At 37.1% G+C, this 144,179-nt stretch overlaps 1 protein-coding gene across 3 annotated transcripts; it reads left to right on the top strand.

The window, feature by feature from the left end:
- The first annotated feature begins 45,671 nt into the window (after positions 1-45,671).
- INTU (inturned planar cell polarity protein) lies at positions 45,672-140,072 on the top strand. 3 transcript variants are annotated; one of them, XR_007151854.1, is made up of 17 exons: positions 45,672-45,885; positions 59,414-59,952; positions 69,611-69,696; positions 79,944-80,147; positions 84,213-84,331; positions 90,420-90,509; positions 104,013-104,090; positions 111,394-111,583; positions 113,297-113,350; positions 114,011-114,073; positions 114,881-115,102; positions 115,704-116,186; positions 118,020-118,117; positions 122,178-122,367; positions 128,802-128,959; positions 138,498-139,927; positions 140,022-140,052. XR_007151854.1 is itself a non-coding variant. In XM_047857525.1 (16 exons), the coding sequence occupies exons 1-16, from the start codon at positions 45,740-45,742 to the stop codon at positions 138,607-138,609; spliced, it is 2,829 nt and encodes a 942-aa protein (XP_047713481.1). In that variant the 5' UTR covers positions 45,672-45,739; the 3' UTR covers positions 138,610-140,072. The 3 variants fall into 3 exon arrangements, 2 of the variants coding, with proteins under 2 accessions (XP_047713481.1, XP_047713480.1); XM_047857525.1 differs by having other exon boundaries at positions 84,216-84,331; positions 138,498-140,072; XM_047857524.1 differs by having other exon boundaries at positions 138,498-140,072.
- The last annotated feature ends 4,107 nt before the right edge of the window (positions 140,073-144,179 follow it).

The raw sequence follows: 144,179 nt of genomic DNA, 5'->3' as shown, positions 1-144,179 counted from the left end.
CAATGTGTTGACTTGATACACATATATTGGAAAATGATTACCATTGTAGTGTTAGCTAACACTTTCATCACCTCTCACATAATTGCCATTTCTTTTTTGTGGTGAGAACACTTCAGATCTACTCTCTTAGCAATTTTTAAGTATATAATACAGTATTATTAACTATAATCGCCATATTGTACATCAGATCCCCAAACTTACTCTTAACTTAAAGTTTGTGTACTTTGACCAACATTTCCCCATTACCCCCACCCCGCAGACCCTGGTAACAACCATTCTACGCTCTGTTTCTATGAATTCAGCTATTTTAGATTCCACATATAAATGATAATATACTATATTTTCATACTGGCTTATTTCACTTAGGGTACCTTCAGGGTCCATCCATGTTGTTGCAAATGGCAGGATTTCTTTCCCATGCTGAATAATATTCAATTATATCATATATATATATATATATATATATATATATATATATTCCTGATTATATGATATTCAATAATATTCAATCCTGATTATATATGTGAATATTTATATCACATATATATATAATCCTGATATATATTATACATACGTATATAATCATACACTTCTATTCATTCATCTATTGACAGACATTTAAATTATTTCCATATCTTGTCTATTTATAAGTACTGCTGCAGTGAACATGGAGGTACAGGTATCTCTTCAAGATCCTGATTTCAATTCCTTTGGATATATACACAGAAGTGAAAATACTGGCTCATATGGTGGTTCTGTTTTGTTTTTGTTTTTGTTTTGTTTTAGGTGCCTTCATATTATTTTCCACAGTGGCTGTTCCAATTTAAATTCCCACATATAGTGCATAAGGGTTACCTTTTTTCTTCATCACCACCACATTTGTAATCTCACCTTTTTGATGATAGTCATTGTATCACGTGTGAGGGATATCTCAATGTGACTTTTATTTGCATCTCCCTAATGACAAATGACATTGAGCATCTTTTCATGTACGTTTTGGCTTTCTCTGTATATTCTTTGGGAAAATGTCTATATATAAAGATCCTCTGTCCATTTTTAAATGAGATTGTTGGGTTTTTTTGCTTTTGAGTTGTATGAGTTCTTTATATCTTTTAGATGTTAGCTCCTTATTAGATATATGACTGGCAAATATTTTCTATTTGGCAAGTTGCTTTCTCATTTTGTTGATAGTTTCCTTTGCTGTGCAGTAGCTTTTTTGTTTAATGTAGTACCACTTACTAATTTTTGCTTTTGTTATTTGTGCTTTTAGTGTCATATCCAAAACAACACTGTCAAGACCAATGTCACGGAGCTTTTCCCCTGTGGGTTTTTTCTAGGAGTTTTATGGTTTCAGGGTTCATGTTTAAGACTTTAATCCAATTTGGGTTGATTTTTGTGAGTGTTATAAGATAACAATCCTTTTTCATGCCTCTGCATGTGGTTTTCCAGTTTTCCCAATATCATTTATTGAAGGGACTATCCTTTTTCCATTAAGTATTCTGGCTTCCTTGTCAAATATTAGTTATCCATATAGGTTAGGGTTTATTTCTGTTATGTTCAATTATGTTCCATTGGTCTATGTGTCTGTTTTATGCTAGTACCATATTGATTTGATTACTATAGCTTTGTAGCATAGTTTGAAATCACAAAGTGTGATGCCTCCAGCTTTGTTCTTCTTTCTTGGGATTACTTACTCAGGATCTTTTGTGGCTCCATACAAATTTTAGGATTGTTTCATCTGTTTCTGTGGAAAATGCCACTGGAATTTTAATAGAGATTGTATTGAGTATACAAATGGCTTTGGGTAGTATGGACCTTTTAACAATATTAATTCTCCCAATTCAAGAACACAGAATATATAAACAGAACAAACTATTGTTTGTGTCTTCTTCAATTTCTTTCATCAACATCTTAAAGTTTTTCAATGTACGTATCTTTCACTTCCTTATTTAAATTTATTCCTAAGTATTTTATTGGTTTTGATGCTATTATGAATGGGACTGTTTTCTTTATTTTTCTGATAGTTTATTGTTAGTGTCTAGAAATGAAACTAATTTCTGTGATTTTGTATTCTGCAACTTTACTGAATTAGTTGATTAGTTCTAACATTTTTTTGGTAGAGTCTTTAGGATTTTCTATATATAAGATCATATCATCTGCAAACAAATACAATTTTACTTCTTCCTTTCTATTCATTTTACTCCTTCCTTTTTTTCCTGATTAATTGCTCTGGCTAAAACTTCCAATGCTATATTAATAGGGGTAGTGAGAGTGAGCACCCTTTTCTTGTTCCTGATCTTAAAGGAAAAGCTTTCAATCTCTCACTACACAGCATGATGTTTGCTATGGGTTTGTCACATATGGGCTTTATTATGTTGAGGGTTGTTTCTTCTATATCTAACTTGCTGAGAGTTTTTGTCATGAAAGTATGTTATATTCTGTCAAATGTTTTTTTTTCTGTATCTATTGAGATGATTATGTGATTTTGATCTCTCATTCTATAATTGCAGTGTGTCACATTTATTTTTTTTATTTTATTTTTTATTTTTTAAAATTTACATTCAAATTAGCATATAGTGCAACAATGATTTCAGGAGTAGATTCCTTAGTTCCCCTTACCCATTTAACCCATCCTCCCTCCCACAACCCCTCCAGTAACCCTCAGTTTGTGCTCCATATTTATGAGTCCCTTCTGTTTTGTCCCCCTCACTGTTTTTACATTATTTTTTTTCCCTTCCCTTATGTTCATCTGTTTTGTCTCTTAAAGTCCTCATATGAGTGAAGTAATATGATTTTTGTCTTTCTCTGACTAATTTCACTTAGCATAATAGCCTCCAGTTCCATCCACACAGTTGCAAATGGCAAGATTTCATTGTTTTTGATTGCCGAGTAATACTCCATTGTGTATATATATACCACCTTTTCTTTATCCATTCATCCATTGATGGACATTTGGGCTTTTTCCATACTTTGGCTATTGTTGATAGTGCTGCTATAAACATGGGGGTGCATGTGTCCCTTCAAAACAGCACCCCTGTATCCCTTGGATAAATGCCTAGTAGTGAAATTGCTGGGTCGTAGGGTAGTTCTATTTTTAGTTTTTTGAGGAACCTCCATACTGTTTTCCAGAGTGGCTGCACCAGTTTGCATTCCCATACGTTTATTGATTTGCATATATTGAACCATCCTATTCCACTATGAGGCTTACATCACTCCCATAATTAATTTTTAAAATATTTTTTAATTCCCCTAAATATTTCCATATACATTTAAGCTGTTTCTTATTTTTGCTATTATAGACAACTCTTCAATGAGCAGCTTTGTATTTACAACTTTGTTTACCTGCTGCATTACTTCCTGACTATAAATGTCTAGATGTGGTATTGCTAAGTCATTTTTCCAATTTTCAAGATTCCTAACTCTTTGGAATCTTCTTGTTCATTTGACTTTCTGGAAAATGATTGAATGCATTATTTCAATACAGTCATCCCCACCCTGTTGGTCAATAAATCCAAGTATTACCCAAGCTGCATAGTGCCAAAGAGTATTTAGCCAGGTGTGGACAGAGAAAGAACAAGCCAGCTAATCTGAATCCTTTGGGATGTGTGCATGATGGTCTTCTCCCACAAGGAAAACAAAACAAAGACACGGCAAAATCTCAAAGAAAACTTTGGAAAGCTAAAACCTGCTATTCTTTGGTTTCAGCATTTATGATGATTATTATGTCATTTGCAAATAATGGTCCAGGTTATTCTGCTCAGATAACACATATTTCTCTTCTCCAAAGATGTTAGCCTTTTATGTCTTCTTTCTAAATGTTCTACAAAATGTTGTCTCTGGAGAAAAGAAAAGAATTAAAAACAAGGAAGAATTTCTGGCAGAACAGTATGATCTGCCCCATTAAATGTGCTCTGTCTTTCCTCCAGTTTCTCCCCTACTTAATAACTCTCCAGAAAAAAAAAAATTTTTTTTTTACTGATAGAATTATTTTCCGTAATCTCTGTGTAGTTTTAATTTGGAAATAGTCCTAGACCAACATCCAAAATAATTTAGGACAAGTGGAAAAGGTGAATCAGACTTGACCAAAATTCAAGTAATCATTCTTGGTTGGTTCTGTCAGAGGAACTGGTGATTGGAAGGCAGAACTATGGCAGGAACTAACAGAGAAAGGCTTCAACCTTCACTTCCCTGAGTGGTCCAGAGCTTGCTGGTTGGAAGAGTTGGGCAAGAACGTGATCAAAGAGTGAAGTGGCATCCTGTAAAGAACACCAAACTGGGAATATAACAGCTTTGGTTTGTGGTTTAAGACCCAACTGCTCCAACTATCAACTTGGAACACATTGTCATTTAGAAGCAGTAGAGTATGGTGGTCAAAAGCCCAGTTTTCAAATCAAGCAAAGGAAAAATAGAAAGCCTTGTCCCAAAACTCAAGAAGCTTGGATACCGGAATTTTTTTAGTATCTAAACAAAAAACATTAATTGTCAGAAAGCTTCTTTTTATAGCAATCTCACTGCCAGTCAAGAGGAAAATTGCCTCTACCTCTGAATCCTGTGTCTGCTGTTTATTGAGACTCTGGTCTTGTCTAAGTTTCTTTAGTTCTCTTAGCCTCAGTGTCCTTATCTTTAAAATAGGGGGTAATAATGTCTACCCCACATGGTTGTCATGGGGATTAAATGTATAAAGCGCTCAGTAGAGTGCTTGACACAGAATGCTATAGCTATGATTATATTATTATGATTATCCTTACTAAATCACAATTGACTCATCTGTGATATAAGATGTTACTTATTACTACAGCATCTCCTAATTCAATTTTTCAATTGTAATTCAAGTATCTTACATTTAGAATACTGTGCAAGTCGGGTGCCTGGGTGGCTCAGTCGGTTAAGGGTCTGACTCTTGATTTCAGCTCAGGTCATGATTTCACCATTCGTGAGTTCAAGCCCCACATTGGGCTCTGCACTTACAGCACTAAGTCTGCTTGGGACTCTGTCTCACTCCCTCTCTGCCCCTCCCTTGCTCATGTGCACACACTCTCTGTTTCCAGATAAATAAATTTTTTATTAAAAAAATTTTTTAATAAATAAATATTGTGCAAGTAGAGAAAAAAAAGATTGGCGGGGGGGGGGCACCTGGGTGGCTTGGTTGAGCATGCAACTCGATTTCAGCTCAGGTCATGATCCCACGGTCATGGGATCAAGCCTTGAGTCAAGTTCCACGCTGAGCATGGAGCCTGCTTAAGACTCTCTCTCCCTCGGCTCCTCTCTCCCACTCGCATTCCCTCTTTTGTGCAAGTACAAAATCTGGCCCTACACTTGAGATTTAATCATAGTGCTTTAGCTTTAAAAATATATATGTTGTTCACTTGTAAACTATTCTCAGATAAACAGATCATCATGGTTAAATGCCTGTCACCGTAACTAACAACTGAGTTCTCAACTTCCATTTAACCCAATGAGGTACAGAACATAAATATTCAAGAAAATTATTTTAATGTTTATTTATTTTTGAGAGAGAGAGAGACAGAGACAGAGCATGAGCAGGGGATGGGCAGAGACAGAAGGAGGCACAGAATCTGAAGCAGGCTCTAGGCTCTGAGCTCTCAGCACAGAGCCCCACGCAGGGCTCAAACCCACTAACTGGGAGATCGTGACCTGAGCCGAAGTTGGACGCTTAACTGATTGAGCCACCCAGGCACCCTCAGAACATACACATTCAAACACATGATCTCTTCCCCTATCTTCACCTCTCTGAGCTCATTTTCTGCAACACTCTCTCTCCTTAGCCCTCTCCAGCCTCAGTAGTCTCTTTTTTATTCCTCTGAATATGCAGTGCACAATCCCAACTCAGAGTGTTTATACTTGCTGTTCCCTCTTCCTAGAATGTCCTTCCCCTAGATGTTCACAAGTCTTGCTGCCTCATTTCATACAAGTCTCCCATCAGAAAGGCTTTCCCTGACCACAACCCTCTATGTTATCAGTCTGTATCCCTATATCCTCAGTATTTATTGCTCTGTATATTACATATGTTTCTGTTCATGCCCTTCATTACAAAGTATTTTCCATAATGGGATATATTTTATTCCTGTCCCTACCTGGATCCCCAGAGTCTGGAAGTATGCTTGGTATATAGTAGGAACTCAGTAAACATTTGACAGTTGAATGAATAAATGAATGAATGGATGGATGGATGAATGTATGAGAAAGAAAGGAAGGAAATAAAGAAATAAAGACCCATGAAGAATGGATAGAGTATTAAAAGGGTAATCTGTTACTCCTTTTCTGAAAAATGTGTATACAATCTATTAGGAGCCTTAATTACTTCCACTCATATGCACTTTTTTCCTTTCTTTCTTTTTTTTCCTTCTAGCTTTAGCAAGAAAGAACAGTGTTAATTCAAGCATATGTTTGGTTGTAGAGAGTTGAAGGAAAGAGTGTCTTAGACTGGGCCAGAATTTACTCAGCCAACTTTGTGAAGATGCTCAGCTATAGAAGTCCTGCTAAGTAAGTAAAGAGGAGAAAACTAAGTTGTGAGTCTTTAGGAAATATGGAAGCCCATCTCCACACTACCAGCTGGGAGACCTACTGTCTTTTTCTCTTTAAAGGGGTTGCTTGCCCCTCTTTGAACAGAAAGTTGGAGGAAAAATGGGTTTTGATGTTCTTTGTCTTCTTTACCTTGAGCTAAATGAAGACGGGAACTAACCCATAACATAGAAATACAATCACTTTTGTTTTTATTCACGATAAAATTTTCTGATTTTTTTCTTAATTTTAAGTTAACAACCAGGAATGAGTTTAATTTTGCTTCAATAGTCTAAGCAAGTGTTATAAATTTAATTCCAGGGGCACCTGGGTGGCTCAGTCGGTTGAACTTCTGACTCTGGGTTTCAGCTTGGGTAATGGTCTTACAGTTCATGGGATCAGGCGCCGCCACAGGTTCTGAGCTGGCAGTGCGGGGCCTGCTTGGGATTCTCTCTCTCCCTCTCTTGCTTTCTCTCAAAATAAATATTTTTAAAAAGTGTTACCAAAAAAAATTAATTCCAGGCCCAAGGAAAATTTGTAAAGACAATTCTTTTCATATGTACTCCCAAATAGAAAATTGACTTTATTATGTTCCTGCTGGCATGAAGAGGGGACAAAATCTGTCAGAAAGACACCTTTTCAAAGAATTCCTAGTATTATGGTTTAGTCCTATGGGTCTTGCCTTTCTGCACTGTTCCTGCTAATACTCCAAACAAACAAGAGTTCCTGATATTGAAAACAAACAAAAAAAGCAGTCATAAGGAAGAATGTTTATATTGATAGACATTCTCTTATATGTAGCATTTTCTCAATGATAAATACAATGGCTTATTTCAGCAACCCTTTGCTGACTACCATATGCCCTAAGTTTGGGGCTAGATACCAGAAACAATGGATGTATCTGAAGCAGCTCCTGCCCATAAGAAGTTTTCAGCCTAGGAGGGGACACAGAGGAGTGTGATGATAGGAAGTGGTAAAGGGTAGTGCAGAATAATCAATAGAATTGGAAGGAGGTGGCATGTGACACAGACAGGGGCGTGTGGACATCATTCACTCACTGAAAATTTATTGAATGCTTATCTACAAGCATTGTTGGGGTGCCTGGGTAGCTCAGTCGGTTAAGCGTCCGACTTCAGCTCAGGTCATGATCTCGCGGTCCGTGAGTTTGAGCCCCGCGTCAGGCGCTGTGCTGACCGCTCAGAGCCTGGAGCCCATTTCAGATTCTGTGTCTCCCTCTCCCTCTGACCCTCCCCCGTTCATGCTCTGTCTCTCTCTGTCTCAAAAATAAATAAACGTTAAAAAAATTTTTTTAAAAAAGCATTGTTATGACCAAATATTCTTAGTTCTTGCCACAAAATCCTTGAGTTCCACCTGTGTTATTTTCTGCATCCTATTTACAAAATACAAAAGCTCATTCTTTTACATAATACATTATAGATTCCTTTTACATACCGCATGCATACCAGAAAAGTTATGTGCACATTTTGAAAAGTTACATGAATTTTTAAAGACTATTTTTAAAGAATGCTTATATGATTATACCAGTAATGAACTGCAAAGAGTTTTGAAAAAATAGAAAGAAACAACAACAGTTTTACCATGCACACATAATCTCTGTTAATAATTTATTGTAGGGGCATCTGGGTGGCTCAGTCCATTAGGTGTCTGACTTTGGCTCAGGTCATGATCTCAGTTCATGAGTTCGAGCCCCGCGTCAGGCTCTGTACTGACAGCTCAGAGTCTGGAGCCTGCTTCAGATTCTGGCTCTCCCTCTCTCTGCCCTTCCCCACTCACCTTCTGTCTCTCTCTCTCTCTCTCTCTCTCTCAAAAATAAATAAACAATAATTTTTTTTAACTTATTGTATTACATACACACACATGCACACACACACACATCCACACATGCACAGCACATACACACTTAGGCAAACATACACTTTACACATAGTTGGGATTATACAGGGCATACAGTTTTGTTTTGTGCAGTTTTCACTTAAAATTAAATATGCAATATCCTAAAGGGGGTATATACAACCTTCCCATGTGATCATGTGTGCAATGACAATTCATTTCAAGGAATTTTTTGTCAGTTCCAAAAAGTCTAATTTGCATTAAGGAACTCATCTGTTATAACTCTGAACTTTTCTCTTGAAGGTTTTATTAAAGCAAAATAAATGTATAGAAATAAATTAGCTTGAGAATTTCTTCTTTCCACCTATAATAAAGAAACACTAATCTGAGACCTTTATTTTTTTCTGCCTTTCGTAAAAGAGTACCAAGTAAGTTGTATATTTCCACCTTATTATGATAGTGACCATGCCATAAACATTTTAATGTACTTAATAATAAATTTATAAATTTATTGGCAAAAAATTAGGAAATTAACTGGCTTGATAAAAATAAAATGTCCAGCATGATATTTTAAAAATTCAGAATGATCATTTTTAGAATGTTATTTTTTCCTATTATAAAAGTGATACATGCTTCTTAAGGATAATCTGAGAAATGTAAATGTAGAAAATGCAATAGAAATACAACCCCAAGATATCTTTTCTAACATTTTGCTGAATATACATTTTTTCCACTTAAGTGATTTAAAAGTTATAATCACATTTTGTCTCATGATTTTTTAATTAACATTATAAAAATCATTAAATCCTCCTTATAATTTTAAAACATTGTTTTAATAACATAATATCCATCATGAATGGAGTGCCTGGGTGGCTTAGTGTTAGACCTTACCAAGTTGGAGGTGGCTGTGGGGCACACAAATAACACTATGTAACACTAAATTATCTAATTTAGAAATTTAGACCTGGACTGCAAAAGTGAGGTCAATAAAAACCTAATTACTTATAACGTGTTCACACCAAGTCAAGTGAATGTGTTTTAGTGTTTAAAGTACCTAATGTCAGGGGCGCCTGGGTGGCGCAGTCGGTTAAGCGTCCGACTTCAGCCAGGTCACGATCTCGCAGTCCGGGAGTTCGAGCCCCGCGTCAGGCTCTGGGCTGATGGCTCAGAGCCTGGAGCCTGTTTCCGATTCTGTGTCTCCCTCTCTCTCTGCCCCTCCCTCGTTCATGCTCTGTCTCTCTCTGTCCCAAAAATAAATAAACGTTGAAAAAAAAAATAAAAAATAAATAAAAATAAAAAAATAAAGTACCTAATGTCATGATCTGCAAACATCAGTAAATGTGTTGAATGAATGTGTCCATGTTCTTTCCCTCTTATAAGCAGTTTGAGCTGCAAATAGCAGTTGGTATAGAAAGCCCTTTCCACCAACAGTGCTTTCCACAAAGTTCCCCCATTATAACATACTTTAGAGTCTACATGGATTCTGGAAAAAAAGAAATAGAGGAAAAGATTTTGGAAAGAAGTGTTCTACAAAATGATTAAAATCTTGATTAAAATCCAGAAGCTTCACAACCTCCCTACGGGTGAACTGACCCTGGACCTCTGGAAAGATGGGAATTTCATCTTATTCAAGTATATATCCTCATGGCAGGTACTCAATAACTAATTACAGAAGGAAAGAAGGAAGGGAGGAAGAAAGGAAAGAATACAGGGAGGGAAAATGCCACATTTACCAATGGGTAAGTACATTGTCATTAAATGTTATGCAAAATGGCTGTAACAAAGTGAGATGGTGGGAGAAAAAAAGGGAGAAATCATTTCAGGACCAAGAAATATAGTTACTATCTGGGATTTGAAGTTCAGAATTATTTATTCAGATGTACTTAAAAAGTAAGAATCAATAGTGAAACCAGTTGTACTGCACTTAAATTATTATATATTTTATAAATATCCACTTTTTTGTATTGAACAGATGGTCAAAATCAAGTTTCAGGCAATAACCAGGTAACTTTGTGCAACATAAACCTATAACTCACTTTCGGAATAGTTGTACATTTGGAATGGAACCATAGAACACACATGACTAAACCCCATTCTCTGGTTAAGCAACTTTATACCATGCAAATAAGTGGACAGTCTGTAAGTGAGACCTAGGATTTATGCAATTTTCCAAGTTTTAAAAATAAGTAATGTATTTTAATGGTCTTAATATTTTTAAAATCTCAGATACTATTTTTATGATAAAAATGGATTCCAGATCATACCACAAGCATATATTATGTATACATTAGAAGGATTAACTTAATCAAAGTAATTCCCCTGATAGCTCTGATCTACATACAGATTTTTAGCTGAAAGGTGCATACAGCATGAAATACTTTTCAACCTTAAAGAATAATTCATTAAGTGTATGGATTTTGCATAATTAATAATAATAAGTGAATAAACAGGAAAAAATCAAGTAACATATGATTAAGTACTCTGGCATCAATATACTTATTTCTGAAATAAATGAAATCTCATTTCTTTGTCAGTTATCTATTTCTGATTAGGGAACTACTTCTCTCTCTTAAAAAAAATATTTTTTAGTGCTTTATTCCCTTTTACTGTCCAAATATGCCATTTACTTTATATATACTATGCTAAAAAGGATATTTTTTCTATGCATAGTCTCCAAATCCACTGGTTAAAAATAACTATAAGGATGCTTAGGTGGCCCAGTCAGCTGAGTGTCGAACTTGATTTTGGCTCAGATTGTGATCCCAGGGTCATGGGATAGAGCCCCACATCACGCTCCATACTGAGCATGGAGCCTGCTTGGTATCCTTTCTCTCTCTCTCTCTCTCTCTCTCTCTCTCTGTCTCCTTGTGCCTCTCTTCCCCATTCATGCTCGCACTCTCTCTCTCTCTCTCAAATTAATTAATTAATTAACTAATTAAGTAATTAAAGGAAGCACCTGGATGGCTCAGTTGGTTAAGCATCCAACTTTGGCTCAGGTCATGATCTCATAGTTTGTGGGTTCAAGCCCTGCATGGGGTTCTGTGCTGACAACTCAGAGCCTGGAGCCTGCTTTGGATTCTGTATCTTCCTCTCTCTCTGCCCCTCCCCTACTTGTGCTCTGTCTCTCTCTCAAAAATAAATAACAAACATTAAAAATTTTTAAATTAAACATTAAATAAATAAAAATAAAAATAAAAAAATTTAAATAAAAAATAACTACAGAGGAAATAAAAAGCACAAATATTTTTAAAACATAAAAAATTAAAAGATCTATTAAGGGCACTTTGTAACACTTCAATGACAGCTAAAGTTTGAACATAATAGAAAGACATATGATAAGTTTTGAATAATAGTTTTTGTTCTTTGAAAAATTCTCAAAAGTCCCTAAGAACTTTTGTAAGTCTGATTCTTTATTCCCCAGATGACAAGATATTTGCTACAGATTTTAGCTTCAAAGCCTTCTATTTTTAGGCTACATTAAGATTTTTTTGAGAGAGAGAGAGAAGGGGGGAGAGCAAGTGGGAGGGAGGGCAGAGGAAGAGGGAGAGAGAAACTTTTTTTTTTTTTTATGCTTATTTTTTGTGAGAGAGAGAGTCAGAGTGCAAGCAGGGGAGGGGCAGACAGAGAGAGGGAGACAGAATCCAAAGCAGGCTCCAGGCTCTGAGCTGACAGTAGAGCCCAATGTGGGACTCAAATTCACAAACCATGAGATCATGACCTGAGCCACAGTTGAAAGCGTAGCCAACTGAGCCACCGAGGCACCCCAAGGGAGAGAGAGAATCTTAAGCAGGCTCCACACCCAGCGTGGAGTCCGATGCGGGCTTGGTCTCATGATCCTGAGCTCATGACCTAAGCTGAAATCAAGAGTTGGTCGCTTAACCAATTGAACCACCTAGGCGACTCAAGATTTATATTTTTTATGTTGGCTCTGCTACTTATTGTTTAACTTTGGGGTAGTCAAGCCCTAGTTTTCTTATTTGTAAAATGGAAACAATAATATCTGCCTCATAGGTGTTTGTGAGGATTTGAAGAAATATCATAAAGTGCCTAGCACAGGACCTGGCCTGTTATACACAGCCAACACTTGGTGGCAATTGTGGTGGAGATAGAAGTGGTGGTGGTGGCTATTGATTGCCTATGCAAGAAAACAGAGAAGTGTTTCCTGGGCTTCACTATAGAGAACAAACTGGAAGGTGGATGGGAGATGGGTGAAATAGGTGATAGAGATTAAGGAGTGCACTTGTCTTGGTGAGCACTGAGTAATTAAAATAAAAACTTAAAATAAAAGAATACGTCAAAGTAATTATACAGTTAAATATGCTTTTTAAAACCAAATATGCTGTTCTGGGGATGCCTGGGTCAGTTAAGTGCCTGACTTTTGATTTCAGCTCAGGTCATGATCTCACCATTTGTGAGACTGAGCCCCGTGTCAGGCTCTGTGCTGAGCATGGAGCTTGCTTGGGATTCTCTCCCCCCTCTCTCCATCTCCCCCACTCCTCCACCTCTCTCTCTCTCTCTCTCTAAAAATAAATAAATAAACTCTTAAAAAAAAGAACTAAATATGATCTTCTGGATTCTGATGTCACCACCAGCTACTTTCCAGAATACACCTCACCCCCTTCCCACACCAGACACATCTACAATATTTGCACAAAAACACTGACTCTAAAACAGAGCCATTGTTTACAAAAACAGTGAGTGCTTTGCTCCCTCAGACCTAATTCCATACTCAAAGGACAGCAAATTTATTAGTCAAACTTTCTAATTATCGGCACTAAAAAGGGTAACTAAATGCAGAAATAAAAAATAACAGTGAATAATCCAAAAGTCATATTTCTTACTTTGGAATGCTAACTGATTTACTTTTCCAATTATGTTTAATCTATTGCTGCATTTCCTAATCCTACATTGATTTATAATATGGAGACAGACCAGAAACAGTGCTGATTGAAAGAAGCCAGTGGAAGTTCCAAACATGTTAGAATAATCCAAAAAACAGATAACCCAAATACAGAAACTTGAGACCCAAGATATTATAAGGTTAGTGACTTAAAAAATGGAAATAACTTTTTGCCATCTTTTTCTCATCCTGTAGGTTGGTAGCATTACAAGACAATTGAAAAAATCATTTTTATAGTTCTGTAATTTTCCCTCATTTGACATAATTTTCCCTTGTTTTTATCTTTGCCTTTCTCTTCCACCTTCTGATGTACCTAGAAACTATCCATCAACCAGATTGTCATTTCTCAGGAAAGCAGTGAAGCAAAAAGGAGGGAAGAAGTCATAAAATGAGTTATCACCCGTTTTTTACAGATAAAAACAGTTACCTAATAAATATCAAAGTCAGAATTCAAACCCCAAAGTGGCAACGTTGTGCAGTTAAAGAGCACTTTATAATTTCAAAGGGACTTTCTATGTATTATTTCAATTTATTTAACTTTCAGTAGACTCCTCCTTGATCTGAAAAAAAATGAGTTTCTAAAGGCAGGGGTGAGACATGTTAAGATTCATGTTTATGACACTTAGAGTCAAAAAATTTTTCATATATATGCAAAATTTATGGCATAAATGTTAAGTTTATTGAATTAAATAATTTTATTAAATTAAAGTTAATAAATTTTAATAAATAAATTTTATTTAGAATGCATAATTTATGGCATAATCTAAAAATGTTAAGACAATGTTTGTTTCTTTGGATTCTTGTTAAACCATGTGGTTTTATAAAGTTACCTGTATATAAAATTGTTAGTGTGACTTTACCTATTGTGGTCTAAAATCAAGCAAATAAATATTTAATCATATGACTAGTCCAAAAAAATCGAGGCTAAAAGAAATCACTACTTTTTTCGGTCATTTCAAGACAAAATCTGCGAGGATTTGTACTTATCCTCAAATTATTTGAACACATTTTGCTGTGACATAAACACAATATTTGAGAATTGCGATACCCAACACAATGCCACAATACCTTGTGAATGCAGAATGTACCCTAAAAAATAGTTGCATTCATAAATGAACAAGTTAAATGGTATAAGGCGCCAAGAATAGGAAGATAAAATAAGGAAGATTTAGGGGTGGCTGGGTGGCTCAATCGATTAAGCTTCTGACTTCGGCTGAGGTCATGATCTCACATTTCATGAGTTCGAGCCCCGGGACAGGCTCTGTGATTACAGCTCAGAGCCTAGAGCTGCTTCAGATTCTGTCTCCCTCTCTCTCTGCCCCTCATGCTCTGCCTCTCTCTCTCAAAAATAAATAATAAATCATTAAAAAAATATTTTTTAAATAAGAAGGATTTAGAATGTAAATAAAAGTGGGGCAACTTCAGTGATACTTTATATTAAAATGACAATTGAAGAGTGCATAAATTCATTTAACTCATTGATGTTACTTCTACATCATAATTTATGTTTATATTTTTAAATTCCATATGCATTTAAGTAAAGGTAAGACAAATGTTATGTCAGGTTTGTTTTTCTATGCTGGCAATTCTGAAAATGATATTTTGCATTATTTGTTGATATATTTTAAGAGACTGTCAAATTATTTAAGGCTTTGTTTCCATTATAAACTTCAGTATATATTGAGTATTCTTGTGCCCTATTGCCCACTTATCCATTTTTTATTTTTGCTTTGGTTTGTTTGTTTAGTATTCAGTGGTATGCTATTTCTGTAAACTCCTGGCTTTGCTGATTTTATATAAATCTAAACTATTTTAAAATACAAAGTCAGTAACCAACATTTTTACATTTTCTAACACATATTATTTTTAAATTGCCCTGCTAGTAATTACTATCAATATTCCGTATGCTGACATATTTTAGAAAATGAAAATTTTCATATTCTATTTCTCAAGCGTATGGACAAATTGCATTGGAAAGTATAAAAATAAAGCATACAAATGTCTTTGAACAGAGCAATGAATGCCCCCTAGTGTTTCTTGTTAGAATATCAGTTTTGATAAGATAAATTGAATATGTATATGATATTTTTATAGCTACTTAAAAAGTAAACTCACAAACAATAGAATCTGAATGTGTATAATGCTTTAAATTTCACCAAAAATGGAGTGGCTAGACATTTAGTTAAAAGGTGTCTTAAGTAAAGAATAGATCATTATATTGCATACAGAAGGGTGACAGAAATCACAGCTGTTCTGAGAGTTACTCAGATATGGGGCAGCTGACACTCCTGAAACACATATCCTGCCTTTCTTCTAATGCCTTTCTAGCTAACTCCAAACTAAAGTCATTACAGGACTTGTTTTTTTAAACAGCAATATACAAGTAATTAGTCCCAAAAGCCACACTTGTGCCCTGTCCATGGGCATGCCTATACAGAGCTTCTAACCCTGGAGATGAAACATTATTTCCATGACCATCTTCTGCCTCTGCTCTTGTCCCCCTGTTGGTAATGGCCACGATGAAAATAGAAAGGAGCAAAGGAACACAATTTACTTGGGCATGTGTAAAACCTGCAATGTTTCAGTGTACCTTGCCTTAACTTTACACAATGGCACTCATACCAAAAATTAAAAAAATGCCAATGCCTCAGTGGTCAAGAGCCAGTCTCTGATCTATCTAATGTAGTATTTGCTTAGAGAGAAGGAGCAAATGCACCAAAAAAGCATGTTGGTGGATACCTGAGTTCGTCACAACTTAACAGATTACTGCATTCTTATCTCTGTAACTAAGGAAAATGATTATTATTACCACAGACAAGCAAACAAACAAAAAAACATTAGAAAACATTTGAGTTGAACACATCAAGCATTGGTATTTGTTATTTTTTTCTTTCCCGGTATCTCTTTGCCTTTTGGGGAGCACCACCCCTCTCTGGTGCATGGGTCTGATATTGCATGAAGGATATTTTACCTTCACAGGGCTAAGAGGTGGGCACAGAATGCAACTTTACCAGACTTTAACTTGAGAAATATGAATCTTAGAACAAAAAGAGGATGCAAAATTGCTCCCTAGATCCCCAGAGCTGCCTATTCCTGCACATCATAAGGCACAGATGGTCAAGTTTTCCTTGGAATCTGTGTGAGATACCTGTATCTTATTAATTTCTCATTTTCCTTATGTTAACCAGAATAAGGATTTCTAACAGAACTACTTCATAATAATAATGTTACACTTATCACATTTAGGTTGCAAAAAATATGAAGAATAAAGTGGTAGAACTGTGTTTTAACTATAAATGAATAATTCATAGGCAATATTTTATTATTATAGAATAACATTGTCAGCTACAGTTTAAAACAGAGTTTGTGAGGGGTGCCTGCGTGCTCAGTTGGTTAAGCGACCAACTTTGGCTCAGGTCATGATCTCACAGTTTGTGAGTTTAAGCACCACGTCAGGCTCTGTGCTGACAGCTCAGAGCCTCGAGCCTACTTCAGATTCTATGTCTCCCCCTCTCTCTACCCCTCCCCTGCTCACGCTCTGTGTCTCTCTGTCTCTCAATAATAAATAAACGTTAAAAAAATTTTAAAACAGAGTTTGTGGAGATAAGTTACACTATCAATATACTTTCATGAAAACCTCCCAAAAAAGCACAATAAAAAAATATTAGAGCAAAAATATTTTTTATGCTCATATTTGCAAATAAATAAAAATGCCTTCTTTCATTCTTTGCTTTAGTTGTCAGGAGGTATAAATATGTCCTCCTTCTTCCATCACTACAATTCAAACTTTAAGGGAGAGAATTATTTCTCAATTTCATCCAAATCATTCACTCAGTTTAAATTTATACTCACTTTTGTTTACATTTTTAGCTTTTCAAAGGGTAGTTCCATAATAAAATTTTTTCTTCATTACTAAATAATTCATATATTTTATGTGACAGAAGCAAAGCAAAATAAGGCCACTTTTGTTTATTTAAACTGCTTATGTGTGTCAATTATACTTTAATTAAATTTTTTTATTTAAATAGTTAAGAACATTTTTATTTAAGAAATCTCTTAGCATGGACTATAAAGTCCATATCTCCTATAAAAGGTCAGAATACCTACTGGCCTTCTTTAGCAGATATTTTCATTAGAAATACAATTCAAAGGGGGCACCCGGGTGGCTCAGCTGGTTAAGCGCTCAACTTCAGCTCAGGTCATGATCTCACAGTTCATGGGTACAAGCCCCACGTCAGGCTGTGTACTGACAGCTCAGAGCCTGGAGACTGCTTCAATTTCTGTGTCTCTGTCTCTCTCTGTCCCTCCCTGGCTCGCACTCTATCTGTTTCTCTCTCTCAAAAATAAACATTGAAAATAAAAGAAAGAAAGAAAAAGAAAAATACCATTCAACAGTGGTGCCCTGCTGACTTAGTAAAGCATACGATTATTGATCTCTGGGTTGTGAGTTTGAGCCCCACGGTCAGTGTAGAGATTACTTAAAAATAAAATCTTTAAAAAGAAAGAAAGAAAGAAAAAGAAAGAAATACAATTAAACAACAATAGTATAACTTTAATATGGTGCTTTGGTTTCCCAAATGTTTCCGTGTGAATTATTTCATTTAAGTCTAATGACTATGTGAGTCAAAGATTTGTACCACCATCTTACAGATAAGGAAACTGAGGCCAAAAGAAGGCAAGTGGCTTACCCAAACTTGAGAGTTATCATGTAGTGAAGCCAACTCGAATCCAGATATTCTATCTCTCAGGCTATGGTTCTTTCCATTATGCCACGCTACAAAGTAGTGTAAAGTTTTATTTTCCTAGAGTTGCATTACCTCTTAGTGATACTATCACTATACTTACCATCAGTAATACTTAGTATCAGTGAGTCAAAAGTAAACCAAGGACATAGCCATGACACAAGACCCCTGGGCAGTTTCCAGGAGTTGTAAGTTACCAGTGCCCAGTGCCTTTCTATCAAAACTGCAATGTTTTTCACTCTATAACATTGATTATTCTCCAGAATATTCCAATAATGTATGCCCCCTTTCAATGATAAAGCGAAACAAATCTGAATCCACATTTGAATCATCACCAGCACTTAATATTAAATTGTAATACTGAATATAATTGATTGTGTGGGTACAAAGATGATGTTAAAGTCCCTCCCTCCATACATTAAAAAAAAATCTTTGAAGGTTTTTTTCTAGAAGAGGTGTTGGATTTGCCTGGATTAATCATCACTCTTGCCCAAATGCCATTTTGACTGATACAAACAATGAGACTGTTGGTTAACTTAGAAATCCAACATGTGGCCATGGAATCTCAAAGCTGAGTGTCCTCAAAGGACACATGCCCTTTTCCATACATACACTAATTAACCAAGCTAGGAGAGACCCAGACCTGATTTTAAGATGTCAAAATCTAATTTAATACATAAGAACCAGATTTTAGACAACCCGGCCACTAGAATATTACATATTAGATAATATTATTATTAATATTAGGTATTCATAGATATGGCTCCACTTTCATATTTTCCACAAAACTTCCAGGAGTGGTATTGTGTTAGTCCAGAATCTCTAAGAAGCAAGACCAAGACAGGATTAAACATGCAAAGATAGGGGCAGCTGGGTGGCTCAGTCGGTTAAGCATTCGACTTCAACTCAGGTCATGATCTCATAGTTCGTGGGTTCGAGCCCCACATCGGGCTCTGTGCTGACAGCTCAGAGCCTGGAGCCTGCTTCAGATTCTGTGTCTCCCTCTCTCTTTGCCTCTCTCCCACTCCCACCCTGTCTCTCTCTCTCTCAAAAACAAACATTAAAAAACATGCAAGGATAGACATTGATGAAAGTAACTGAAGACATCACAAACAAATGGAAAGATATATCATGCTCATGGATTCAAAGAATTAATATTGTTTAAATGTCCATACTACCCAAAGACATACATGTGCTAATAGACACATGAAAAGATGCTCAACATCATTCATCATCAGGGAAATGTACATTAAAACTGCAATGAGATATCACCTCATACCAGTCAAAATGGCTAAAATCAACAACACAGAAACAACAGGTGTTGGTAAGAATGTGGAGAAATGGGAATCCTCATGAACTATGGGTAGGAATGTAAATTGTTGCAATGATTGTGGAAAACAGTATGAAGTTTCCTCAAAAAATTAAAGAGAGAAATAGCATATGACCCACTAATTCCACTATGGGGTATTTACCCAAAGGAAGCAAAAACAGTAATTCAAAATGATATATGCCCTTCTATCTTTATTGCAGCATTATTTATATGGAAGCAACTGAAGTATCTTCAAGGTATTTTTTGATAGATGAATAGATAAAGAAAATGGACAGACACACAGACAAAATGGAATATGACTCAGTCATAAAAAAAAGAATAATATCTCACCATTTGTGACAACATGGATGCCCCTAGAGGGTATTATACTAAGTGAAATAAGGTAGAGAAAGAAGAATACCATATAAGTTCACTTATACGTGAAACATAAAAAAAAACAAAAACAAAAACAAAAACAAATGAAATAACAGACTCCTAAATACAGAGAACTGGTGGTTGCTAGATGGGAGGTGGGTAGGAGGATAGGCAAAATAGATGAAGGGGATTAAGAAGTACAAATTTCCAGGTATAAAGTAAATAAGTTACAGAGATAAGTTAACAGAGGAAACATAGTCAATAATATTGTAATAGCATTGTATGGTGACAAATGGTGACTGACTATACTTACCATGGTGAGCACTGAGTAATGCATAGAATTGTCTGATCAATATATTGCATATATTGATATATACTGAAGCTAATATAATGTATGTCAACTATACTTCAGTAATTTTTTTTTCAACGTTTTTATTTATTTTTGGGACAGAGAGAGACAGAGCATGAACGGGGGAGGGGCAGAGAGAGAGGGAGACACAGAATCAGAAGCAGGCTCCAGGCTCCGAGCCATCAGCCCAGAGCCCGACGCGGGGCTCGAACTCACGGACCGCGAGATCGTGACCTGGCTGAAGTCGGACGCTTAACCGACTGCGCCACCCAGGCGCCCCAATTTTTTTTAAGTAGAACTCATAGAAGCAGATAGTAGAAGAGTGGTTATCAGAGGCTGAGGAAATAGGAAGACATTGGTCAAAGAGTACAAATATGCAGTTATGTAAGATGAATAAGCCAGAGATCTAATGTACAGGCAGATGACTATATTTAATGTTACTGTACTGATTACTGGAAATACGCTAAGAGAACAGATTTCAGGGGCACTCACACACACAAAATAGTAGCTGTATGAGGAGGAGGTGAAATGTTAATTAGCCTGACTCTGGTCATGCCACCATGCATATATGTATCAAACCATCATGTTGTACACCTTAAGTTATACACAATCTTTATTTAAAATGCATAAATAAATGAAAAAAATGCAAGGATTTTATTAGAAGGAAATGCCTGTGTGTCAAGAAATAAGGAGGGAGCTGGAGAAAGCTGGGAGAGCTGTCAGACTGTATGCAAGTTTAATCTGAAAGAATAAGATTGCGGGGGGTCGCCTATGTGGTTCAGTCGGATAAGTGTCCAACTTTGGCTCAGGTCATGATCTGGTGGTTCGTGAGTTCAGGCACAACCTCCAGCTCTGTGCCGACAGTTCAGAGCCTGGAGCCTACTTCAGATTCTGTGTCTCCCTCTCTTTCTGTCCCTCCCCCACTCACACTCTGTCTCTCTCAAAAATGAACATTAAAAAAAATTTTTTTTAAGAATAAGGTTGAGAGATGGTTGAATGGTTGAATGGACACATCTGAGACTGCTGTGCAGTCTAAGGAAGGTTTGGCAAAACCCTAGGGAAGTACTGGAGTCAAAGTGGGCCAATAAAGGAATCACACCTATCTTCCAGAACTGAGAATGGGCCTCAATACATCACTGTATTCAGTCCTTGGATGGAGCAACCAATGAGAAGTATAGCCTGGAGCAAACCAAGGGGTGGATGGATCTCAAATAGTAGTTGCTGGGACCATCCCTCTGTGAGAGGCATTGTTACTCTTCTACCACAGATAGATATAAAGGACACGCTTAGGAGAGAAACTTTTCTAAAACTTTTTAAAACATTAGAGGGAAGGGGTGCCTGGGCTGCTCGGTTGGTTGAGCATCTGACTCTTGGTTTCAGCTAAAGTCATGATTTCATGGTTCATGGGTTCAAGCCCACACTGGGCTCTGTGCTGACAGTGTGCAGCCAGCTGGGGATTCGTTCTCTCCCTCTCTCTCTGCCCCTCCCCCACACACTTTCTCTCTCTCTCTCTCTCTCTCTCTCTCTCAAAATAAATAAATAAACTTAAAAAAGAAACATTAGAGGAAGCCCATTTTTGTAAGAAATGAATTAGTTTAGGAACAATATTTAGCATTACTATAAATAGAATAGAATACTGAGCAAAGCATTCTGAATTATAATTTGTAGAAAATGAAAAATTCTAAATCATCAAATAAAAATTGTTCAATAGTTTTGTTCAACACCAGGTGGAGCTCTTTTGCTTTTTAAAACAGTGAAAGAGAATTTTTTTTTTTTCTTAATTTAATACAGGTTTAGGCTGATTATGCATAGCTCTGAAGTCATCTTTTAAAATCATGTGAGTGCTTTCACACCATATATGTCACCATCGTAAATCTGATCTTTTTTCCAAATACCACAGACTAGATCAAACTACAATGTTACTAAAATAAGGCCACTAAGGCTAAAAATACTGTTAAATCTCTAAAAGAAAGTTGTAAATAATACCACTTCAAATGTCTACATTCTTCTAAAAGAAAGTTAAGAACCTAATTTAAATCTCATAGTCAATCTTTAAACAAATCAACAGCTACTGCAAATCCTCTCCCAAGTCTTCAAGTTGCTCCATAATCATTCTCTTTTTATGCAAAATACCTTCTCCATAGGACAGATACTAAGCAGGTTTTAGATTATAAAGATAAAGTATAATATTTTCACAACTTTCCTATGCCAATTCTCAGAAGAACCTAAAGGATTAAATTAGCTATGTTTATACTGTAGACATGCTGTTTCACCAGTAACTTGTGACACCTGGGAGGCATTACTTTGTGCCTGTGCTTCAGAGTTCTTTCATATTCATTGCAGGGCAACAAATACAGATACAAATAAATGAGTCTTTGCAATCAAAAAGTAATTTTTTAATGGTAAAGTTAACATACCTTTAAAGGAACATATTTACTGCAGTAGTTTATATATCTATTTATTCTCTCATCCATTCAGGAAATACTTATAGGGAGCTTGCCATATGCTGAAGAGATAGGAAGGAAAAAGACAAACAGTGCCTGCCGTCTTGGAGCATGAGAGTTCAGAAGACATACAATGAAGCAAGCAGTTATAATATAGGCTATTGTAATTAAGAAAAAAAAACAGAGTACTAGCGGATCACAGAGCAAGGGAATTTAATGGCTGACCTGATCTAAGAGACAGAGGAAGACCTTCCCAAATAAGTGAAATTTAAGCTGAGACTCCTCTGTAAGAGAAAATGAGGTGGAAAACCAAAGGTTTTAAGGATGTTTAAGGTGAAGAAACAGCTTTTACAAAGTCCTGGGGATGAGATAGAGCATTTCAGCATAGCTAAAACACAAGGTTCTTGGGGGAAGGGAGAAAAATAAAAGATTTGGAAAGATTTGTGAGAACTGGATTGTAAGATCTGTTAAATGAATTAAGAAATGGGAATTTTATCTGAGAACAATTGGAAGTATAAATCAAGGTTCTAAGTTAAAACTTTAAAGGATGTGATAACCAGGCTAAGAAATGTTCAGTGTCTAAAGGAGCAGTATGTTGGATGAATGATCAATATCTCTAACAAAATAAACTACTTAGATGTGGTCATTTTCACGTTTCTAATCCATTAGGGCAATAACATTGAAATACAGACTCAATTCATATAATGACTGATGGTTTCAATGACTTTTTATCATAACAACTCTTAAAAAGTTATATTGCTTTTCAGACTCTTTTTTCTTGTTATAATTATATTTATTCCCAACCCATGCTAATTAAATTCACTGTAAATAGTGATATTTCAACGTTTCAGTTTTAGAAAGACAGTCACTAGTTTACTCAATACATTTCTGGTTGGGACATTGCAAATGGAGTGCATTTGAATTGAGCTCCACGTATGGAGGATCCAACATTTTGCTAAGCAGACCTCTGTATGCCAAAAGATCTGTGCTCTGTAGTTTGTCAGCTATTTCCATGTGTTTCAAAGCTCTCTAATGTTTTATCTTGCCCTGAAGTTGTTTTCAATTGCTATAACTTTATTTTTAAGTGCAAAATAATCATGAAGCTTCTTCAGGTAAAACTGATGAAGATCGCGTAGAAAGAACGCACCTTTCTAAGAATGACTGTTTTGCACCCTCTTCCACCACCCACTATGGTATGTTTTATGGTAGGGATTTCAGGAATGAAATAGTATCGCCAATGCTGAAGACATGTCAATAAATGTAACTAGGCTTCCACAAAATAAGAAATTATAACAGGGAAATAACCATTAAAACAGGGTAATTTTAAAGTTATAAGAGATAACTTTGTAAATGAATGTGAACTAGAAGAACTGAATAATTTCCTGGGAAATTTACCTAGGCCAGTAAAGGAGAGATATATGGGTTTGAAAGCCCCACTCCGGTAACTAAGGAGTGTATCTCTGGGCACAGGTGACTTCAACCCCTAGGCCCACCTGCCCCCCCCCCCCCCCCCCCCGGAGGCATTCCAGATGATGACTGAACCTACTCGGTTAATGTACAGAATGATTCATTGGTTCCTAGGTGCATTGTCTCTCTCGGAATGTGTGAAGCATGGGTTTCTAAGACTTTTTCAGCCCCTTCCTGGCATCTCGGACTGAGGCAAACACATTGTTCTTCTGGCCTCATGTGGTTAGGAGGTCATGTCCCTGTAACTGTTCCGCTTGAGGTGTTGAGAAATGGAGGGCCTTTCATGAGAACAGCAAACGCAGATTATAGATAAACGCAGATGCATAATGGAATAATGTAAGAAATTAATCAATAATCAAAGGGTATGCAGGAAAATTCGGGGAAAATCGCCATGTTATTTCTTAAAGGTTGTTTACACATAGGAACATTTTCAAAATTAAGTAATGTTAGAAAAACATAGATGATGTATGCTACAAGGAAATCGCTAGCATATAAAATGCCACATTTACTGCAATAAATCGGCCAGTTGAACACACTGCTGTTGTCTGTGTCCATTATTATTTTAGTTTTAGTTTTTTACTTTAGTTTTTTATTTTTTAGTTTTTTTTATTTTAGTTTTATTTTATTTTCACCGACGCCGTTCTTCCTTCAGAAACCCCTGGTTGCTGGAGCTGGTCTCCAGCATCATGTGGAAAAATAAACATGGAAGAATATCTAGGAAATCCTGAAAAGTAACCACCATAAGAAGAGAATAGCTCTACCAGAAACTGAAATATAATAAAAAGTTTTAGAATGAAAAGAGCATGATGCTAATGAGAAGTAGACCAGTAGAAAAGAAGTGAAATTCCAGAAATGGACCCATGTATATGAAAGTTATTTTGTTACTGTAACATAGGTAGCACCTCAAATCACAAGGAAAGGATAAGAATTTTAATAAATGCTGTCCTGTATAATCATTTGGAAGAAGATAAAATTAGATACATACTTCTCACCATACACCATAATAAATTCCAAATGGATAAAATCAACTCATATATAAAAAGAAAAGGAAAAGAAACCATATAAGGAGTAGAAAAATAAGGGAAAATCTTATATAATCTGAGTGTGGGAAAAGCTGTCTAAAAGTGACCTGCAGGCACTTGGGTGGCTCAGTAGGTTAATTAAGCATCAGACTCTTGATTTCTGCTCAGGTCATGATCTCAGGGTTCATGAGCTCAGGTCCCGCATCAGGTTCCATGCTGTCAGTGCAGAGCCTGCTTGGGATTCTGTCTCTCCCTCTGTCTCTGCCCCTTTCCACTCACACTATCTCTCCCTCTGTCCCTGTCTCTGTCTCTGTCTCTGGTCTCTCTCTCTCTCTCTCTCTCAAAATAAAACAATATTTTTTAAGTTTATTTATTTATTTTGAGAAAGAGAGGGAGAATGACTGGGGGGAGGAACACAGAGAGGGACAGAGGATTCAAAGTCGGCTCTGTGCTGACAGCAGAGAGCCTGATGCAGGGCTCAAACCTACGAATCTTGAGATCATGACCTGAGCGGAAGTCAGACGCTTAACTGACTGAGCCACCCAGGCACCCCTAAAAAGAACAAAATGTAAAGGTGATCTGAAATGCAGATGCAACAAAAGAAAATGTTAAATAAATTTGACTGCATTCAAAGAAAAAGCTTTTTCATGAAAAATAAACCACCGTAAACAAAATCAAAGGATAAATGACAAACTAGGAGAAAATATTTGAACAGATAGCATATATAAATGACTGGTCTCTCCAATATGTAAAAAATTCATAAAAATGAGGGAACCTTACGACCATAGCCATAATGGAGTAGCAGAGACTAGATTACTGTTATATCTAAAACAGCTGAAAATCAAACAAAACACATAAAAGAATGGTTTTCATACACTGGACCACAAGCAGCATAAGGCATGATCCCTGAGAGAAGCAAAACAAATGAAGTCATGCCTTTGATGGCCCCAGCTTCTGCCTGAAGAGAGTTTCCAGGCCACAACAAAGAGAGGGGGAGCCCAAACAGAGCCAAGCTGTCTCTATTGAGTTGAGGAGACAGAGTTAGAATTTGGGGAGGTGAAGATGGGGCAGAGTACTGAAGAGGAGAAGATGCATGGAAAGGAGAGGGCTGTGTAGCTAGAGAAGTCCAGGGATCTAAAGAAGATTCCTCTTGAGTCTTAACTAAGTACTAGGAATAACATGCATGTGAGGGAAACTCCTGAGGCCAGAAAAAGAACCACTGGAAAGGAGCAGATGGAACATTACTCAGAGCTTTTACAGCCCTGGGAATAGCTTATGTCCCCACCAGCCAGAGCAAAGAAACCTCAAAGTAAGAGGGAAATCTGGTAGAATAAGAATCTGTAAGTTACAGAAGGGAGGTCAGTGCTTGCCCAGGGATGGGAATAAGGGATGAAAAAGAGATGGATTACAGAGACAAAACTTTTCAGGGTAATTAGACTATTCATTATACATATACATAGGTTAAAACTCAACAAGTTGGATATTGTTAAAAATTTTTTTTCAATGTTTATTTATTTTTGAGAGAGACAGACAGAATGCGAGTGGGTTAGGGGCAGAGAGAGAGGGAGACACAGAATCCGAAGCAGGCTCCAGGCTCTGAGCTGTCAGCACAGAGCCTGACTCAGGGCTCAAACCCACGAGTTGTGAGATCATGACCTGAGCTGAAGTCGGATGCTCAACCAACTGAGCCACCCAGGCCCCCAACGAATTGGATATTTTAAATGTGTGCAGTTTATTGTACATCAATTATACCTCAATAAGACCATAAGTCTTAAATAAATTTTTAAAAATAAGAGGGAGAGAAAACCCAAAAGAAAAGAAAGAAAAATAAATACCCTTTTAAACATATTTAAAAATGCATAATTTTCACCAATAATAAAAGAAATGCACAATACTGATGTCATTTTTACCTTTCATATTGTCAAACATTGAGGAGCTCTTCTTTTTCTTTATTTTTTAGAGTTTATTTATTTATTTTGAGAAAGAGAGAGAGAATGTGAGAGAGGAGGGTCAGAGAGAGACAGAGAGAGAGGATCCCAAGCAGTCTCCATGCCCAGTGTGGAGCTTCATGCAGGGCTCAACGTCATGAACCATGAGATCATCACCAGAGCCCAAATCAAGAATCAGACACTCAACTGACTGAGCCACCCGGATGCCCTAGGACCTTTTCAATACACACTTGAAATTACGAAGAAACAAGAATTCATAAACTTGCTAGGTGGTAGTACAAAATGGTATAATCCATTGGGTGGGGATAGGCACTGTCTGCCAAACCTGTATGTGCATTTATTTTTTGTTTCAGCATTCTCACTTCTAGGAATTACTCTGAAGATACACCCCTCACAAAAAAGAGTTTATTCAATGTGGCATTACTGGTAATAGCAAAATATTTGGAATGCTCTAAATGCCCATCCATAGGAGTCTGGTTGAATAAACTATTGAACATCCATACAACTGAGTAGCTCTAAAGTTGTATTTCAATAAAAACAAATGAACCTAATTATACATTGAAATGATAACATAATCACAGAAAAAGAGAATTAGAGTATCTTTAAAATACAGTAATCTGGAGTGCCTGCATGCCTCAGTAGGTTGAGCATCTAACTCTTGATTTTGGTTCAGGTCATGACCCCAGGGTCACAGGATTGAACCACAGATTGGGCTTCGTGCTGAGCGTGGAACTTTTTTGAGATTCTCTCCCTCTCTGTCTCTCTCTCTCTCTCTCTCTCTCTCTCTCTCTTTCTCTCTCCCTCTGCTCCTCTCTCATGCTTGCATCTCTCTTCTAAAATAAAATTGAAAAAAAAAATTTTTTTTAATGTTTATTTATTTTTGAGACAGAGAGAGACAGAGCATGAATGGGGGAGGGGCAGAGAGAGAGGGAGACACAGAGTGGGAAGCAGGCTCCAGGCTCTGAGCCGTCAGCCCAGAGCCTGATGCGGGGCTCGAACTCACGAACCGTGAGATCGTGACCTGAGCTGAAGTCGGACGCTCAACCGACTGAGCCACCCAAGCGCCCCTAAAAAATTTTTAAAAATAAAATAAAATATAGTAATCTGAATGTATCCTTAGTTGACATACTCCAAGGACAAAAAGAACTGCTTAGAAGATTTAGTTTTAGTTGGCATAATAATTCTAATCTGAATTTATATCATATCCTAATTGTAGGAGAGAACAAAGGAGTGAATATATTGATATTTGGGGAACTGAAGTTCTCTCTCTGTGGAAGAAGAAAACTGTAAATATGGGTTAGAGGAAGGAGAGGAAGAGCCTTGTGGCACTGTTTTGGAATAGGAGGTATTAATATATCAACTTATTTTTTCAACATATTTCCTGTTCTCCCATTGAAAGGGTGTAGAAGCAATAGTGTCAGTGAATACACCTATTCCCCATCTCAAGAACTGTACAGGGTGTGAGATTTTGTCCTACTTACAACTTAATAAACTAGCCTGCCATAGTTTCACGAATGCTAGCAGAACACAAGGAACTCTTGGGTTAGCAACAGAAGATTTATCACAGAAATAGCAATCACCAGAGTATCAGCATTTGTGCCAGCTCCGCAGCCCCAATTCCCACAGGATAACATGGAAAGAACCAGGTGATGTCTGTACATGCAATGGATTCTGTTGCAAAAGGACCCTGAACCTAAGGAATCCAAATATTATAGAATGAGAAGGCTATCTTGCAGATATTTCCATTCCATTCTACATAATTCACCCCAGAGGACATTAGTTTTACTATATTGGACAGTAAGCAAACTAGTCTTTATCTCTACCTTCTAAGGCTGTTCACTACATAAACATCCTTGAAAAAAGAGTCTAGAACAAAAGGCAATTACAGCATCACTCACAAGATGTACAGAAACATGAGAGAACCATGGAGAATTGTCTCCCAACACCCAGATCTTGCTGTCTAAATGTCACTCCCCACTTAAAAAAAAAAAAAAAAAAAAGACCACTTTGATAAATGGCTGATTATAAGTTTGGGGCAGGAAAAGTGCAGGTGAGTCTAGAATGTCTTAGTGTGTCAGAAAGTAAGGGAAGGCTGAAAAACTGATGAATACATTCAAAGGAACACAGGAGCTAAGACAATTTGAGCATCAAAAAGAGTAAGTACAGGGGCACCTGGGTGGCTCAGTCAGTTGATCATCCAACTTTGGCTCAGGTCATGATCTCACTGTCCGTGAGTTCAAACCCTGCGTGGGGCTCTGTGCTGACAGCTTGGAGCCTGGAGCCTGCTTCAGATTCTGTGTCTCCCTCTCTCTCTGCCCCTCCCCCACTCATGCTCGCGCTCTCTCTCTCTCTCTCTGTCTCTCTCTCTCTCAAAAATAAATTTTTTAGGGGAGCCTGGGTGGCACAGTCGGTTAAGCGTCTGACTTCAGCCAGGTCACGATCTCGCGGTCCGTGAGTTCGAGCCCCGTGTCAGGCTCTGGGCTGATGGCTCAGAGCCTGGAGCCTGTTTCTGATTCTGTGTCTCCCTCTCTCTCTGCCCCTCCCCCGTTCATGCTCTGTCTCTCTCTGTCCCAAAAATAAATAAACGTTGAAAAAAAATTTTTTTCAAAAAAAAATAAATTTTTTAAAAAATTAAAAAAAAAAAAGAGTGAGTACAGGGGCACCTGGGTGGTTCAGTCAGTTGAGCATCCAATTCTTGATTTCGGCTCAGGTCATGATCCCAGGGTCATGGGATTAGGCCCTGTGCTGAACATAGAGCCTGCTTAAGATTCTCTTTCTCTCCCTCCACTTCTCTCTCTCTCTCCCCTGCTTACTCTCTCTCTCTACAACAAAAATTTTATTTAAAAATTTTTTAATCTTTATTTATTTTAGAGAAAGAAAGAGACAGAGTACGAGCTGGGGAGAAACAGAGAGAGAGAGAGAGAGAGAGACAGACAGACAGACAGACAGACACAGCAATTATAGAATAGATTATAAGACATTAATTTTTTTTTTTAAAAAATCCACAAGGACACAGTAATCCTTTGAAAATGTGGTGGAGGGAGCTCATTTTTACAGAAGAATGCCAGCTAATAAATGAAGAAGCAATGAAAGAATGAGAAAATAAATATGAGTCATCAATGAATACCTGTTGGTTTATAAACTGGCCCCTGTACACAGAGGGCAATGAGAGACTGCATTGGTAATAGCTGCACAGCCCTCTCCTCTCCAAGCATCTTTCTCTTCCCTGGTACTCCTGTCCCCCCCTCACCTCCCCAAATTCTAACTCCATCTCCTCAACTCAGTATATTGTTTTTATCTGTCTTCATTCATAAATGTGCCCCCAAAATAAACATGAGCTGGATGTGATAACCACCAGCTTTCTGTGTGGCCACTGCCTTATTTCCCTTTAGATTTCATCTCATTTCCTTAATTCGCAGTTATGTGGACACATCATCTTTATTTTTACCACTTTACCCTGTCATTATTTATATTTGGACCATGACTGACTAAAAGGTACTTCACAAAGGCACAAAGGTTTTGTAGCACTTCCCTGTCTATTCTTCCCACACAAGTTCTTACACATTCTTACGGCTAACCTCACCATCATCTCTGTGGAGCCCTTAAAAGTAGAGTGAAGAGTGGTACAGTCCATTGTTAAACAACATTACTGTCAGAGGCTCACACAAACACACAGAGAACCCACGAGCATGTTCAAAACCCTTTCCCATATTCCAAGACTGAGTTATATCTTCCAACTCAAGAAGGTAGGGGTATCACTAGCAGTTTTTCTACCACTCAGATGATCCCCAGCTCCTGAAGAGGGAAGTATACGCCAGACCCCAGGGAGAGGAACAGGTGAGAGGAGTTCTTCCCACCTATTTTGTTCTGAGGGCTTGCACACAAAAAGGATTTGGATCCAGGCAAATGAAGCTTTATCTACCTGCCTATCATTCTGTCTGTCTATCTCTCCACACATTTATTAAATGTGTTGGATGAGAAAGCCTAAATGTGGTTTCAGTGGTTTGGGGAATGGCAAGTGTGTATCAATAGAATGTCATATAATGGAAGTATAGATAGATGTTCCTACTAGGAGTAGGAGAGCAGTGGGAACAGCCTGATACAGGGCACAACATGGTAGGTTTGAGCATACAGCCAATTCCTTAAAAAGCGGCCAGGATGCCTGCTGAGCATCAAACAAGATGCCTCCACTAGTTAAGAAGATGAAAAAGGAACCAAGTGATAGAAAGTTTTTAAGGGATCTTCAAATGACAACACAGTCATATTCATTTAGGAGTACTCATTAAATATTTGTTAAATAAATGAAAAAAAAGTCAGAAATGCTAAATTGTTATAACTTTGCCATTCTGCCCCCTTAATGTCTGGAAGAAATATAAACAGGTATCGGTCATTAGCAGAAAGAAGACAATCTTACAATTCAATCATAAACACACATAGAGTCCAAAGGGTACAAAACATTTTTTTACTATCTAACATAGGCTGGTGTGTACCCAGAAGCCTATTTTTCTTCCTTATTCCTACCCAGCCTCCCTGTCACTTCTCACCTATTGCATCCTTTCCCTACCAGGGACCCATCCTTCTGGTGTCTTTTGTGATCAGGGCTTGCAAAGTTTTTTTTTTATTCCACTTTCTAGTGCAATAGTAGATTCTCAAGTTCTTCATAAAGAACTTATGAGTTGATTTATTAGTCAACTATTAGTTATTAGTCAACAAATTAGTCAGCAAATAAAACTGTCCTGATAATTGAAAATAATTTCAATCTATCTTTAAGCTAAAAGACTCCTCCTAAATGATAAGGTGTAAAAGAAAATAGAGGAACCTGTTCTGCCAATTAGAAAAGCCTAAGAAAGCTAATCTCTCCCGGTGAAGATCGAGATATTTCTATAATTTAAAAAATCTAAACATCTTATGTTCGTAATGTCTGAGGGAGTCGAAGTAAGACTCCGCTTTATGCTTTCACCCATGTTATGTCTTTTTCCTAAGTCAGAGAGTACACAAATGGTCACCACCTCAAAGCTGCAAGGACCCTGCAGCCTCCATTGATAACTCCTCCAGTGATGGAGGGCCCTGTCACTCTAGTGAGTGTGTTATATTGTATTAGATGCTGTGATGCACCACCACAATCCTCTTTCCACACCCTCTCTGCCCCTTTTAGGAGGAAGGCATTCATTCTCCACCCTGCTGGGAATGCTGACTGGTGAGACTCTCAGCTGAGTCCCTCTTCAGAAACTGCCCTCAGCTGGAGAGTCACTTTGCCCAACATCATATCTCTTTTCTGAAATGATAAGAAGATTTAAAAAAAACCTATCCCTTTTGCCTAAACTCAGGGCAACTCTGAAGGATAATCCCGTATCAAGCCCACAGGATTGAGTGTGGCCCTTGTTGACGTTGCACTGAAGTTCAACTTCTTCCTCTGCCCAGTCCTGCTCCCTTCACTCTCCCCACTGTTGATCCCAACAGCACTTTCCAGTAAACTTCCTACATGGAAATCTCCATCTCAGAGTCAGCTTCCCAAGAATCCCAGCTTGCAGTATATATTAAGTATAAATCCGCCTTCATATAAAAAATTCTCCGTATCCTAATTCTAACCTCAGAAGCTGTACTGGATAAAACAATCACTGTTCCACATAATGGCCTTTCAGATATTTGAAGGCATTTATTGTATGTCTTGAGGGGAGCACTCCAACCTTTAGAGTTTGTGAGAAGGCAGAGGAACCTGATGATACAACAAGACGAAAGCCAGGGGAGTGTAGTGTCTGGGAGAGCATGCCTGCATCTGAGCTGCCAAGTACTGCTGGAGATATTTCCACCCACAGGACCCACGGGTTCCATAGACAATTTCTCATAACCAACCTTGAAAACGCTTTGCATTAGTTTTCTATTATGCAAACAGTTCCTGCATTAAAAAAATTACCATAAACTTGGTGTCCTTAAACAACACTCATTTATCAGCTCACCATGCTGTAGGTCAGAAGTCCAGGAGGGCTCAACCAGGTTCCCTGTTTGCGTTTCACAAAAGCAAAATCAGGGTTTCTTTTGGGTAAAATCTTAACAGGAGGGCCTGGGAAAACATCTTGTTCCAAGTTAATTCAGGTTATTGGCAGAGTTTAGTTGCTTGTATTGTAGGGCCAAGGTTCCCATTTCCTTGCTGGCAGTCAGCCAGGGCCACTTTGTGCTTCTAGAGGCCCCCACTTTCCTTCGTGAATAGTCCCTTCCGTCTCTAAATGAGCGATGTCTTGGACAGTTCTTCTCATGTGGAACTCTCTAACTTCCTCTTCTGCCATCAGTCAGAGAGAGCTTTCTGCTTTTAAGAGCAAACAAGTAGCTATAGGTACATCTCACTTTAAGAGAGTATAACATATGTAAACCCAGATTTATTATGAAAACATAATTGAATAGTGATCTATAACACTATAGACTTCTCATAAAGGAGGAAGGGGCGCCTGGGTGGCTCAGTCGGTTAAGCATCCAACTTCGGCTCAGGTCATGATCTCACGGTCCGTGAGTTCAAGCCCCGCATCGGGCTCTGTGCTGACGGCTCAGAGCCTGGAGCCTGTTTCAGATTCTGTGTCTCCCTCTCTCTCTGCCCCTCTCCTGTTCATGCTCTGTCTCTCTCTGTCTCAAAAATAAACGTTAAAAAAAATTTTTTTTTAAAAAGGAGGGAAAAGTTATCTAATAATTACAAACAAAAGATAAATTACTAAAACCTTAAGATAAAGAAGTAATTATCCAGTATAGTTACACAATAATTATTCTTATATAAAAGATTTGTAATGGGCCTTTTTAAAAAACAGGTTATCCATGTATCCTTAAATAGTACAATATTCTGCAAAACCACTTATGTATATCTGAGAATGGAAATCTAAAAGAGATCACTGAAAATTCTCACCGGTAGAATTCAGTTACTAAATTTTCTTCAAATGATTCCTTTTACATATTTATATGGGACTACCTCCTGATTCTAAAAGTAATATATATTTACTGCATAAAACTTTGAAAAATACAGAAAAGCATTAAGGAGAAAATTAAAATCACAATTCTACTTCCAGATGCAATCATTTTTAAGATTTGGTGAATAACCATCTAATTTCCTAATTTTTACATAGTTAACAAAGTCTGAATATATGGTTTTGTCTCCTAAATATTTGCTAAAGTTTAAATCATAAATATTTTCTCAAGCCATTAAGCATTCTATTTAAATTTCATTTAAAATTTTTTTTAACATTTTATTTATTTTTGAGACAGAGAGACACAGAGCATGAACGGGGTAGGGGCAGAGAGAGAGGGAGACACAGAATCTGAAACAGGCTCCAGGCTCTGAGCCATCAGCCCAGAGTCCCACGCGGGGCTCAAACTCACGGACCGCGAGATTGTGACCTGAGCTGAAGTCGGCCGCTTAACCGACTGAGCCACCCAGGCGCCCCTAAATTTCATTTTAGTAAATACATATGTTTCATTGTATGAATGGACTTTAACCTATTTTAAGTATTACACTAGTTTTGCATACTTATACCTTTTACATATTTGTTATGATGACATATAGTAATGAACATCATGATCTTCATTTTTTTAATTATTTCTTTAAGATTAACTTCTGAATCAGGGCACCTGGGCGTCTCAGTTGGTTGAGCATCCAACTTTGGCTCAGGTCATGATCTCTCAGTTCATGAGTTCCAGCCCCACACTGGGCTTGCTGCTGTCAACACGCAGCCAGCTTCAGATCCTCTATCCTCCTCTCTTTCTGTCCCTCCCTTGCTCACATTTTCTGTCTCAAAAACAAATAAAATAAACCTTTAAAAAAAGATTAATTTCTGAATCAAAAGACATTTCTAGATTCTTGAAACTCTTGGACCAGGCAGAGTATAGAGCAGAGGTGAAACAAGACAAAGGATGTATTTAAGACAGAAGGATTGGGGCGCCTGGGTGGAGCAGTCGGTTAAGCATCCGACTTCAGCCAGGTCACAATCCCGTGGTCCGTGGGTTCGAGCCCCGCGTCGGGCTCTGGGCTGATGGCTCAGAGCCTGGAGCCTGTTTCCGATTCTGTGTCTCCCTCTCTCTCTGCCCCTCCCCCGTTCATGCTCTGTCTCTCTCTGTCCCAAAAATAAATAAAAAACGTTGAAAAAAAATTTAAAAAAAAAGACAGAAGGATTAAGTGAAAGTCTATATTTATTAAGAGATGAGATTGCCATGGCTCATCCTCTTTATCCACTTGGTTCCCAGAACACTGGCAGCCAGGATTCAAGAACCTAACCCAAGAGAAAAGTCCTACATATAGTGACATTTGGAAATCCTACAACAAATAGCCAAGTCCTAACTAATAACCCTACATCTTAGAGTCTATCACTACTTAGTAATTAATCTGCAATCTATAATCTATAACTAGTGATTTATCCACCATTATGGTATCAGACAGAATAATTTCACTGACCTAAAAATCCTCTGTGCTCTGCCTATTCATCTCCCCCCACTCTCCCTGGAAATCACTGATTCTCAGTTTTGGCAATCATGAATAAAACTCCTATAAACATCACATCTTTTTACTTTCCTCATAGCTTTGCCTTTTCCGGAATGTCATACAGCTGCATCATTCAGTATGTTGCCTTTTCAAATTGGCTTTTTCACTTAATAATATGTATTTAAGATTCCTCCATGTCTTGGGGCACCTGGGTGGCTCAGCCGATTGAGTGTCCAACTTTGGCTCAGGTCATGATATCGTGTTCATGGGTTCAAGCCCTGAGCCTGACAGCTCAAAGCCTGGAGCCTGCTTTGAATTCTGTGTCTCTCTCCCTCTCTGCCCCTCCCCTGCTTATGCTCTATCTCTCAAAAATTAAAATAAAACATTAACAAAATTAAAAAAAAAGATCCCTCCATGTCTTTTCACAGCTTCATAGCTCGTTTCCTTTTATCAATGAATTATATTCCATTGTCTGGATATACCACAGTTAATCCATTCACCTACTGAAGGACATTTTGCTTGATTCCCAGTTTTGGCAATTATGAATAAAGCTGCTATAAGCATCCACGCGCAGGCTTTTTTTGTGAACATAAGTTTTCAATTCATTTGGGTAAATACTGAAGAATGTGATTGCTGGATTATATGGTAAAACTATATTTAGTTTTGTAAGAAACTTCCAAACTCTCTTCCAGAGTGGCTTTACCATCTTTTATTCCCACCACCAATGAGTGAACACTCCTGTTGCTACACATCCTCATCAGCATGGTGTTGCCAGTGTTTTGGATTTTAGCCATTCTAATAGGTGTATAGTGGTATCTCGTTGTTGTGATAATTTGCAATTTGCTAATGACATACGCTGTGGCTCATCTTTTCATACATTTATTTAACATCTGTATATCTTCTTTGGCGAGGTGCACGTCAGGTCTTCTGCCATTTTTTTAAATCAGGTTGTCCCTTTTCTTATTGTTGAATTTTAAGAGTTCTTTGTGTATTTTGGATAAGAGTCCTGTTTCTGATATGTCTGTAGCAAATATTTCCTCCCAGTCTGTGGCTTGTCCTCTCATTATCTTGACAGCATATTTTGCAGAGTTTTTCATTTTATTGAAGTCCAATTTATCATTTTTTTTCATGACTCATGCTTTTGGTGTTGCATTTAAAAATCGCCATATCCAAGGTCACCTACATTTTTCTCCTGTTATATTCCAGGGTGAAGTGTATTTTTAAAGCTCACAGATCCCAAAAGAGAATATGGACATTAGATTGGACAGCAGCCACTTTTTATTCGTCCTTTTATCTTTGAAGACTAGAACGCAGCCTAGCACATCACAGGTAACCAATATGTTCACCAAGATTTATGAACGTATGTGGCTTCTTTAGGCAGAATTTAAATTCCCACCAACAACTGAAACCTAACTCGACTCTCTTTCCCACTCCCTTTCCACTCTTCCTTGGGCAGCCACGGGGAGCCTTTCATTGCCTCCTCCACTCCTCCTCTGCTCACGGTCCTCCAAGCTGCAGGTGGTAGCTTCCTTTTCTGGGGGCGGTGCCTGGACACCGGTGTCCCTTGCCCGGGACAGCCTTACTGTCCAGGAAGGGGGAGTGAAGAGCACTAGGCGGCGAAAGAGCTCAGCCTTGGACAGCCGGGCGGGAGGCACTGGCCGGCTCGTCGCGCGTGCAAGGGACCTCGAAGCGTGGTCCGACAAGTTGGAGGGGTGGAGGAACCAGGACGCGGAAGAGGGGGACCGAGGGCTTGGCCAGCCCCGGCGGAGGTGGCGGCCGACAGAGCACCCACCTGCCCCCGGGGCCTCCAGCGCCAGGGTGGCCGCGCAGCCCGCCTCGGGGCTCCAAGACCCGCGCGAGTTACCAAGAGGGCGAAGGACGGGGACAGCCGTCGCTGCACACCGCTGCCTTTCAGTCTCAGGTTTTTGAGTGTCCAAAGCTGACAGCCTTTTCTTTCAGCTCGGGGTTCCCCAGCCGCGGCCCCAGCTGTGCCCGAGGCAGGCGGCGCTGCGAGTGCCGCGGGAGAGCCCTCGCCTGTGACCTATTGTACGCTTTTTGCAGCGAGTCTCAAGTGGGCATGTTTCAGGTGGGCAGGTCCAGCATCCCCAAACCTGCCGCCCGGAACCTGGAGGACCTGGACTCTGTACAGCGCGTCCTCTTACACAGGTCAGTGCTGGGCCGGGGGGCCCGGGAAAGACCGCCCTCTGGTCCGGGGGATTATGGCGAGGGGAGGGGCAACTTTCCTGCGGGGGGGGGGGGGGGTCCTGCGGGAAGAGTCTTGGGATTCTTCCTGCTGTGCTGCTAGCCGCGGGAGGCCGTTGGGACCTGCACCCCACCTTTTCCAGAGTTGGATGCTCCGGATCCACCCGGTCTCGCCGCTGGGAGTCTGGCGCCGGTACCGGGTTATCCACCCTCCTCCAGAAAACACCACTTTCTAAAGAAGAGAAAAAACAAGCAAAGCTGTTCTTTAAACACCTCTACACTTTCTCCAGGAAAAAATAGCTGAGAGTTTCGTTTGGACTTTGGTTGTGATTGGAGTTAGAATGAGTCACTTTTTAACAAATCTAAATCGTTAGAGCGCACACACACACACACACACACGCACATACACACCCACAGACGCGCGCCCGCGCGTCTACACGCAAAACTACACAAAGGAAATTTAAGAGTTCCTTTAAGACGGATAAGAACCCCAACTTTCCGTAAACTGCTAGTGTATTAACTTACTGCTGGTACCTTCGTCCAACCGTATACTTTATGCAAAATAGACCAAAGAATATTAAATTACATGGTAACTATGATGGGTTTATAGAGCAGAAAGAAGTAAGAATCCACATGGAGAGCAAATTTTCTTTCCATTTTAAGGTTAAGAGAGGATGGATGAAATGTCAGGCACTTAATGCTGCTTTAAGTCCAGGAAAGCCGGGCCTTCTTAAGACATAATATGGGGAAAACTTTTAGAAATATATCAAAAGTATCTCTTGAATACTTTTGTGGTGAGAAAGAGTAAGTGGCCCTTAGTACATATCTGTCAGGGGAAGGTTTATGTGAGTTCTCTCATCTGTAAACGTTTCATGTGACCCTTTTAAGTCTTTGTACAAAACCATATGAGCTGTAGAAATCCTGTTCTGTTGGAAGTGTGAGTCAAAAAAGAAAGACATTGTGCAAGAAAGAAAGTGGGTCTCTTCGATTTAAAAACCGTCTTCTGAAACCTGCAATTTTCCACAGTTGATTTCCTTCATCCCTCCCCCAAGAGAGCCCCTGACATATACTATAAAATATTGTTAAATGAGTAGCTAAAAGGGGTTTCTGCTAACTTCCCAAAGACAGATCCCCCCTACATTTGATAAAATTACAGTCCAGCAGTAATCCCCCAAAACATTAACTAGAACCTCATTCACAGCATGACTTTGATAAAGCAGGGACGGGGTTTTGTTTTAAATGCTTAAGACCCTGTTGCAACAGAATTTCATATTTTAAATGTCAGGTGCCAAAAAATTCCAAACTGATTAACACTACAGGGTGTCAGATCCAAAGCACAAATGCATCTGAATGAACCACTGTGAAAGAATATGTTTAAACTATAGTCATCAAGACTGAAATGATTATTTCAGAAGTAAATAGTGGAGTGTTTCTAGAATAAACCTGCTCAGTATTTGAAAAACTACTCTACTACTCTATCTGAATTACAAATAACTGCTCCCACATGGTATAGGAACCAATGGAATCTGAAACGATAAACGTGTTTGTCAGTATCATGGCTAATGGCGCTTTATTTTTAACATGGTGTGAAAGTCTTTTTGCTTTTGAACGTGTCATTTTTATTAGTGGTTATTATTTAATGTTTTCAAACATACTTATTAAAAAATATGAGACATCTGTAGAGGTTTCTCTTTCATTTAATGAAGCTATATTATCATACAAGTTCCTATTTCATCAAATGTCTTTTACTCGTATATATAAATTTAGACATAGTGTAATAGAACTTAGAGAAACCGGATAACTTTTAAATCATGTTAATCTACTCACTATAGCTCTCATTGACTAGTCCAGAGCATGGCCTATTTTTTTTATATCAGTTTTATAAAATTTTTATGTTTTTCCTTTAAAATGTCCCTTGTAAGATATCCACAAAATTCTGGCAATTGCATTAAAGAAAACAATAGCCTTGAGCCATAGGAAATGTATAGACAAGAGAAAAATAGCAAGATGATTCTATTTTGTTTTTACATGTTATTTTAAAGGATAAATCTTCTGAGTGTTTTTTTAATTACTTATGTATGTTCTGTTGTGAATATGGTTTTCAAAATGTAAAGCATTAAACTGCTGTGCTTTTTTTTTAATGTTTATTTATTTTTGAGAGAGAGAGAGAGAGACAGAGCTTGAATGGGGGAGGGGCAGGGAGAGAGGGAGAAATAGAATCCAAAGCAGGCTCCAGGCTCTGAGCTGTCAGCACAGCACGCCAGACACAGGGCTTGAACTCACAAATTGTGAGATCATGACCTGAGCCAAAGTCAGCCATCCAACTGACTGAGCCACCCAGGTGCCCTTAGATTGCTGTGCGTTTAAAAAGATACTTCAGCCAAACCCAAAGTGAAGCAAAGTTGCAAACTTTTCTCTGCATGAGTGAAGTGTTAGCTACAAAATATGGTCAAGACTAAAATAACAATAGCTGGGATAAAAGACCATCCTGCTTTTTGATTAAAAGTTACATATAGGTTGTCAGAGTCAGGGAAAAGCTTCAAGATTGTCTCTCAGTTACTTTTACTTTAGGTAAATTAACACATATTTGTATCATCTTGATTATAAGAAGTACCCAAATGATCATATTAGGGCTCATTAGTATTTTTGCAGACTTAAAAAAAAAAAAAAAACTAGGTACAAGGCTATTGCAGTTTAAACATTCCCTTGGAGTCCTATTTCTGTTGTGCACTAGTTATGTGACTTACAAGACTTTTGACTTGTTTATATTTTCCTGTTCTTCCTGTAATATAAAGGGATAATACCCACTTCATTGGGTGGTGGTGTGAATTTCAGATATATAAGTGCTGTAAAAAACTAAAGATCTGTAAAATACAAAGGATTATGTTAACCAGTGTCCTAAAAAATTAAAATAAAACACAGAACAATAGGTATTCTTAGAGACTCTGAGAAAATTCAGCTAAGTGAGTTTTGCCCAAAGCCTAATGGCTAATATATGGGGCTGGTCCACGCCAGAGTGCTAGTGTGTTCTAACATCTAAGCCAGCAAAGAAAATGAGCAAGAGGTGAGTCTCTGAAAATGTTTGATAATCTAAACTTCATACTTTTGCCAATAGCAAAATAGCATATTTAAAATATCTCAAATATCCAGAAGCCTCAGGGGTAAAGATGTGCCCCATTAGATAATATTCCTGATGAATAAAATATCCTTTAATAAGTTCAAAAAGTAAAAACTAAAAAAAAATACTGAAATAAAAAACATTTTATTATTTTTTTTTAAGTTTACTGAGAGAGAGACAGTGGCACACATGAGGCAGGAGGAGGGGCAGAGAAAGAGGGAGAGAGAATCCCAAGCAGGCTCCTAACTGTCAGCACAGAGCCCAACACAGGGCTTGATCCCACGAACACCTCGAGATTGTGACCTTAGCTGAAATCAGGAGTCAGATGCTTAACCAACTGAGCCACCCAGGTGCCCCAAAATAAAAAAACATTTAAATATAGCATATAACACACACTCCTCTATTTCTTAAAGTGTGGGACATTAGATTCCAAGGACATTTGGTTCTTAGCAACCCTGTACAGTACACGGGGATTATTATTGTAGTTTTCAGATGATGAAACTGACTTTGTCCATATTCACTTGGTTATTAGTGCCAAAATCAGGATGAGAATGTGGATTCTCTGACTAGAGGATGCATGGCACTTAGGGAATATCAAGCATTTTCACGGTCTTATCAAATTACTGTAGGGTTCGACAATGCAGTAATTTTGTTTCTTTTTTTATTTTAGATGCTGAGGGCACTTGGCACTCATTTATACACTATGAGTTTGGGGGGGAGTTGGTTTTTTGTAATTCTTGTGTCTGCTTTTTGTTTCTGACTTTGCTCTTCATTGGCAGATTGTCAGCCATCAACAATTTCTGCTGCTATTGTATTCCCGTTTTAAGGAGGCCTCCCTTCCTTCTGGTTGGCAGCTACTGATCTATGGCAGTAGAACATTTCATCAACTTTTTACAATTCGTAAATGAAAGTATAAAATGAGAATAACTAGGAGTAAATGAAGGGTTTGGGGTTGAGCTTTGTGCCATCTACCTCATTTACTTTTATGTTTACCTCTGTGTTCTCATCTGTATTTCATTATTATTCAAATAGAGAATGCATGATTTCTATGGAACAAGTTCTAAACATTTTAACAGGCAATTCAATTTTTATAAAGGAAAATTAGAATCTTAGATCATAATCCAATTCTATAAACATTGGATTGCTGAAATGTTATTCATTTATGACTATCTCAAATTTTAAAAATCCTACATTACGATGCCTCAGTTTTTAAAATGCTGTTTTGCTGGCCTACCAAATTATTATTTGTCATTTTTTAAATGATTGGGGTTGTCAGGATTACCACACCCCTCATGAATTAGTTCGACGTTCATAGTTAAGATGGTATTAGTTTCTAACAATGCTAAGTTCAGTAAATTTTTACCTTGCAGTTTAAAATTTTTTAATGGACATGACCTCATGTGGCCCTGTTTTCATTTACTTCTCATTGCTAGCTTCCGTTACCACCAGGCAAAGAACTCTTGAACCTGCCAAAAATACTAAATATTTAATTATGTTCTTATCTGGTGTATTTTATGTCAGAGTTGTGTTGTTTGCCTAGTTGAGGGAGTAAAATATGAAAATAAGGACTTTATGTCATATATATATATATTAAACTAAACATACTTAGTTCTCAGAGATGGCTGGCCATCTGTGTAATGGAAAATAAAAATTGAGAATATACCCCAGTCTCTTTTAAGTCACCAGCAATTGCTAAGTATAAAACAAAGTCAGTATTTTTTAAAAGGCCCTGAAAATAGCAAGTTAATCTTTTCCATTCTTCATCCTCTCTAGTATATCTAAGGTTGTTAAATATTAATTTAGTACAAATATGACATATAAAGTTAGACATCTGATAAGCTTCACACCCTGAAGATTTAAATAAGAATATAAAATGATTGCTCTTATTTTTTCTTTTGTGAAAGATCAGGAAAGTGATATCCTTCTGGGGGTGCAGATTTTGTCTTTTAATCTAACATATGGAAGTAGACTAGCCAAGGAAGTTAACTCAGAGACACATCTAGTGTGAAGATTTCGTAAAAGATACTTTTATGTGGCACCTCTTGCTCTTGTTCAACCTTATGTAAGATGAAAGATTGAAAACAACAACAAAAAAGACCCAGTTATAACTTCCAGAAATTTGTCATTTGGTAGCAAAGATTCCTAAATAATTTAGACATTAGGCAGACATACTCGTTATAAAACTTTATTAGATATGAGGGGAAGGTGGAAAGAAGAATTGTCACTGAGATAGGAAAAGAGTGTGAGAAATCTTCTTGAAAAAGGTACTGTTAGAATTGGGTCTTGAAGGAAAATGTAGCATTTCACAATGAGAGAACTGCATGAGTAAAATAAATGATCCATAAAATAGTTTTAAGTTTTATTGATACTTTATGTGCTAGGTATCTTACATACATTGACTTATTAGACCTCCAAACAGTCCTATGAAGTACATATCAATATCTGAATTTACCAATAAAGAAAGTGAAGCTTGGAGAGGTTGATTTGCTCTGTCTGCCAGGCTCAAAATCAGGAGGTGGGAGTGGTTTCTAGCCTATCGTGGAAACGGTCAGTGGGCCTGCAGATATGAAGAATTAGAACTGAGGGGAGGCTTGGGGCAGTGTTTCCCAAGTTTACCTTAATCTAGGGATCATTGAGGGGTGAGAGCATTTGTTTAAAACAGAGATTTCTAGGGCAATTTCCCTGGAGATTCTGATCCTTTTGAGGTGGGACAGGTCTTAAAATCTCTATGTTTAACAAGAACCCCAGGGGTTCTTTTGATCTGGCAAGTTGGGCACACTTGATTAACTTGATTAATGCAGGAAATAAAGCATCTAATTCCTAATTGGTGCTCAATTGTTTGTAGAATTGGAATCTTTTTTTTTTTTTTAAGAGACTACCTAGTTTGGAATTTATTCTCTAATGGGGTGGCGTTGAAGGTTTTTCAGCAGCGCATGAAATCATTAGCTGTTTATAGAGAAAAAAAAGAGTGTCATTTATATGCAGAAATGTGGGTTTTTTTGTTAATATTTAGAATGTGTTTTTTTTTTTTACTTCCAATAAGATGCTTTTAAAATATTAAAATTTTTATCACTGGAGATTGTGGTGAGAATAAGTATGTATATTTTAACATGAAACAAGTATAACTATTATATTGATTCCAACTTTTTAAAAAATAATATTGTTTCTCTGATTTTAAAAGTAACTACATTTTTGGACCTCAGTGCTGATGGAAATATTTGTTTTCCTTCCTTTGGGGATCCATTCTCTTCAAACTTCTAACTCCATTGCCCTCCTTCGTTTTCACCTGGCAAGGTTACCTTCTACTTACCTGAGAAAATAAACACCATTATGTATGGAGAGTGTCTCAACTTCCTGACTAAAACTGGCAAATCAGCATCCACACCTGCACCTTCATTTAGGATCCAGTTTTAAAGAAGACATGTCAGCAAGGTCATGTCCTTCCATCCGTCTGGTAGACACCAGATTCTCCTGCTACCTCAAGGACCTCTTTTGCCCCATTATCCTGTTATGAACTAGTCCCCTGTGCTCCAGTCTGAATGATAGATAGACCTCTTTTAAGGAAAAAAGAAAAATCTGTTGTGGACTTGCAGGAATGAATTAAACTTTTTAAAATTATAATGTAAATAAACAGTTATAAGCTCTGTGCTCTATAGCTCTCATATAAGATAAAAACAATTTTATAAATTGATTCAAATTAAGACAAAACAATATTCAATAGCTGGTATACAACTATGAAAAAACACATTTAGAATTAATGTAATTTAAGTTGAATCTCCAGCACTCATCCATTGAGATCATAAAATATTATATCCTTTAACTTGTTATAACATGAATATTCCCCCTTGCATTATTCTTTGAAAATACTTCTATCATAATATTTATATTTCATATAGAAAAGTGTATTTTAAAATTTTCCCCTATTGTTGAATATTTAGATTGCTTTCAGCTTTCCACTTTCACAAACTTTATAATTGTTTTTACAACCTTTATTTTCTTAGAATAGATCTGTAATAGTTGAATTACTAGATCCTGAGGATGAAATATAATCAAGTAGTTAATGACAGGTTCAATTTTTGTGTGGCTTGGCTGCCTTCTAGCCATGTGACCATTAAGATGAATAACCCAAGCTTCAGTTTCCTTATTTTAGTATAAGGATCTTTACTTCATAGTATGTGAATACGTAGTATAGTATATCAATAGAACAAGTAATTTGAGAAATGGCTGACTCTCAATAAAGGCTAGCTATTATTTTGTACTTAGAAAAAAATACTTGTAGGTATTCGTAAATTACCGATAAAATTTACCAGTTTACATTTCCAATTTCAGTGATAATACTTCATCAAATTATAAAATTACAAAATGAACGTGCAGTTGATTTCACATTGCCTCTTATTTTAAGCAATTTACAACATTTGCTAGGGAAAACTATACAAATGTTTGCAACTGTGAAACAGTAAGAAAACCAAAGAAACATTGGAGCGTATTTACATTTACACCTAGTGGACTTTGCTTAAAAGCTTCCCTTCCCAGCACAGATGCAGAGGCCCTGGGGAAAGGTACGGAGGAGTTTCCTTTACTTCATGGGAACCCCAAGCTGAGTGCCTCTAAGGCTTTGGGCAGCTGTTCGGCTTAGAAACATAGGGCAAAGTGCAAACTAGAAAAAGGGAAGAAAAAAATGGGTCTCCGCTGTTAATAAACTATAGTACTCTAAAGGAGTGCGTTTAGGAGACTCTAAGTGGTGAAGTTTTTAACTACTTATATTCCTCCAACTGAGATGCCCTCCTGGAAGTTTCACCTCGTTGGCTTCTTTCAGTAGCTCCCTCTCTCTCTCTCTCTCTCTCTCTCTCTCTCTCTCTCTCTCTCTCGGGAAAGCTTCCTCGTCTCCCTGGCAACTCAAGCTGCCACCAATTGCAGCCAAGGATTGGCGGTCACGTGGCCTTTGCCCTTTCCCTAGCGGAGACAACATGGCGGCTACGGCGAGCCATTGCTGCGAGATTTGAATTAACACTACTAGTAACTACTGCATCCTTGATGATGGCGTCTCCGGTTTCGTATGGTTCCCGTCAGAGCCCAGATGAGCTCCCTGGAGACCATTCTTCACAAGAAGATGAGGATTGCGATTATGAAGATCGGGTCAACGACTCGGGTTCATATTCCTCAACCAGTAGTGATTATGAGTAAGATTCTTGAAGAGGGACAATTAAGTCCATTCTTTCAATCCAGAGAGTGTACACTTGGGCGGCGGCGGCGGGGTGGGGGGCGGCCTGCCAGAGTGTTGGAGTAGTTGGGATTGAGTGTTTGAGGTTCTATAATTAGTGGGATTTATTTGAGCCACGTTCCAATTGTGAGGGACGTGAGCCGAAATGACGTGCGGTTCTTTGCTGTTGTAGGTTTTTTATGATTATCAGATAAGGTTCTCCTCTTTGTGGAGTGTTCTGTAATATTTGACTGTATATCTGTTAGAATGTTCACAAAACTCTTCGTTCCTATGTCAGTGTCTTCTTCTCTGGTGTTATAATCTTTGTGACTTTAGTGGAGGGATACCCTACACGTTTTATAAGTCAACTATTTATTTAGATTTTTTTCCCTGTTATAAAAATGGATATATATAAAAGAACTAAAATCCACTGATAGTCTTCACCATCAAGGACAACCTCTCAGCATTTTGGGGTATTTCTGCTGTATTTTCCTACACGTTCTCATGGTTTTCTGGTTTTCTACTTAATGTCATAACATAATTTTAAAAATACAAAATATCTAAATATTATTTTCCACTTTTTAATCTTTAATAATAATGAAAAAATTATTTTGATTCATAAGACCCAGTGTCTCTTTAATTTTGAAGGAATCTATCCCTTACTGCTATGGATTAAGACCTTTTTGGAAAAGTAAATTCGTGGTAGCTTGAAATAAATGACTAATAGTGAAAAGGTTTAGGTGCCAAAACATCAAGCAATCCCATAATAGACTACCATGCACATTCAGTTTTAGGATGACATTTTAAGTGTATTTAGGAATAAATGGTTACAAGTATTTAATGTGTATTTAGGACTAAAAGTTACTTGCCAATTATTTTCACCTATGGGTATGTTAAAAAATTTTACCATTATCGTTAAAAGCATAGGGGAAGAGCAGTCACTAATGGCTGCTTACCATACTCTAGAGGCTCAATGAGGACAGATTATATTCTTGAAGACTTGAACAGATTTTAGAGGATCAAGTATTTTGTGTAATCTGCTGTGGTCATTTAAAAAATAATTACAAAATTATGGTTATCAAGAGAGGCACTGGAAGGAAATATAGATTATGGGAAACCTTATTTGGTCTTGCTGTGGGAGTCATAGATCTTGTGAGACTCAAGCTCTTGATTTCTCTACATCTTAGAATCACACACTTTTAGCCCAGAGGGAATCTGTAATTTGCCCATGGTCACACAGCTAAATCAGTGTAGAGATTTAGGAGGCCTCATTTCGAATGTAGTACCTTGATTTTAATAGAATGAAGACAAATGAGCTAGTCCTCACTTAAATTCCTAGGAAATGAGTAATCTGGAGACCTTGTGTTAGGAAAGCTTGTTAATTCAAAGCATTTTGTAAATCAAAATACATGTGTGTATTTCATATATATATATTTAAATGGTCATTAAGCTTTCTACATTAGTCATTCACTCATCACTCCAGATGTTCCAGTGTCTTTATCCTCCTAATAGTAAAAGTACAGTAAGTCCCTTTTGTAAAATGTTTTGCTGGTCTATGTTTCAAGTCCTATCAAGATTCAGATTTTATGTCTACCCCTTCTTGATGTGTAGGTCATGGGAATTGATTTGCTGATCTGACCAGGTAGGCTTCTGTTCTGCTCCTATTTACCTATCTAATCTGCAGAGTCAGCAATGCAGAGGTGATCTTCCCAGTTTGGACAAGATCACTTCTTTTTTTTTTTTTTAATGTTTATTTATTTTTGAGAGAGAGAGACAGAGCACAAGCAGGGGAGGGGCAGAGAGAAAGAGGGAGACAGCAGAATCCAAAGCAGGCTCCAGGCTCTGAGCTGTCAGCACAGAGCCCAATGCGGAACTCACCTCACAAACCGCAAGATCATGACCTCAGCCAAAGTCAGATGCCTAACCAACTGAGTGACCCAGGCGTCCCAAGGACAAGATCACTTTTTGATCAAAGGCATTGGGATGTGAACTTAATCTTTCTCATCGAAGCTAAGAGATCCGAATTGCCCATTGTTTTTCATTGCCTACATGGATGATATTGAAGAAGTATGCTAGGGATGCCTGGGTGGCCCAGTTGGTTAAAGCATCTGACTTCGGCTCAGGTAATGATCTCGCAGTTCCTGAGCTCGAGCCCTGCATCGGGCTCTGAGCTGACAGCTCAGAGCCTGGAGCCTGCTTTGGATTCTGTCTCCCTCTCTCTCTGCCCCTCCCCTGCTCACGCTCTATCTCTCTTTCTCTCAAAAATAAATAATAAACATTAAAAAAAATTTTTTTTCAAAGGAAGTTTATGCTAGTTGTTTATTCATATAAAATATTCTTAACTTTCAGTGTCCTAATAGTTAATTATTGCATATTCTTTCTGGTAATTATTATTTCATACATGCTTTCTAACCAAAAACCAGTTTGAGCTGCATGTGATTGTTAATACAGAATAAGGTGATCATTTTGGGGATAAAATTACTTTAGGGTATGTTCTGGTGAAGTACTTTTAGTAAGTTTGTTTAAGACTTATATAAGAGGACAATTTTAGATTAGAAAACACATTGGCAAGTCCCTGGGGATACTTCAGAGATAATACTGGTAGATGAGTTGAGGAAATCAATGACTAGTTTTGGTATTGAAACAATGGAAATCGTACATTTACTTTTAATAATGCCAAGTTCCTTTCCTGTGGTTTTCTTCTCTTTTAACTGTTTTGATCTGTACACACCTATTTTCAGAAATACTACAAATTCTGTTTCCTTCCTTCTTTTCATTTGGCTTATTTGTTTTCTTTCTTAAATTCCACATATGACTGAAATCTTACGGTATCTGTCTTTCCCTGACTTACTTCACTTAGAATAATACTCTCTAGTTCCATCCATGTCATTGGATTTCATTCTTTTTTATGGCTGAGTAATACTATTCCATTGTGGATGTGTATGTGTGTGTATATACCAACTCTTTTTTTCCCCCTCAGATCTAGGATTAGGGTTCAGTTTAGGGCTAAAATAAGGGTTAGGGTTAGGGCCAGGGTGAGGTTATGTGCCTGTTATCCTGCAGGTTAGAGATCTCTCCAGAGGAATGGCTTTAGAGGTAGGGTTAGGGTTAGGGTGAGAGTATATGCCTCATACCCTACAGTTCAGAGACCTCTCCAGAGGTTAGATTTGGTGTTACAGTTAGGATTAGGGTAAAATTTAGGGGTTACTAGTTAGGGGTAGAGTTAGGTTTAGGGTCAGGGTTAAGGTTAGGGTTTAGGTTTGTGGTTGGCATCCTTTGCTGTGGTTTTCCAGTTATTCAACTTTCGAGGCAACATTGGTTAGTACAGATTGGTCAGAGTTCTCAATTTTATAACCTAGATTTTTGTTTTTTCAAAGTGAATATTTTGTTGTTGCTAGATTTTTTTAAAAGCTTGACTTGTAGAAAGAGGGATAATTTAAAAAGAGAATTTAGCTATACAAAGCTAAGGAACTTCCACTGAAAATAAGAATAACTGGAGAAGAAGGGAAATATGTCCTTTGCAGTTTTTTTTCTGAAATTTTTTACCATACAATAAACTTCATGTATTTTTTTTTTTTTAATTTTTTTTTCAACGTTTATTTATTTTTGGGACAGAGAGACAGAGCATGAACGGGGGAGGGGCAGAGAGAGAGGGAGACACAGAATCGGAAACAGGTTCCAGGCTCTGAGCCATCAGCCCAGAGCCCGACGCGGGGCTCGAACTCACAGACCGCGAGATCGTGACCTGGCTGAAGTCGGACGCTTAACCGACTGCGCCACCCAGGCGCCCCCTTCATGTATTTAAAGTGTACAGGAGTGCCTGAGTGGCTCAGTTCGTTGAGTGTCCAACTCTTGACTTCCACTCAGGTCATGATCTGAGTGTGGTGTGATTGAGTCCCCTGTCAGGCTCTGTGCTAAGCCTGGAGCCTGCTTTAAGACTCTCTCTCTCTCTCTCTCTCTCTCTCTCTCTCTCTCTCTCTCTCTCTCTCCCACTCTCCCAGCAGGCTGTGCACTGTCAGTGTAGAACCCAATGTGGGGCTCAGTCTCAGACCCAATGTGGGGCTCAGTCTCACAACAGTGAGATCATGACCTGAGCCAACATCAAGAGTCAGATGCTCAACCAGCTGAGCCACCCAGGTGCTCCAGAGTTGCCTCTTGTAGCAAGTTTTCTCATTTTCATCAGAGGTTTCCCAACGTCCTCCATATCTCCAGGATGGAAAATGCTATGTATTCTAAGGGGCAGTGTGGTTAAAGAGAAAGCTAAAGCCTGAATGTGCAAGCATTTCTATGAAATCTTTGTGTAGGTGGCCTATTAAAGACATGCTTTTCCTCCTTTTAATCAAACCTTTTTTTCCTGAAAATTTTCAAATATGCTCAAAAGAAGAAAGAAGTCCCCTATGTGCTTTCCTTTAACATGAAAACTGTCTTCCTGGTATTGAGAAGCTTTGCGGGCCTTCATTTATTCTGGTTTTTATTTTAAAATTTAAAATAATAGGATAATTGTGTTAGGGTAGTGATACTACTCTGTATGATACTGTAGTGATGGATGATACATGTCATTATTCATTTCCCTAAGCCCATAGAATATACACCACCAAGAATGAACTTTAATGTAAACTGTGGATTTGGGGTAATTATAATGTATGAATATAGGTTTATCCGTTGTAACAAATGTATCCCTCTGGTGGGGGATGTTGATAATGGAGGAGGCTGTGCATGTAGGAGGAAGAAAGTATATTGGAAATCTCTGTACCATTAGCTCAATTTTGCTATGAACTTAAAATGGTTCTTAAAAAAAGAGTATATTAAATCATTTTTCTATAGTACTCAAAAGCTTGGTGGCCTCCCAAATAAATTCCATATTTTCTTTTAAAGCTGTTTTAGATCTGTCCCAAGCCTCTCTGATCTCAGTTTTGATGATCTTCCTTCTTTAAAGTTTGTCTTACCTGGGGCTGCTATTTTAAAAAGAGCATAGACTGAGTAGCTTAAATTATTTTTTCAATGTTTATTTATTTTTGAGAAACAGAGAGAGACAGAGTATGAGTAGGGAAGGGGCAGAGAGAGGGAGACACAGAATTCAAAGCAGGCTCCAGGCTCTGTGCTGTCACCACAGAGCCCGACACGGAGCTTGAACCCATGAACCGTGAGATCATGACCTGAGCTGAAATCAGACACCTAACTGACTGAACCACTCAGGTGCCCCTAGGCTGAGTAGATTATAAACAACAGAAATTTATTTCTCACAGTTCTAGAGGCTGGAAATCCTAGATCACTGTTCCAGTACGGTCAGGTTCTGGTGAGAACCCTCCTCCAAGTTGTGGGTTGATGACTTCTATTTGTACCCCCACATGGCAAAGAACAGAGGGAATGAACAAGCTTTCTCAAGACTCTTAGGAGGGCATACCCCATTCACAAGGCTCCATCCTCATGGCTTCATCTAATCCTCATTACTTCCCAAAGGTCCCATCTCTATACCATCACATTGAGTGGTGGGGTTTCAACATATATATTTTGAGGGGACACAAACATTCAGTACATAACATTACTACACGGAAATATACACCCTCTCTCATACATATTGTATACTTTCACACCTACACTTTTACCTACTTTGTTTTCTCTGAAAGACCTTTGCTTCCTATCTTGTCAAAATCATTCAGTGTCCCACTTAAGTGCTACCTTCTCCTACAGCCTTTTTTGATACCTCTTAGACTTAATTTCTCCAAACTTGACTTTCTTATAGCAGTTTTTGTTTCTCTGTTTTGGCACTTGCATTTAAGCTAGGTGATGAGCCTTCTGTCTGTCTGACATCTTTAAAAGTACAAAAATGCCCTATCAAAAAATGTTTTTGTTGGTCTATGATTTCAGGGTCAGATCTTATCTCTAAACTTAGTGATATGTAACATGCTCCATTAAGCTGAAAGAGTTGGAGGTAGGGAATGTGGTCCTGGGAACAGGGTCATTAGCATAGTTCCAATGGAGATGTGTTCATGATGTAAAAATTTATTTCGTGCAGTGAGTACACAGTGACTAGTTTACTGATTGATCCCCTCCTTTTCTCTAATATGCTTTACGTTTGTAAATGGTGACTGTGGCTAGGCTAGAAAGAATACCAGCCCATCCCAGGTTCCCCACCCCTCAAGCTGCTATGACAGATTTTAACCATTAAAATTATGGCTTTCTTTTAGAAAACAATCAAAAGACTTCATAGATGAAAATTAGATATTGCTGGTAGGCAGAGCACAGAAAAGCATGGATAGACCAGTACTGAACAAACACCAGAGAGAAACGGTATTCATTTGTCATGATGTTTTTATTGTGTGTGGTTTTTCTCTGTCCCTAGAATTGTCCTGCTGTGCATATTAGCACCATGTAACTATGTGTGTTGGCCACGTTGGTGTGCTTTTGACTACTAAAAAGGAAAAAAAAAATTCTGTAACAGGTTTGGAGTAGTAGCAAAAGTCTGTTTTCCTTCAGGAAATGAACCAGTAGGTTTGACTATTCATAACTTTTCTTGTGATGGCTAAGAAAATTCTAATATTACCAATTGATGAAAAATACTGACAATATAAAGACCTGAGAGATTCAATAATTTAGAAGAAAAAAATTAGTATTAGTATAGAATTCTTGAATATGAATTGAGAAACTTATTTGCATTATCTGAAGTTCATTTTCTTTAATATAGTTATGTTACAGTTTATGTAAGTGAACTTGCTTATTTGCAAATTAGCAAGTCTGTCTTTGGGAAGAAGGATTCTACTCATGTTTACTACATCCGAGCCTTGAAAACCAATTAAAATGTTCTCAAACTTTGTGAGCAGACTGAATATACAGTTATTTCTGTTTAGAAAACAAGTAGAATAAACAAAGTAATCTCACTGAAAGACACTTACACAATGACAACTTTGCAGCTTGTACCATAGGATCTCAGAAAAGAGATTAAAGCATTCTTATATTATAAAAATCTGAATTAAAGCAGCTAGAGTTAATGCCTTTTTAAAAATAAACATTTTTTTTGGAATAAATTTAAATTTTCAGAAAAGTTGCAAACATAGTACAGAGTTCCCATATATCCTTCACCCAGTTTCCCCTGATGTTAACATCTTACACAACTATGGTATATTTGCCAAAACTAAGAAATTAACTAACGTTAGTATGGTACTGTTAAATAAACTCCAGACTTTATTTGGATTTCACCATTTCTCTACTTATGTCCTTTTTCTGTTCTAGGATCTAATCCAGGGTAGCATATTGCATTTAGTTATTAAGTGTCCCTAGTTTCTTTTGGTCTGTGATAGTTTCTTAGTTGTTCCTTGTTTTTCATAACCTGGATCACTTGGTTAAGGTAATGTCTGCAAGGTTTCATCACTGTGAAGTTACTATTTCTCACTTTCCATACTCTCTTCTTTGGAAGCATGTCACTAAGTCCTGTTCACGTTAAAGGGGAGGAAAGATTAAGCTCCATCTCCTTGAGTAGGGAGTATAAACATATAACAATAATTTCTTTAATTTTGTTATGAATAATAGTTGCAGTGAAAGGTTGGGTTTTCCTTGTAGTTGTTTTTAATATACCCTCTCCTGTTAGAACTAGTTTGGAGTACAGTCTTTACAACTCTGTTAAGCTTTCTAGCACTTAATCAGTTCTGCTCTTGATGCATCTAAATAGGAATTAATCATTCAGAGTAGGAATAAGGAGCTTTCCAGGAATACTGAACTATGGGAGCCATAGAGGCAGCATCTTTTGCTTTTTATGCCAACAGCACTTAGGCTGGAACCCAGCAAGTAGAGATCACTGGAGACATCTTCATTTATTGCCAGGGGTTGGAAGAGTGCAGAAGTATGAGTGCTGTATCTAATAAAGTTGTAAGTTTCCCTACATTTTTGACTCTGCCAAGCAAGAGGAAAGGAACTAATATTTTTTAATTTACTGTTAGTAACAGCCATGTGAAGTTGCTATAATCTGTTTTCTAGAAGAGATGAGGTAAAGCTTAGAAAAGTAAAAATGTCAATAGAACAGAATTTGAATCCAGGTCTTTGTGACTTCTCAGTTCATTTTCTTTTTACTATACATGTTGCCTTCTGTTTTCAGAGTCTCATATATTCATTTCCTTGTCTTTATTCCTGTTCCACTTATCTCTCTACTTTTAATTTCTTCTTCCTCTTAAAGTGAAGTATTATTTAAATTTAGAGGTGAGGAAAAAGGATCTCATTCATTGCTGGTGGAAATGTGAATTGATATGGTCTTTGGGTAAAAACATATAAGTATAAATATAAGTATAAGCATAAATATAAATATAAATATAAATATAAATAATATAAATATAAATATAAATATGTGGTTGCTGTATCATCATCCATAAGAGCAAAACAAAAACTGAACACAAAGCTAATCAGGAGGTGAATGACCAGAAGTGCTACATCCTTGATAGGGTTTAATGCAGCCATTAGGGGTTTCTAAACTGTAGTGTTCAGTGATAAATGATAAAGGTATGTATGTATATATACATATACATATGTATGTACACTTTTGAAAAATGTATGCAATTGCAATCATATATAAAGAGTATATAATAATTCTGGTTTTTTCAAAAACAATGACAGAATAATCCTCTTTATGTTTTTATATGATTTTATGATTTTAAGAACATGGGTATCGTGGATATATTGTTTATGTCAGTAAAAAGTAGGTAGGGAAGATAACATGTATTATAGTTATGGTCACATTTATATAAAATGAGTCTGTGCATATGTATGTATAAAAAGATGCATGAAAATAAAGTAACCAACTAGAAATCTAGTCGACATTAATTCCTTCCTTCTCTCATCATCTCATGTAAACAGTCTCAAAGTCCAGTGATTTTTAAGCATTTCTCAAATGTTTTTCTTACTTTCCATGTTTTCTGCCATTGCTTTAGGTACCATCTTGGCCTGAACTACTAAAACAGCTCCCTAACCATTCTCTTGACTTGAGTCTTATCTACCTAAATTCTTCTTCCATTCTCTTGTCAAAGTAGATCTATCCAGGGATATCTGACACCTAAATCTCTACCTAAAACTCTTCATTGATGCCCTCTTACTTATGCTACAAAATCCAAACCCCTTGCCATGGTCTAAAAGGTCTTGCAAAATGAGGACTTGACTACTTTTGCTGTCACGCCCCACCTTTGGCAACCATTGACTAGCTTTGTTTTGTTTTGTGTACAAGATTTTACTAAAATTCTGGTTAGTTAACATACAGTATACGTAATAGTAGTTTCAGGAGTAGAATTTAGTGATTCATCACTTACATACAACACCCAGTGCTCATCACAAGTTCCCTCCTTAATACCCATCACCAATTTAGCCCACTCCCCACCCACCTTTCCTCCAGCAACCTTCAGTTTGTTCCCTATAGTTAAGAGTCTGTTTTATGATTTCCCTCTCTTTTCCTTTCCCCCTGTGTTTATCTGTTTTGTTTCTTAAATTCCACATATGAGTGAAATCATATGGTATTTGTCTTTTTCTGACTGATTTATTTTGCTGGGCATAATACCTAGCTCCATCCACATCATTGCAAATGGCAAGATTTCATTCTTTTTGATGGCTGAGTAATATTCCATTATATATATATATATATATATATATATATATATGTATATATATATACATATATATATATGTATGTATATATATATATATACACACACACACACACATATACATACATATACACCACATCTTCTTTATCCACTTATTGGTTGATGGACATTTGGACTCTACATAATTTGGCTATTGTTGATAATGCTGCTATAAACATTGGGGTGCATATATCCCTTCAAATCTGCATTTTTGTATCCTTTGGGTTAATACCTAGTAGTGCAGTTGCTGGATTGTAGGGTAGTTCTGTTTTTAACTTGAGGAACCTCCATACTGTTTTCCAGAGTGGATGTACCAATTTGCATCCACCAACCGTGTAAGAGGGTTCCCCTTTCTCCATATCCTTGCCAACATCTGTTATTTTCCTGTGTTGTTAATGTTAGCCATTCTAACAGGTGTGAAGAATATCTCATTGTAGTTTTGATTTGTATTTCCCTGATGATGAGTGATATCAAGCATCTTTTCATGTGTCTGTTGGTCATCTGTATGTCTTCCTTGGAAAAATGTCTATTCATGTCTTCTGCCCACTTTTAACTGGATTATTTGTTTTTTGGGTGTTGAGTTTGGTTAAGTTCTTTATAGATTTTGGATACTAACCTTTTACCTGATATGTCACTTACAAATATCTTCTCCCATTCAGAAGGGTGCCTTTTAGTTTTGTTGATTGTTTCCTTTGCTGTAAAGATTTTTTATCTTGATGAAGTCTCAATAGTTCATTTTTGCTTTTGTTTCCCTTGCCTCAGGAGAAAGTTGTTATGACACAGATCAAAGAGGTTCCTGCCTGTGTTCTCCTTTAGGATTTTGATGGTTTCCTGTCTCACATTGAGGTCTTTCAACCATTTTGAATTTATTTTTATGTGTAGTGTGAGAAAGTGGTCTGGTTTCATTCTTTTCCATGTTGCCGTCCAGTTATTCCAACACCGTTTGTTGGAGAGGCTGTCTTTTTTCCATTGGATATTCTTTACTGCTTTGTCAAAAATTAGTTGACTGTATAATAGTGGGTCCATTTCTGGGTTCTCTGTTCTGTTCCATTAATCTCTGTGTCTGTTTTTATGCCAGTACCATACTGTCTTGATCACTACAGCTTTGTAATAAATCTTGAAGTCTGGAATTGTGGTGCCTCCCCCTTTGCTTTGCTTTTTCAAGATTGCTTTGGCTATTCGGGTAGTCTTGTGGTTCCATACAAATTTTAGGATTGTTTATTGTAACTCTGTGAAAAATGCTGGTGGTATTTTGATAGGAATTGCATTATAGATTGCTTTGGGTAGTGCAGACATTTTAACAATATTTGTTCTTCCAATCCATGATCATGGAGTGTTTTTCCATTTCTTTGTGTCTTCTTCAATTTCTTTCATAAGCTTTCTATAGTTTTCAGCATACAGATCTCTTATCTCTTTGGTTAGGTTTATTCCTAGGTATCTTATGGTTTTTGGTGCAGTTGTAAATAGAATCAATTCCTTGATTTCTCTTTTTGCTACTTCATTTGGTGTATAGAAATGCAAAAGATTCCTGTACAGTGGTTTTGTATCCTATGACTTTACTGTAATCAGTTCTAGCAATTTTTGGTGGTCTTTCAGGTTTTCTACATAGAGTATCATGTTGTCTACAAATAGTGAAAGTTTGACTTCTTCGCTGATTTGGATGCGTTTTCTTTTTGTTGTCTGATTACTGAGGCTATAACTTCCACTACATTGTCAAATAACAATGGTGAGAGTGGGCATTCCCCTGTTTTGTCCCTGACTGTAGAGGGAAAGCTCTCAGTTTTTCCCCATTGAGGATGATATTAGCGTGGGTTTTTAATATAAGGCCTTTATGATGCTGAGGTATGTTCCCTCTATCCTTACTTTGGCAACCATCAACAAGCTTTAGTTGTCCACATAGGCCATGGAGACTGACCCTCAGGGCTTCTGCTTATGCTGTTACTTCTGCTTGGAATTCTCTTTTCCTCTTCCCCTTAACCCCCACCATACCTCCGCCCAGCAACTTACTCTTTTAGGACTTAACTTCTGTGTTTCCTCTGCTAGAAATTCTCCCCAACCTCACCCTCCTTCCCAGGCTAAACTAGGTGACCTCTATCTTGCATCTACCTCATGTATTGTTGTGAATTCTTTCTCACTTCCTCTTCCCCACAAGACAAGGGAAGGAACTGATGTTTTAATCATTATAATTCTAGTACTTTACAAGCGCCTGGCACTGTTAATTTGCTCATGATGAAATGCCCTGTGCTTCCTGTCCCCCACCTAAAAAGGTCTTTAAGTTATAGCCTAAAAATTGTTTCAAATTCAAATTTTAGGGATTAAGATGAAACATCTTCATGTTTAGCATAGGGAGAAAAATATTTCTTTGGGGTCACATGTTCTAATACAAATAACATACGAAATTAAAAGAGTGAGATTATAAAGCAAATAATTTCATTCATTTTTTTAAATTGATACATATCTTCATAAGTAATTGTATATAATCATGATATGTACATTGTACCATTTTAAATTATGATACATGGTTATCTAAGTTTTTTATGATTGGAGACATTTGTTTAGAATCTTCAGAGTAGAATTGCAGAGTTATTAAATACTAATTTCTGTGGATGCAGATAGATGTGGTTAAACCAACTGATAAATGGTTAATACCTGGTGCTAAGTGGTGCCAAAATGATGCCACACATTTGATATTTGGGACTAGTTATGCCTTTTTTTAGCCATTAGTATATAGTTGAAAATTATGTATTAATGACCAACCACAAACGAGATCAGTGGTTAGTTTCAGAGTTGCGTAATAGAAGAGTACATTTTTAGGAGGTTAATTTTCATAGTTTTTAGAGAGATAGCTAACTTTTAAAAGAACCAGAGTTGCTAATAAACACTGCAGAAACAGAAATGTCTGTTTGATGGAATGATTAGAACACAAATTATACCCTTTTACATCAGGATATTACAGCTGATGTTTCGGAAAGACTCTCTTTACATATTATATTTTTCACTGTAACCAGTTTTGCTTTTAAAAATAGCAGTTTGAAAGGTAGGGTGTTCGTAACATTGAACAGGCAGGGTACAGTTCATGATTAGGTTTGTTACCTTAAGATGAGCATTTTGTTTTTTAACGCTGTTTCAGTCATTTTAATAGCAATACTTTTGCTTTTTTCGGTGGCCTACTTCCCAGTTAAAAGGTTTTTTTTTAAGCAATCACGTGACAAATTATGTAATATGTGGTTTACTTTTCTTACTACAATTATTCACAAAAAGGAGTTTTACAGAAATTATAAGTTATGGAAGCAATCGTTACTAACTGTGATTATAAACTGGTAATTTTGAGCAAGGATTTTATGGTGAGGTGAATGTTTCTTTTTTTGGAAGTTTATTGTATAAACAAATCTTATTAATAGTGGTAGGCTTTAGCTTTCATTTAACATGACAGCCACGATGAATTATTTCTGTGCAAATACGATGTTTTTGTGTCCAGTTTCCAAATGGCTTATGTCTGGATATAATTGCATAATCAACTATTAATGTAAATTATTATCCACTGAAATGTCTAAAGTGAACAATAACCATACAGAGGCTGAATTAAAATAATAATAAAAAATACCCTTAGATTCTAGAAGGAGGCCATTTCCTTTTTATTTGGTTTTTTTTTTTTTCTATCACTGGTGCCTTTTTGATCCCTGTCCTCCAACCCCACTTCTTTAAGACTCTACAAAAAGCATCCTAGGAAATAATGTTGATGTTTACAATAAATTAGAAATAGCAAGGAGACTTTGAAAGAATCAAAGAATTTTCACCACCTCCCACCTCTCTGTACCACCTGTGCCCAAAAGACGTAGCTATTTTTCTTATGTTGGCTGCTATTCAGATTATCTTTTCTCTTTTTCATAGTGATGTTGAACCTGAATGGCTGGACAGTGTGTGGAAAAATGGAGAATTATTTTATTTGGAATTGAGTGAGGATGAAGAAGAAAGCCTTCTTCCTGAGACTCCTACTGTGAACCATGTCAGGTTTAGTGAAAATGAGATTATAATTGAAGAGGATGATTACAAAGAAGGAAAAAAGTATGAACCTAAACTCAAGCGGTTTACGAAAATTTTAAAAAGTAAAAGCCTTTTACCCAAGCGCTACAATAAAAAAAATAGCAATGACAATGAACCAGTGTCCATTCTAAAGCATCAGTCCAACCAGAAAACAGGAGTGGTTGTCCAACAGCGATACAAAGACGTGAATATTTATGTAAACCCCAAAAAGTTAACTGTGACCAAAGCCAAAGAGCAGCTGAAGCTTCTGGAAGTACTGGTTGGGATTATTCATCAGACCAAGTGGAGCTGGAAAAAAACTGGAAAACAGGGCAGTGGAGAGAGACTTGTGGTCCATGGCCTGTTGCCAGGAGGATCTGCTATGAAGAGTGGTCAGATATTAATTGGTAAGTGCTGTTGGTGAACATCTGTTCTTGTTTGCAGAGATTCATGATTAGTAATGCCTTTTGAGACATGTGATCAAAACAGAATTATATCCAAAGTCTCAACAGATTAAGGACTGCTTGATGATATTTGGGACAGTAGTGAAATTGTTTAAGCATTGGTATACTGCAAGGCATAGTGTTCTTTAAATAAGTACTTTGGTGAGTTGAATGTGTGTGTGCCTTATTTAGGCCAAGGAATAGCTTAACTAATTTTTGAGTTTTGAATTATATAATTTTATTTCATCTTGGTTATATTTCCTGACAAGAAAAAGAAAATAAGTTGATTTTACAGTGATAATTTAGATTTGAATGACCTATACCCAATAGCATAAAATAATATGTAATTTATGAATAAAAATACTTTTAAATTGTATGTTTGCACTTGAGTACACGAAGTTCTTGGAGTGGTTTTAAATTGTTTCATTTGGCATATTTAGCCACAGTGATGTTATACGTAAATTTCCTTTCAAGGGTGCTTGTCATAAAATATCTCATCAATTTCAAGGAAAAAAATAAATCCCGAAGTTATTCTGAATATATATTAAAGTGAGCATTTTGTGTTGCTAATACATTTTTAGCTGTTGGATATAATGGTTGCATCAGTAGCAACTTTATTACTTAAGGAAAGCTATATTAGTCAGATGTGAGAATATATTCTTGATGAAACTTAAAAATTATTAATAAATCTAAAAGCTGGCAGTCTTTTAGGTTGACTCAGCCTATAAGATTTAGATAAAGGAACTTTTATAGATACTTTAGAAACATGTTTTTAAAATATTAAAAAAATTTTTAATGTTTATTTTTGAGAGAGACAGACAGAGAGAGAGAGAGAGAGAGAGAAACAGCACAAGTAGGGGAGGAGCAAAAAAAGAGGGAGACACAGAATCTGAAGCAGGCTCCAGGCTCCAAGCTGTCAGCACAGAGGCCGATGCGGGATTTGAACCCACGAGCCACGAGATCATGACCTGAACTGAAGTAGGACGCTTAACTGACTGAGCCACCCAGGTGCACCTAAAAAATATTTCTTTAAGTCTGAGTTGCATTTGTTTGTTCATTGATTCATTAAATTTTTGAGCATCTGCTAAGTGTCAGGAATACAAAGATTACTCTAATGATCTAGTTACTCCTCTTAGGAAGCTCATACTATGGTGGAAGAGATGAGTCAGAAACAGGCAGACAGTTTCACATAGTATGATAAGTGCCATCATGGGGGTTTACGAGGATGAATCATGTTGGATGAGCATCTGTGCAGTGTGTGTTCCAAATGGTTGCAACAAGATCTCCACGTTCTCATCTTACAAAGTAATGTTGATACTCCTCCCATGGAGAGTTACAGTGTTTGTGTCACCGCCTATACCCCCTGGTGCCTGTCATGGGCCTGTGACTACAGCTCAAATAGTATTATGTGATTTCAGAGGTAGGATCATAAAAGGTGATGCAGCCTCTGCCTTGTATTCTTGGAATCTAGTTGCCATTCTGTACAGGAGCAAGGCCGGTATACATAAAGAGGCCATGAGTAGTACTCTGGCTGAGGCCTCAGCCACCCTGCAACATCAGCTACCACACATGAGTGAAGAAGTCTTCTGGATGACTCCAGCTCCAGCTGGCTGCAACTTTGTGAGGAACCCTGAGTGAGACCCTTGGCTAGTCAACCCCAGAACCAGGAAAGATAATAAATGGTGGTTGTTGTTTTAAACAACTTAGTTTTGGGGTCATTCATTATGCAGCAACGGATAGCTGGAAAAGAAGCTAATGCATGCTTACATTCTCTCAGGTCCTCAGCTTTCTTTTTTGCAAAATATGTCTAAGTTTTATTCTTTTCATTCTATCAGAGGAGGCCAGGATTCATGCTTATGAAATCCTGCTTGGTCGTTGCCAACCACCGTAATTCTAGGTACCACGTGATGGGAAACTCCAGCTAATGTACTGTCTGTATTTATCTGGGGCCTCTGCTCGGGACCTACTTGGACTGATTTATAGACAAATCTCTAAAATTCTTTTTACTCATCCCTCTTGAAACCTAGTAGAGAGGTGGTTAGGTCAGTGAGCATGCACTTCTATGTTTTCTTTCCCCTGATCTTCACTCCTAATACCTAGGCCTTACCTCTAGGCCTGATCTTTCTGCACCAACTGTCTGGGAAGAAAGAGAATGAACTATAGAGAGGAAGAAACTACTAGGTAGTCCTGTTGTTAATCTTTAAAATAATTAAAGATACCCAGGATGCTGGTAGTGTACTTTCTGACCTGAATGTGGTTACATGGATGTGTTCAGTTTTTGATCATTTATTGTTGTAACACTACAATTTGTGTACTTTTCTGCATGTGTATTGAATAACAATAAAAAGTTAGAAAAATGAGGTTCATGATTTCATTTCCATAATGGAAGCATTTATGACTTACTAATAGGTTAAAAAATTGTCAGAATAAAATGATTATTTCATCTTTGGTGCATAGCAAAACACTCGGTTGATAAATAAGCCCTCAAAAACATTTACTGAATAAATGCATAAACTGTAAAAAATATGTGTAAGGAAAACAATTAGATGTAAATAGAAATACAGCAAAATGCTAATAGTGTTGGGTTAGTGTGGATACATTATGGTTGATTTGTTTCTCTATTTTTTCAGATTTTTAATTTTATGATTATGTTATATATTTTTAAAGTTACAAAAAAAAATAAAATTGATACTTTGGGAATAAATAATGGACTATTTTAATGTCATGGTCAGTTTGATAATTCCACAAAACGGAATTTCTCATTTGTTTCTTTCATACTTTCATTTCACACTGAAGTCTGTGGGTGAGCTCTGAGGTAACCCTATAGGCAGGAGGATCATGAAAACTTTGTCCTGGTAACGCAGTTTGCTGGGGTGACTTCTGCTGTTGTCTAGCTGGAGGATGACCCTCCTTTGCCTAAAGTCCATTAGCCAAGACAGTGAGACTGGTGACTCTTTTCATTCTGTCCTTTCAAGACAGCAGAACTCTATTCTATTCTGATTCTTCTGTACCTGGATTTTGGGGATTTTGCTGCATTTTTCAGTGCCATTTTTGCTCTTCTTACTACCGACTTGCATCTTTATTTTTTATTTTTATTTCTGAGTTTTTCTTAAAGTTTGACAGCTGATTGCTTCTTGACTACCAGTACCAGCCTCCATCCCCAGACCAAAGCAAATCCTCTTTTTGCCTACACCCTAGAAACTGCATGTCACCTTGGTGACTTTTTCTTCTTCAAGATGACCCATTTTTGTTTAACTAGGTGTTTTTTTAAGGATTAGGAAGAATAGGGTTAGAGAAATCACACATTAATATTCTAGACACATACACCCCCGCAGATTGTTTCAGTTCAACAATAACACAAAGTTTTTATTTTTTTATTTCAAAGATTTTATTTTTAAATAATCTCTCTACCCAATATGGGACTCAAACTTACAACCCCGAGGCGTACCTGGGTGGCTCAGTTGGTTAGGTGTCCCAACATCGGCTCAGGTCATGATCTCACAAATCGTGAGTTTGAGCCCCACTTCAGGCTCTGTGCTGAAAGCTCAGAGCCTGGAGCCTGCTTCTGATTCTGTGACTCCCTCTGTCTCTGCCCCTCCCCCACTCATGCTCAGTCTCTCTCTCTCTCTCTCTCTCTCTCTCTCTCTGTCTGTCAAAAATAAATAAACATTGAAAAAAAATTAAAAAAAAAAAACTTACAACCCCAAGATCAAAGGTCACATGCTGTACTGACTGAGCCAGTCAGGTATCCCTAAAATTTTTATTTTAAGCTCTTATTATGTAACTTCTAATGTTCTCACCTGTGATCACTGAATAGCTTTTTTTGTATGACATATTGTGCTATTTCTCTTTTAAATTTTTTGAAGTTTTCTTTTTTGCTTTTTAAAAATCTTTTTGAGGTATAACATACATTCATAAGATAGACAAATCTTAAGTGTACATTCAGCAAATTTTGTCATGTGTATATACCTGTGTAACTGCCACCCAGATCAAGATATAGAACATTTCCAGTACCCGGAAGTCTCCATGGTCCCTCCTCCCAGTTAATGCCCTCTCCCAAAGGTAATCTGAAAGTCAAGTTTTCTGTCAATAGAGTTGATTTTGCCTCCTCCTCTTTTCTTATTGTTTTATTTTGCCTCTTCTTGAACTTCATATAAATAGAAATATATGGTGTGCATTCCCGTGTGTTTATTTTCTTTATTATAATCTGTGAGAAATATCCAAGTTGTTGCTATATAGTATTCCATTGGAATGTACACTATTATATTTCCATTTCATTGTTGATGGACATTCTGGTTGTTTCCAGTTAAAACATTTGAAGTACTTTTTTTGTTTTTTTAAATCAGTTTTTTTTAATGTTTATTTATTTATTTTGAGAGTGAGAGAAAGAGAGTATGTTAGTGCACATGAACAGGGGAGGAAAGGCAGAGAAGGAGAGAGAAAATCCCAAGCAGGCTCTGCACTGTCAGAGCCCCACGTGGAGCTCGATCTCATGAACTATGAGATCATGATCTGAGCCAAAATCAAAAGTCAGACACCTAGCCAACTGAGCTACCCAGGCACCCCTGATGTGCTTTTTTAAAAAGATGGATTTTTTTTTAATAAGTATTTAATGGATGGTTTTATTCTTTAATATTTTGCATGTTGTTATTTGATACACATTTTTATTTTCACCTTCTGTAATACTTGCAACATTTCAATTTTCTCATTGAAGGGAACTCTCCTGTGTTTGTCTCTCCTTCCTCCCATTTCTTTCCCACATTTTGCCTGTGGTACTCGACTCAGCAGTAAAGGAAAGAAACTGAAGCAGTGAGTTCATTGGAAAGATAGAATTTTAGAATTTTTAGGCCTTCCTAGAGACCTTCTCATGTAGTTAATTCCTTCTACAGCTGAGTACCAAAGGAATTACATGATTTACCCAGGAACAAGGGCAGTCAGTGATAAAGCTGTGACCTACAAGTTCTGATTTCCATTCACAAAGTTCTTTTACTTGCTGTAGTGTTCACTTGAAGGGATGGGGAAGTGCCAAAGGATCTCTCTTTGAAGAAAAAGAAAAGAAATTATTTAATCCTTTCAAAATGTAATTTGGAAGTAAGGATTAAGCTACAACAATGTACTTTTTAAACCAATTAATCCATTTTGAGACACTTATCCAAAAGAACCTAAAACAGATCTGTAAACCATGGCCTGCATGTCATATCACGCCTACCACCCATGTTTGTACAGTCTGCAAACTAAGAATGGCTTTCACTTTTTCAATGATTAAAAAAAAAATGAAGGGAGCGCCTGGGTGGCGCAGTCGGTTAAGCATCCGACTTCAGCCAGGTCACGATCTCGCGGTCTGTGAGTTCGAGCCCCGCATCAGGCTCTGGGCTGATGGCTCGGAGCCTGGAGCCTGTTTCCAATTCTGTGTCTCCCTCTCTCTCTGCCCCTCCCCCGTTCATGCTCTGTCTCTCTCTGTCCCAAAAATAAATAAACGTTGAAAAAAAATTTTTTTTTTAAAAATCAAAAGAATAATATTTTATTACATAAGAAAACTTTATGAAAGTCAGATATTAATGTTTATAAATAAAATTGTATTGGAACACAGCCACATTCGTTTATTGTTTATTGCTGCTTTCAAGCTACAGTTGCAAATTTGAGTAGTTGCTGCAACAAAACCATATGGCCTGCAGAACCTAAAGTATTTACTTATCTTGCCCTTTACAGAAGAAGTTTGCTGACCCCAAATGTAAAAGAAGGAAAAACTATGCGCATGAAAACATTTATTTAAGGGGCACCTGGGTGGCTAATTGGTTAAGCGTTCGACTTCAGCTCATGGTTTGTGGGTTCAAGTCCCGTGTCGGGCTCTGCTGACAGCTCAGAGCCTGGAGCCTGCTGCAGATTTTGTGTGTGTATGTCTCTCTCTCTGCCCCCTGCCCTGCTCACGCTCTCTGTCTCTGTCTCTCTCTCTCAAAATTAATAAACTTTAAAAAAGGTAAAAAACGTAAAAAACATTTATTTAAACATTTTTTAGTAGTAAAAAATAAAAAAGCATGAAAATGTCAAACTGGAGTATGGTTATTTGAATTATAATTTAATAAATGTAAGTGTTATTTGACTATTAAAATTATAATCTAAAAACAGTGTGGGGCACCTGGGTGGCTCAGTCGGTTAAATGCCAACTTCAGCTCAGGTCATGATCTCACAGTTCATGGGTTTGAGCCCCGCATTAGGCACTATGCTGACAGCTTGCTTCGCATTGTGTGTCTCCCTCTCTCTCTGGTCCCCACCTCTCCCAGCCTCTCACCACTGGTGCTCTGTCTCTCTGTCTCTCAAAAATAAACAAACATTAAAAATAAATTAAAAATAAATAAAAACAACGAACTAACATCAGAATTCTTACGACTTGAGAGGTTTAAAAGGATGAAATTCCTTTATATCTCATTTGTGCCAGTATAGGTAAAGACTAAAAATAATTTGCAAAAATAATTATGGTTACAATGCTGGGGTCATCAACAACGTTTCCAACATTTCTGTATTATTATTTTCTATTTTAATGAGAAATAAAAACCTTGCACTATTTCTTTTCCAGCCTCATCAGGTAATGTGATATTTTACTTAATCAAACTTTTTGAATGATAGTTACAGTATATGAGTCACCATTATTTAAGGATTTCTAGAATGACAGGTTAGGAGGGACCTTAATTTTCTGCTTATGCCTGCATATTATAAATGAAGGATTGGTATTGAAGCTCAAAAAATACATAATAAAGTTAATTCTCTCAAAACTTAAGAATTTTTCAATAAATGCCTTGATGGTAAATACATTAACTTGAAAGTGTAAAATGGCAGTGTGGTAACTATGTTTGAAAAGCCAGATTCTCTTCTCCCTGAAGTCAGATTCAGCCTAATTTACATAACCAATTTAAATTCACAGTCTGGTCCCACACCACTGGCACATACATATTTCCCAGTCTTTCTCCTCTAACAAGATTTATTATTTTTCTCCAGCAACCTCTATGTACCTGTGTATCCAGATCTGTTCTTTATTATTTATAGTTCCTGATTCTCATTTGGTGCTTAGCCAAGACTGCTTTGTATTGTTAGGCAGGTGTATTCATTTTCATTTTGTATTGTTAAGCAGGTAATTTGTGCTGTGACAAATTACCACAAACGTAGTGGTTTAAAACAACACAAATTTATCGTCTTGCAGTTCTGGAAGTCAGAAGTCTAAGATGTGTCCTCTTGCACTAAAATCAAAGTATCCGTAGGACTACATTCCTCTGAATTCTCTAGAGTCCCTTTCCTTGGCCGGCATTCAGAGGCCACTGGAATTCCTTGCCTTGTGGTCCTTTCCTCCAACTTCAAAGCCAACAGTATAGTATCCTCAAGTCTCTCTCTGCCTCTGACCCTCCTGCCTCCTTTCTTATAAATACCCTCTGATTACATTGGGCCCACTTAGATAATCTCCCAATGTCAACATCCTTAACTTGATTACATCTGCAAAGTCCCTTTTGCCATGTAAGGTAACATTCACAGATTTCAGTGATTAAGATGTGGACAACTTTGGGAGACCACTAATCTACCTACCACAGTGGGGATTTTTAGGTAAAATAATGAGTTTTAATTTTTTCTCTTTGTAATGGTAGTATTTTTTTAATGTAGACAGTTTAGAAAATATAATTAAGCAAAAAGAGAAAAAGCACATACACCCAAAGGCAAAATTTTTATATGTAGCTTTTCTTTTTCCTGTATTTATGTGTAATAGTTTTGTATTAAAAATAATTTCTTAACCTGTATATTCATTTTGTATATAGTATAAATATAACAGTAAACAAACTTTGGCATTTAGTTTTTCATGGGCCTTGGTACCCTTCAGTACACATTTGATATTAAGTAGATGCTGAGAAATTGATGGATTTTCTCAAATGATTAATTTTACATTGAGGAACAGATTTAAGCACTGTGATAAACTGATTTCACCTCTTTATATTTTATTTGACTTTGAATGTATCTCGATAAAATTTTCCACCAGCACACACCATTTCTTACCTAACAATTCAAACTAATTCATGCAATTCATTTCCTTTTAGCCTTTGACAGTGCATACTAATGACTTCTGTGTCCTTGTTGAGAAAGAACTTTCCTGGAGTGTATACTGCCCACTGTAGTGATACGATGTCCAGGAAGCCTGCCATTTCTGAGTCACAGAGATGCTGAGAAAAACTTGAGGCAAACAAATATCTGGGAGAATGAGAAGTAGATATAACTCTTCTGTTATAGAAACACAAATTTTTTAGGGCGACTTCATGGTTCAGTCAGTTAAGTGTCCAACTTTGGCTCAGGTCATTATCTTGCCATTCATGAGTTTGAGCCCTGCATTGGGCTCTGTGCAAACAGCTCAGAGCCTGGAGCTTGCTTTAGATTCTGTGTCTCCCTCTCTCTCTACCCCTCCCCCTGCTATCACTCTGTCTCTCTCTCTCTGTCTCAAAAATTAAAAAAAAAAAAAAAGAAAGAAAGAAATTTTTCTACTAAACTTTTAAAAATATTTTGTATACTACACTCACTCTAAAATTAATTTTCATACCTGTTATGATGATATATGTATGGTTCCTACTTTTAGAGCTTTGTTAAACATGTTTTCAGATGATTACTCCCTGTAACATTATCTATGTTGTCCAAGGCTGTTCACTACATAAACATCCTTGAAAAAATAATTCAGAGCAAGGACTTTCAGTGCCTTAGCTTACAAGATATACAAAAACATGAGAGATTGATGGAGAATTGTTTACCAACACTATTATCTATATACATGTTTATTATCTGTCTTCCCCAAAGCATATGAAGTTCCATGAGGGTAGAGATTTTTGTCTGTTTTATTCAATTCTCTATCTGTAGTGCCTAGAACAGTAAATGGTACATAGTAGGTGCTCAATAAATATCTGTTGGATGAATAGTAATTATTTGGTCCATTTCCTAATGATATGATTGATTAGAAATGATAAAAAATAACCCTTGTATGTATATATTTCTATTAATAAAGCTCATTGGTATTTTGATATTACCTCTAATTATGTTGTAAAAGTAAATTTCCATCTTAACATTGATCTTTACTTTATGAAAGCAACCAAATTTAATAAACATACACATTTAAAGAAAAGCCATGGAGAAAGCGATTTTTACCAAAACGGCTGTGCATTTTGTTATGATTGGGGCCTTTGAAACAAAGGCATAGATCAATAACAGCAAATCCTGCAGCATACTGAGTTATGCCACATGGATTGAATTAAAATTTTAGCTAAATTTTTTCACTGTGGGTTTAAGTGAATAGATTCAGTTTTGCTAAGTGCAGTACTTGTCCTTTGAGTTTACATAATGCTCTCAAATTATATTCAAAATGAGAATATTCATCTCTTTAAATCTCCATAGGTTGTATTTAGTTATGGCACTGTGTTGGGCTGTGTTATGTCAGAAAAGAGTGGAGTGGGAGCTTACCTCTGCTGCTAATGAAGTGTATAAAAATACATAATGAGTTCCATAGACTTTGAAGAGGTCAGAATAGATGCTTTTTAATCTTCTAATTCTAGATCTTTTTGGGTTTTGTATATTCATACAACCACCTTTGTTACTCTGTTTTCAGGTGATGTCCTTGTTGCTGTGAATGACGTGGATGTGACTTCTGAAAACATAGAAAGGGTTCTGTCTTGCATTCCTGGACCCATGCAGGTATGGGCAATCTTTTTCTATATTCTTTGATGAATTAAAAATAAGGACATCTTGTACTGTTTTCTTTTTTTAAGATTCTGAAAATGACCATGTATAACGTGAATTGCACTTACATACTTGACTGAGGGGTTTTTTTTTTTTTATGTTTATTTTTGAGAGAGAGAGAGTGTGAGCAGGGGAGGGACAGACAGAGAGGGAGACACAGAATCTGAAGCATACTCCATGCTCTGAGCTGTTAGCACAGAGCCCAACACAGGGCTTGAACTCATGAACCATGTGATGATGACCTGAGCTGAAGTCAGAAGCTCAACTGACTGAGTCACCCAGACGCCCCTACATACTTGACTATTTTAAAAAATTTGGCTCTTGTTAACATTTTTAGCTTTTGGAGATGATTCTAAATAGAGGAGAAATATCTACAAATAAAACTCCTCCTGGGGTGCCTGGGTGGCTCAATCAATTAAGTGTCCGACCCTTGATTTCCACTCAGGTTATGATCTCATGGTTCATGGGTTCAAGCCCAACATTGGGCTCAGTGCTGAGCATTGAGCCTGCTTGGGATTCTCTCTTTCCCTCGCTCTCTGCCCCTCCCTGGCTCATGCTTGCTCATTCTTTCTCAAAATAAATAAATAAACTTAAAAAAATTAAACAAAAAAACTTATCCTAAGTAAGCAGGAACAATGACAATAATAAAAAGATCTATAATGACTAACCTGTCATTATAACTACCATATATGTTGATGAAAATCCAGTTCCTAGAAAAGTCATTTTGAACAGTCATGGAATTTTCTTTTCTCTAATTTATTAAAATCACTATTAAGTTTTTTAAAATGTGGTTTTGTTTATTTTAAAAACTATACCAGTTTGTTTTTTTCTGTTATCTAGTTTAACCTTATTCCCAAGCTCTTATTTAGGTATTTAATGAATTATTTTTCATTCCTTGTAGGTAAAAATAAATCTCTTTCATAATAGTTATTTTGATAGTCTAAGCATTGACATTTTGTATCATAGATGACATTTTTAGGTCCTTAGGTGAATTTTTAAAGTGCTATACTTTCTATTTATGAATGCTTTGCTCTTGTTAGTATCAGGAATTAGCTGGGGTGCCTGGATGGCTCAGTCAGTTAAGTGTCCGTCTCTTGGTTTCAGCTCAGGTCATGATCTCACAGTTTGTGAGTTCAAGCTCCACATTGGGCCCTATGCTGACAGTGTAGAGCCTGCTTGGGATTCTCTCTCTCTCTCTCTCTCTCTCTCTCTCTCTCTCTATCCCTCCCCAACTTGTGAGCTCATGTTCTCTCTCTCTCTTTCTCTCTGTCTCTCTCTGTCTCTCTCTCTGTGTTTCTCTCTCTCTGTCTCTCTGTCTCAAAAATAAATAAACTTTTTTTTTTAAAGTTAGACTGTGGGAGAATGAAGCAACTTTCTGGATTGATCAGGATGATTTGAGATTCTGAAATATTGGCACCCACTATGAAATTCTTTATTTTCTAAGAAATAACATTTCCCTTATTTCACTTTTTTCTCTTAAAACACACACACACCAAACATATACATGGATGCTCTGTAAAAGTAGCTATCTTTGGAAATGCAAAATGAAAGTGCTGGAATAAGTATGGTAGCTAGTGACCAGCAGTGCTTAGGAATGGGTAGAGAGATATCGATGGAGACAAGGTGGTGTTCGAAATATTAACAATCAGGCAGACACCAGCCATACTGCTGAAATAGTGTATACTGTTGTCTCCTTTGGTTGCCAGATGTGGAGAGGTCAGCCAAGGTACTGTGGTTCCTCAGGGTGCTCAGATAGCAGCTACTTACGAATCAGTAATGAAGAATTATGTATTTTAACAACTGAACCAGCTTCACCCAAGTAAACTGGCTGTATGTCAGCCCTGGGTAAGGGCTTCTCCTTTCTTGCCTCTGTCAGTTGCCAGTGTCTGCCAGTCTTGCCACAGTTCAACCATGTCTCTTCAGTTTTCCAAAAAAGAAAAATTATGTTTACAGTGGAGTCACATTATACTTATGTTTAATTGTCATTTGCAAATTCAGCTATGCGCACTCAGAAGAAAAAGAAGAGGAAGAAGTAATGATTTAAATATTTTGGTCCAGTTCCACCCACCATTTACATGTCCTCGTTAAGTGTGAAGTAGGAGTCGTTTATCTGCTCCTTGCCCAGTTTGCGTTTTACAGCGTGAGCATCTTGCTGCATGAAGTGTGGTTCTGGATTTAAACACACACACACACACACACACACACACACACACACACAGCTTTTATGTGCCAATATGTACATCTTGTACCTAAATGAAGAAATAGCAGTTTGTTTTGAAGATGGAAGAAAAACTGTTTTGAGTTGCTTGAATTTATCATATTGAGAGAATATGTTAATGCTCCAGTACTCTAGCACATTCCTGCCTTTCCTAATGTAAATTGAAAGTGATTTTGACACTATATAATTTGAAAATATAGTCCCATATTAAGATGTGTATTATTAAAATCTTTTTATTATTTAAGGAAATAATTTTTTCTTATTATAAAGGTAATACATGTTCACTGTAAAAAAAGAAAACGTAAGGGACAAAATCTTTTAAAATCCTGCCGCCTGAGGATATCTAGTATTAATATTTTGGAATACTTTATTCTAATTTAACCCTTTGAGTATAAACATGTATACATTTGTTTGCTTTACTAGCAGAATCGGTATTATAGCTGTGTCATAGTCAAAAGCAGGCACCAGCATTTGGGACAACATGTCTTGAATAATGATTTAGAACATAGTTAAAATTCTTTTAACTAGAAATAATGTTTAATTGGTAAACCACGTTTTTCTTACATCATTAGTATTGAAAGTGGGGAAAACTATAAGCTTCTCTATACCAGCCATATAAACTAGGAGGCTCAGGGAGGGTAAGAGTAGGCCTGGGAAGGGAACTAGTGTTTGTACGTGCCAGGCATATGTCGGTGTTTTGCTAATATCGTTTCACTTATTCTTTATAACAGTCTGTAAGATGCCAGTAATTGTATTTCTATTTTACATGTGAAGAAAAAGAATCTAAGAGAGATTTAATGATTTATCCTAGGTAGTAGAATTAATAACTCAAGGAACTGAAACTGACTCCAGTGCACAATCCTTCCCTTTGTCACAAAGCCTGGGTGGGTCTTCACTCCTACTGGGTCAGAACTAACTGAGGTGAACTTATCCCAGAAAAAGTTGTTTTACCTGCTTTGTATCTATGGCATCTAAAACAGTTATTTAAGCAATAAGAGGAGAGGAATGCTAATTTATAAAGAATACCATAGGAGACTTTTTAGCATTTAAATTTGAAAATATCTAACAGCAACATTTTCAGCTTCTACTCAGGGTATAAAAATGGTCTGAAGGCTTCATGTGACAGAATATGGCCTGGGAGATACCTACAATGTGGTAATGTGGTAGGATGAGGTCAGATCTCCATTTTAAAACCTTGCTCTGAGCAATTTGCCAGATTCTTCAGGGCTTCAGTTTTCTCATCTATAATCAGAGTAGATTTGAGCAAATATATCTGAGCCCAGTTCCAACTCTGCAGTTCTGTGTTTGGTTTTTGAATAAGTTCTGTTACAAATAGATTCCAAATACCAGAATGAGATCCAGAGGTGAAGCCTATACGCTAGGTAAGATATAAAAAGCCCAAATCATTTTCTTTCAAAGCCAAGTTTTAACATTCTGCAAAAACAGTTGTCTTAGAGTGTCCAAAAATTTAACTATCATGAAAGGAAAAAAAGGCTGGAGAACTATTCTAGACTAAGGCAGACTGAAGTGACATATAACTAAATACAGTGGCTAATCCTTAATTGATCCTGGATTGCAGTGGGAAATAGTCATATTGGGACAATTGGGAAAATTTGGACACAGACTTTGAGAACAATATTGTATTGAATATTCAGATTCCTAAATGTGATCATTATATTTGGTTGTGTAGGAGAATGCCTCAGTCCTTAGTACATACATGCTCAAGTATTTAGCAATGAAACATTAAAATGTCTGCAGATAATTCTGAAGTGATTCAGTCAATTTTTTTAATGTTTTATTTATTTTTGAGAGAGTGAACAGAGGGGAGGAACAGAGAGAGGGGAACAGAGGATCTGAAGCAAGCCCTGCACCGATAGCATTAAGCCTGATGTGGGACTTGAACCCACAAACCGCGAGATCATAACCTGAGCCAAAGTTGGATGCTCAACTGACTGAGCCACCCAGGTGTTCCAGTCAATATTTTTTTAGTACATAGAGTGGGAGTGAGGATGGAAGGAGAGAGGAATATGACAGAGAAGAGAAGGAGAAAGGAAATGTAACAAAATGTTAAGCATTGTTAAAACTGGATGAGGAATAATACATGGGTAATTATTATATTCTTCCAACTTTTCTGTAGGTTTGAAATGTTTTAAATTAAGAAGTTGTAGGTTTGAAAAAAAGAGGTTTTAGGTATTTAAAATGACAATAAAGGTGCAAGTACCCTTCTAATTACCTACTTTTGTGATTTTGATCTCCTGCCACAGCTCTGTGCACTCATTTATTCTACAAGCACATAATTGTGCAGGTAGTATACTACCCACTCCTGGCTTGATCAGGGTTTTTGTGTCCACATTTTGCAGTTGACCAGGGTTGATTGCATTAAGTACTGGGCCATAGTTCATTTTCCTGGAGATTTGGAGGGAGCCAACTCCTTTTAAGGAGATCGGCCTGTGGAACATTAGTCCCGGACTCTTACCTCTCAAGTACTTCTTAGGACCAAGAGAGCGGGGAAAAGTTTTCTTAAAGGAGATGATATTTGGGTGGAATTTTTTAACTTTTATTATTTTCTTGTTACACAAAAATGATATTCATATATGCTGTGGAAAGATTAGGAAATTGACTGGCAAAATTTTTAAAAATATGTATTTGGGGGCTCCTGGGTGGCTCAGTCAGTTAAGTGTCCAACTCTTGGTTTCGACTCAGTTCATGATCTCACAGTTCATGAAATCAAGCCCTGAGTCACGCTCTGCAGTGATAGCCCAGAACCTGCTTGGGATTCTCCTTTTCCTTCTCTATCCGTCCCTAGCTAGCATGCTGGCTCTCTCTCTCTCTCTCTCTCTCTCTCTCTCAGAATAAATAAATAAATTTTTTTAAAAAAGTGTAAACCTTCTCTGTTTCAGAACCCAGAAGTAACCATCTGTGTTGATATTTTATTTTTAAATTTGTTAATGTTTTTATTTATTTCTGAGAGAGAGAGAGAGAGAGAGAGAGAGAATGAACAGGGAGGAGCAGAGAGTGGGAGACAAATTATCTGAAGCAAGCTCCGCCCTGACAGCAGAGAGCCCTATGCAGGGTTTGATTTAACTCACAAACCGTGAGACCGTGATCTGAGCTGAAGTCAGATGCTTAACCAACCGAGCTACCCAGTCTTGATATTTTTAAAGTGGAGGACTGACTTGGTCAGATTTGCATTTTAGGAATATTTCACTCTGAATGGGACTGGAGTTTGGGAAACCAGGTGACTGGCTTCACAGCAGTCAGAAGAGAGGTGATAAAGGCCTGAGCAAGGTTTTGGCTGTGGATATGGAAGAAGGAGTAGATTACATTTAAGATAATGTGAATTGAAGAGGATACTTCCTGCAGAATAAAAGGAAGTCCAAGGTGCCTTCCAGGTTTTGTCTTGAGTAACTCAGTGAGATTGTCCAAAAGAGAAGAGGATCAAGCGGAGAGAATTTGCTGACTCAGATAGACTCAATTCCTTCAGAATTTTGATGGAGGAACTTTCAAAGCTTCTGTCAGACAAAGGAGAAAGGATCAGACATGCAGATAGTAGCCAGGTGTTGTGAGAGAGACTGTGAGGGCCATAAGGCAGAAGTGAGAGACTGGTCAGCTCTTGGAGCTGCTTCAGATTCTGACAACCTCCCTCGTTCCCATCTCTGAAGAGGATGGCATGGAGAGAAAGAATTTGCTTGTTTGACAGAGGCTGAAGAGACATTGCTGGTTACATGGAAGGGTTAAAGATAGAAGTAGAGAGGGGGTAATTAAGGAAACAAGATTTTGGAAGTGATGAGTTATAGAGAGCATGTCCTTAGACCCTGAGGAGAGGCACATCATCTCCTGAACTGGAAGGAGAGGAAGAAAGAAAGAATGGGCAAATTGCACACACACACAAAAATGTTTTGAGAGAGACCCACAACAAGGAATGGTAAAACATGTCACAGGTTAACATCTAGGAAGGAACAACAGACTTGAAAACCCTTTTATAGGAAGTTTCATGTAAACTATTTTACATTAGATGTTTCTTAATAAAAGTTTTTTTCTATAAAAAATTCTATGTATATCAACCCCTTTTAAAAATAGCACTTACCTTTTAATTTAGTTGTCTCACCCATTTTCATTTTATCAAGGCAACCAGATATCCTGACATTTTAGAGCTACCTAACATGTAAGCTTTTCAAAATGTCTGGCCAAAGTGTAATTATCTTTGCACTTGAAGCTAACTTTACTTAAATCAGAAGAATGGTGGCTAAAATAGTTCTTAAAAGAATTTTAATGGATGGTTCTGTGGTCTGTGTATTTGTTTGAGTTTGTGACATGGTGAGGGGAAAACGTCCTTACACCACCGAAAAGAAGTGCAGTTGTTTGCCAAGTATAACATTCGTTTTCAAGTATGTCATTTTTCACTAAGCATAGCAAACTAGTCTTAAATTTTAGGTTGTTGTTGCTGCCTCAAGTAAAATTAGTGAATTTTCATTTTGAGTTTACCACCTCATTTCCTTTTGTCATTTTTGGTTAGTTACACCTGTTTTTTTGACCTCTCCACCCACAAGAATCTCAGCTGGAAAAGATGCCCTCCCTGTACTGAAGCATGTTTCTTTCTCTGAAGACCACCTTTCTCCTTGTTCACCACTGGTATGCATATCTCTTACAGACACTCCCAACACAAACCCAGCCTGTCTCTCTGACACCTATTTCCCTAGGATGTCACTCATCATGTGCTCCCTGCAGTCAGATTTCTCCTCCCCCACTCCACTTATATATATGGTTCCTCGCCAAAGCCCACTGCTGGGGACAATCTCAAATCTCCCATCTATCCTGTCATAAGGTCTAGGTTCTGAATTCCCCCAAATTCTTAGGATTTCTCACATTTTCAAGGAACACCACCAAAGGCTCCCATATATTTTCTTTTGGACACACTTAAATTCTCATTCTCAGATAAAAGGACCCTCAACCACCAAGCCATTCACTTCATGAGATCCTTGTTCAAGGATTTTATATGTCTATGCTTATGTTTGTATTTCTGTTTATGCAGACATATGTTGAGCATTGCCCTCTACTACAGATGCAACTCTCAGAACATAGTCTTTCAGGTCATCTAATGCTTACCTGTTGCTTTTTTTGGATCAAAACCTCACACCAAAGGGGTGTCTGGGTGGTTCAGTTGGTTGAGTGTCCGACTTTGGTTCAGGTCATGATCTCGCGGTTTGTGAGTTCGAGCCCCGTGTTGGGCTCTGTGCCGACAGCTCAGAGCTTGGAGCCTGCTTCAGATTCTGTGCCCCCCCCCACCCCACCCCTGCTTGTGCTCTGTCTTTCTCTGTCTTTTAAAAATGAATAAACATAAAAAAAAAAAAAACTTTCACACCAAATATTCTTTTTCACATCCTTCTAAGATCTTTTCTAAAGCAACATCTCTTCAGCTATCTCTCACCGTCATCTTAAGTTTCATCAGATAATGCTTGATTGTTCCCATATAGGATCTCTAATTTTTTATATTTTTATTTAGTTTGCCTAATATTTCCCCCCCCACCCCCACCCCTCGCCCCAAATATACCAATTTTCTATTCAGCCTTTTTTGGACATAGTGTTGTAATATCAAGAGCCCATTTTTCAACATTAGGTTTATGGCAAACATGAAAAATTTAGTAAAGGTTTATCTTTTCTGTTTGGAATACAGTTACATGTTTTGTAAAGAAAACCATGATTATCAGGCCTCAGGAAAATTTTATGAAGAATTTCTCCTCTCCTACTTTCAATACAGACTACTGCTGATCTTGACCTAGTTTCTGTTTACCTTAAATATATACATATTGATGAATTTAGACCTCATGTCTCTTTTCTACTTAATACCATAAATCTGAGATTTATTTTAGAAAAGATGTTTATTTAACTAAATCCACGTTAGGTAGACAGAGATAATTTGGTGCCCCTGAAATGCCACAGACAGACAATTACAGATAAGCAAAATGGAATACAATCAAATAGTCCCTCCTTGCTAACAAAAAAGGACATTTTTCTTTTGGAAGGTTTTATTCATCAGGACAAATTTATTGTATAGTCTAATACTAACAATAATTAGATGGGCTGGTGTGATTATGAATGAGTTTTTAAAAATAATATGCTTAATATTTTTTATGAAAACATATAAATATAGAAAGCTCACTTTTAAAAAGAATGACTACATATGTTGGTATTCATCATGTATTTAAAGTTGGCCTTAAAAATGGTAACTCTTATAATAAATTATTAAAAATTAGAGATTATTTATTACTATCTTGATATATTACTATCTTGATAATAGCTTTTAAAGATTTCCCCTCAAAATATAACTTAATGTGTACAATTTTATCTGCTTTTAAATATTGGCTAGACATTCCCCCTGCTTTATTTGGGCTTGATTGACAAAAATTGTATATATTTAGGTTGTGCATGATTTCTTTTAAAGGATGCAGTGTGGGGGCGCCTGGGTGGCGCAGTCGGTTAAGCGTCCGACTTCAGCCAGGTCATGATCTCGCGGCCCGTGAGTTCGAGCCCCGCATCAGGCTCTGGGCTGATGGCTCAGAGCCTGGAGCCTGTTTCCGATTCTGTGTCTCCCTCTCTCTCTGCCCCTCCCCCGTTCATGCTCTGTCTCTCTCTGTCCCAAAAATAAATAAATGTTGAAAAAAAAATTAAAAAAAAAAATAAATAAATAAAAAAATAAAGGATGCAGTGTGATGATTTAATATACATATTAAAGTATGTTGAGCAGACTTCTTTATTCTTGATCAAGCATGAATTTATCGTCTGACTTCAAATTTAACCTAATTTTAAAGGAGTCATTACACTTTAATGTTTAAATTTGAAACTTTATGGATTATTACAGTTAGAATATCCTGTTTTACTCATCTATATTCTGATAAGATTTTAAACACAGGAATACTTTGTGGTTATATAGCTTATGATGATGTCCTTACTATACCAAATTAGCTATCTCTAGTGAAAACTTCTTTTAGTCAAGATACACACTGGTGCTTCTTTAAAATGAATGAGTTATCTTTGGCCAACTCATGGCCAAATTCAACTATCTACATCTCCTTTTTCAAGGAAAGGTAATTGAGAAGTGGAAGCTTCCTTTCAGCAACTGGAATATGGATGGCCACATTCTGGCTCTTACCAATCTTGTCAACCATGAAAATAAAACTGTCTTGATAAAACTGATAATCTTCTCAAGGTCATGGTCCGAGATCCAGCACATTGATAGTTTTCCTTGGTCTTTATTTAAAAAAAATTTTTTTTAACATTTATTTATTATTAAGAAACAGAGAGAGACAGAGCATGAGCATGGGAGGGGCAGAGAGAAGGGGAGATACAGAATCTGAAGCAGGCTCCCGGCTCTTAGCTGTCAGCACAGAGCCCGACACTGGGCTCAAACCCATGAGATCATGACCTGAGCCCAAGTCGGACACTTAACCAACTGAGCCACCTAGGCGCCCCTCCTTGGTCTTTAATTTAAAGGACCTCAAAGAATGTCTAAGAAAAATGTTTGACTATCACCTCGCTTGAAAGGAAAGCTAATCTGGTTTTATGAAGTTCCTTTTAATCCTAAATCTTCTTTTTTCCCTTCTCCAGATGAATCAGTGCTATCAGCATTCATAATAATAGTGTTGCTGTTTTTGAAATTATGAGATCATATGAATTCTTGTTTTTCCATGGCATTTCCTTTTGTTGTCAGTAACTTAGAATACAGTGACTAAATAAATGAATTTTTGTACACGTAATTATAAATTCTTACTCAATAAATATTTGTAATAATATGTGCTAGGCTAGGAGCTAGAGATAGAAATGTAAATAGACTACATAGTCCCTTCCGTAAAGAGCTCACATTCTAGGATGATATTTAGATATACTGTGTGTACCTGAATATATATGCATGTACAGACCCTTTTTTGTGAAAACTGCAGCTGACTTTCCCTTGTTGAAAAATCAACACATTGTTTAATTGTTAAAGGTAAAACTGACATTTGAGAATGCATATGCTGTGAAAAAGGAAACAACTCAACCAAAACAGAAAAAGACACAGTCGAACACAAGTGATTTAGTCAAACTTCTGTGGGGAGAAGAGGTTGAAGGGATCCAGCAAAATATCCTAAACACTCCTCATATCGTTATGTATCTCACACTACAGCTTGACTCGGAAACATCAAAGGAAGAGGTGAGTGCCTTCTCAAAAGTGCAAAGGAAAAGAATAAGTCTTTTCCTTTTATAGTCTTCCAGGTGAATAATAAGCACTTTTTTCAGTCATTCTGTGTCTTTATGGTTTTGGTATGTCTCTTACACAATCTTCTAATTGACAAACCTAATGAGTCCATTTATAGATTACTGAAATATTTGAATTTGTTTCTACCATCTTCTTTAAAAATTTCTATTTGAACTACTTTTTCCATAATATTTTCTTACCTGTTATTGGTTGCTGTAGTCTTTATTTCTATTTTTTTAGTAATTGCTCTTAAAATTTTGTCATATTTATCTTAGCAGACTCTAAAGCAGTACCTTAACTCTTTTTTAAAATAATTCAAGGCCCTTGGTACACCTTAATTCCAATTTCCCCTCTTCACATACATGCTATTTTCCTCAGTATTTTCATGCTATCACTTTTTTAAAAATTCCAGAAATTGGGTATAATTATACTAGTGTTACTACTATTAATTATTGTGACATTTTATATATTATAAAATATGTAAGTAATACATTATAAAAATGCATATTTTATACATTGTATTCCATACAAATGGACCTTCTTTAAATTTACATAAATGCTTACCACTTTCTTTACTATCTTTCTTATGTCTCTAGCTGTCCTTATTTGATCATTTTTCTTCTTCTTAAGACATATATTTTAGGTATTTCTTTTTAGTAAAAGTCTCTTGATGATAAATACCTTTTGTTGTTATTTATCTGATGATGTTGTTTTCACCTCCTCTTGAAAGGTGCTTTATAATTATTACTACATTGTGTTAGTCAAAATAGGCCAATCGTTGTAACAACTCTGATGTCTTAGTGGCTTAACATAATAGTTTGTTTCTTATTTCAATATAAATGTTCCTGCTCATGTTGCTCGGTGGTCAGAGCCCTTCATCTAGTGGTTCCATGTTTTCCAAAGGCTTCAGAGCCGTAGATCATTTTGCATCTAGTTCACCAATGAAAGAAGAGAGAAAGCATTTAATATCTCATGGGACATTTCCGAGTCCTAGCTTAAAAATTAGAACATCACTTCTGCCCATGTTCCAGTGTCTAGAACTAGTTATATGGTCTCTCCCAATGCAAGGAGGTAAGAAAATGTAGTTTTTCTGTGTGGCTGAGAAGAAGATGAAGTTAATGCATACTATTGCTTATTTCATTCAGGTAGAAAGTTATTTTCTCTACTGGTAGTCTTGTCTTAGTGATTTTATACTTTATTTCTGTAAGTATTTCATGTATATTCTGTGTTCTTCTGTATCCTTTATCTGCCCATTCTACCAGCTCTGAGTCCTCTACGTCCTAAGACTTGTGGTGGTTTGCCTTCTTGTGTCCTTGGTGATCACTGACTAAACTTAACTGCTTGATTTTTATCTTTGGGAGTCCTGTGGTTTAAAAGTGGGAATGCCTTCCTCCAGAGAGAATTTGCTGCTTCTGCTTCTGCCACTGACCTAGGGTACTTCAGCCTTACTCAAGAATCCGGGTTTAACACAATGGTGCTAAGTTCAGCTTACCTACCTAGCCACTAGCTCAATACTCAGTGTCCTGACTGACACTATTGTAGGCATCAACCCTCAAAGCAACCCTGCCTCTGTCCTTCGGCCCACCACTCACCACTCCCACCATTCCCAGAACTTTGCAGTCTGGGAAGGGGCTTGAAAGGGTATGGAGAAGATGTCCTTCTTACATATCTAGCAGTTCAACAAGTTATGTTCGAGCCATAACTCTACTTGTTTTACAGCGTAAGGGTCTCTCAAAGCATCTAGTTTACCATAATGCTTCAAGCACAAGGGAGATCTAAAAAGTTTTTACCTAATTTACATTTCTTTGATTTTGAAATCCTTGCAGCCTATATTCTCATTGCCAAAGCCATTTTATCCAAGGAGTGTGTTTCCTCGTCTTGCTTCTTCTTTTTTTTTTTTTAATTTTTTTCAAAAGTGTTGCTTCTTTGTATATCAAAATTTAGTCAATAATTGAAATGGAAAAGAAAGGATTTGCTTATGTGTATTTTTTATAATTTTCTGTGTTCTGAAAACAGAAAGACCTAAAGTTAATTATTCTGATTTCTTGCATGTATTACTAGTTAAATGAGAAATTTAACCATTTATTATATAAAAACACACAACAAAATCCTGGGATGGTAACACCCTGGAACTTTCTAGGTCATCCTGGAGTAGAATACTGCTGAGGCCTTTTGTCATCTTTGCCTTTCTTTCCATGGGAAAGTGTGTAGATGTCTCTCAAATGAACAAGTTTCTGTCTGTTGACAGCCCTGTATCAACACTGTAATTAGGAGAGGTTTTTTATTCTTACTGAACAGAGTGGAAGCTGCTGCAAATGCATGCCACTAACAAGTGCCTAAAAAGACAGCTAATTAAACTGGTTAGAAACTGTTGAGTTTGCCAGGTCCTTAACACTGAGGCTTTCTGGGCTGGTTGCTGCAGAGGTTGGAATAGAGACTTTTTCAAATGACTTTTTTTACTAATATGACTTAGCATACAATAAAATGTCATAGGGTCATTTAGTTTTCATGTGAGTTACATAGTTAATAACTTGTATTCTCCAAGTTATAAGATTTGAAAATTTCAAAAACTTAATCAAAGAGTATATGGTTATTTGTTTAAAGTGGTGTTTGGTATTTGACCAAATGCAATAAGTGTATTTACTAGTCAAGGTTTAACTTTACTAAGTAAGCATAACAGAAGAGCTTAACTGATGTTTGGCTTAATTTTTAAAGATAGGATTTTTGTAACTGTTTTACAGTAGAAATATTGCAAGAAAATTTGAGGGTTAGGCAGAGTGTATTTGGCCAACATATTCTATAGCAATTTGCATATATTGAATGTGCTTAATAAGTATAAAAAAAGGTGTGTCCAGTTTATTAATTATTTGTATTTGTCATGATGTAAAAGTTGCCAAGACATGGACTCTAAGTCACATAATTATTTCTTTTAATGAGAGATCAAAATAAGATGTAGAACACTCTTTAGAGAGAGAATCAAGGAAAAGATCCAAGTTAGGAGTTTGGCTTTTCAATAGTGACTGTATTAATATTTACAGATATTAAATATTAAATAGCATAACTGGGAGCTACTTTGAATTCTCTATGATTTCATATAGAAATTTTTATTTTGCCTGCTTTTAATTTAACCTGTGAGGAAAATAGCATGTTGTTTTAACAACAAAAAAGTGAGGTACAGAATGATTCATTCCTTTGTGTAAAAGGTCTAGCACAATGCCTATCCTGATTTTGAAATTTATTTTATTTTATAAAAACTGTTTGTTTCTTGGGAACATGCTTTTCTTGAAAACAAAAAAATATATATTAAGCATTTTGTGAATTATAGATCTAGTTTTTTCCATAATTTAAAATGTGCTTTCTTTTAAAGTTTAATTTGTGGTGGGCAAACCCTTTTACATTTAAGACAGATAAGATATTATAATATCATAATACTGCTTTCTCTCTACTTGCACTACTTTCATTTTGTATTCTTACTTTGTAAATTTAATTGTAGTACCGTCTTATGTTTGAATAAGGATTTAATGATTTCACCAAAGATGATGACTATCTTTTAAATGTCAGTAATGAAAGTAATTAAAATTAAAGACTCTTACAAGTTACATGTGGTATCCATACAGATACACTACCACAGGAGATCAGAAAATTTGAGTAATTAAATATAATAAAATATTATTATCAGAATTTATTGTAAAGGAGATTAAAGTTTAAAACATTGAAATTAATTGTAATTATTCTAACTAATGAGTGTCCTACTCAGTATATACTTTGGTATTATGACCAATTTTGACAGTTTGTAACTGACTTCCAAATGTAGTGTTTTAAATACTAGGTAATGTGTTAAAATTCCAGACATACTTCCTTTCTTGTGTTTGTTTGAATGAAACTTCCCCTGAAGCTGAAAAGATTCATTTTTTTGTTCTTTTCTTAATAGTACAAAGCCTGAAGTTTCCATGACAAAAGTAATGGTTGGAAAATTTGCGGGGGGAGGGTTGATCACTTCTCTTTCTTTTCATTTAACAGCAGGAAATTCTTTATCATTATCCAGTTTCTGATGCATCTCAGAAACTGAAAAGTGTGAGAGGGATATTTCTCACACTCTGTGACATGTTGGAAAATGTAACTGGGACACAAGTTACTAGGTAAGAATTGATTTTTATTTAGCTTTTATTCTATTTCTTGCAAGTTCTGTACCTTGGTTCTGACAAAATACTAATACAAGTACTTATTATACAAATATATTTGTATCTATAATGTAGATATCTATATAGCAGATATGATGTCTGCAGATATTTTGTTTCTTACCTAACATTTCTACTGGTCACCTATAAGGTGTAAGTTCTCAATACAGCTGTAGATCTGGGTGTTTGGCATACTTTAAATAACAAATTTGGACTAATGACATATATTGTAGCATTTATTCATGAAGGTGGTATTTCTTAAGCATGACATTATGTTGAGTCTGGGCTCTTTCATGTTTTTGTCTTGATTATTAATTTGCTAGGCAATACTCCTGTGGTTGGTAAGAATGACTGAACACTGCATTTTTCACGTAGTTCAAAATAGTCTGTTCTACAACAATGACAGAAAAAAACACAATACACATACACTTTAAGAAGAGGAGCCAGAATGTTCCTTGTATCATCTGTGCAAGTTAACTTGATGAATAAACAAGACTGATGTGAAATAATTTTTTGAAAAATAAAATATACCATATACTCAGTTATAGAGCCACACATCCCATTCAAAGTCAGGGCTTTAGTAAGCCCTGACTTTGAAATGCCACAGTTAACTTATGGGAGGAGGATGCTCAAAACTTGGTTGAGTTTTGTTTTTTGTTTTTTTAATAAAATAAATCTAGGGATTACAAACCATTTTTCTTTCTTAATATTTCAAAAGTTTTAGAAATATAAAGTTGGATTTTCTAAGGAACTTTTCCCATCTTTTGGTAAAAATGACACCTCTAAGATTCTAAAAGATAAGATCTGCAGGATAATAGCAAGAAGAATTTCCTTGTTTTCTAAATAAAAGTTATGTTTAATTCTGGAACTCATTTTCCAGACACTAGTAACTGAGGCTATATTTAATATATAAATTTGCATTCAAAAACACATGTTGAGTAAAATCATATGGTATTTGTCTTTCTCTGACTTATTTCACTTATCATAATACTCTAGCTCCATATATGTCACTGCAAATGGCAAGATTTCTTTTTTTTATGGCTGAGTAATATTCCATTGTGTATATATATACCACCTCTTCTTTATCCATTCATCAGTCAGTGGACATTTAGGCTGTTTCCATAATTTAGTTGTTGTTGATAATGTTGCTATAAACATTGAGGTGTATATATCCCTTTGAATTAGTGTTTTAGTAATCTTTGGGAAAATACTTAGTGCAATTACTAGATGGTAGGGTAGTTCTATTTTTAACTTTTTGAGGAACTTTCCTACTGTTTTCCAGAGCATCTGCACCAGTTTGCATTCCCCCCAACAATGCAAGAGGGTTCCCTTTTCTCTGCCAGCACCTATTGTGTCTTGTACTGTTGGTTTTAGCCATTCTGATAGGTATGAGGTCATACCTCATTATAGTATTGATTTGCATTTCCCTGGTAATGAGTGATGTTGAACATCTTCTCATGTGTCTGTTGGCCATCTGTATGTCTTCTTTGGAAAAATGTCTATTCATGTCTTCTGCCCATTTTTTTAGTTGGATTATTTGTTTTTTGGGTGTTGAGTTTTATAAGTTCTTTATGTATTTTGGATACTAACCCTTTATCAGATACGTAATTTGCAAATATCTCCTCCCATTCCATAGATTGCCTTTTAGTTTTGTTGACTGTTTCCTTCACTGTGCAGAAGCTTATTTTGATGATGTCCCAGTAGTTTATTTTTGCTTTTGTTTTCGTTGCCTTAGGAGACATATCTAGAAGTAAGTTGCTACAGCCAATGTCAAAGAAGTTACTGCCTGTGTTCTCCTTTAGGATTTTAATGGTTTCCTGTCTCACATTTAGATCTTTCATCCATTTTGAGTTTATTTTTGTGTATGGTGTAAGAAAGTGGTCCAGTTTCATTCTTCTCCATGTTGCTGTCCAGTTTTCCCAACACCATTTGTTGAAGAAACAGTCTTTTTTCCCATTGGATATTCTTTTTTTCCTCTTTGTTGGAGATTAATTGACCATATAGGTTTGGGTTTGTTTCTGGTTTTTCTATTCTGTGCCATTGATCTATGTGTCTGTTTTTATGCCTATACCAAACTGTCTTGATCACTACAGCTTTGTAATAAAACTTAAAGTCTAGAATTGTGATGTCTCTAGCTTTGCTTTTCTTTTTCAAGATTACTTTAGGGGTGCCTGGGTGGCTCAGTCTGTTAAGCGTCTGACTTCGGCTCAGGTCATGATCTCATGGTCCATGAGTTTGAGCCCTGTGTCGGGGTCTGTGCTGACAGCTCAGCAAGACCTTGTCTTGTTCCTGACCATAGAGGCAAATCTCTCAGTTTTTCCCCACTGAGGATGATATTAACTGCAGGTTTCTCATATAAGGCCTTTATTATGTTGAGATATGTTCTCTATAAACCTGCTTTGTTGAGGATTTTTATCATGAGTGAATGTTGTACTTTATCAAATGCTTTTTCCTCCTCTATTGAAATGATATTTTTAAATTTTTATTAACGTGGTGTGTCACGTTGATTGATTTGCAAATATTGAACCTCCCTTGCAACTCAGGAATAAATCCCACTTGATTATGGTGAATGATTTTTTTGTAATGTTTGTTTATTTTTGAGAGAGAGAGAGAGAGAGAGAGAAAGAAAGGGGGGAGGGGCAGAGAAAGAGAGGGACAGACAGACGCTGACATCAGCGAGCCCAATGTGGTGCTTGAACCAATGAACTGGGAGATCATGCTCTGAGCCAAAGTCAGACACTCGACCAACTGAGTTGAGGCAACTCAGGTGCCCCATGAATGATTTTTTTTAATGTGTTGTTGGATTCAGTTTGCTAGTAGTTTATTGAGAATTTTTGCATACACATTCATCAGAGATATTGGCCTAATGTTCTCTTTTTTAGTGGAGTCTTTATCTTTGCAACAACACAGATGGAGCTAGAGAGTATTATGCTAAGCTAAATAAGTCAGAGAAAGACAAATACCAAACGATTTCACTCATATTTGGATTTTAAGAAACAAAACAAGTTAGCAAAGAGAAAATGAAATGAGAGAGCTAGGCAAACTAAGAAACAGACTTTTAACTATAGAGAACAAACTGCTGGTTACCAGGTGGGAAGTTGGTGGGAGGATAGGTAAAATAGATGATCGGGATTAAGGAATGCACTTGCTGTGATGAACGCTGGGTGATGTATGGAAGTGTTGAATCACTGTATTATACACCTGAAACTAATATTACACTGTATGTTTAATTGGAATTTAAAGGATTTTTAAAATTTATTTTATGTCTTTATAAATAGTTATTTAATTTTGAGAGAGACACAAAGCACAAGTGGAGGAGGGTCAGAGAGAGAGGGAGAGAGAGAATCCCAGCAGGCTCTGTGCTGTCAGTGAAGAACCCGACACATTGCTCGATCCCACGATCGACGAACAATGAGATCATGACTTGAGCTGAATCAAGAGGTGGACACTTAACCATCTGAACCACCCAGGAACCCCAACTAACTGGAATTTAAATAAAACTTAACAAAAATTTAAAAAATATAATGATAGTAATGCCTGAAGATGATGTTAAAAAGATTAAAAAATATAATGTCTAGCAAATTGTATGCACTTGATTATAATAAAAAATAATAACAATAACAAATAGTATGTATTAAACATTAGAGAAAATAATTAAAATAATGATATGAAAAAATATGTTGCAGGCCTCCTTTTATTTTTTATTTTTACTTTTTAAATGTTTCTTTATTTTTTTTGAGAGAGAGAGAAAGAGGATGCCCATAGGGAGGGGCAGAAAGAGAGAGGGAGAGAGAAAATCCCAAGCAGGCTCCATGTTCAGCATGGCGCCCAGCACAGGGCTCAATTTCACGACCATGAGATCACAACCTGAGCCGACATCAAGAGTCAGTTGCATGGGGCGCCTGGGTGGCGCAGTCGGTTGGGCGTCCGACTTCAGCCAGGTCACGATCTCGTGGTCCGTGAGTTCGAGCCCCGCGTCGGGCTCTGGGCTGATGGCTCAGAGCCTGGAGCCTGTTTCCGATTCTGTGTCTCCCTCTCTCTCTGCCCCTCCCCCGTTCATGCTCTGTCTCTCTCTGTCCCAAAAAATAAATAAACGTTGAAAAAAAAGATTTTAAAAAAAGAGTCAGTTGCTTAACTGACTGAGTCACCCAGGTGCCCTCCTTTTATTTTTTTTAAACAGCTTTATTGAGACATCATTCATTTATCATACAATTTGCCCATTTAAAGCGTACAATTCAGCAACCATCACCACAGTCAATTTTAGAATATTTTCATGATACCCAAATAAAAACCTATACTGGACATTTCATGTGAATGAAATCATAATACATGCTTATTTATGACTGGCTTCTTAGGATAATGTTTTCAAAGTTCAGGCCTCCTTTTTAATCTTATTGGAAAGAAATTTTGTTTTAAGTTTCTCCACGTGGATTTGATTTTTTCTTTTTACTCTAAAGGATAGATGTTATTTTACTTGATGTTTAGATCTTGTTATTAATGATAAGATATGGATTAAACATGTGGAAAACAGTAAATGTAGGTAAAACAGTAAATATGTTTTTGTAAAACAGTAAATATGAAAATGATTATTATTTCAGGGATTCCTTAGCAACATGTACGTCTTGTATACACAGTTTTAAAACTATAGTGATATTAATGTCTGAGTATAAAAAGAATCTAATATTTGTCAAAAAGCATATATATTTTTAAACTTTATTAAGACAAAAGTAATATTTCTTTTGAAAAAAATCTATTTAGTAATTCATATATTCCAAGGACTCAACCAATGAAAACTGATGTGTGTATTCTCACTTAAAGAAAAAAAAACACTAAAGAAAAAAAAAGGAAGGGGTACATCTGGGCGACTTAGTCAGTTAAGTGTCTGACTCTTGATTTTGGCTAAGGTCATAACCTCATTGTTCGTGAGATCAAACCCCCCCATCGGGCTCTTTGCTGACAGCGCAGAGCCTGCTTGAGATTCTTTCTCCCTCTCTCTCTCTCTGCCCCTTCCCTGCTTGCACACATGCACATGCTCTCTCCCTCTCAAAAATCAATAAACTTTAAAGCAAAAACAAACACTGAATATATTTCTTCACACCATCTACCTGCATTACAAGAAGGATCATACTCTGTTTTCATAGTTCTTTATTATATCTCTTTTTATTTTTTTTTTAATTTTTTTTTTCTTCAAAGTTTATTTATTTGGGGGACAGAGAGAGACAGAGCATGAACGGGGGAGGGGCAGAGAGAGAGGGAGACACAGAATCGGAAACAGGCTCCAGGCTCTGAGCCATCAGCCCAGAGCCTGACGTGGGGCTCGAACTCCCGGACCGCGAGATCATGACCTGGCTGAAGTCGGACGCTTAACCGACTGCGCCACCCAGGCGCCCCTATTATATCTCTTTTTAGAACACATTTAATATGTTTTCCAACTTGATTGAAGTAGAGTAAATTGCATATATGTAAAATATATAATTTGATCAGTTTTGACAGAGGTGTATGACCCTGAGACCATTACCACAATGAATATATACATTATCCCAAAAGTTTCCTTGAGTACATGTTTAAATCTGACTTATATTTTGGTTCTTTGTTTAAGTACATGTGCCCCATATTGAATTATCACTTGTGAGCTGGAACCATGTTGTCCTTTCTTTGTAATTTCTCTTAATAAATAGAAATTTCTCTTAATAAATAGGCAATCAGAAAAGATTCGGTAAATTAGCACAGTAATGGAAGCTTTCTTTTGGGAAAAAAATAGTGTATAGTCACTTAATTTAGCAGAAGAATTTCAATACCTTTTACTGTAATGTGACTACTTTTGTTTGACCTGGAGCTTTTTATAGATATTTAAAAGAATATTTCAGAATACATTATTGTTGTTATACAATTCCTTGCCTTTTCTGTGTGACAGATAAATGCCAAGAAACTTGCTTATTAAGCATGCGGTTCTTAAATCATACCATGTGTAATCTTTTATGAGTGACTGTTTATAATTTTATGACATTTAAAGATATTCTGACTTTATTTTCACTCTATTTTTTCTTAGCTCATCCCTTCTTTTAAATGGGAAACAAATCCATGTGGCTTATTGGAAAGAATCTGACAAGTTGCTGTTAATTGGCCTGCCTGCTGAAGAGTAAGTTGAGATCTTTGTTTACCTTAAAATCTCTTCTAATATATTGCTAACAAAATCTGTTTCATTAAAAGTATGACATTTTTGTCAAAAGGCAAACTCCTTTAAACAGTCTTATGTTGGGGCACCTAGCTGGCTCAGTCTGGTTAAACCTCCAACTTCAGCTCAGGTCATTATCTCATGGTTGGTGGGTTTGAGTCCTGCATCGGGCTCTGTGCTGTCAGCTCAGAGCCTGGAACCTGCTTCAGATTCTGTGTCTCCCTCTCTCTCAGACCCTCCCCTGCTTCTGGTCTGTCTCTCTCTCTCTCTTAAAAATAAATAAACATTAAAAAAAATTTTAATAAAAAAATAGTCTTATGTTTTAAATATCTGTTCCACCAGTGCAATAGCTACCTATGTTAATTTGATATTAAAAGTATAAAAAGCGCTGGGAACACCCAGCTAGACCAATTAGTAAGAAGAAGGACTTTCAACACACTTTCTTATGAGATGTGGCCAGTGTGAAGGTGGCTGAGAGATGACCTTCTCTGCTCAAACTTTTGACAAGATCGTGGTTTGGATTTTGTGTGTTCGGTTTTTTACTGTTGGAGATTTTGGAAAATTGAAAGTCAAGGAAAAAGGTGTTTGGCCCTGATGTTGAGCACCTTTGACAAAATACAGTTGACCCTTAAACAACGTGGATTTGAATTGTGCTGATCCACTTATATGTGGGTTGTTTTCAATAAATATATTAGAAGGTTTTTTGGAGATTTGTGACAGTATGGGATCCTAAAGGCAAGATGGCGGCTTAGGAGGACGCTGGGCTCACCACACGTCCTGCTGATCACTTAGATTCCACCTACACCTGCCTAAATAACCCAGAAACCCGCCAGAGGATTAGCAGAACGGAGTCGCCGGAGCCAAACGCAGACGAGAGGCCCACGGAAGAGGGTAGGAAGGGCGGCGAGGCGGTGCGCGCTCCACGGACTGGCGGGAGGGAGCCGGGGTGGAGGGGCGGCTCGCCGGCCAAGCAGAGCCCCCGAGTCTGGCTGGCAAAAGCGGAGGGGCCTGACCGACTGTGTTCCCACAACAAGCGCGACTTAGCGTCTGGGAGGTCATAAGTTAACAGCTCTGCTCGCAAAGCGGGAAGGCTGGAGGACAAAGGGAGGGAGAGCTGCTGAGCCCCCTGACAACAAAGCTCAGTTTGGTGGGGAACAAAGGCGCTCGCCAGCGCCATCTCCCCCGCCCATCCCCCAGCCAAAATCCCAAAGAGAACCAGTTCCTGCCAGGGAACTTGCTCGCTCCCCGCAAACACCCAACTCTGCGCTTCTGTGGAGCCAAACCTCCGGCAGCGGATCTGACTCCCTCCCGCTGCCACAGGGCCCCTCCTGAAGGGGATCACCTAAGGAGAAGAGATCTAAGCCTGCCCCTCCTGCCCCCGTGCACCTTGCCTACCCACCCCAGCTAATACGCCAGATCCCCAGCATCACAAGCCTGGCAGGGTGCAAGTAGCCCAGACGAGCCACACCACCCCACAGTGAATCCCGACCCCAGGAGAGGGGAAGAGAAGGCACACACCAGTCTGACTGTGGCCCCAGCGGTGGGCTGGGGGCAGACATCAGGTCAGACTGCGGCCCCGCCCACCAACTCCAGTTATACACCACAGCACAGGGGAAGTGCCCTGCAGGTCCTCACCACGCCAGGGACTATCCAAAATGACCAAGCAGAAGAATTCCCCTCAGAAGAATCTCCAGGAAATAACAACAGCTAATGAGCTGATCAAAAAGGATTTAAATAATATAACAGAAAGTGAATTTAGAATAATAGTCATAAAATTAATCGCTGGGCTTGAAAACAGTATACAGGACAGCAGAGAATCTCTTGCTACAGAGATCAAGGGACTAAGGAACAGTCACGAGGAGCTGAAAAACGCTTTAAATGAAATGCATAACAAAATGGAAACCACCACGGCTCGGCTTGAAGAGGCAGAGGAGAGAATAGGTGAACTAGAAGATAAAGTTATGGAAAAAGAGGAAGCTGAGAAAAAGAGAGATAAAAAAATCCAGGAGTATGAGGGGAAAATTAGAGAACTAAGTGATACACTAAAAAGAAATAATATACGCATAATTGGTATCCCAGAGGAGGAAGAGAGAGGGAAAGGTGCTGAAGGGGTACTTGAAGAAATAATAGCTGAGAACTTCCCTGAACTGGGGAAGGAAAAAGGCATTGAAATCCAAGAGGCACAGAGAACTCCCTTCAGACGTAACTTGAATCGATCTTCTGCACGACATATCATAGTGAAACTGGCAAAATACAAGGATAAAGAGAAAATTCTGAAAGCAGTGAGGGGTAAACGTGCCCTCACATATAAAGGGAGACCTATAAGACTCGTGACTGATCTCTCTTTTGAAACTTGGCAGGCCAGAAAGAATTGGCACGAGATTTTCAGGGTGCTAGACAGAAAAAATATGCAGCCAAGAATCCTTTATCCAGCAAGTCTGTCATTTAGAATAGAAGGAGAGATAAAGGTCTTCCCAAATAAACAAAAACTGAAGGAATTTGTCACCACTAAACCAGCCCTACAAGAGATCCTAAGGGGGACCCTGTGAGACAAAGTCCCAGAGACATCACTACAAGCATAAAAAATACAGACATCACACTGACTCTAAACCCGTATCTTTCTATAATAACACTGAATGTAAATGGATTAAATGCGCCAACCAAAAGACATAGGGTATCAGAATGGATAAAAAAACAAGACCCATCTATTTGCTGTCTACAAGAGACTCATTTTAGACCTGAGGACACCTTTAGATTGAGAGTGAGGGGATGGAGAACTATTTATCATGCGACTGGAAGCCAAAAGAAAGCTGGAGTAGCCATACTTATATCAGACAAACTAGACTTTAAATTAAAGGCTGTAACAAGAGATGAAGAAGGACATTATATAATAGTTACAGGGTCTATCCATCAGGAAGAGCTAACAATTATAAATGTCTATGCGCCGAATACCGGAGCCCCCAAATATATAAAACAATTACTCATAAACATAAGCAACCTTATTGATAAGAATGTGGTAATTGCAGGGGACTTTAACACCCCACTTACAGAAATGGATAGATCATCTAGACACACGGTCAATAAAGAAACAAGGGCCCTGAATGAGACATTGGATCAGATGGACTTGACAGATATATTTAGAACTCTGCATCCCAAAGCAACAGAATATACTTTCTTCTCGAGTGCACATGGAACATTCTCCAAGATAGATCATATACTTGGTCACAAAACAGCCCTTCATAAGTTTACAAGAATTGAAATTATACCATGCTTACTTTCAGACCACAATGCTATGAAGCTTGAAATCAACCACAGAAAAAAGTCTGGAAAACCTCCAAAAGCATGGAGGTTAAAGAACACCCTACTAACGAATGAGTGGGTCAACCCGGCAATTAGAGAAGAAATAAAAAAATATAGGGAAACAAACGAAAATGAAAATACAACAATCCAAACGCTTTGGGACGCAGCGAAGGCAGTCCTGAGAGGAAAATACATTGCTATCCAGGCCTATCTCAAGAAACAAGAAAAATCCCAAATACAAAATCTAACAGCACACCTAAAGGAACTAGAAGCAGAACAGCAAAGGCAGCCTAAACCCAGCAGAAGAAGAGAAATAATAAAGATCAGAGCAGAAATAAACAATATAGAATCTAAAAAAAACTGTAGAGCAGATCAACGAAACCAAGAGTTGGTTTTTTGAAAAAATAAACAAAATTGACAAACCTCTAGCCAGGCTTCTCAAAAAGAAAAGGGAGATGACCCAAATAGATAAAATCATGAATGAAAATGGAATTATTACAACCAATCCCTCAGAGATACAAACAATTATCAGGGAATACTATGAAAAATTATATGCCAACAAACTGGACAACCTGGAAGAAATGGACAAATTCCTGAACACCCACACTTTCCAAAACTCAATCAGGAGGAAATAGAAAGCTTGAACAGACCCATAACCAGCGAAGAAATTGAATCGGTTATCAAAAATCTCCCAACAAATAAGAGTCCAGGACCAGATGGCTTCCCAGGGGAGTTCTACCAGACGTTTAAAGCAGAGATAATACCTATCCTTCTCAAGCTATTCCAAGAAATAGAAAGGGAAGGAAAACTTCCAGACTCATTCTATGAAGCCAGTATTACTTTGATTCCTAAACCAGACAGAGACCCAGTAAAAAAAGAGAACTACAGGCCAATATCCCTGATGAATATGGATGCAAAAATTCTCAATAAGATACTAGCAAATCGAATTCAATGGCATATAAAAAGAATTATTCACCATGATCAAGTGGGATTCATTCCTGGGATGCAGGGCTGGTTCAACATTCGCAAATCAATCAACGTGATACATCACATTAACAAAAAAAAAGAGAAGAACCATATGATCCTGTCAATCGATGCAGAAAAGGCCTTCGACAAAATCCAGCACCCTTTCTTAATAAAAACCCTTGAGAAAGTCGGGATAGAAGGAACATACTTAAAGATCATAAAAGCCATTTATGAAAAGCCCACAGCTAACATCATCCTCAACGGGGAAAAACTGAGAGCTTTTTCCCTGAGATCAGGAACACGACAAGGATGCCCACTCTCACCGCTGCTGTTTAACATAGTGCTGGAAGTTCTAGCATCAGCAATCAGACAACAAAAGGAAATCAAAGGCATCAAAATTGGCAAAGATGAAGTCAAGCTTTCGCTTTTTGCAGATGACATGATATTATACATGGAAAATCCGATAGACTCCACCAAAAGTCTGCTAGAACTGATACAGGAATTCAGCAAAGTTGCAGGATACAAAATCAATGTACAGAAATCAGTTGCATTCTTATACACTAACAATGAAGCAACAGAAAGACAAATAAAGAAACGGATCCCATTCACAATTGCACCAAGAAGCATGAAATACCTAGGAATAAATCTAACCAAAGATGTAAAGGATCTGTATGCTGAAAACTATAGAAAGCTTATGAAGGAAATTGAAGAAGATTTAAAGAAATGGAAAGACATTCCCTGCTCATGGATTGGAAAAATAAATATTGTCAAAATGTCAATACTACCCAAAGCTATCTACACATTCAATGCAATCCCAATCAAAATTGCACCAGCATTCTTCTCGAAACTAGAACAAGCAATCCTAAAATTCATATGGAACCACAAAAGGCCCCGAATAGCCAAAGGAATTTTGAAGAAGAAGACCAAAGCAGGAGGCATCACAATCCCAGACTTTAGCCTCTACTACAAAGCTGTCATCATGGTATTGGCACCATGGTATTGGTGCCAGCATATAAAGACAGCATGGTATTGGCACCAAAACAGACACATAGACCAATGGAATAGAATAGAAACTCCAGAACTAGACCCACAAACGTATGGCCAACTCATCTTTGACAAAGCAGGAAAGAACATCCAATGGAAAAAAGACAGTCTCTTTAACAAATGGTGCTGGGAGAACTGGACAGCAACATGCAGAAGGTTGAAACTAGACCACTTTCTCACACCATTCACAAAAATAAACTCAAAATGGATAAAGGACCTAAATGTGAGACAGGAAACCATCAAAACCTTAGAGGAGAAAGCAGGAAAAGACCTCTCTGACCTCAGCCGTAGCAATCTCTTACTCGACACATCCCCAAAAGCAAGGGAATTAAAAGCAAAAGTGAATTACTGGGACCTTATGAAGATAAAAAGCTTCTGCACAGCAAAGGAAACAACCAACAAAACTAAAAGGCAACCAACGGAATGGGAAAAGATATTCGCAAATGACATATCGGACAAAGGGCTAGTATCCAAAATCTATAAAGAGCTCACCAAACTCCACACCCGAAAAACAAATAACCCAGTGAAGAAATGGGCAGAAAACATGAATAGACACTTTTCTAAAGAAGACATCCGGATGGCCAACAGGCACATGAAAAGATGTTCAGCGTCGCTCCTTATCAGGGAAATACAAATCAAAACCACACTCAGGTATCACCTCACGCCAGTCAGAGTGGCCAAAATGAACAAATCAGGAGACTATAGATGCTGGAGAGGATGTGGAGAAACGGGAACCCTCTTGCACTGTTGGTGGGAATGCAAATTGGTGCAGCCGCTCTGGAAAGCAGTGTGGAGGTTCCTCAGAAAATTGAAAATAGACCTACCCTATGACCCAGCAATAGCACTGCTAGGAATTTATCCAAGGGATACAGGAGTACTGATGCATAGGGCCACTTGTACCCCAATGTTCATAGCAGCACTCTCAACAATAGCCAAATTATGGAAAGAGCCTAAATGTCCATCAACTGATGAATGGATAAAGAAATTGTGGTTTATATACACAATGGAATTCTACGTAGCAATGAGAAAAAATGAAATATGGCCTTTTGTAGCAACGTGGATGGAACTGGAGAGTGTGATGCTAAGTGAAATAAGCCATACAGAGAAAGACAGATACCATATGGTTTCACTCTTATGTGGATCCTGAGAAACTTCACAGGAACCCATGGGGGAGGGGAAGGAAAAAAAAAAAAAAGAGGTTAGAATGGGAGAGAGCCAAAGCATAAGAGACTGTTAAAAACTGAGAACAAACTGAGGGTTGATGGGGGGTGGGAGGGAGGAGAGGGTGGGTGATGGGTATTGAGGAGGGCACCTTTTGGGATGAGCACTGGGTGTTGTATGGAAACCAATTTGTCAATAAATTTCATAAAAAGAAAAAAAAGAAAAAAAAAAAGAAAAAGCTCACAGATGAACTACATAGTCTAGAAATATTGAAAATTTTGAGAAAAAGTTACATACGTCATGAATGCATAAAATATGTGTAGATACAGTCTGTTTTATCATTTACTACCATAAAATATACACAGATCTATTATTAAAAGTTAAAATTTATCAAAACTTAAACAAATACTTACATGGAGCTATTCGCAATTGAGAGGTGTGTAAACAAATGTAAAGATGCATTATTAAATCATAACTGCATAAAATTAACCATAGCACATACTGTACTACTGGAATAATCTTACTGCTATCTCCTATTGCTGCTGTTGCAGTGACCTCAAGTGTTACCTACTTACAACCCCCCGTGACGTTAATCATCTCTGTGTGAGCAGTTTGTCTTTCCAGTAAATTGCAGTAAAAAGTGATTTCTTGCAGTTGTTGCATATTTTTCTTCGTGCAATAGTGTAAACCTTGAATAACACCATGGGACCCATATGAAATGCCACTAGTAAAGCTGGAAATGCTCCCAAGAAGCAGACAAAAGTTAGGACATTACAAGAAAAAGTTAAATTGCTTGATATGTACTATTGATTGAGATCTGCAGCTGCAGTTGGCCACCATTTCAACATAAATAAATCCTGCGTGAGGGCCATTGTAAAAAAGGAAAGGAAATTCCTGAAGCCGTCACTACAGTTAGGCCAGCAGGTGCAAAAACATTGCACTTTTTGTGAAAAGATCTTTTTATCTCGTATTGAAAAAGCAATTTTTATGTAGGTGCAGGATTGCTAGAAGGAAGGCCTACCTATAGACTAATATGATTTAAGAAAAAGCGGTCATGATATGACAACTTAAGGCAAAGGGAAGGTTAAGGATCTAAAGCAGGAGAATTTTATGCCAACACAAAGGATGGTCTGACAATTTTAGAAGCAGGTTTAGCTTTAAAAATGTCAAGATATCCGGAGAAGCAGATTCTGCTAAGAGACTGCAGATGACTTCCCAGATGTCATTAAAAAAATCAGTGAGGAGGAAGGATATCTGGCTCAAGGTTTTTTGTTTTTTGTTTTTTAATGTTTATTTATTTTTGAGAGAGTGCAAGCGGGAGAGGGGCAGAGAGAGGGGGACAGAGGATCCGAAGCGGGTCCTGCAATGACATCAGCAAGCCCAATGTGGGGCTTGAACTCATGAACCCCAAGATCATGACCTGAGCTGAAGTCAGACACTCAACCAACTGAGCCATCCAGGTGCGCCTCAAGGTTTTTAATACAGACAAAAGTGCCCTATTCTGGGAGAAAGAAAAATGTTACATAGGACATTAGTTAAGAAGAAAAGTGAGCACCGGAATTTAAGGTGGGAAGGAATAGGCTAACTCTGTTTTGTGAAGACACAGTCAGGTTTATGATTAGGACTGCCTTTATGTATAAAGCTGCTAAGCCCCAAACCTTGAAAGGAAAAGATAAACACCAGTTGCCAGTCTTTTGGTTGTACAACAAGAAGGCCTGGGCAATGAGAATCCTTTTTCTGGACTGGTTCTGTTGATGCTTTGCCCCTGAAGTCAGGAAGTACTTCACCAGTAAGGGACTGCCTTTGAAAGTTCTTTTGATTTTGGACAATGCCCCTGGCCACCCAGAACCCCATGAGTTCAGTACCAAAGATGTCAGTCTACTTGCCCCCAAACAAAACATCTCCAATTTAACCTCTAGATCAAGGGGTCGCAAGGGCCTTTAGACATCATTACACATGGTACTCTATGGAAAGGATTGTCAATGCCATGGAGGGGGACCCCAATAGAACATCATGAAAGTCTGGAAGGACTACACCACTGAAGATGCCATTGTTGTTATAGAAAAAGCCACAAAATCATCAATCCTGAAACAATAAATTCTTGCTGGAGAAAATTGTGTCCAGATGTTGTGCGTGACTTCACAGGATTTATGACAGAGCCAATTAGGGAAATCATGAAAGAGATTGTGGATCTGGCAAAAAGGTGGCAGGGCAGGGAAGTGAAGGGTTTCAATATAAAAATCTTCCAAAATTTCAAGAGCTAATAGACACCACACCTGAGGAATGAACAGAAGATGACTTAATGGAGATGTGCCATCTCCACACATGGCCACATCCAGTGCCAGCAAACAAATTGACACTAGACAATCCGGCCGTAATGTTCTAATTATTCAGGACTGCTTTTGACCTCTTTTATGACACAAACCCTTCTATGATATGGGCACTAATAATAAAGCAAATGGTGGAAGAAGTTTTGATAACATATAGGAATATTGTTAGAGAAACGAAAAAGCAGAAAAGTCAGAAAGAAATTACGATATATTTCTGTAAAGTTACACCAAGTGTGCCTGCCTCTCCTGCCTCCCCTTGCACCTCCACATCTGCTTATGCCACTCCTGAGACAGCAAGACCAACCCCTCCTCTTCCTCCTCCTTCTCCGCCTATTCAATATGAAGATGAGGAGGATGAAGATCTTTATGATGATCCACTTCCAGTTAATGAATAGTAGATAATCATTATGCCATACAGTTAATAAACTTATCTGTTGTGCATTTGTGTGTCTTCGTGCAAATCAATATTTGCGAAAATCTAATAATTGTACAGCAAGAACTGTGTCATCATCATCGTTGTATAAGTATTCATCTTGTAGAACATCGCGTGCAAGATTTCTGTGGAAGGGAATAGTCTATCCATATAGAGGCATAAGATGATTGATATTTAATATAAAATTAATAATGTGTTAGTTTTCTTACTGCTTTATAACTTTGTTTTTTGCTTTTCTGCAGCAGTGTTTCCAGTATTGTGTTATGAATATAATACAGTGTGCCCTAAAAATTTTTTAATGATTTACTCTCTAGTCTATAGGCTAGGCTACCATGAAGTAATACTATCAATTATACTAGGCTACCATAAAGAAATCATATTGCTCTTTCTTCATTATCAACACATAAGTTGTCTGTAAATAAATATGAATTTCTTTTTAACATCTTTTCATTTTGGGTGTCTAGTGTTAGTAATATGTGTAAATCTACAGTGTTTTGTATCGCATAAGACCGTATTGATGTAGGTACTGACAGATGATTCATCTTGTAAACAGATGATACAAACTTATGGTATCAATTTCTCTTCTTATGATTTTCTTAATAACATTTTCTTTCCTCTAGCTTGCTTTATTGTAAGAATACAGTATATAATACATACAAGATATGTGTTAATTAACTGTTATCATAAGGCTTCCAGTCAACAGTAGGCTATTATTTAAGTTTTGGAGAAGTTAAAATTTATACTTGATTTTCAATTGCCTGGGGTGTAGGGACTCCTAACCTCTGCATTGTTCAAAGGTCAACTGTAATGAATATTTAACTTTAAAGTGACTTCTCTAATGGTATGTTTTATATTATTATTTTCACCTTCTTAACTTTTAATTTTAATGTATATATTATTTTTATAGTTGGAGATAAGAGCTGGATTGATGTTTATGAGTAGAATGTGAACCCAGGGACTACGTTAGGTATTTTACATTCGTTAATCTCATTTAATCTTCAAAATCAGCTCCAGATGTATGTCATGATCTCTGGCCCCGTTTTATAAATGAGGAAAGTAAAACCAAGAGAAGATTAAATAACTTGCTAAAGATCACAAAACTAACAAGAAGCAGAATTGGAAATTGAAGGAGAGTCTTTCTGAATTATTTCTGAAACTACATTGCTTCCCTAATGTCATAAGACATTAAAAGCTGGGGGGGGGGGGTGTGGATGGGGTAGGAATATGGAGAACTGCCCCCAAGGAGAGGTTTTTAATTATTGTTAGACTAGTCTTATGTCCCTGTTCAATGATTTTTTAAAACTTGTAATTTAGATTCTTCCCTGCTTTAAAAAAAAAATGGACAACTTCTATTAAACTATTAACACATTTTAGTTTTAACCTTTTGGTGCATAGAACTATCATATATTATCTACCAAATAGTAATAAAATATCAAAATAAATACTATATTATGTGACTGACATAACGTTAGAGAATACCAGTTTAGATAACTTTTCTTTTGGTGTTGCCTTATGCTTCCCAAGGAAGAAAAAAGTAGACCTCAAAAAAATGCATTATACAGCTACTCTAGACATGAATATGACTATTTTCTATTATTGATGATTTTGTTAACAAGATTTCTTTCATTATATAACAGTGTATTAGTTATCTATTCCTAGGTAACAAATTACACCAAAATTTAGGGACTGAAAACAGCAGACATTTATTATCTCATAGGTGTCTTTGTGAGTCAGGAATTCATGAACGACTTAGCTGGGTAGTTCTGACTCAGGATCTGTCTTGAAGTTGCAGTCAAAATGTTGTCCAGGGATACAGTTATTTGAAGGCTTAACTGAAGCTAGAGCATCTGCTTCCAAGATGGCTTACACACATAGCCATTGTTGAGAGACCTTAGTTCCTTGCCAAATGGGTCTGTCCTGTAGAGCTGTTGGAATGTCCTCACATGTCAGCTGGCTTCCCCCAAAGCAAGTTATGGAGAAATAGATTTCTCCAAAACAGAGAAAGAGGGGAAGCTGACTTAGTCTTATAAATGATGCAGTCATTTCCACTATATACTATTTGTTAGGAGTAAGTTGCTAAGTCCAGCCCACACTCAAGGGAAGGGCAATTAAGCTGTACCTCTAGAGAGGAAGAGTAGTGAACAATCTGTTGACATGTTTTCATACCACAAACAGGAACTCCAAAGGAGACTATCGTGAAAAATTATCCAAATGATTGTGCTTTAAACATGTCTAATTTTGGACAAAAGTTTATATGATCTGTCATGAATGTATGATTCAAAAAATTTTTTAATTTCATTTATTTCTGTTCTAGTCTTTATTTTTTTTTCCTTCTGTTGACTTCGGGCTTTGTTCTTCTTTTTCTAGTTCCTTAGGATGTAAGGTTAGGTTGTTATTTGATACTTTTTTAGTTATCAAAGTAGGCCTGTATTGCTATAAATTTCCCTCCTAGAACAGCCTTTGCTGCATCCCCAAGATTTTTACCATTGTGTTTTCATTTTCATTTGTCTCCATGTATTTCCTGTGTGTTTCAAAATGTTTAACTTGAAGGATAATGGTGCTGTGACATATACTACATGGTGACTCCCTTAACCAGCTAATTTGTATTTTTCTGACTCAAAAGAGACTATGATGAACCCTGCTAGAATACTGCCTTATGTCAATGGGTCAGATTATGAAAAAACTGAGTTGTTTTGAAAGTATGGGTTTACAAGAATTGGAGAACACTCATTATAAATTACTTTAGGATAAAATAATTATGCTTAGACTTTTATAGTGGCCCAAACAGCAAAAGAAAGAAAACAGAAAATACAATGGTAAGCTGAAGGTAGTGTAGACAGACACAGGGAAAAGGAAGGCCCTGCCAAGGAACTGAGCAGAGGCTGCTCAGCCACATTCTGATGCTATCAGCCAAATTAATTATGCAGATAGAGACAGTTTCCAGGCAAGGTTTTACCCTGAAGCCAAAAAAAAAAAAAAAAAAAGGCTGTCCCAGCTGAGCTGAGCTCTGAATTAAGGTTGTGCTGCATAGGGGATGCTCTAGCCAATTTCCCAGTCTTTATTACTGGGTGATGGGGATAGAAAGTGTCTACCCTAAATATTAGTCATTCCTATCCTGGGGAACTTGGTTTGATAAATTAGAATGAATTTGAAGATCCCCTTTATTCTACTCTGTACCAGATTCTTTTCCTCATCCCATCTTGTTTCACGTAGCCATGCAAGATAGGAATTATTATTCTACTTTGTTCAAACTGAGAAATAGAGTATGAGAGATCATGCACAAGCACCTCCTCAGTGTCAATTAATAGGTCTTTGTATCTCTAACACTGTGCATGTGGTTTGTAATGGAAGTGGCAGGCCTGGGATTTTTCTCTCATTTGTCTTAAATGCCAGTCTATGCATTTCCTTCTTTGCCACTATGCCTTTTACGAGCAAAATGAGAAAAGTGCCACCCCACAGAAGATCAGGTCAGGTGTATAATCCAGGAACATGTGTTTTCAGAGGGGAGATCATCTTCCTGTGATGGCTGCAGTGAATAGTGGGGACCCAACCAGGAAGTCATTGTGAGGTAGTAGAGAGAGTAACTTTAGAGCTAAGAAGATGGATGTCCACAGGCAGGTTCTACTCCCTTTAAGTCCTTGTACAAGTTACTTAACTTCTTGGACCTCAGTTTACCCATTGCTATAATAGCAATAATCAGATCTACTTTGTAGAATTTTTATCAGGCTACCAAGAAAACAGTTAATTCCATTTCTTTCCTCTACTTTCTTTCCCTTCTCCCATTTGTTTAGGGGTGTCTTTTGTCACAGAAGTTGGAGGTTCGGTTGAGATCTGGGTAATACTGGAAAGTGTCAAGAATTTAGCATTTTTTTCTGAGCTCAGATACTGCACTACTTTATATGCATTAATTTAATCCTCAAAATGAACCTGAGAAGGGCTTAGTGATTATTCCCCCATTTTATACATGAGGAAACCGAACCCTAAGGAGGTATAAACAATTTCCACGTAGGTAGTGATATAAAAGTCCTTACTTGACCCATGCTAGAACTCCAAGTCTAGATATCAGAGTCTTCAGTTGCTAATTCAGTGAACCATTTTACACAGCCATACTCGCAGTTGACACACAGACTTTTCACATTCCTTACATATAAAATGGAACGATGTTCTGCTTCTTTTAGATATGTATCACTTGGTTATGTTATAAATGAACAAATGTATTTTTCTTCTTTTTAGAGTTCCTCTCCCTCAGCTAAGGAGTATGATAAAAGATGTTGCCCAAACCTTAACATTTATGTATGGTTCTTTAGATAGGTAAGTATGAATTGAATCTCAAGTTTTTTGTTTGTTTGTTTAAAAAAAAAAAAAACTTTTAACCATAGAGAACAAACTGATGGTTATCAGAGGGAAGGGAGGTGGGAGGATGAGTAAAATAGATGACTGGGATTAAGGAGTGCACTTGCTGTGATAAGCACTGGGTGATGTAGGAAAGTGTCATATCACTATATTGCATACCTGAAATTAATATAAAAGAGTGTTAACTATACTGGAATTAAAATAACTTAATAAAAAATAATATTAAAAATAATAAAGATACCAGTGCTCCTAAAAAAATGAACCTCAAGTTTTAAGCACAGGATTCCAAATCACCTTTTGCATTTAATACTTTTCCTTGTTTGGCAAGTTAGTTATTTGTTTTGTTTTGTTTTTTTTTCTTTCTTTCTCTGATTTTCTCATCTTTTATTACTGGCTTCATTTTACAGTTCTTGGCACTTTTTCACTTGATCTATCCATTGCTTTTTCATTTTTGGTCTCATGTTAGTTTAGCAAAATAAAGTAAAATAGTGATAAAACCATAATTATATTCTGACTTGATATATTTCTATAGAAGCAAATATAAGGGCATTTCTTCAAAACAAATACAAAAAGGAGTAAGAAGATCTTAAGTTGTGTTGTTCTCTCATTATAAGACCAGTGTCAAATGCACTGTCCTAAAATGTGATTCTTCTTTCTTAAACCAATTTTTAAATTTAAAAAAAAAAGCACTATTAAAATATATAAATGACACAGTAAAGATATTTAGTTTCATGTGTGTCATATGTTTCCTATACAATATGAATACAGTATATATATTCCCTTTTAAAATATGTGTGGGCTCATGTTATGCCTATTTTCCTGCTTCTTGTTTTTTTAACATTACAGTAAAATATGATGCATCTTTCTTGATCTAAAGGAGGCAATTTGAGGTAACTTCAGGATTTGAACACAAGAAATTATGGATGAAAAAAAGATTTTTCTGTTTGTGGGATTTTTTCTAAGTTCCAGTACTTCAGAGAGCTAAAATGATACCTTTGCTTTCAAAGCCTTAAGAGTATATAAGTATAAAGATCCAAAACAGTTTATATGTCTTTCCAAACCACAGTGGTATTGGCTCTCTGTTTATCTCTTATGGATCTTTGTTACCACTGTTCTCAAAGCAGCCTGAAATAACTTTCTGTGACATTGGGACTGTGTAGTGTACAGAATTCTCCTCAACGAGCCTCTTAGGAGACACATCCCTCTCAAACCTAATTACTGGTGAGCCTTTTCCAAATGTGTGAACTACAAAAGGCCAGGCAGCCACCAACATTGTTTTTAACTTTTACTAATAAGGAAACTTTTAACCAATGAACAGTAAGGATATGGTTGTAAACTACTTCCTTAAATTTACACTGGGTAGCAAACCTTGCTATGTTTTACCTTAACTGAAGCTTCATGTTTTCATAAAAACAGAGATAATTAAAGATTAAATTCCTGAGATGAATTCCATAACTTAAGACAATCATTTGGGGTTGTTCTGCAAATTCCAAATGGACGAGGTTATGAGCAGAGGACTCTTCATTTCTGTGAATTTCATTTTGAAATTTAGCTTTCTTTTACTTGGAAGTATCACCAAATTGGCAGCGAGTTTTAGTTTCTTCTTGTTCTAGTGAGAATTGGAAAGACAAACTAAGATAATGAATGTGAAGATCCATTGAGTTCTTACGACCAAGAAGCAGTATGGATCCAAGATGTTGTTAATAGTCATTTTGTAGTAATTTTTAATAAGGTTTTTTCTAATTATGAAAGATATTAAAGGCCCATTATGAAAAATTATGAAAAGATTAAGAAGTCCAAAGAGTTAATTTTTTTATTTTTTTAAGTTGTGAGCTGTTTAGTTCCTGTGAGCCACAGAAAAGTGATTATGTATTAACAAGTTTAGGGGCACCTTTGTGGCTCAGTGGGTTAAATCTCTGACTCTTGATTTCTGCTTGGGTCATGATCTCATGGTCATGAGATCAAGCCCTGTACTGGACTCCGTGCTGGGTGTGGAGCCTGCTTAAGATTCTCCCTCTTCCTCTCCCTTTACCCCTCCCCTACTCATGCTCTCTCTCCAAAAAAAAAAAAAAAAAAAAAGTTTAGTATTGTGATCATATTAAAGATAGATTTCCTCCACTATTCCTAGCAAAACTATCAGCAGACTCTAAACAGTCTGTTTTCAAAACATATCTCAAATCCATTCATTTCTCTCCATCCTCACTATCACCTTGTACAGCCACCACCATCTCTCACTGCTATAACAATCTCCATTCTTGCCACTTTAATAAATTTCCAGGGATATTGGCCTGTAGTTCTCTTGTTTTGCTTGGTCTCTGTCTGGTTTGGGAATCAAAGTAATGCTGGCTTCATAGAATGAGTCAGGACGTTTTCCTTCCCTTTCTATTTTTTGGAGCAACTTGAGAAGGAAAGGTATTATCTCTGCTTTAGATATCTGGTAGAATTCCCCAGGGAAGCCATCTGGTCCTGGACTCTTATTTGGAAGATTTTTGATAACTGATTCAATTTCTTCACTAGTTATGGGTCTGTTAAAATTTTGTTTCTTCCCATTTGAGTTTTGGAAGTACTTGAGTTTTGGAAGTACTTCCCGTTTGAGTTTTGGAACTACAGGCCAATATCCCTGATGAATATGGATGCAAAAATTCTCAACAAGATACTAGCAAATTGAATTCAACAGCATATAAAAAGAATTATTCACCATGATCAAGTGGGATTCATTCCTGGGCTGCAGGGCTGGGTCAATATTCGCAAATCAATCAATTTGATACATCACATTACTAAAAGAAAAGATAAGAGCCATGTGATCCTGTCAATCAATGCAGAAAAAGCATTTGAAAAATTCAGCATTCTTTCTTTTTTTAAAAAAAATTTTTTTTTCAACATTTATTTATTTTTTTGGGAGAGAGAGAGACAGAGCATGAACAGGGGAGGGGCAGAGAGAGAGGGAGACACAGAATCAGAAACAGGCTCCAGGCTCTGAGCCATCAGCCCAGAGCCTGACGCGGGGCTCGAACTCACGGACCGCGAGATCGTGACCAGGCTGAAGTCGGACGCTTAACCGACTGCGCCACCCAGGCGCCCCCAGCATTCTTTCTTAATGAAGACCCTCGAGAAAGTCGGGATAGAAGGAACATACTTAAACATCATAAAAGCCATTTATGAAAAGCCCACAGCTAATATCATCCTCAATGAGGAAAAACTGAGAGCTTTCCCCCTGAGGTCAGGAACACAATAGGATGTCCACTCTCACCGCTGTTGTTTAACGTAGTGTTGGAAATTCTAGCATCAGCAATCAGACAACAAAAGGAAATCAAAGCATCATAACTGACACAGATGAAGTCAAGCCTTTCACTTTTTGCAGATGACATGATACTATACATGGAAAACCTGATAGACTCCACCAAAAGTCTGCTAGAACTGATACATGAATTCAGCAAAGTTGTAGGATACTAAATTAATGTACAAAATCAGTTGTATTTTTATACACCAATAATGAAGCAACAGAAAGACAAATAAAGAAGCTGATCCCATTCACAATTGCACCAAGAATCATAAAATACCTAGGAATAAACCTAACCAAAGATGTAAAAGATCTGTATGCTGAAAACTAAAGAAAACATATGAAGGAAATTGAAGAAGATACAAAGAAATGGAAAAACATTCCATGCTCATGGGTTGGAAGAATATTGTTAAAATGTCAATACTCCACTATCAACAATAGCCAAAGTATGGAAAGAGACCAAATGTCCATCGATGGATGAATGGATAAAGAAGAGGTGGTATATCTATACAATGGAGTATTACTTGGCAATGAAAAAGAATGAACCCTTGCCATCTGCAACTACGTGGATGGAACTGGAGGGCATTATGCTAAGTGAAATTAGTCAGAGAAAGACAAAAATCATAGGACTTCACTCATATGAGGACTTTAAGAAACAAAACAGATGAACATAAGGGAAGGGAAACAAAAATAATATAAAAATTATATTATAATAATAGGGAGGGGGACAGAACAAAAGAGACTCATAAATATGGAGAACAAACTGAGGGTTACTGGAGGGTTGTGGGAGAGGGGATGGGCTAAATGGGTAAGGGGTACTAAGGAATCTACTCCTGAAATCATTGTTGCACCATATGCTAACTAATTTGGATGTGAATTAAAAAAAAATTTTTTTTTAATGTCAATACTACCCAAAGCAATCTACACATTCAATGTAATCCCCATCAAAATTGCACCAGCATTCTTCTCAAAGCTAGAAACAAGCAATCTTAAAATTTGTATGGAACCACAAAAGACCCCAAATAGCCAAAGTAATATTGAAGAAGAAAACCAAAGCAGGAGGCATCACCATCCCAGACTTTAGCCTTTACTACGAAGCTGTAATCATCAAGACAGTATGGTATTGGCACAAAAACAGACACATAGACCAATGGAATAGAATAGAAACCCCAGAACTAGACCCACAAAAGTATGGCCAACTAATCTTTGACAAAGCAGGAAAGAATATCCAATGGAAAAAAGACAGTCTCTTTAACAAATGGTGCTGGGAGAACTGGACAGCAACATGCGGAAGAATGAAACTAGACCACTTTCTTACACCATTCACAAAAATAAACTCAAAATGGATGAAGGACCTGAATGTGAGACAGGAAACCATCAAAACCCTAGAGGAGAAAGCAGGAAAAAACCTCTCTGACCTCAGCCGCAGCAATTTCTTACTTGACACATCTCCAAAGGCAAGGGAATTAAACGTAAAAATGAACTATTGGGACCTCTTCACGGTAAAAATCTTCTGCACAGCAAAGGAAACAATCGACAAAAGTAAAAGGCAACTGATGGAATGGGAAAAGATATTTGCAAATGACATATAGACAAAGAGCTAGTATCCAAAATCTATAAAGAACTCTCCAAACTGCACACCCAAAAAACAAATAATCCAGTGAAGAAATGGGCAGAAAACACGAATAGACACTTTTCTAAAGAAGACATCCAGAGGACCAACAGGACATGAAAAGATGCTCAACATCACTCCTTATCAGGGAAATATAAATCAAAACCACACTGAGATACCACCTCACTCTGGTCAGAGTGGCTAAAATGAACAAAGCAGGAGACTAGAGGAGACTAGAGGATGTGGAGAAACGGGAACCCTCTTGCACTGTTGGTGGGAATGCAAACTGGTGCAGCCGCTCTGGAAAACAGTGTGGAGGTTCCTCAAAAAATTAAAAATAGACCTACCCTATGACCCAGCAGTAGCACTGCTAGGAATTTACCCAAGGGATACAGGAGTGCTGATGCATAGGGGCACTTGTACCCCAAAGTTTATAGCAGCACTTTCAGCAATAGCCAAATTATGGAAAGAGCCTAAATGTCCATCAGCTGACGAATTGATAAAAAAGTTGTGGTTTATATATACAATGGGATACTACTTGACAATGAGAAAGAATGAAATCTGACCATTTGTAGCAATGTGGATGGAACTGGAAAGTATTATGCTAAGTGAAATAAATCGGGCAGAGACAGACAGATGCCATATGTTTTCACTCTTATGTGGATCCTGAGAAACTTAACAGAAGACCAGGGGGGAGAGGAAGGGGGGAGGGGAGTTACAGAGAGGGAAGAAGGCAAACCATAAGAGACTCTTAAATACTCAGAACGAACTGAGGGTTGATGGGGAGTGGGGGAGAGGGAAAAGTGGGTGATGGGCATTTAGGAGGGCACCTGTTGGGATGAGCACTAGGTGTTGTATGGAAACCAGTTTGACAATAAACTATGTTTATTTTAAAAAAAATTCCAAATGCGGTTAAAGCAGTCTTTTTACATTATAATCTGGCTCCTACATATCTTTCTGATTTCAGATCTCAAACCACATTTCCCCTCTGGCTGGTCTGTGGACACCCTGGCCACACTTGTTCCACACTAGGGCTTTTGCGCTCTTTTCTGTCCCTAGATCTTCTTGACATTGGGATCTCAGCTAAATGTCCATTCTCAAAGACTCTTCCCCAACTTTTGATGTAAAATAACCAACCAGTTACATCACCCATTCACATGATCTTGTTCTCTGTATATCTCTTTGTACAAGTTCATGTTTTTACTCTTTGTTCATTAGTTGTCTTTCTCCATTAGAACATGAGCTCCACAGAAGCAGAGACCTTGTCTTTTGTCTTGATATTTTTACTGCGGTACCTCCAGCAATGAGAATAGTGCCTAGAACATAGTTGGCATTCAAGCAATTTGTTGAATGAATCCATGAATATTATTCTGATGTATTAATGGTACATATACTAGCTATTGTGTTATCAAGCAGGCTATTCCAATGAATAGTTGCAGGCAATGCTCTATTATTTTTACATAACTAAAGTCAAGTGTTTAGTGTGTGTGTCTCTCTCTCTATCTCTTTTTTGGTTCTTCAGTAGTGTTGCCTACATTAGTGAAGAGGGGAAAAATAACTTAGGCTAATTATGTGCTTACTGTGTTCAGTAAGTATAAGTATAATAAATAAATAAATAAATAAATAAATAAATAAATAAATAAAGTACTAAGTACTTTGCATGCAAGTCAGATTGTATTATCCCCATTTTTAGAGTTGGAAACAAAAGTTCAAAGAACTTTTCCTGAGATAACTACCTGGTAAAAGCAATGATAAGATTCAAAGACAAATATGTTCTATTACAAAGCTCAAAATTTCTTTATTATTCCATCCTGCCTGAAAGATATTGAGAGGTTAAATGGTTAAGAGATAAGGTAAAAGCAACTTACATTTTTTTACAAAAAGGTTACTTCAGTCCATTTTGTTGTAGATATACCGCTTGTGTTAGCCCTGTGGTTCTTCCATAATACCATCTGCTCAGTGCATTTGAAAGTAGGTTTTCGGTGCAGTAACATTATAGCAGTAATTCTTTTTATTTTTTTTAATTTTTTTTAACGTTTTTATTTATTTACGAGACAGAGACAGAGCATGAACAGGGAGGGGCAGAGAGAGAGGGAGACACAGAATCGGAAGCAGGCTCCAGGCTCTGAGCCATCAGCCCAGAGCCCGACGCGGGGCTCGAACTCATGGACCGCGAAATCGTGACCTGAGCTGAAGTCAGATGCTTAACCGACTGAGCCACCCAGGCGCCCCTAGCAGTAACTCTTCATAAGGGAGAGGAGGAAGGAAGAGAGCCTATGTATTTGGGAAAGATCCACTCTCCTAGGGACATACAAAAGATGACCACTATTTCCATATGTTTTTCTGACTTACAGCTGTTGTTTCTTCAGTGCCTTTTGCCAGGTTGAGAATGTTCCTCGTCTGGATCATTTTTTCATCTTGTTCTTTCAAAGAGCACTTCAGCCTACTAAACTACATTCCAGTGCCAGTTTGAACGCACAACAATATGATGCTTCCAGTGCAGTGCTTTTAGACAGTCTGCCCGGAGTTCGGTGGCTCACACTTCCACAGGAAATCAAGGTAATCCTGGGTGTCGTAAATAAAAATCAGAACCAGTTGCCTTGTAATTTTTTATCTTCTCTCTTTTTTAGCCTTTTTGTATTTTCAGGATTGTGGGTAAGAGTTGAAGCCATTGATTGATGAAGTAGGTGATCCAGTACAGTGAACTTAGACAAATATTTCTTTCTAAACAGAAATTAGCTCTCTCATCTTACTGTAACATTTAAGCATTTTCTAAATTTGTAATACTTCTCAGAAATCATAATTATATGGTGTGACTTGCTTTTGTTTGTTTATCAGATGTTCTTTTTTAAAAAAAAAATTTTTTTTTAACCTTTATTCATTTTTGAGAGACAGAGAGAGACAGCATGAGCGGGGAAGGGGCAGAGAGAGGGAGACACAGAATCTGAAACAGGCTCCAGGCTCTGAGCTGTCAGCACAGAGCCCAACGTGGGGCTCAAACTCATGAACTGTGAGATCATGACCTGAGCTGAAGTCAGACGCTCAACAGACTGAGCCACCCAGGCGCCCCAGATGTTTTTTTTTTTTTAATGTCATTTTTCTTAAGGTACACTGGAATAATTAAGAGAGTAGACACTTTGTTCTCTTAAGGAATGTGAAGAAACAATTATTGTAACCTTGTACGTTAGCCTACAGAGTTCAGTAGCAGGAATAGCAACCTGGAAGCATTAATATCTGTGAGATCAGAATTAACAAGTGGGTACTTTTCTTGTTGTCTATTATTTTTTACAAGAGCACCAAAGCCACAAAAAGGAGTACATGAAATATTTGCTAGATACAGAAAAATCCAGGTCACAAATGAGTAATAAGTCATAGAGTGTGAAAAGTATTGAAAGGCATGACTAATGTTTCCAAAGCTTTTGTCATCTCAGTAAGACACAGTTTGTGAAATAGTCCTGCAGAGAGTGCCTTGGCCTTTAAAAAGAAAAGGAAAAGGAAAAAAAAGGATTCTTTTCCACAAATCGCATTTATGCCACAAGCTTTAACTGCCTAGTTTTCAATTTATATATATGTATTACAGATTAAACTACAGATTAAATTTATTCTGTTTTTAAATTTTGAATGTTTCATGGAAGAACAAACACATGAAAGAGTTCGGGCAATTTCCATAGAAACAAAAGCTAAATCCTAAGTAAGATTTTTCTAATAACCCTGTAGGGAAGCTAAACTGTGCCAGGTTCCAGGGGAACACTTTTCTTCATGTTTTAATCCATAAATAAAGATTAAAAGTCCTTTTATATAGAACATAGGAAAGAGACAGGGAAGAATGTTTATTTTTCAGGGATCTAACTGTTGAGAAATATACAGCAATAGAGGGGGAAAAAAAAAACCTCAAAATAGATTGGGTACATTAAGATGGGTTATTTTCCTGTAAGAATTTTGATAGGTTCAAAAATTTCCTAATTCAAAACTAGAAAGCAATTTTTAACCTCATAAGTTATTTTGCATTGAATACAGAGTGAAGTTCATTTTGTAATAATTGAGATTTAATTGAAAAATGACAATATGTTAAATAATTTTTTTCCATGTAATTGCAAAGCTTAAAACAACATGTTCTATTTTCGGACATTTCTTAAATATCACAAAGGAGAAAGATACTTATTCAATTCTTCAAGTAATTATTAAGCACTTTTATGAGGCCATTACTAAACAATAACCGAGTTAAATGGTTGTGGTTTTTTGTTTTTTGTTTTTTGTTTTTTTCCCACATAGATGGAACTAGACACAGCATTGAGTGACTTAGAGTCTGCAGATTTTGCTGAACTGGTAAGAAAGCCAGTGGATTTTAGGCTTAATGTTGATTTCATATATTGTAAATCAGCCATTATTCTAAATATTTTTCAAGTGGGCATGTAATAATCTTGAAATACATAGCATTCGATCTCTATTTTGACATGAACAAAATTTATTTTCCTTGCCTTAAAAAAACTTCTGATTTTTATTTATTTATTTATTTATTTATTTATTTATTTATTTTGATGTTTATTTATTTTTGAGAGAGAGCAGGGGAGGGGCAGAGAGAGAGGGAGACACAGAATCCGAAGTAGGCTTCAGGCTCCGAGCTGTCAGCACAGAGCCTGACACGGGGCTCGAATCCATGGACCATGAAATCATGACCTGAGCTGAAATCAAGAGCTGAATGCTTAATTGACTGAGCCACCCAGGCACCCCACTTATGTTCTGTTCTTAAATGTCTCTAATCAACAGTATCTTATAAGAATAAAAAATAAGATTGCTTTCAGCCAAAAATATATGCACATTATTTTTCATCCTAATACCCTAGTATGTTCATTTCTAAAGAAGGCACTATGAAAAGTTCAGTTACTAAAGAATATAATTGCCATTTTTAATCATTATAGCTTTACTAGGATTTTTTTAATCATGAAAAACAAAGAATATAAATCCACTGTGGTTTTGCTCCCCCAGTCTGAGGACTACTATGACATGAGGCGGCTCTATACAATTTTAGGATCTTCTCTATTTTACAAGGTAAGTTGAAGGCTGAAATTTTTATAAATGTCCAACTGCCATATGAAGAGACCTAAAGTAAATTTTCTCAAACTTCTACAAACATGAAAAATACATTTATCTCTTTTCCTTTGAATGTAGTTACCATAAAATTAAGGTCTTCAAAAAAACCCAGTACCTACAGATTTACAAATACAATAAATATTTTTGATATTATTACATTCATTACAAACATTGCATTTGCAGATGTATAAGCAGAAACAGTAATGGAGGAACCAAGTGCGTAGGAGAGAAGAGCAATACTCTCTCGGTTTCTTTTTGCAGCAGTGCACTTTTTTTCTTATCCTCAGACATAACCATGTATCTTTTTAGTAAATCTTCTAACATTTCATTGACTTCCATGCAAAGCAAATTAAGCATCAAATGAATTTAAGTGTTTTGGCACTTCAAGAAGATTTTTAAACATGATTTAAAACATATCTAAAAAAGAATCAGACAGTACAGAATGGTACACAGTGAAAAGTAAGTCTGTCCTCACTGTAACTTCTCTTCTCCACTTTCCATGCTCAAAATTCAGTTCTTTTCTAACTTTGCCAAATAGTCAGGTTTATACTACTCAGGCCATCTTGCTTTGTGCTAAAGTCTGTGGTAGACTTAACTTATCATAAATATTTGATCTCTAATTGACCTCAGAAAAAGAACATTTATTTTTGCTATGTCTTTATTCTATTTGAAACTGGAATATTTTAAGCTAACTGAAGTACCTGTAAAACTCTTAGAAATATATTATGACATAGTTGACTTCTGTTCTTTGTGGTTAAATTCAAGGGTTATTTGATCTGCAGTCATTTGCCTAAGGATGACCTTATTGATATTGCCATATACTGTCGCCACTATTGCCTACTGCCGTTAGCAGCAAAACAAAGAATTGGTCAGTTGGTTATATGGAGAGAAGTGTTTCCTCAACATCACCTCCAACCTTCTACAGACTCAAACACTGAAGTCTTTCAGGAACCTGAAGGAAGATATTTTTTGCTAATCGTTGGCTTGGTAAGTTTACTTTGGTTTCTGTGTGTGCGTTTTGGGGTGGCTTTTTTTTTTTGGCCATTTACTATCTTAAAATACACAAGCAAATATGACAGTTTAAAATTATGAGCGTGCCAGATACCAGTATTCAAGAAAATGTTATATGTCCCTCATTCCTTTTCTTTTACATCCATTTAATACTCGTGAAGAAATATTAATGAAGCCCAGAATAAGATTTTATCAGGTTCTTAAGATCTTTTGTTCTCATTTCTGTAGTGGTTTTATCCTCTGGTTTGTCTTGGGAAAGAGAGACATGAAAAGAATATAGAATCAGAAAAAACATGTGATTGTAGATAAAAGGACTTCTAATCACTGTGGCTCTTTGAAAGCTACCTTAGGGAATTCCATGTACCAGAAAGTAGTCTTTGATGGTATACCAAGAGAAGGCAATATGAGATTTGTTTTCAAGGATGATCAGGAAGCATTGAGAATAACTAAGAAACTGAGGCAGTTTTTAATAATCATATGATTATACCATGTTTTTCGTACTTATAAATTTATGCATGCACACTACATATAAACATTTTCATGTAGCTAAATCTCTATTAATATTTTTGTCTTATAGAAGCACTATATGTTATGTGTACTATTAGAAGCTGGAGGCTGTGCATCCAAAGCTATTGGGAATCCTGGACCAGACTGTATATATGTGGATCAGGTCAAAACAACTCTTCACCAGCTGGAAGGAATAGATTGTCGCATAAATGAAAGGCTAACATCTCCAAGCCCCTGTTTGTCTTGTGCTGACTGGTTCCTTACTGGATCACATGAAAAATTAGATAGTTTGACAACCTCACCTATCCTCAGTAAGCTTCCAGGTACTTCCAAAGTAGCAACCTCTCCAACATGCAGAAGAATTCTTTTTGGTGACTATTCCTTAAAGACACGTAAGCCCAGTCCTTCCCAAAGCAGTGGAGGATCTGACAATGGTTGTGAAGGTGGAGAAGGTATTCACCTGAGTCCCCACTCTACACCAGATACAGTACGGAAACAACAAAGAGAACCTCAGGGCTCTGATGGTTCAGAAGAAAGTGGGGCCTTGCTTAAGGTGTGTGTTCATTTGAGTGTGTACATTTGGGAGCTACTGTCTTTCCAGTTCTTATTTTATAATTGCAAGAAAATTTTTAATGGCAAATCATTCTTCATTTGATCTAGTGGTTGTTTTGGTTATTGTTAGCAAACCAGTGATTTAGAACCAAAAAAGAGAGGGGCGCCTGGGTGGCTCAGTCGGCTAAGCAGCTGACTTCGGCTCAGGTCATGATCTTGCGGTCCGTGGGTTCAAGCCCCGCGTCGGGCTCTGTGCTGACAGCTCAGAGCCTGGAGCCTGTTTCAGATTCTGTGTCTCCCTTTCTCTGACCCTCCCCTGTTCATGCTTTGTCTCTCCCTGTCTCAAAAATAAATAAAACGTTAAAAAAAATTTTTTTAATAAAAGAATAAAAAAAAAATAAAGAAAGAACCAAAAGGAGAAAGAAATATCAAGTAATAAAATAGTAGCATCCAGGACAACTGCTTGACACTACTTACAAGTAGGAAAATTCTTTAATCCTTCCTGCTTTCCCTGTTCATCTTTCTTCTGTCACAAGGTTAACAGAGAACATCCTAGTTGTGTGGGATTTTAGATGCCTGATTTAACTAAATAAGCAATAAAATATTCAGCAGAAACAGAGAATCAGAAACCTAAAAAAATATATTTATGTAAATATATGTGTTTATACATGTTATTCTATAGGTTTTTATAGGTTTTTGTTTTGTTTTGTTTTATTTTGTTTTTATCTGAATCTATAAAGGCTGGTCTCCATTGTCAATAATTTAAAATGTGATTATAAAACAAAGAGAATGTTCATTTTTCAGATTGTTTATTTTTATCCTTTTTCCATGTTTTTGGATACAATAATGTATCCAAATGATCATCAAAGTAATCACCCCGGGAGGTCTTCTACTATTCTAGTGATGCTCTACTTTCAGAACACTTTTGAAACTTGCTTGTCATTTGGATTGTTGGAAGTGATGTCAGACAAGACATGAATAAGATAGAATCTGAGAAGGGGCACCAATAAAATATGAGATTCTGAGTGTCATGGCATAAATAGCCATAGCTTCCATCTTCTAATTCCAAACAATACAGCAGTCTTGGAGTCTGAAGTGGATATATTTAGAAAATACCTGCATTCGTCCTATATATTCATTATCCCAGTTGGTGTAATTGGTAGGAAACATAGTTTAAGAAGTAGTAGGCTTAAGAAGCCATGAATAACTCTGAAGAGAAATTAAATAATCTCTATAATTGAGCCACTCAACAAATTTGATTGAACACCTATTATGTGCCAAGGGCCATGCTATACAGAAGAAATACAAAGATGGGTAAGACATAGCCCCTGCCTTTGAGGAATGCAAAGTCTAGAGAGGGAGACAAACACATTTACACATAAAATATAACAAAACTTGGGGCACGTGGGCAGCTCATTTGATTGGTTTTGGCACAAGTCATGACCCCAGGGTTGTGGGATCAAGCCCCACATTGGGCTCTGTACTGAACATGGATGGAGCCTACTTGAGATTTTCTTTCTCCCTCTGCCCCTCTTCCCCTCTCACACTCTCTTTCTCTCTCTCTAAGATAAAGAAAGGAAAAAAAAAGTGTAACAAAACTTGATAGTGGCTCTGGTAGATTTTCAGGAAGAACTATGACATCCTTCTATGACATGGCCCTGGGTCACTGTTAGCGAAGAATAAGCCAGGAGGTATAAGTTAGCCTCAAACATACTTAAAGGAAACATTGCAAAATACTAAATAGTTCTCTTAGAAAGTTTTCAGTTTTTACATTATTTCTGCTGTTTGATTCCATTCTTAGATGCAAACTGATCTACTTAACTGCATTTTTCAGGTCACTAAACGGAAGTCTGCTCTTCCAAATCCATTTCATTTGGGGAACTTGAAAAAGGACTTTTCAGATAAAGAACTGGAAATATATAACACAATGAAGTAAGAAGCATCCTTGTATTCTTTTTTTTTAAAACATGTGTCTTCGAGCAAACTTTACAGTAAGAAAGTACAAATCCATAACATATAGAGATTTAACTCAAAAATGTAATTGTGATATATCTTACATATTAAAGGTAATGTCTATGCTAATTCACTAATGTTTTTCATTATACAATAGGGAACCCGTACTCCTATTATAAGAGATAAAAAAACAGAGTGATGTTTCAAAATGTGAAAGTCCCCTCTTATCTCTTTTCCACAGGTAACCTCCCTTTTGTATGTCTAATTTTTTTATTATAGTATTTACTGTTTTTAGACCTTGGTGGATGCTGCAGTCTGCTGCACAGATATTCCATAGCCCAGGGTACTCCTTCCAGTGTTTGGGGATAATGGCTGCTAACTACTCACAGCTGAGTCTCTTGTTCTGCTTGGAAGTTTATTGACTCAGCCAAGATGACAATTTCTCCCTAGAAATAGCCCACATCTAAGGACTAATAGATAAGTTGAATACAAAGACTTGGCCTAAATTCGAGACAACTCTAAAATGCCATCCAATCTCATAGTTCCAAGTGGTATCTGCTGAGATTTTGTTTCAACTGCAGTGTGGTTCAGCTTTTCCCTCTGCTCAATCCTGCTTCCTCCCACACTTGTGGGACTTCCTCCCACAAGTGTTGTTCCCCATAGTTCTCCCGAGTAAACTTCCTTGCTGCATCTCCCTCTGAGTCCGGGGGTAGGAACTGAGCCTATAACACCCATTTTAGGAAAGAAATGAAACCTCAAACTTACATTAAGTAGGAATTCTGAAGTAAAAGGAACGGAGTGAGAAGAGCATGTCTATAATTATTAAAACAAAATGTCTATAATTATTAAACTCTGTAATTATTAAAATGTAAAATGTTACGTATTCACTTCTTGTGCAACTATTATGTGGTGACGAGCTGTCTGAGCTTTGCCTGATGTTTAATTATGATGTCATGTGTGGGATCAGTTAGTATAACAAACTCCATTGCACACTTCTATTTGAATAAGCAGACACATAAATCACACAAAAAAAGTTCAGCACTATTACTTTCTTAATCATGAAACATCTTTTTAAAGATTATGAATGTTTATTTTTTTGTTAATGTTTATTTATTTTTTATGTTTATTGATTTATCTTTGAGAGAGAGAGAGAGAGAGAGAGAGAGAGACAGACAGACAGACAGAAAGAGAGGGGGAGAAAGAGAATCCCAAGCAGGCTCTACACAGTCAGCATAGAGCTGGACGTAGGGCTCAAACTCACAAACCATGGGATAATGACCTGAGCCGAAATCAAGAGTTGGACGCTTAATCAACTGAACCACCCAGGCACCCCAAAACATTTTATAATAAGTTCAAATATATATGTCACAGAGTTATCAGAAACGGCTTTTTTTTCCTGACGTTAGAGCAAAAACAAGGTAACTTGTCTGCATAAAATAATGTAATGGGAATCTAATGTGTTAAATTTAATGCCTTCAAAAACTATGGTTAGTTTTTTAATAGTTAAAAATGTTTTTTAAACAAATCTAAATCAAACCTTTTGTAGAGCTTTGAAATACTTTCCCAAACCCTCGTCTTCTATTTAACAACTACCACTCTGAAATTTTATTACCCCCACATCTTACTTTTTAAATGTGTGTGTGTTATTTTTACCTTATCTCTAGAAAAGAAAATGTTTTACAAGTTCAGGCTTGAACATAAATTCATATACAATGTAAATCATAGGCTGTCTATTTAAAAAGATCCTACAGAGGTGCCTGGGTGGCTCAGTTGGTTAAGCATCAGACTCTTGATATTGGCTTAGGTCATGATCTCCGGGTCATGAGATCGAGACCTGCCTGGGACTCCGTGCTGAGCATGGAGTCTGCTTGGGATTCTCTCTCTCCCTCTCCCCCTGCTCCTCTCCCACTCGTACTCTCTCTCTCTCTCTCAAAATAAAAAAATGAAACATTAAAAAAAATTTTTTTAAAGATGCTACAGATGCATATTTATTTTCTTTATTGACATGAAAAATGTTCATACTATGTAGTTAATTTTAAAAGTATGAAATAAGCCAGTGTAGATTATCCTAATTTCTGTGTATACACTTTTGTAAAATAAAAATATATAACATATTAAAAATAATATACACAAAACAGTTCATTTAATAACCAAGTCCTATACTCTACATTCTAATAATTATTTATTCCATTCAACCCCTATTGTTCCTACTGTAGATCAGGCTCCCATTGTCTTACCTGTTTTACTGCAACAGTCTCCCAACTCCCAGCCTACCATGAATCCATTTTCTGCTGCAGGAGTGACCTTTCTCAATAATAAATGACTTAATCTATGCTTTCACAAATATTTTGTTTTCCCATTGGGCAATTGTTTGATGATTTTTAAACTTGCGGTGTATCCACTGAGTTAATATACTCTGAATGAGTTTATGATTTTCAAGAGCTAAATTTCCTCACTGTGTTGTGGATTTTTTTTTTTTTTGAGAGAGAGAGAAAGTTAAAAAAGACAACAAAAATGTTGATTCTAAACCTCCCTAAAAAGGAATCTTATTAATTTCTCTTTTTAAAGAATTGTTTCTGTTCTGTACCTTTTCTTAATTTTGAAGACCTCTAAAATAAAATGTATGTTTTAATTTATTTTCCTTTTTGAATAATCAAAATTCCTCTCTTCTTGATTATTTGAGTTACTAATTGAAAAAGATCAGCCACCAGTTGAGTTGTTAATGAGCCAGCCACCTTCTAGAAAAGTATGAGAAAAATTTGCAGATGATCTCCTTTCTGGTCTATCCCTGGTCTGAAAAAAGAACCAAAGCCATAAATCACTAATAAGAAGGAGAAATTATTCTGATCATGCCTCCTAATTAAGAGTTTAACAGGATTTTAACTAGCATGGATGATCAAAGGCAGTATCCAGGCTAAGAGATGTTACATGCCTTTTCTCTGCCTCTGTGCTTATGGCTGGAAAAAAAATCAACTGAGAGAATGTTTTAAAAATAGACATCAGAATTAGAATGGGGGCAGCTTGAGTGTTTGAAATGCAAATGGAGAATTGCTGTCCATATGTTTAAAGATTGCCCGTCAGAAGTCATCAGTAGAAAGGAAAAAGTAAGGGATAGTGGAGTAAGCTTCAGAGTTAGCTTAGCTCAGCCACTTAGCTGTGTGACCTCAAGCAAGTTAATCTGAGATCTCTGAACACTCATTTCCTCGTGGTTAAAATGAGGGGAGTAATACTATTTAATATCTCACAAGATCATTGTGAGAATTAAGACTAAGGTATTTTAAAGCCCCCCTCCCACCCCAGGCACAGAGAGGGCATTCAGTATGTGATACTATTAGTATTTTGTTGTTGCTATCATTGTTATTCTTTAGCTCTTCTTACCATTGGTAGAAATAAATATTTATAGATTCTACTGACTTGTCTGAGACCTAAATAGGGGAAGAAAGAATGGAGAAATGAAAATAGTAAGAGAACATGTAAGGGAAGGAAGACGGTGATGATGAATAGTAGAATACTACCAGTAATTGTCATAGTATTCTAGATTATTAACCCAGTTTTGCAGTCACTAATAATAATTTTATTTTTCTTCAGGATCATCAGTCTGACTGTTATGCTACAAACTTAAATGTGTTCATTTTGTTGGAAGGTGTTCTTGTATGTGGTCCACTCTGGACTGATACCTTATTTATGACTTGTAGGTATCTGGGCCAGACAGGGGCTGAGTTATTTATTACCAACCATGGAAAAAGAAGGGTTTAGCCAATTTGGGTTGTTTAGCAAAGGAATAATTAAGTGGTTTGCAATTGGTGTTTATCCTCACATACCATGTAGTATTTGCCTCCATTAACGAATTGATAATAACCCTAGCTGTACTTTAGTTAAGGAGGAAATGGGAATTACATATTTGTACTAGTTTCCCTGTCCTAATTACACTCCTAATATTATATTGTAGATAAAAACTTAGGAGTCTATAAACATTCAAAATGAAGGAATATTTTTAAGCTTACTTAAATATTTTTTTCTTTCTTTTGTTCTTTTCAAGATTGACATCTGGTCCTGAGAACACACTTTTCCACTATGTTGCCTTAGAAACTGTGCAAGGGATCTTTATTACTCCTACCCATGAAGAAGTGGCACAGCTAAGTGGCTCTATCCACCCTCAACTAATAAAGAATTTCCATCAGTGTTGTCTCTCCATTCGTGCAATTTTCCAACAGACATTGGTAGAAGAGGTAGGATACTGCCATAAGTATACTTTTCTGTTTTGTTCCCAGATCTCTAAATATTATCTCTAAAAGGTCTTTAATCAGTATGCCCAATAATTACAGTTTTTATTTAAAAATTTTGTAACAATCACCCAATCTAACTAGAGCACCCAATCTAACTTGAGTGCCCAAAGGATTATACTCACCGTATTTAACTTCAAAGCTTTGTTTCATAATACTGAGTTTGATGTCCTGGATTACTATTTCAGAAAACGGTGGACCTGTGTTCTTCTACAGCAAAGTAGAATATGGTAGTTTGTAATGTAAATTAGCCTCCATATTTGACATTTGTGAGTCAACCATTACTTGCGCAGTAGTATCTACCTGTTGGTAACTCTGATAATTCTTTAAGTATTCCATCAGTAATATAAGGTATTTTGTAATATAATAAGGTAAAATATAGCAGTAGACACAAGACTGTTGTAAATGTTTCAGACACTTGTTTCATTTCTTGCTTGCTTGCTTGCTTGCTTTTTAATCCAGGATGAAGTTTCATTTAATATTATACCTCTGGAAAGTAGTAATGTTGTATATAATTAAAAAATCAATTAGATTATCTTAATGGCAGGGAAAAGTATGTGTTGATTTCTGGAAAAGGATAAACATACAGAAATTCACTTGTCAGTGGTCAAATATCATACAGCCAAAAAAAATTAAAAAATAAAAAACCACAAAACCCTCTCTGAAGATGCTAGTAATGTATACAGCAATATGTGTGTTAAGAACGCTAAGTTTGTGAAGAACTTGGGTTTAAAGTAGAACATTGGACTGGGAATAAGGAATCCTGGACTGAGCCTCAACTCTTCCTATTTCCTTACTGTAAAGTAAGTGGGCTGAATTATGTCTTAGAACTTGTTCAGCAATAAATTCTGTGTCTGATAGGATTTCTTCTTTGAGCTATCAGAAATTAGTATTCAGCAAAATGTTATGTCTGACCATATATCTCTGTGTGCTTTGTGGTCTTACGATCCCCCTTTCCTTGTAACATAACTGGTTGATTCTATAAAGGAATGTCTCATTAATTTATTCATGTAATACTCATGACGCAAAATAAGTATTACTCATGTAGAGGTCTGTTGTCCCTGTCGGTTGATTGATGAGGTCTCTTTGAGCCAGTTAATTAAAGCTCCATAAGGGTCTTCTCGTCTTATTGTTATATTCCCACCTCTTCACGGGAAGGTCAATTTCACGGATTGGAAGTAAGAGACAGTAAAGCCCTCCTGTGGCCATTCGTACAAGTCCCTATTTAGGGAACAAGTGATTATGCTACCTTTGCACAGTCAGGATACCGCAGCCATTTAACTAATGTCACCAGGCAGGCACTGCCTCTAATACTAGAAATGCTAAAGGTGATGTTTTTGGTATACAGGCGGGGCTTGTGTTTGCCGAGTTCTTTTTACTTCTTTTAATCTTTCCTTATTTGCATACCTGTGTTGGGTTAACAATTGGTTTGATATTTGGTTTATGGTTAGGTTATATTTATCTTGTCGTTAACTATCAGTGGTTATCCGCTCTGATATAAGCTTATGCAAGGAGAAGTATTTCTTGTTACTTATATTAGCATTATTGCTTCTATTGTTGAATAGATTGACCCAGTATTGAGTTAGGAGTTGGTTGCATTTTTTGACATTAAGGTGTTTTGATTGTTGAGCTTGAACACTTTCTTAATTGATGGCTGCTTTTAAGCCAACTATGGTTTATGTTTATGCTTACTCTCTAAGGAAGGCTGTATCCTAGTTCTAAAAAGCTGTACCTTTTTAGATTATATTTTAAACTTACATTAGAATTTTAGGAGGTTTTTGGGGTAAGTTTAAAGTTGAACTAAAATTCTGTTCTGGGTAACCAGCTATCTCCAGGCTCGTTAGGCTTTTCACCTCTACCCACAAATCTCACCATTTTGCAACATAGACAAGTTCATCCCGTAAAGATTGTTCATGGGTAGCTCGTCTGGTTTCAGGGGACCTAGCTAAAGTTCTCTTTGTTAGGTTGTTCTAGCTAATTCATTATGCAAAAGGTACAAGGGGTAATCTTTGCTGTGTAGTGCTTTTAATTTTTCTTTCATCTTTCCCTTGCAGTACTCTCTCTATAGCGCCAAGTTAAATTTCTATCTCCTATACTTTTAAGGGTAACTGTTTTATTTTATTGTCTAATGTTAATTTAATTTATGGGTGTTTGGGCTAGCTTTGGCTCAAGATGGTCAGTTTAATATGAAATCTTCTGGGTGTAAGCCAGATGCTTTGTTTAAGCTACATCTTGTTTATCCAAGCACACTTTCCAGTATGCTTACCTTGTTACGACTTGTCTCATCTTGTGGGTTTAGTGGTTTGAATAGTTTTTTTTTAAGGGTTTTTGTCACTTGAGGAGGGTGACGGGCGGTGTGTGCGTGCTTCATGGCCCAATTCAATTGAGCTCTCTATTCTCAATTTACTACTAAATCCTCCTTTAGTCCTTAGTTTCATAAGGATTTTCGTGGGTATTCTAGTTATAGAAAATGTAGCCCATTGCTTCCCATCTCATGGGCTACACATTGACCTAACTTTTTTGGGTTAAGATACTTGTGCTTACTTTTCTTCCCTTTTTAGGGTTTGCTGAAGATGGCGGTGTATAGGCTGATTTAGCCAGAAATGGTGAGGTATATTGGGGTTTATCGATTATAGAACAGGCTCTTCTAGAGGGATATAAAGCACCGCCAAGTCCTTTGAGTTTTAAGCTGTTGCTAGTAGTTCTCTGGCGGATAGTTTTGTTTAGTTAAACTATCTAGGTTTAAGCTAAGCATAGTGGGGTATCTAATCCCAGTTTGGGTCTTAGCTATCGTGTGGTTGGAGATTTCGTGCTGTATTTTTACATTAACTGTAGCTTTTTACAGCCTAGTTAAGGTTTAACTTTAGTATGAGTTTTTCTCTATAACACGCTTTACGCCATGGGTCTATTAGTTTGGGTTAATCGTATGACCGCGGTGGCTGGCACGAAATTTACCAACCCTTGTTTAATATAGCTTAGTCGAACTTTCATTCATAGCTTAATTTTTATCACTGCTGTATCCCGTGGGGGTGTGGCTGAGCAAGGTGTCATGAGTTAAGTGGTTGTGTGCTTGATACCAGCTCCTTTAGGTCGCTGAGTGACCTCGAGGGCATTTTCACCCGGGTACGGAGGCTTGCATGTGTAATCTTATTAATAACTAATGGAAAGGCCAGGACCAAACCTTTGTGTTTATGGAGTCTAACGACTCATCTAGGCATTTCAGTGCCTTGCTTTGTATATTTAAGCTACATTAACAGGGAGGAAGTATTGTATTAAGTTGATTAGGTGTGGGAAAAATATTGCTCGATAGGGACGAATTAGAGTTTAGGTTAGTGTATCTATAGATAGCTGCGAACAGAGATATAAATTAGTATTAGTAGTTAGTAATAACAGGGATTTGGTGAATTTATAAATGTTGCTTCTTAGGCCTTATATTTAGGTACAGGTTTAGTCTTGTTTTTGGGGTTTGGTAGGACAGTAATAAACGCGTATTTTTACTAATAAGGTTAACGGGGGGTAAGGGGGATTTGGTTAAGCTAGTTATTTACTAAATTATAAAGTGTTTGCATGTGTAATGCATATATGCGTATGTGTAAACGTGAGTGTACGTGTATACGTGTATGCGTGTGTGCGTGTACGTGGGTGCGTGCGCGCCGTGTCCCGTGAGACGTTAGGAATTGAAATGTATGTCCTGTAACCATTGACTGAATTGCACCTCATTTGTATGCGTGTGGAGACCCCGCATAGAGAATAAGCCCAGCTACAAGATATTTGACTGCATCGAGACCTTTATGGTCATAGCTGAGTCATAGCAAGTTCCCCTCCTAAAAATTAAAAAATACCAAATGCATGACACCACAGTTATATGTGATCATGGGCTGATTAGTCATTAGTCCATCGAGATGTCCCATTTGAGAGGGTTGAAGGATTGGAGTCAAGAATTTGATGGCCCTGAGGTAAGAACCAGATGCCAGGTATAGTTTCACAATAGAAACCCCCAGGTTAAGATGGGCCCGGTGCGAGAAGAGGTACAAGTTCAGGCAATGGTTGCTGGTTTCTCAAGGCTTGGTGATTAAGCTCTTTCGGACAGTTGAGGTCCATAGAGGATTAGTCCTAGAACTAATATTATGTACGACTATACACTATTATGTCTTATGTAATATAAATATTACGCATAAGCATTTGCGTAAGTATTACACTTAGTAATGCAATGTATTACAATGCTTAGTAATGTAAATTAGCCTTTTCCATATTACTGAACTATTGAGGTACCTACTATGTACCAGACACTGTTCTGGTGCTGGGGATACAGCAGTGAACAAAGTCCCTTTCTTCATGAAGCTATTACCAGTGGAAGAGTCTACATTGTGTGAAGGGAGGTCTGGGTTCTTGTATTCCAGAAAGATTTACATGAGGATCTGTGTTCAAATAAAGACAGCAAGGAGGAAGGTAGCAAGCATAAAACAGTTTGCTTATTTATTTATTTATTTATTTGTTTATTTATTTATTTATTTATTTATTTAAAACAGTTTATTAAGGACAGTACACTGGCAAGGTGGGAGAGTTGGCAGGCCCAGAGGTGGTAGCTGCACCTGGGTTAGGGGTCTCTTTTCTTTTTATGTTTGTGTAGGTTACGGGTCATAGCCGGGACAGTCTCTGGTTTGAAAGGGGAGTTTTGGGCTCTGCAGGGTTCTTGCCACAACTGTCATGGCCATCTTCCTCCTTGGTGGGGAGTGTAGAGGTTGAAACCACAATGTAAATATATTATAATGAAGCTGTAGGTTACCCTGGGGCAGAGGGAGGTGGAAGAGGAGAGCTTTGGCTCTTGGTCTATCAGCTCCTGGGCATTGGATGCCTTAATTTAAGGCCAGGATATTAAAAGCCAACAAGTCAGGATGTGATGCCCTTAGGCTTCTAATGTGTCACCTATTTATCACTGCCTTTGCCTCCTGCTCACGTTTAACTAACGGCCTATTCTACCAAAACCTATATCTAATGGAGAAGACGAATTAATTCGCAAGTCGTATAATATGTCAGGTAGGATAAGTTTAACAGGAATAATAAGATAGGTAATATTTGAACAAAGACCTGAATGAAGTGAGGAAACGATCTGAAGGCAGGGCTTCCAGACAGAGAAAACAAGTACAAGTGCAATTGCAAAGCCACAGAAGTAGGAGTGGCTGAGAATGCTGGAGCCATCGGGGAGGAGGGTGGTAGGAGTTGAGATGGCAAAGGTTAGCAGGGCCAAATCGCACATGGCCTGATATATTTAAGGACTTTGGGGTTGCTCTGAAGGAGATAGGAAGCTCTCAGTTCTGAGCAGAGGAAGGACATGATCCTAAATTTTTGAAAGGATCACTTGAGCTACTACTGTGCCAAGAACAAGCTCTGTAGTGTAGCAAGGGTAGAGGCAGGGACCAGGAATTTCCATTAGGAGGCTATAGAAATTCTCAAAGCAAGATGATAGTGGCTTCTGGATTCTGGATGTATTTTGGAGAGTGAGCCAAAAGGATCTGTTGACAGATTAGGTAAGGATTTTCAGAGAAAGAGAAGAATCCAGGATCACTCCATGATTTTAGCCTGAGCCTTACAAAGAGTCTTTTTTTTTTTTTTTCCAAATGAGTCATTCTTTTGCTAATGATTTAATCAATGGGAAATTTAGAGTATGCATGAAAGAAGAGACCACAGGCACCTAGATAGCTCTGTGGGTTAGGCAGCCATCTCTTGACTTGGGCTCAGGTCATGATCCTATAGTTTGTGAGATTGAGTCCCATGTTGAGTTCCATGCAGACAGCCTGCAGCCTGCTTGGGATTCTCTCTCTCTCTCTCTCTCTCTCTCTCTCTCTGTCCACCCTTACCCGGCTCATGCATGCGTTCTTGCTTTCTCTCTAAAAAATAAATAAATAAACTTTAAGAAAGGAAGAGACAATACTGTTTTAAGTATATTACAAAATCATCTATTAATTTAGTAACCTATTCATTAGTAATCTATTTATTAAGCACCTACTATGTACCTGGCCCTGCTGCTTCAAAACATACAAATATGAATATCATATTGTCTCTGCCCTAGCAAAAAGCATATAGTCTACTGGAGAAGACAGATCTATAAACTGCTAATATAATTAATATAAATACTAATAATATAGGGCTGTGAGCAAAATGTTTTCTGGGAGATTTCAAGGACACTTTATCTATAAAGTCTTTTTTAGGAAATGGTATTTATACTAAGTATGAAGAAGAATAAAAATTTTCCCACCGATGAGAAGAGTGTCATTCTAGGCACTTAAGTATTAGGATCAGTCAATTCAAATCTCTGTGTGAAAACATTTTAAAGTAACATTAATACCAGTGAATACTAATAATACTTATTTAATTTACAGAAAAAGAAAACACTAAATGGTGAAGATCATTCAGGTTCTACAAATTCAGTATCTTCTCTTCACCCTGTGAAAGAACATGGTGTGTTGTTTGAATGCTCACCTGAAAAGTGGACAGATCAGAGAAAAACACCACCAGTTATGGCTTACTGGGTAGTAGGGTAAGTGGGGAAAAAAAGTATTTGAAAGTGAAGTAAAATGTTAGAAAAGCAGTAAAAGAGATAAGCATTTTAAGATGTAGGCATGGACGGGGCGCCTAGGTGGCTCAGTCGGTTAAGTGGCCGACTTCAGCTCAGGTCATGATCTCGCGGTCCGTGAGTTCGAGCCCCACGTTGGGCTCTGTGCTGACAGCTCAGAGCCTGGAGCCTGTTTCGGATTCTGTGTCTCCCTCTCTCTCTGACCCTCCCTCGTTCATGCTCTGTCTCTCTCTGTCTCAAGAATAAATAAACGTTAAAAAAAAATTTAAAAAAAAAAGATGTAGGCATGGAATTATTAATCCAACTATAATATTTTAATAGACTTTAGAATTTTGCTTTATTTACCATCTCCTTAAATTCCTCCCAAGAATTTCTCTTTTTACTCTTTCTTTTTGTTAATGTATTTTTAAATTCAAGTATAATTAACACACAGTGTTATATTAGTTTTAGGCATACAATATAATGATTCAACAATTGTATACATTACTCAGTGTTCATCATGATAAGTGTACTCCTCATCCCCTTTACCTATCTCACCCATCTCCCACCCACCTCCCCTCTCTCAACCACCAATTTGTTCTCTGTATTTAAGAGACTGTTTTTCAGTTTGTCTCTTTTTCTTCTTTGTTTTGTTTCTTAAATTCTACATTTAAGTGAAATCATGTGGTATTTGTCTTTCTGACTGTTGTCTTTTTCTATTAAAAAAAGCTGATTTTGTTATCTTATAAAATTATACTACTAATACACTAAAAGATAATGATTCCACAATTTTACTATTTCCTTCTATCCATCCCTACTTCTTTTCTTCCCTGTCTCCTCCTTTCTTTACCTCTTCCTTCTTCTTTCTCCCCACCCCACCCACCAACTACAAGACCCTGCCTGACCTAGCTCCTGCCCACTTGTTTCCATCTATCATTCCTTCTCCGCCCACTGTGCACAGCCACACTGGCATCCGTTGAATCTCGTTCCTGCTAGTCCTTCTGTGTGAAATGTTCTACCTCTTAACCTTTGTATGTCTGGCTCCTTGATATTCAGATCAATGTTGGCCTCAAAAAGAGGATCCATGGGTTTTATTCTCAAGTTAGTTAACATAAAGTGTAGTGTTAGTTTCAGGAGTAGAACCCAATGATTCATCACTTACATATAACACGCAGTGCTCATCCCAACAAATTCTCTCCTTGATGCCCTCACCCATTTACCCCACCCCCATCAACCCTCAGTTTGCCCTCTGTATTTTGAAGTCTCTTATGGTTTCCCTCCCTCTCAGTTATTGTTTATTTTCTTGTTTGTATATGGTCTTCCTCCCCTTCACTAGAAAATTAGCTTTATGAGGTCAGGAATTGTATCCATCTTGTCCACTACTGGTGCCTGCAACAGCATTGTACATAGTCATTTGATAAATATGTAACAATTGAGTAAATGGAGTTGTGCTTGGCAAAATGTGATAGTGGGAGGGTGGTATGGCAAACACGAAGATAAAGTCACAGCTATCAGCAGTCTTACATCTAGAAGAAGAAATACAAAATATGCTCAAACATATATATATATATATTTATGGATATATAGATTTTTTTTAGATAGATAGAATGAATTAGTTGATACAACCAAACACTATGGGAGTTCTGAGGAAGGGGTGAAAACCTATGTTGGGATTACAAAGAAAGGCTTATAGATTCCATTTGGCCTAGTTTGAAAATGAATTGGATTTGGATAGAACATTCTAGGAAAAGGATGGGATGAAGAAAGACCAAAACAAGGGAAATCATAAGGCATACAGTGAGTAGACTGATTTGCCAGGATGGTAAAGGAATGATATATACAAAGATAAAATGAAAGATCGACTGGAAAGCTAAGTTAGGACCACTGCAGAGAGCCTCCAATTTCTGACCCAGGAATTCAGTTTTGAGCGAAATATTGAACCACTAAACATTCTTTGAGTTGCAGTAAATAATTGATGGAAGAGCTGGCTACTGGTGTGGTACCCGCACCTGGCCCCTGGGGGTAGGGGAGCCAGCCCTGACTAGGTAGTGAACTCAGAGGTGCATTGGGAGAGCAGTCCCCTCCTTTGAGTGCTGTGGGAAGAAGATATATTGCCACTCCAAGGACAAATGACCCTGCAGGCACCAGCCAGAGACCTTTCGTCAGCTGGGCGGAGTGGCACTATGGGGCACATGGAGCAGGATCCTTTCAGACATTGGAGTTTGAATCCCAGCCAAGTGCCTCAGAGGCGTTGGAGACTGCAGAGTGGGACAAACAGGCTGCTCGCACCTGCACGGTGCTATGAGGATTGTCTCAACAGTGTGGTTTGTGACACCCGGCAGGGGAGCGGAGATTGGGGTGTTACCGTTTTTCTCCCCATCACCAACTTGGTGGGGCTTCAGGGAACAAGACAGCACCCACCGCCCCCCCAGTGGAGGCGGGACCTGTTTATACCAAATTCCACCCTTCCGTGCCTGGCAACTGCATATCTACCAGAGCGAGACTGACACTGACTGAACCAGAAGGCCCCTCCTCTAGACCAGCACAGCCGCCAGTTCCAAGGCACCATCAGACAATGACATTTTTAATCTATTCTTTTTATACCTCTTCTGTATCTCCTTCCTCTTTATTTTCCTCTCTCTCTCTCTCTCTCTCTCTGGATTAAGCCATGTAGTTTCTCAGAACCTTTGCCTGGTCATTTTTTTTCCCCCACCCCTGTCATTTCTCTCTTTGTATGAAATAAGGCTTCTTTCACCACCACCCCCTTTCTTAATTTTTTCCACGTTATTTCAATGAACAAATCAAAGCACACCTGGTGGAAGGTCCAAACCACCACTACAAATAGGAAGATAAAGCAACCAGAGTCACAACAACAGACAACACTCAACACACTCCAAAAACACCTCCTGAAGGGCCAGGCCCTGGACAGTCTATGACCCCTTTTTGATATAGTAGTACTCACAGATGCAGGACACATAACAAACTATTAAAACATGTAAAAGGCAGAAAACTAACCAAAATTATGAAACAGAAGGATTTTCCTTAAGAAAAATTCCAGGAAGAAGTGACAGCCAGAGAATTGCTCAAAACAGATATAAACAATATATCTGAGCAGAATTTAGAATAATAGTCATAAGATTAATAGCTGGGCTTGAAAAAAGCATAGAAGACAGCAGAGAATCTATTGCTTCAGAGATCAAGGAACTAATAGTCACAATTAATTAAGAAATGCTGTAAATGAGGTGCAAAATAAACTAGATACAGTGACAGCAAGGATGGAGAAAGGAGAGGAGAGAATAACTGAAATAGAAGATAAATTATGGAAAATGATGAAGCCAAGAAAAAGAGAATAAGAAAATAGTAGGCCACGAGGGGAGAATTAGAGACCTAAATGATTCAATGAAATATAATAATATCTACCCATATCATAGGAGTTCCAGAGGAAAAAGAGAGAGAGAGAAAGGGGCAGAAGGTTTATTTGAACAAATTATAGCTGAGAACTTCCCTAATCTGGGGAAGGAAGCAGACATCCAAGTTCAGGAGGCACAGAGAACTCCCTTCAGAATAAACAAGAACAGGTCTTCATCATGTAATATCATAGTGAAACTGGCACTATGCAAAGATAAAGAGAGAATTCTTTAAGCAGCTAGGGACAAATGGGTCTTAACCTACAAGGGTAGACACATAAAGGTAGTAGCAGACCTGTCCGCTGAAACTTGGCAGTCCAGAAGAGAGTGGCAGGAAATATCCAATGTGCTGAAATATAAAATATGCATCCAAGAATCCTTTATCCAACAAGGCTGTCTTTCAGAACAGAAGGAGAGATAAAGGCTTTCCCAGACAAACAAAAACTGAAGGAGTTAATGACCACTAAACCAGATCTGCAGGAGATCCTAAGGGGGACTCTGAGTGGAATGCTACAAAGACTACAAAGGACCAGAGACATCACCACAGGCACGAAACCTACAGATAACACAAAGACACTAAATCCATATTTTTCAATAATCACTCTGAATGTAAATGGACTAAGTGCCCCAATCAAAAGACATAGGATATCATAATGGATAAAAAACCAAGATCCATCTATATGCTGTCTACAAGAGACTCATTTTAGACCTGAGGCACCTTCAGATTGAAAGTGAGGGGATAGAGAGCCATCTATCATGCTACTGGAAGTCCAAAGAAAGCTGGAGTAGCCATATTTGTCTCAGACAAACTAGATTTTAAACTAAAGACTGTAAAAAGAGATGAAGAAGGGCATTCTATCATAATTAAGGGGTCTGTCCATCAAGAAGAGCTAACAGTTGTAAATGTTTGTGTCCTCTACTTGAGAGCACCTAAATATATATATCAGTTAATCACAAACATAAGCAATCTTATTGATAACAATATGGTAATCGTAGGTGATGTTAATACTCCCCTTACAGCAATGGACAGATCATATAGGCAGAAAAATCAATAAAGAAACAATGTCCTTGAATTATACACAGGACTAGATGGACTTGACAGATATATTCAGAACTTTTCATCCCAAAGTAGCAGTATACACATTCTTCTCAACTGCACATGGAACATTCTCCAAAATAGATCATATACTGGGTCACAAAACAGCCCTGAATAAATATAAAAGAATTGAGATCATACCATACGTATTTTCAGACCACGATGCTATGAAACTTGAAATCAACCACAAGAAAAAATTTGGAAAGCCTCCAAATGCATGGAGGTTAAAGAATATTGTACTAAAGAATGAATGGGTCAACCAGCCAATTAAAGGAGAAATTTAAAAATATATGGAAGCAAATGAAAATGAAAACATGACAGTCCAAAGACTTTAGGATGCAGCAAAGATAGTCCTAAGAGGAAAATACCTTGCAATCCAGGACTATCTCAAGAAACAAGAAAAATCCCAAATACAAAACCTAACTTCACACTTAAAGGAACTAGAAGCAGAGCAGCAAAGAAACCCCAAAGCTAGCAGAAGAGAAATAATAAAGATTAAAGCAGAAATAAACAATATAGAATTAAAAAAAAAAACAGTGAAAACAGATCAATGAATCTAAGAGCTGGTTTTTTGAAAGAATAAACAAAATTGATAAAACCCTAGCCAGGCCTCTCCAAAAGAAAAGAGAGAACACAAATAGATAAAATCATGAATGAAAGAGGAAAGATCACAACCAACACCACAGAAATACAGTTATTAGAGAATACTGTGAAAAATTATACGCCAAGAAACTGGACAATCTGGAAGAAATGGACAAATTCCTAGACACCCAAAACTCAAACAGGAAGAAATAGAAAATTTAAACAGACCTATAACCAGCGAAGAAATTGAATAGGTTATCAAAAATCTCCCAGCAAATAAGAGTCCTGGGCCAGATGGCTTCCCAGGGGAATTCTACCAGACATTTAAAGCAGAATTAATACCTATTCTTTTCAAGTGTTTCCAAAAAATAGAAACAGAAGGAAAGCTTTCAGACTCATTCTATGAAGCCAGCATTCCTTTATTCACAAACCAAAGATCCCACTAAAAAAGGAGAATTACAGGCCAATATTCCTGATGAACATGGATGCAAAAATTCTCAACAAGATACTAGCAAATCTAATTCAAGAGTATATTAAAAGAATGATTCACCATGATCAAGTGGAATTCATTCCTGGGCTGCAGGGCTGGTTCAATATTTGCAAATCAATCAATGTGATACATCATATTAATAGAAGAAAAGATAAGAACCATATGATCCTGTCAATAGATGTGGAAAAAGCATTTGACAAAATACAGCATCCTTTCTTAATAAAAACCCTCAAGAAAGTTGGGATAGAAGGAATATACCTTAACATCATAAAAGCCATATATGAAAGGCCTACAGCTAATATCATCCTCAATGGAGAAAACCTAAAAGCTTTCCCCCTGAGATCAGGAACACAGTGGGGATGTCCATTCTCACCACTGTTGTTTAACATACTGTTGGAAGTCCTAGCCTCAGCAATCAGACAAAAAAATGAAATAAAAGGCATCCAAATTGGCAAGGAAGAAGTCAAACTTTCATTTTTTGTAGATGACATGATACTCTACATGTAAAACCCAAAACACTCCACCAAAAAACTGCTAGAACTGATCCATGAATTCAGAAAAGTCACAGTATGTACAATCAATGTACAGATCAGTTGCATTTCTATACACCAATAATGAAGCAACAGAAAGAGAAATCAAGAAATCAGTCCCATTTACAGTTGCACCAAGAATCATAAAATACCTAGGAATAAACCTAACCAAAGACGTAAAAGATCTATATGCTAAAAACTATAGAAAACTTATGAAAGAAATTGAAGAAGACACAAAGAAATGGGAAAACATTCCATGCTCATGGAATGGAAGAACAAATATTGTTAAAATGTCGATATTACCCAAAGCAATCTACACGTTCAATTCAATTCCAGTTAAAATTGCACCAGCATTATTCTCAGAACTAGAATAAACAATCCTAAAATTTGTATGGAACCACAAAAGACCCTGAATAGCTAGAATAATGTTGAAAAAGAAAACCAAAGCTGGAGGCATCACCATCCCAGACTTTAGCCTGTGCTACAAAGCTGTAATCATCAAGACAGCATGGTATTGGAACAAAAATAGACACATAGAGCAATGGAATAGAATTGAGAACCCAGAATTGGACCCACAAATATATGGCTAGCTCATCTTTGACAAAGCAGGAAAGAGTATCCAATGGAAAAAAGACAGTCTCTTTAGCAAATGGTGCTGGTAGAACTGGACAGCAACATGCAGAAGAATGGACCTGGGCCACTTTCTTACACCATACACAAAAATAAACTCAAAATGGACATAAGACCTAATGTGAGACAGGAGACCATCAATACCCTAGAGGAGGGGAACAACAGGCAACAACCTCTTTGACCTTTGCAACTGAGGTTGCAGCAACTTCTTACTCAGCACATCTCTGCAGGCAAGGGAAATAAAAGCAAAAATGAACTATTGGGACCTCTTCAAGATAAAAAGCTTCTGCATAGCAAAGGAAACAATCAACAAAACTAAAAGGCAAATGACGGAATAGGAGAAGATATTTGCTAATGACATACCAGATAAAGGTTATTATTCAAAATCTATAAAGAACTTACCAAACTCAACACTGGAAAAACAAATAATCCAGTGAAGAATTGGGCAGAAGACATGACTAGACACTTTTACAAAGAAGACATCCAGATGGCCAACAGACACATGAAAAAATGCTCAACATCACTCATCATCTTGGAAATACAAATCAAAACCACACTGAGATACCGCCTTACACCGGTCAGAATGGCTAAAATTAACAACTCAGGAAACAACAGATGTTGACAAGGATGTGGAGAATCAGGAACCCTCTTGTACTGCTGGTGCAAATGGAATCTGGTACAGCCATTCTAGAAACAGTGTAGAGTTTCCTCAAAAAATTAAAAACAGAATTACCCTACAACCCAGCAATAGCACCACTAGGAATTTATCCACAGGATACAGAGTGCTGATTCACAGGGGCACATGCATCCCGATGTTTATAGCAGCACTATCAACAATAGCCAAATTATGGAAAGAGCCCAAATGTTCACCAACTGATGAATGGATAAAGAAGATGTGGTATATATATACAATGGAATACTACTCAGCAATGAGAAAGAATGAAATTTTGCCATTTGCAACAATGTGGATGGAACTGGAGAGTATTATGCTAAGTGAAATAAGTCAGAGAAACATATCATGTGTTTTCACTCATATGTGGAATTTGAGAAACTTAACAGAAGACCATGGGGAAAGAAGGGGAAAAAAATAGTTACAAACAGAGAGGGAGAGAGGCAAACCACAAGAGACTCATAAATGCAGAGAACAAACTGAGGGTTGACAGGGGCGGGGGAGAGGGGAAAATGGGTGATGGGCATTGAGGAGGGCACTTGTTGGGATGAGCACTGGGTGTTGTATGTAAGCAATGAATCATGTGAATTTACTCCCGAAGCCAAGAGTACCCTGTATACACTGTATGTTAGCTAACTTAAACATAAATTATATTTAAATTAATAAATAATAAATAAAAAACAAAATTTAACCTAAAAAAAATTGGTGGAAGAAGTAATCCTGTGTATTGGTCCATAAGATTTTGAATCACCTGAGTCACTTATTAAAATCAGAGACGCCTGTGGCCCACCCCAGACCCACTAACAGAATCTAGGATAGCGGGACTCTATATTTTTAGTAAACTCCTTGTGATTGTGATTGTGTAATCAACCAAAGTTGGGAGGAGCATCAGCATAAGCTCAACTCTGTGTAGTCTGATTAGAGATGTGCTACTGTAAGATTACACCAGGAGCAGGAAAGGGAGTAGTGTAGACACAGAGAACAGAGATAAGAACAGTTAGGCATACATGCACATGTGCAGTGGAGCCTTAACTACATTCACAACAATTGGAATAGAAAGAATCAAGAGGTATTGAATTATGATGATGCAGATATGTATATACTAGATAAATTTGGAGCACCTGGGTGGCTTAGTCAGTTAAGCATCCAACTTGGGATCAGGTCAAGATTTCACGGTTCGTGAGTTCGAGCCCCACATAAGGCTCTGTGCTGACAGCTCAGAGCCTGGAGCCTGCTTCAGATTTTGTGTCTCTCTCTCTGCCCCTCCTTCGCTTGCACTCTGTCTCTCTCTCTCAAAAATAAATAAACATTAAAAAAAAAAAGAATAGAAAAATTTAAGGAAGTCAGGCAAACTATCTCTGATTTAAAAGTTTGACTTGTATATACTAATGTCCACTAAATGTATCAAAAAAATTTTTTTTAATTTTTTTTAATGTTCATTTATTTTCGAGAGAGAGAGACAGCAACAGAGTGTGAGAGGGCTAGGGGCAGAGAGAGATAGAGACACAGAATCAGAAGGAGGCTCCAGGCCCTGAGCTGTCAGCACAGAGCCTGACGCAAGGCTCAAATTTACATGCCATGAGATCATGACCTTAGCTGAAGTCAGGCACTTAACCAACTGAGTCACCTAGGTGCCCCATAAATATATCAAAATTTTAACTCTCTAAAAAAATCAAAGTTTCAATGGTATTTCCAATTGAATACTATCTCCAAAAACAAATCATATATTTAAAATGTTTTAATAATAATTAACATTTAGAAAGTAAATGGCAGTGTTCAGTAACTATTGTACTTAATGATGTTAACATCAACTGGCTTTATTGTAATAATAATGACTACATTTAATATTTTAAAACTGAGGGATATGGTAATTACATATTGATGAAATAGGCTTTTTACACTCTGGAAAAATAGAAATAATTGACCTAAGACATATATTATTTATTTAAAAATTAATCTAGCTGTATTTCCCCCTACTATAGATTTAGACTAGTGGTTTTTAATTCACTACTAATTCTTTCAAAAACAAAAATAAGATATATTAAAAGATTGGAGTTTTTTTCCCTTTGATTTTTGTTTTTTGAATTTCTGAAATGAGTGTGTTCTTTTCCTCTACAGGAGACTCTTTCTTCGTCCCAAACTTCAAGAACTTTACGTCTGTTTTCATGATTCAGTCACAGAAATTGCCATAGAAATGGCTTTTAAATTGTTCTTTGGATTAACCTTGTAGCTGTGTTTTCTTGATGCATAGCAACTATGCATGGAACATTGAACAGTGTTAGGATTGCTGAAAACATACACAAGAAGATAAGGTTTAGCTTCTTTTAACTGTTCAGTTTTGAACATAATAATGTTAAATATTGAGATAATATGCTCTTGGGTTTGATGCACTAAATCTTATGTAGTATTGTCAGACTTTTGAAAAGATACTTGATCAAAATAAGAAGGGATTTTTAACTTATTTCCATTTTTGTATGTAATGTTAATTTATTGACCAGTTTGAAATAATGTGAAGTTTTATTTAAAATTAATAGAGGAAATATTTATCTTGAGGAAATATTTATCTTGGAAAAATACACAGTTCATAAGTACATTCACTTGTGTATTTTTCTCAAGACTAATGAGGATATCTGGTGAAAGAATCACAAAACTGGAGGATGTGACCGGGTCCTGTAACTAATTAGTGCTGTGACCATGAACAAGTTTTTGTACCTCTCTGAGTTCAGAATCTTCATGTATAAATGAGATGACTGCATTGAGACTTCTAAAGTCCCTCTTAAGTAACATGTGCAATTTTTTTTCTTCTTGCCTACTCGTCAGTATCTAAATTTGTAATGTCCAAGTACTGACTCCTTATTAGATCAAATACTTTTCTTTAGTTTAAGTGCTTTAATAGATACCTCACTGTGGGGTAGAAGAACTAAGGAATGAAAATTAAACTTTTTTCTCTATTTATTTGATTCTCTTTACTCTTTCAGATCAGCTCTGTTTTGTCCAGAATATAGTTTTTAAACTATTTAGTGTCCATAAACTTTTATTATTTTTCTTTTTGTTGAAATATATTCAGGTATGCACACACATTTTATATAGTTCATGAATTTCAAGACAGCTGTATGTAAATCTTTTTACGAACCTAATCATGTTAAAAAACACTGAAAAACTTGGATTAAAGTAATCCTATGGTGACTTGTTAAGTACTAATTTTTGCCTTACAAATATGTCTCATTATGTGTTGGGTTTTCCCAGAGGGAGGTACCTTAATGAGCAAAAGTTTACTTGACCTTTAGTAGAGAAAGAAAACTAATGAGATAAGAATTTTCTTTGACTGTGACAATTTGGTATATTGAGAAGGAAGGAAAAACATAATAACTGCATTTTTTATTACCATTTACCTAATGGATCCTCCTGAAGCCTCAGATGCCCTTAAGACTACAATACTGGGTTTTTTCTTCTTCAGGACTTAAGCTTTGGAAGGAAAATTATGCCAACACATGTAAAATCAGTTTCTATTTCCTTCCCCTCAGACGCCTGGAACATGAGCCCTCCAGGTTAGAATTAACTGTAAAACATAGTGGGTGCACCATTTGAAATATTTGGTCTTTTTTTAATTTTTTTTTTAACGTTTATTTATTTTTGAGACAGAGAGAGACAGAGCATGAACGGGGAAGGGTCAGCGAGGGAGACACAGAATCTGAAACAGGCTCCAGGTCTGAGCTGTCAGCACAGAGCCCGACATCAGCACAGAGCCCGACGCAGGGCTCTAACTCACGGACCGCGAGATCATGACCTGAGCCGAAGTCAGCTGCTCAACCAACTGAGCCACCCAGGCGCCCCTGAAATATTTGGTCTTAAAAGAAACACTGTTACCTCTCTGTAATCAGTTTGAGAAATTTTCACCCAGGTATTTAAAATGCAAATGACTATATTTGTCCTATTAGTGACTTGTGGGCCTTAAATTTAACATTGAAATCAAGGCAAGAAACTTTGGTTCTTGAAATGTACAAAATGGCTTAAAATATCCTCCCCTTAAGATCACAGTATTGGTCAGAATGGTAGACTCTTTACCACTGAATTAGTTTAAGGAACTTTGTTTATAAGTATTTATTAAATGTCTTAAATTTCTTAATATGTCCCCCAAACACCATGTGCTATTTTCAATACTCAGATGTATTAATAAATGCAGCTATTAATCCCCTCAGCTTTTCAAACAGACTGAACTAAAATATCTCAGGTTTTATTATAAGGGACTTTTTAAAATTTCATTTAATGAAATTTTGGTCTTTTGAACTGCTTTAATGGTGTCAAAGAATCTTGAGACCACCACTCAATAACTAAAATAAAAAGACAAAGTAGTCTACTTACCTTAATAAGAGGAAAATCCTTTGCTACTTTGTAGATGTATAGCATAATGTTCATGTTGCAGAGACATTGCATTTTTAGGAAATAAAACCAAACATTGTGGTTGTCATCTCTAAATGGATATTGAAGTAAGCATTGTAACTAAATCTAGCTGCCCATTTTCCAAATTTATTGAGATGCACATCTGAAAGATCAATCTGACTATTGGCCAATGACTGCCTATCTGCCACTTTATTTAAAAAAAAGGGACAAAGTAAAAGTGCAGATACCCCAGAGGTATGTTTTAGCAGATACAGAAACATTCTTAAGTTGGATTTTATTATTAGCATCCTGCAAATGTTCCCTTTTACTAGACTATGAATGCAAAAGACTATAGAACTATCAATTTTGGGAAATACCAGGTACTATTTTATCATCACCATATATCTTGTAGCCCCCCCAAAATTATGTTTTAGATTCTACACCTTCCACCCTTCACCCTCCTCCCCTTTCTTCCTTTGTTTTCTTTCTGTCGGGTTAGAGAACTGTACTTAGCAAAGGAGAGTTTCTTATTTGTGCCAAGAAACTGTTGATGATGATGCATACTGGCAAGATAGTAAATTTGCAGTGCCTGCTTTTTTATATTTCTGACACAAATGGGAAAAGTTGTGAAACCAATTTAGTAGGTTTGTCTGCTTTGAAAATTCTTGGAAATAATATTGTGAATAACACTTGTTATCTGTGTAAGTTCCCCCTAAATAGTGCCTGCACAGTGCACACGCTGTAAAAGTGTTAGCTACTCCTACTACCACCACCATCTATTATTATTATCCATTGGTTGAAAACCCAGGAGCCAGCTAAATCATACCTGCTACTGTACAAAGTGTTGGGAAAATCTGAGAAAAAAATTCAGCACTGAACACTTTGAGAACAAGGATGTATACTTTGGATATTCTAAAATACATTATTAAATGTTATTAAAACTTTAATCTATACACTAAACTGTGTGAAAATGATTTAATTTTCTAGAGTTGTATTTCTCTATTCTATATAATGAAGCTATTTTTATATTGATAGTCTTTAATAAAGATGGTTTGGAGGTATGTTTGCAGTTGTGTTGTCCTTTCATGCATTCAGCCAACAAATATTTATTGACTTTCTACTCTGTGCCACGCACTGTTTTGGATGCCAGGGGTAAAGCGGTGAACAAAACAGCTAAAAATAGACCTTCATGGACCTGATGTTCCAGTGGAAGAGGAAGGCCACAAATAAGTAAAATATGTTGATAAAAGCTAAGAGGGAAAAAAAAGTGAAGGAAGAAATTGGATAGGAAGTGTGAGAAATAGGGTAGCCAGAAAAAGGGTTACTGAGGTGACCCTAGACCTGAACTAAGAGGAAATTAACCATGCTGATTTCTAAGGAAAGCAGAGTGAACAGCTCAAAGGCCCTGAGATGCTGTACTTTTATATCAACATGTAAATCACCGGAACTTTTTTTGATCCCAAAATCAGTAAATAAAATGCAATGCAGCTGGTGAAACATTTTAAGGTCAGACTTTAGAAAAGAGCTGATCCACAGCTCTTAAGGTAAAAAGCTACATTTCTAAGTATTTTCACTTTTGCTATCTTCTGTCAATGAATATATGTCAGAAATAAGCTTGAGGATATGATAAAGCAGTGTGCTATAAACATTGTCAACTATAGGGTCAAAAGTGGGGTTTCAGGGGAAAGGGAGTCAAGAAAGGAAGGAAGAGAAAATTTGCCTGGGGAACAACAGAACACTTGCTTTTCTGTCTGAGATATATATATGTTCCTTGGAACCGGAGATCTTCCTTTGACCTCTCTTGGCACCTTAAGAACACAATCTTGCCTGGAATGTGATTCAAGCATTCCCTGTGCCCCCTTAAATTTCTCCCTGTGTGCTTGTTAATACTTTAATATCCTATAAAGGAGACCGAAACCTCTTTTATTATTCATATTTTTGCAGATAAAACATCAATCACGTCTTGAATTTGCATGGATTTCACAAAGGGTTTTGAAATCCGTGCAATGAGAAGACTTTAAATCTTTTAAGCCTAGGAATAATTAATGCAATTGCTTCAGAAAGCTTAATCTGGTAGCAGCATGTAAAATGGAGAGATTTGGCCGTAAAACCAGTTAAGGGTCGAATAAGCTGCCATGGAAAGGAAGGTAGCACCAAAATGGTACCAGCAGGACTTGCCACCTGCTTTTGTATGAGGTAATCAAAATATAAACAAAATTCCTGCTCTGGAACCCTGGCCTAAATATGGTTTTGTACTAGTGACAAGTAGTATTAAAAGTGTTACAACACACATAAGATAAAAAACTAGAACCTCAAGTTCAAACAACTAACTCCTACAGAGTAAGAGATGATAAAATAGGATCTCTTTATTAGAAACCATCAAATAAGCTATAAAGAAAGAAATCAGGAGTATATTAGATGCTACTACAGAAAGATTTCCAGGATGTACAAAGTGAAAAAAAAGCAAGGTGAAAGAAAATACAGCAAGACCTCATGTCCAGGATAGATGTATGTCTACTGCATATACTTGCCCAGAGTCAGACCTGAACCTGGTAACACTCCAGATGAATTCTCAAAACTGTGGTATGCATATAGATGTCACCAAGACCTCCTCGGAGACACCATGAGATAAAAACTTTACTTAAAAAAATTTTTTTTCATCATTTATTTATTTTTGGAGACAGAGAATGAGCAAGGGAGGGGCAGAGAAAGCGAGGGAGACACAGAATCAGAAACCGACTCCAAGCTCTGAGCTGTCAGCACAGAGCCGGACACCGGGCTCAAACTCATGAACCACGAGTTCATGACCTAAACCAAAGTCCGAGGCTGAACGGACTGAGCCCCAGGCGCCCCTAAGAACTTTTCTTAATAATACTAAGACGTTACTTGTCTGTTTCACTCTGATTCTCTCAGTGCATAGTGGAGTTTTCCAACAGCCCCACGATGTGTGGTATTGCAGTAGACTGGGTACAAAAGCAGCCATGTAAATCCAGCTGTCGTTTATTACGGCAGGAATTGAAGAGATTTTCAAAAATAAGAAACAAGGCTATTCTCATTTGTTTTGAAAAATAGTTACTTTTGGGGCGCCTGGGTGGCGCAGTCGGTTAAGCGTCCGACTTCAGCCAGGTCACGATCTCGCGGTCCGTGAGTTCGAGCCCCGCGTCAGGCTCTGGGCTGATGGCTCAGAGCCTGGAGCCTGTTTCCAATTCTGTGTCTCCCTCTCTCTCTGCCCCTCCCCCGTTCATGCTCTGTCTCTCTCTGTCCCAAAAATAAATAAACGTTGAAAAAAAAAATTTAAAAAAAAAAAAAAAAAGAAAAATAGTTACTTTTTATTTAAAAATGTTATTTTTATATGGGCTATTTTAAGTGAATTAATATTTTTAAATTTTCAGTTTCAGTTTCTGAAAGGGTATCAATATA

This window comes from Prionailurus viverrinus, chromosome B1 (assembly GCF_022837055.1).
Source record: "Prionailurus viverrinus isolate Anna chromosome B1, UM_Priviv_1.0, whole genome shotgun sequence".
NCBI lineage: Eukaryota > Metazoa > Chordata > Mammalia > Carnivora > Felidae > Prionailurus > Prionailurus viverrinus.
This window is presented reverse-complemented; position numbering and strand designations above follow the sequence as displayed.

Excerpts from the sequence above, each read along its gene's own strand:
- INTU (XM_047857524.1), top strand. The coding sequence starts at position 45,740 with ATGATGGCGTCTCCGGTTTCGTATGGTTCCCGTCAGAGCCCAGATGAG. Across the intron at positions 84,332-90,419 it reads ACTGGGACACAAGTTACTAG|CTCATCCCTTCTTTTAAATG; the intron begins GTAAGAATTGAT and ends ATTTTTTCTTAG. Across the intron at positions 111,584-113,296 it reads CACTTCCACAGGAAATCAAG|ATGGAACTAGACACAGCATT; the intron begins GTAATCCTGGGT and ends TTTCCCACATAG.